The 144,179-nt window shown below is 41.1% G+C and overlaps 1 protein-coding gene and 1 long non-coding RNA gene across 2 annotated transcripts; one reads left to right on the forward strand and one right to left on the reverse strand.

Moving 5' to 3' along the window:
• Positions 1 to 55,930: 55,930 nt before the first annotated feature.
• On the reverse strand, positions 55,931 to 112,015 carry LOC306960911 (uncharacterized protein). Its single transcript, XM_079553518.1, has 3 exons — positions 110,710 to 112,015; positions 88,824 to 88,929; positions 55,931 to 56,164 (listed from the first exon to the last, which is right to left on the reverse strand). Exons 1-3 carry the CDS (start codon positions 110,924 to 110,926, stop codon positions 56,155 to 56,157), a joined length of 333 nt encoding a protein of 110 aa, XP_079409644.1. The 5' UTR covers positions 110,927 to 112,015; the 3' UTR covers positions 55,931 to 56,154.
• Positions 112,016 to 136,207: 24,192 nt separating this feature from the next.
• On the forward strand, positions 136,208 to 136,834 carry LOC306961491. The gene is made up of 3 exons (XR_013792773.1): positions 136,208 to 136,341; positions 136,479 to 136,650; positions 136,717 to 136,834. It is a non-coding gene; the product is annotated as an uncharacterized lncRNA (long non-coding RNA).
• The last annotated feature ends 7,345 nt before the right edge of the window (positions 136,835 to 144,179 follow it).

The following is a 144,179-nucleotide window of genomic DNA, read 5'->3' on the forward strand; positions in this document are numbered from 1 at the left end:
ATATAGACCCGATACTGACTTGACTTTAGTTGTGTGGTGAATATGTTTACAGTCATATAACAGCTAAAAAGAGTGAAGAATTGTGCTTAGAGGTTTCTTGTATGACGCATTGCTGTCTGTATTAACCTATCGTGATAAAAGAAAGGCAACTTATGTCAACTGGTTGACTACCACAAACTGTTAGCAACATTTAAAGCAGCACTACGTAACTTATTCACTCTAGTAAATCCTTTCCGTAGTCCCTCTGGGGGTAATACAAGTGTTGATGGGATGATTGGGGGGTCTTTCATCTCCCCCTGGTGTCTCTGGCCAGAAAACCACACTTGCAGCTTTCCTTGCACTGGGTCGGAGGCCCCAATACACACTAAATGAATCACAAAGAAGAAGCTAACATGCTAACGGGCAAAGCTAACTGTGGGCTAACGCCACTTAAACAGTATTTACAGCCAAGTTTGAGTGAAAAAAATAATCTCCATTGTGTAATTGGATGAACAATATCCCTCTCTCCCTTTGTCTTTTCTGTCAGCGTAGTATTTACTCTCACGGACAATTAATGAGTAAAAAAACATAACATGCTATGACACCTGCAGTAGCGCATATGGCCTCTAGGGGGTAATGCTAGCAGTCAAGCTCTATGTGAGAAGGTCTTGAAAAATCTATAGTGTTGATTTATGTTTGTTTTTTGATTTCACAGAATGAAAAAGGAAACCACTGAATTAAAATTTTAACTGTGGCAACATATTCGCAGCATCCCAAGTTTATGGGCACGTTTCACAACTTGCAGGGTCATTTTTCTGGGTCACAGAAATGCCAGGGAAACTAGCCTTCAAGCATTTTGTATCAGTTTCATGATACAAATGCTTGCAGGCTACTTTCCATAATTAGATGCACAGTGTTTTACCCACAAATGTCTGAGTTTACAATGTACTAAAGGAGCACAACACACATTTCATTCCCATACTAGAAAAAACAATCATGTGCATTTCCTCTAATATAATAACATAGCCTACTCTTAAACTCAAGCCAAATGTATGAATTTGTCAGAAAAGGCATCTAACTCAAGAAAGCGCAATAGTTTCACACAAGAAGACAAATGGCCGGGGTCATGTCACCCCCCAAAAAGGAAGCCAAAAGGAAAGTCGTCGTATCCATCACATGTGGGGAAACTCAATTACAAAAAGCTGCTAATTAAATTGATAAAGAGTTGAAAAACTTCACCAAAAGGGCCAAAATGGTGGCTTGTGTTGTTAGTGCCAAAGTCTTTCATTAATCTGAGTTTGACACTGCTGCGTTATGTTAAACATTATGGTAATGAGGGTCTTCAAAAGGACCGAGGCGTGTGTCTGTGTGTGTGATAGAGAGAGGGACGAGGAGCTGTTTGTTTTTCTCATAAAAGGGAAAAGATCAAAAGAGCCGGTCTCCAGCTGGACCTTCAGACGCACCAGGACACAGTGACTTTAGAGCCCTGGGCAGCTGCAGCCCGGACCACGCTGGGGGGAGACAGCAGGCGTGCGGGGGCTGTGATTTAGGTTTATGCTAATCTGACATGTTAATGTGTTACTTTATAATAAGGATTTTTCACATCTGTGTGCTTGTGGTCACTGGAGTCAAATAAGATTTTATCGATGGCGTTGCAAGGTTAATCTATCCACAATCCAAAAAACATTTCATATAATGTTAACGTTGTTTGTTTTCATTATTCTCTTTCAGGTCTTGGGCTGATAATCCAATCAGAAAGCAGAATGAAACACACAGTAGTAAAAACCAGTTTGCAATAGATATAAATGGACTGACTAATTATGTCCGAATCAGTGCCTCCATTTTCTTTTATAGAATTAAAGTGATAGTCTGTAAGTGAGGAAAGATAGAGTGAAATTTGAAAGTAAAACGTCTAATCCTCTCTTTGAAGGGATATTTCAGGATTTTTGACATAGGGCCTCATTTCCTAGTTACCCAGAGTGTTGTTGATTTCTGGAGATTTTTTAATTCATGCAGTCCTTATATTTGAAGGGCTTAGTGGTGCTAGGCTAGTGCTGGGCTAGTGCATGTCTATGGTAACTAGTAGCCTGCATTAAAAACAGCCAGACCCAAGCACAGTGCACCTGAGGCAAATCACTTATAACACCAGACTACCCATATATATGTCTGTGTTGACTGAATTTAAAAATAAATAAAACCGTTTTGCATTTAAAAGAACTTATATATACGTAGCGGCGGAGTGATCTGCTAGGTTACCGGATCTACCTGCAGCCGGCATTACTACACGTGGAATTCACAAAGGAGCTTTCTACAAATCAGATACGGCAACGTTTGGAGGACTACCCGATGACTTTGAAGAGGTTTTTAATGCAGGCTACTAGTTACCATAGACATGCACTAGCCTAGCACTAGCCTAGCACCACTAATCTCTTCAAATATAAGGACTGCATGAATGAAACAAAAAAATATCTCCAGAAATCAACAACACTCTGGATAACTAGGAAATGAGGCCCTATGCCAAGTCCCTATGTCTTCGTTTGCAAAATGAGGAGAGCAGGAACAGAATTTTCAAAAGTAAACGAATAAGCTCCTCCCCCTCTCTCCTGATTGGACGCGACAGGCTGGTTTACAGGAAAAGCTTGTCTCATTGGTCGATGCGGGAGGATACCAGACTCTGATGAGTTGCCGGGAAGGAAGGACTTCACAAAAAATATTATATTACTTACTTTACATCAAAATGCAAGACCATGTAATCGATTTTGCACATTTTATAACGTCCGTAATACATTTAGACTTCCAGGCCATCACTTTAATCTTGAACAAATTGATCCACTAGCCCAAGTCTGTCTCTCTTGTGACTGTAGGGAAATTGCAGGATCAGTAGTTTAATATTGCAACAATCTCAAACAATCTATTTCAAAAACCGCGAGAAACACCAGATACAAACATAATACTCATGAAAAGGAATTCAATAAGTAAATACAATTAGAGAAAGATTGGTGACCTTTCTATGCACATTTGCAACATGAAGAGAAGCTGTATATGCAGAGCCACCGCAATGAAAAGTACACTGCAGCTGTGGATATTCAGTTGACCAAATACTGGAGAACAAAAGCCTCTTACCTGTGCGCCCATAGCAGTTTCAATCCATCCAATCGTCTTCCTTTCTTCTATGGCGAGCACTGTCAACACACATGACGACAAAACACAGCTCAAGCAAGCAATATAATCAAGTATTTCATTATTTCATTGGGACAAATGTAGACATGATGCCCGATCGTATGGCCAAGAGTTGATATTAATACAATACATTAACTGATTGGAAGTAGTGACTGAAGTCTGTTTAAGATAAGATGATACGTTTACAAGCAGCTGTTCAGTCTAACTCAGTCTCTTTGTTGTTTCCTCCCCCCCCCCAAAAATGTTGTCCCCGTTACCTCGGGCTGCGTTCGGATCCTGACCGATCACTTTAGGGTTTTTACTTTTAAGTCTCAGATCAGAGGTGCTAACTCGACAGACTTCCAGTTATTTACGACGGGTTAGTGACGACTTCAAAGACATAATAACTAGACGCAACGACGTTAAAACCGCAAATATGTCTGTTATTTGCGTTCACACCTGGGGACTGGGTGATCGAATTATGCTCTGTGCAAATTGGAGGCATTTTGTGATAAGTTGGGACGTTTGTCAAGGGGAAATTGTATGGGTTGTATTGGATCACTGCCGTTAAGATAGTCCTATAGATCATTTGACTCAGGGGAATGGTCAACTTCAATATCTGCAGGTCTATTATTAAGTCCACTTCTTCTCCTCCAAACCCATTATTTCATATGTAGAGTTACAGTTTCACCACATATTCTATCTTAATTATGGTATGGACACCCTCGTCACATATTCGACTTCCTCACTGATCAAAAGGTCCCATATTTTGAATGAATGGATCCCTAATGATGCTAGTGCTTGATTTAAAACGTTTTCTTTCTGTCGAGAGTAGGCAAAAACGGTAAAAAAAATAATTAAATACCAGTATTTTAACAATTCTCGGATACCGATACCTGAACGATACTCTTTCCGATACCTGTGCAAAAATATTCGCCATCTAAAACCAGGAAAGTGAACAGCAATGTTTGGAAGCTCCCAATGTGAGGAAATGTGTGAAAAATGGGGAATAATTTGGGGAAAATTGGGAGAAATTGTGGCAAAAAACATGGAATAAAAATGTGTAAAAAATGGGGGTAAATAGGGAAAATATTAGTAATAAAAATGAAGGAGAAAAAAATGGGAAAACGAGAAAAAATGGGGGCAAAATAAGGAAACAAATTGGGAAAAATGGGGCAAACATTGGGCAATAAATAATTAAAAAATATAGGGAGGGGTTGGGCAAAATCCTTTATTTGAGCTGAAACAACCAAGTCACTTCCCTTAATGCTGTTCCTGGACCAAAAGCATCAAGACTTGAGTCTAAAGATATAAGATTTTTGTTTTTTGCGATACTGGTAGTACCTAAACTTTTTTTCCCGTTCTTACCCTTACAAGTTGATGCGTACCTGTCTGGTCTTTATGCGTGCGCTCAGTCACGCAAATAGACCAAAGACGTTGTTAGCATTTAGTCTCTCCCAGGATATTCCCATAACTCCAAACTGGGGTGAAGTTAGAAGCGACCAAGCTCTTCCACGTTTTCCTTATTTAAATACAGTTATGTGGAACGCTGCACGATCCAAGTCCAGTTACACAAAATGACGATTTTCTAAGTGGATAAAAAGGGGTGCCATATTGTAAGGCGTAATAACACCTTAGGAGCGCTTTGACTTTACTGCGCGGACGTCGAAGTGCTCCTAATGTATTGTTACGCCTTACAATATAGTTTTTTTTTATCCGCTTAGAAAATCGGCATGTTTAATTTTGTGTCACTAGACTTGGATCGTGTAACTTTCCACGTAACTCTATTTAAAGCAGTACTAAGTAACGTGTATACCTTAATGAATCCTTTTCGTAGTCCCTGTGGGGGTAATACAAGTGTTAATGGGATGATTGGAGGGTCTTTCATCTCTCCCTGGTGTCTCTGACCAGAAAACCATGTTTGCAACTTGACTGCCACCGGTGCGGAGAAAGGAATACACACTAATGGAATCACGAAGAAGAAGCTAACAGGCTAACGGGCAAAGCTAACTGCGGGCTAACGTCACTTTAAACAGTATTTACAGCCAGGTTTGAGTGAAAAAAAAAATTCCATTGTATAATTGGATGCACAGTAACCCTCTCTCCCTTCGCCTTTCCTGTCAGCGTAGTATTTACACTCCAAGACAATTAATAAGTTAAAAAATCGTAACTTGCTACGATTTTTTTGCTACCAGGAGGTGCACTTTCAGTGTGCACCTCCTGAAAGTGCACACTGTCATTGTGTCCTTGGGCAAGACACTTCACCCACATTGCCCCCAGTGTCTGCGTACATTGGAGTATGAATGGGTGAGTGGATCCTTGCTGTAAAGCGCTTTGAGTGCCTAATGTAGGTGGAAAAGCGCTATATAAGTTGAGACCATTTACCATTTACCATTTACACCTGCAGTTGCGCTTATGGCCTCTAGGGGGAAGAGTTACTTAGTACTGCTTTAAACAGGGAAAACATGGAAGAGCATGGTCGCTTCTAACGTCACCCCAGTTTGGAGCTATAGGAATATGCAGGGAGAGGCTAAATGCTAAGAACGTCTTTGGTCTGTTTGCTTGACTGAGCGCACGCACAGAGACCAGACGGGTACACATCAACTCGTCTAAGCTCAGGTAAGAACATATCTCAGAATGGAAAAACGGTGGCCTATTCCTTTAATGGTATACTCAGTCAGCATATTTCATGTATGACATAAGGCTCACTAGTTTCATGCAGCTAAAATCTGGAACAGTCTTCATGAGGATGTGAGACAGGCCTCAACTCTGACAATGTTCAAATCCAGGCTGAAAACAGTTCTTTTTACCGATGCATATGGCTGAAAGTATTTTATCTGCACTCCTGCTTATTACTGTAATTGATTAATTTTTTGTTGATGTTTTTATTGATTCTATTTGCTTTCTTGTATTTATGCAACTGTGAAGCACTTTGAATTGCCTTGTGTATGAATTGTGCTCTACAAATAAACTTGCCTTGCCTTGCCTTGCCTATGGGCTTTTGTACACAACAGTAATACACTAAACCAGACTGATTTGCGCTCACTGCTTGTGAAATTCTTTTTCAGACATTATCTTGCAGTTAGTCATCGTCTGGATAACAAAGACAACAACATGAAGTGACATCATGGATAACACTATAATTAATCTCTGTAAGTCATATCTTCAGTACATGTGAAATACGGCTTTAACCTCTGAGAGTGTTTTGATCAAATGATGTTGTTGTGCTGGGCTTGCCCCCATTTCTCTGTGACTAAACCAGGAAGTCATTTGGCCCGGTTTACTCAGCTATTTAGTCATTATCCTAACTCTAGGGCATGTTGGTGTAACCTGTTAAGATGAATGGGCCCCGCTTCATGTTCAGCGAGTATTTGTAATGACATCATGGCCCGTCCCGAAAGCCTCAGCGGGCGAACAGGTTGGGGGACGAGCTTACGCAAAAGCGCACTTCAAAGGGAGAGGTGTGTTACCAACGCCGACAATTACTGAGGAGGAAACCGATAACTGGTGTGGCCCCTGCAACCGCTGCCAAACCGCGGCTAATAAAACTCTTCAAAGAGGAAAAGAAAAGACTGACACAACATCCCAAAAATGTGTTTACACGAGCCGCGCGCTGCACCGAGCTCCCGTTTTAGCCGCGGATTGAGAGATTATAATGCTGCTCCTTTGGACGTCTTTGTGAAAGCCTACAACAGTTCAAAGCCCGGCGTTATATATTTTTCAAACATGCATAGTCACCACAGTCAAACTTAGAACACAGTAGATGCAGGAGGAAGCTGTGACCCTGACAGTATTGACGGCCCGATGCAAAGACAAAGACTTCAGAGGCATTCTTTAGCTTTAAAAAAAGGCAGTGTTTTAAGTTTCTTTTGGATCTGAGCGATATTCCAGTCCAAAGGCATGAGCGCGCGGGCCTGTGGTTGTGTGGGTGACAGCATCCAGTCTTCAAAGTCTCGAAATACATTTGCCACACAATGTTGAAGCATTCCTTCTCGAGAATTTACAAAAGCATAAACATCAGCGGTGGGTAGTAATGTGTTAACGATTACCCAGTTCTTAAGTACTTGAGGATCTGTACTTAAGTTTCCTTAAAAAAGGCTCCAGAATAGAGATACCTGTGAAGTTGGCACACACTGCAGAACCGTAGGTGGCGGTGTGCAGATTTACTGTCAATGACACTGACTCACAGCAAGGAACAAGGTGAAACAGGGTGCTACATTCATGTTTGTCTGTCAAATTTAGTTACTACCCATCCCGTGGTGGTTGATTTCCACTTGAGTAAAAGTACAGATACGGCTGGTAAAATGTTACGCCAATTAAAGTTGCTGAGAGTAGAGAAAAGATTCACCTTGTCCTTGTGAGTCAGTGGCATTGGATCCCATCGTCACCGGCCGGGGTGTGCATTTAAGGCTTTAAAAATGAACAAAACACAAGGCCAAATTCAAGTTCTCAACCAAAACACAGCTCAAGTAAATCATCGATCCTCAAAAACTTTACTTAAAGGAGCAGGCCACCGTTTTTAAATACCGAGATATGCTCTTACCTTAGACGAGTTGATGCGTAGCTGTCTGGTCTTCATGCGTGCGCTCAGTCACGTAAACAGAGCACCAGGCGTTAGCATTTAGCCTCTCCTCTTCTCATCTGTGAATACAAACGGAGGTGAAGTTAGAAGCGACCAAGCTCTTCCACATTTTAAATAGGAGAACAGGCTATATGCTAACATCGTCTGTGCTCTGTTTACGTGACTGAGCGCACGCGTTAACTCGTCTAAGCTCAGGTAAGAACATATCTCAGTATTTAGTATTTAGGTGCGTATTACAGGTTTTAATTTTTTTTGAAAATATTACTTATTTAGATGGATAACATCTGTTGTAGGTAATAATTATTATTTTATGTCAGTGAAGAAGCAGTTTTAATGAAGAAATGTTGGGAAGAAAAGTCATTTTTATTTGATTTTGCAGACAGGAAGTAACATCAAGAAAGTTTAAGCTCCATAGCAGTTTGACTCACTCATTTCCCATTGACATTACATGGTTGGAATGGCAACAGTTTAAAATGTTTGCCTCTATCTATGTCACTTCCTGTCAGTGTCCAATCAGGAAGTGAAACTATAAATATCACAAAAGTGGTCAAACTGAAGAAAATTGGGTAAGATTTTGGGCTAAATTGTGACTATATGAGTTTAAAAATGTCAAAACTAAGTATTTTCATCCCCCTACATGTTCCAGCCATGTCCTAATGTGTAGAATGAGCTCCAAAAAAAATGTTACTTCGGTCCTAAGTGCCGTCATGCATGAGCTTAATATAGAGACCGCAGTTACACATAAGACCTGAGGTGGCAGTTGTGAGCATAAAATGACCAACTTGCATCTCGTCTCTTTAAAGGAGCTATCCTTGATTTTTTTTGAAATTTTCTGTTATTGGAATGAAATTAGTTGTGTCCTCTAGTATATGGTAAAAGCAGACATTTATCCGAAAAAATACTGCTTTTAAAGCCTTTTAAACAGTCATAACATGTCAGGCTAGTAGGCATATTATACAGTGAAGTAACAGTTTTCCTCCCTGAAAGATGTGAAACCTGGTTTAAACTCAGTCGCTTAGACAAATGTTGATGTTGTAAATGCATTAGGAACGTTTGAGATGAGTTTGGACCAGAAATTTGAAATTTAAGTGACCCTGTTTCTTCGTACAATTAGGTATAGCTCTTTTAAGCAAAGGATTTAAGTACATTTACTCTGACCGCCTCTGCATTATGATTAAGTTACTCAATACTTCAGAGGTATTATCACCAAATACATTTCTTCTCTTCATTTAGTAATTGTTATAATTCTTTTTAACATGTCATATGTACTCAAGCCACTCAAAACACCGTGATAAACATGATGGTTTAGAGAAACCTACAGTGATTATTTGGACAAAGTCTCTCATTTCAGTGTTTTCAGGTTTCCTCTGGCTCCACCGCCGCTGCTCCACAAAGTGATTCTAGAAAGTGTGAAACCGCTGGCCCAGTCTGGTGAGCCCCAAACAAGAGATATCCACCACACAGGCGCTGTCCGCACTGCACAAGCTACACGAGCAACAATAAACTCTGTGGTCATTTGTTTTGTTACACAGAGAAGCCTGTGCGCTAGCTCATTGTCTCAGCCCTTTAAGGATCTGAGCCGCACGTCTGTAGCTGCGGCTGCTGAGCTCCGTGTAATACGAGAGACATTGCCTATAGATCAGATGGAGTCTAGGCCTGACACGTCGCTCTTTAAACCCTGCTTTGCTGCGGGTCATGGATCACGGTGCCGCCTTCAGCTCACACAGAACATGAACTTACTGTCACCGTCTCTGATAACACGAGACAGAAAGCCGCAATTTCACATTTTTCAAAAAAAAGTTGCCAAAAAAACCCCAAGCAGAGCAGAGCCTCTACAAGGGTACCCACTGATGTATGTTGAAAGACTGCAACTTCTCAGTTTGCATTTGATACGGCGCCTTTTAGTGACGTGCAGAAAGCCAGTTATGGGAAAACTGCAAAAAAAGGCAGCGACAGGACGAGCTCCTGGGCTCTCAGAAGTCTTGTCAAAAGCCTTTCCTCTCACTGCTTTGTCCCACTGATATTCATCTTGCCAGTTGAAAAGTGGAAGACGGCAAAAACTTCTGCCTTGAAACAAACTTTTCAACTTCTGAGAGACACCTCGCAACAGGATTGAGTATTTGAAAAAAAAAAAAGAAAAGAGAAAAGGAGCTTGAAACAGTGGGAATTGAAGGGACTTCCAGAGCGAGAGCCGCGTGGAAGAATCAGATAAAATGCAGCACAGATGAATGCGGCATTGTCCTTTGCAGAAAAGAGAAACAGACACATACAAAGTGTATTGACTCTGACTGCTTTGTGAGCCTGCAGGCCTAAAATCAATTTAGCACATCCCGATAAACATGTGTGAAATCTCTAATGCAGGCTGAGCGCGGTACTGTATAATAGAGAGATGTGAGCGTGTGCGCGTCTGTGTGTGTTCCCCGCAAACCATCAGAAACACCTTGTTAGACAGACTATAATTCTCTCTCAACTGTCATCCCGCGGCGCCTTTTAACGGGAAAGTTTAATAAAGTTTGAACATCATTTATTTTATCTCGCACATCAGTGGGGCCTTTCAAAATTGTGCCGAGCGAAAACTTTCACTCCACATCTCTTCTACCTTTCGACGCGACTTGTCTTCTCAAAGGAAAGCTGACTTCATCACCGGCGCACCTCAAGACGTTTGACGGAGGAAGAAGGAGAAGAAGGAGAAGAAGAAAACGCAGCTAAAGCTCTTGAATCCCTTTTTCTCTCTCGCTCCGCCGGCAGAATGAATAAATGATAGTCCGTTCCTTTTTTTTTTAATCGACGCACTCAGCCATAACAAAGGGACTCGCGTGACGCTTTGAGGACACCTAACGATCACACGCATCACGAGGGGGGGGCTGGCCCGCGTGATGGACGGGCTGATCAAAAAATAAAAGAGAGAGAAAAAAGCCCTTTAAACACTTCCATCCACTTTCCGATCTTTTTCTTCCTCCTTTCAAGCGCAAAGTGGGAAGAAACAAAAAAAATAAATAAAAAAAAAGCGGTTTCATCTCGCGCACTTTCAAAGTTATTTTCCGCCGATAAAACGCTCCGTATTGACAACTTCGAAGGCGCCGTGTGTTTTTGAAAGGAGTGACATTTTTATCTATATATAGTGTTAGCTTCAATTTAACTTCGTCAAGCTCTTGAACGCAGCTTGTGTTGATGCGCCTGACAGCTGCTGGTTTAAAGAAAGATTTCCAATGAAGCTCTTTTTCTTTTTCTTTTTTTTTTCTTTTTTTTTTTGCCATTTTGACGACAGGTACTTGATGTATGCTAATCAATCGATGGCTAAGGAACGTGCGAGGGGGGGAGAGGAGACAGAGGAGGGAGGAAGATGAGTGAATGACGGAAAGTTGTCAGAAAGCTCTCGGCAGACGAATCAAAAAAAGAAGAAAAAAAAAAAAAAGAAGAAGAAGAAAAGTCACCGAGATGCCTCACAAGAGCTCCAAATCACATGTGGTATACACTACAGAAGGTTTCGACTTAGCATTTGATATAAAGGGGAGAGAAAATGGGACAATTCTCCATATGGTGTGGCAGCGCGAACAATTCCTTTTTTTTTTTTTTGACAAGGTAGGGGGGGTTATGCTTTAGAGAATTCCTAAGAAAATTCTCTCTCTCTGTCTAGGTCTGTCACAGTACGGCTGCCGCTTTCAAAGAACACCCAGGCCATTGGATATTCCATTTACATTACAAAAAAAACACCCCACAACTGTCTCCAATGTGCACAGTGATCAAGACGCCACACTGCACTGATGCTGCTTTAATTTCTTATTAAGCAGATGAGACATGTACTTGATAAACACTCTGTTGCCTTAAAGATCAGACAAGAAACAAGTACCAAAAATATCTCAAGTAAATCCAGACTGTATGAGAAAAATAATGACGCTCTGATAATGGCAAAACTAGCTAACTATCGGTGTTTACTCTTTAAGTCATTTCATAAGTTTAAAATTGTATAAAAATGTTGCAATAAGTTAAATAATCATTTAGATCCTGCATAAATAAATAATTCATGGTTTTCTATAATTTAAGTTAAAAAATATTATTGTTAAAAGCTACTTCCGGATTCGCCGCGCTACTTCCGGTTTCGCGGTCCCGACTCCCGAATGTAAACAGAAGCCATGCTACAGGCTACAAGCAGTCAGTCTTCCGCTCTGAAAACGTTAATAAGGCAATGGTGTAAGTTGTTGTATTGTTTTATCTGTGTGTTTAGCTTTATATTTCAGTATTATTTTGTTACTTTGATAGGATTAGTGCACTTTATTTTTATGTTTACTTCAGCCATTTGCTAACACTGTACTGTATGTTTTACAGTTTTCACCGTCCAGTAAAGAGGAATTCAAGCAACTACTGTCTCATAGGTTTCTTTGCTCGTGGTTTATAGCTACGTGTTTCGAGAAGACACTTTAATAGGATTAGAACCAGGGACGGCCCTAGCCAATTTGGCACTTTCGGCAAGATTGAACTTTTGCGCCCCCTCCCAAGATTTTTAAACAGATCAAATAAACTAATAAAATAAAATAAAATAAATCATGAGTATCTATTAATTGAAAAAAAAATAAAAAATCTGAACAGTTATATCGGAGAATGAACCTCTACTTCTGAATTTACGAATTTTCACTGCGCTGTTACACGGCTCCCGAGAGGTGTAGAAGGACCAGGGAGGGGTCTTTTCTAGTTCCAACACAAAAGACCGCCCTTCTGCTCCAAAGTTATGTCCGAAAATTGGCGATGTTGTTGACGGCGGGAGCATGGACCTCATGGGGTTCAAAAATTAAAGCGCAATTCAGCACCCCCTCCAGCAGATGGCGCCTCCGCGGGCGCCTTAGTCGTCAATGCTCAAGGTCGGCCCTGATTAGAACCACGGTATTTCTAGCAATCAGTTAGACCATTGCATTTTTATGGACTGTTATTTACTGAACCATTAAAGTGCATATGACACATTAGACACCATTTTTGCTAAAACATTACGATTATATTTAAGATTTTGCTAAAATTTGTACCCAGTTTTCTTTAGTTTGGCCATTTTTTGTGATGTTTATAGTTTCACTTCCTTATTGGACACTTACAGGAAGTGACATAGAAGAAGGTAAACAACAGAAATTGATTGCTCAAACTGGTATGGAACTTTACCTTCTTCTATGTCACTTCCTGTCAGCAGCTTAAAAAAAACAAAAACAAAAACTGTTCTGCCCAACATTTATTAATTAATATCACTATGCAACTAATAAACTTGCAAACTGATGTCATCCTTCTAAATAAGTCATATTTTCAAAAGTATTAAAACCCGTCATATGCACTTTAAGTAAGAAATCCCCCAAAAGGCCAATAAAGAAATATTAACAATCTTTGTGGAACTGACTTGCTGTAGTATCAACTTTAAAGAGGTTTTTTGCCTATATAAGAATTTTATGAGTTTGTACAACGCCTCCAACATTCACAAGATTTATGAGAAAACTTTTCGGATTTCAGAGATGGGAAAAGGAACAAGTCTTAAGTTTGGCTGTGGATCTAACACACAGTTGGACTCCCAGGTGCTGCCGCCGCCGCAGACTCGCTCTGCATTTTATCCGACGATGTGGCAGACATCTTTGTACAGTTTGGTGAGGTGGTGGTGTTCGCGCTTCCACGCTGTTCCGTTTCCAGACCGTCAGTGTGTCCTTATCGGGCGAAACTTGACGACTGGTGTAAGAATGTGTCTTGCACTTTTAGCTCCGTCCCCGTTACCCAAAGTGCTTCACGTGATTCATTCAGTTTGTGGGAAGCTGCACCGCTGCCCTGGGGCTGCACATTACACCCACACAGGCAAGGAAGGTGAAGTGCTTTGGCCAAGGACACAACAACAGTAAGCACAAAAAGCCCTGAGATATGATCCAGTAATTAATGCTTAGCCACTAATGAATAGCTCGTCAGATACTTTGGTTATTCATTAGTTTTTAATACTTAATAAACTATGAAGTGATTGACTCATATGGTATATTAATGATTAGTTGATACTGCAATGAGTGACTATTTCATGCAATTATTAACCATTAGTTAACCGCTTAAACCCCGCCTTAACCAAGTGCATTTTCTCCAGTTTGTCTTAACCCAAATCTAAAAGCTTCTCGACTGCAGCTCGCAGCCTCATTTGAAAGCTAAGACCCACATAACTCATCTAAGCTTCTTTGTTGTTATGATTGTCACGTTTTTGTCTTTTTTGGTTGTGTTTTCGTCACGTTTTTGCTGCTTATTTTACATGTTTTGGTCCCATTTTTGTGGCTTGATCACAGTTACATTACACTAAAAATATAAAAAATAAAACGGCCAAAATGCTGCAAACAAGCAATGAAAACGTAACAGAAATATAACAAAAACATGACAAGAATGTGACAAGAAAAACATGATGGGGATGAGGACTAAAATGTGAAAGAAAAGAAAAAAAAACAAGGAAGAAGCTCAGATGAGTTTTGTAGGTCTATAGGCTGTGAGCTCCAGTCAAGAAGATTTTAGATTTGGGTAAATCTGAAGTGGAGAAAATGCACTTGGTTAAGGTGGAGTTTAAGAGTGTCTGATGATCTATTCATTAAAAGTTAAGCATCAATTACTTGAGTAGTAAGAAAGTATAAGTCACACTTAAAGCAGTAATAAGTAACTTGTCTAACTTAATAAATCCTTGTCGTAGTCCCTCTGGGGGAAATACAAGTGTTAATGGGATGATTGGGGGGTCTGGTGTCTCTGGCCAGAAAACCATACTTGCAACATGACTGCCTCCGGGTTGGAGGCACCAATACACACTAATGGAACCACGAAGAAGAAGCTAACAGGCTAACGGGCAAAGCTAGCTGCGGGCTAGCACCACTTAAACTGTATTTACAGCAAAGTTTGAGTGAAAAAAATGATCTCCATTGTGTAATTGAACAATATCCCTCTCTCCCTTTGTCTTCTCTCTCAGCGTAGAATTTACTCTCAAGGACAATTAATGTGTAAAAAAACGCAACATGCTACGACACCTGCAGTGGCGCTTATGGCCTCTAGGGGCATGAGTTACTTAGAACTGCTTTAATTAATAAATAATTGATGATTAATTAAGGCTAAATAATGTGTATTATGAAGCATGCATTCGCTGTGGTATTGTTTCAGTAAGCTTCTGCATTGCCAGTGTTGCACACATTTTTCACCAAGATCTTGTATTGATGATGGGAGAGTGTGACCACTGTGCAAAGCCTTCTCAAGCACATCCCAAAGGTTCTCAATGGGGTTAAGATCTGAACTCTGTGGAGGCTAATCTATGTGTGAAGATAATGTCTCATGCTCCCTGAACCACTCTTTCACAACGTGAGCCCGATGAGTCATGGCATTGTCATCTTGGAACATGCCCGTGCAATCAGGGAAGAAGAAATGCATTGATGGAATAACTTGGATGTTCAGCTGATCTCACTGTTGCTTAACCTGGGCCGGACCAACCGCAGCAACGCCAGGTCATAACAGTTAGTTAAATCCAGGTGAGGGATTTGCACATCTGCCACTGCTTTGCACAACCTTTCAACAAGCGCTCGCACTGTTTTTCTATTGGTTTTGACGGGAATGAGAGGTTTATGAGTGTCACAAAGTTAATATCTTTTGATTTCGCGTCCAACTTCAACTTGCGCAGAATAATTAGAAAAATAACAAAGCTGCTTGTCATCATGCTCTATCAAGTGTGACGCACCAATCACTTCTCCCTCTCCCGGTTGTCTACCTGATCTGTAGAAAATACTGGACTGATCGTGAGGCCCACTCCACAGCCTTCATACGCGCACAGGGAAAAATCAATACCAGATGTCGGTCCTGCAGAATTCCAGGAAACTCACACTATCTGCCCCGATCGGTCCTTTCTCTCTTTCTGTGCAAAACAACGGCTTCAGATGGCAAAAAAAAAAAAAAAAACACGGCAAATTCAAATCAACAAACCCACGCCTCGTTTCATCTGTAAAAGCCGAATTATCAAAGGCCGTCTCGTGCATTGAGGCTCTTAATTGCATATTGTTAAGCGGCAGCATATGAAGGTTTAAAGCCCAGTTATTAATAAGACAAGACAAATATGGGAGTGCCGCACAATAGGATTCCTGCTTGGAAGATGGGGAAGCGGCTTGTGTTGTTTTGTTCGACCAAAGTCAATATTGAAACGGTATATTCTGCACATATGCCATGGCTGTGCATACCAACTAAGAAACACAAGCGAAACACCAACAAAACCAAGACTATGAGGAAAAAGTAATGAATAAATTATGTTTCACAGTGATATATATTGGTAATTACAATGATTTTGAGCAATGTGATTATGCTATAAATCAATCCTAGTTTCTTGCCAAAATTTTTAACAAGATGCAATGAAGGTTTGTAAGCACTTTCATCATGTGCCTTCATCTACAATAAAGATTAATGATACAACAACAAAAAAGGGCTATATCATATAAGCTCAACAAGACAGAGCCACGACAGCATGGATTTATTGCAGATTACAGGATGGTCATTTTTCAATAGGGTTTCAGAATTATTTACAAACCTGATGCAAATAGGTGGGTGTCAGATTTCCCTCTTTTTCAGAAAAGAAAACTTTTGTTCTCACGCTCAGATGGATTACGAAAACGGATATAATATACTGTATATCACAAATTGACTCAAGTTGCAAATATTCTTTCACATTGCTTGACCAATAGAAAGTCACCACATTGCATTTTGGTGGACTGCCTTTAGCTTTGATTATACCACAGGTTGGCAGAATCCTAATGCTAACTGACATGCTTTATTTTCATATAACCATTGGGGGCGACGGTGGCACAGATGGCAGAGCGGGTCATCTCGTGATTGGAAGGTCGTGGGTTCGAATCCCAGCTCCTGGAAATGCACACTGCTGTTGTATGAACATACTTATTTATCAGGGTTAGCCAAAAATGCTGTACCTGCTGCTATGAAAGTAATATTGACCAAAATCGGTACTTCCGGGTTAGCGAAGATAAATGCTAACAGCGCAGCAGCTACACTAACCCCGGAAGTAGTGACTTTATATTATATATTATATATTATATTTATACTTATATTACTTTTACAGAAGTAGATGCGGCGTTTTTGGCTAATGAGTCTGAGAAATAAGTAGGTTTTTTTCTCGCATGTTTGCCGGTTTGCTAGGACCCGGAAGTGGAAGTTGTGATGTCATTCCACTACAGCTGTTTCCATAACAACAAACAATTGAGCTGGAACTAGCTTAAAAAGTAAAAAAAATAATAATAAAAAAATAAAATAAACAGCAATCAGGACCGAATTAACAGTTTGTGGGACCATGGCATAAGCAGATTCAACAACTCAGAGCCGTGCATTAAACAGTTTTAACGCACTCCATTGCTCGTCGTGGTGTTTTTGACTCCGCGTCGTGCATTAAAACTGTGTAATGCACGACTCCTCGTTGTTGCATTCGTGGAATTGTTTCAATAAGCTTCCGCGATGTCAAAAGATCCTGTGTTGCGTTCATTTTTCACCACGATCTTGTATTGATGATGGGAGAGTGTGATCACTGCGCAAAGCCTTCTCCAGCACAATCACAAAGATTCACAATGGGGTTAAGATCTGGACTCTGGTTGCAAATCCATGTTTGAAAATGACAATGTGAGCCCGATGAATCCTGGCATTGTTATCTTGGAATATGCCTGCGCCATCAGGAAACAATAAATCCTTTAATGGAATAACCTGGTCATTCGGGATGTTCAGGTCGATCTCATCCTTTGGGAACATAGTGAAGCTGAACCTAGACCTGACCAAAGCACAAAAACAGTTTGTTTAATCCAGGTGGCGACTTTATTCCCCCCTGGTCTGCCAATGTATAAAGTGTTTGGAGATATGCCACTCAAACAGCGTCCATCCCCAGCCTCTCCGCACGTCACCGACTATCGCCAAACGCGCTGTAAAACGCTTAACGTCGTCCAGATATTTATTCAAATCTGAGACATCAAACACATTCTCTGGTCTGTATTTATCAGTGGAGTTACTGTCGAGGGAGAGCGGCGCCTTCCTCAGAGCGCGACGCATTCAGACAAACAAGGCCCACGCTTCAGCCACGGCGGCCCTTTGGTGTCTTTTATCATTTACAGAGGGGAGCGTGCCACACCAACGCCACTGTCCCGGACGCACAAGGCCGCCTTCTGTCTGCCGCACAATGGACAGTGGAGACAGGGAGAGACAGGGGGCCAATGTGATGGATGAAGTCACAGACATGAGAGCGTGAGGCATCAGCAGACACCGAGTACAGTTCACAGGTCAAGAGCGAGGGCGGAGGGGGCAAGCGGAGCGGTTACACGGAGAAGGAGGGGACGGGCTTTAAGAGGAGGCGACTGGTGAATGAACAGAACAGTGCCTCGGTTGGAAAATGGCGGAATTAGGCTTGAGATAAGCAACGCACGTCACTAGTAAACCCCGAAGATTGTACGTCTTTGTCCGCAGTACGCAGGGATGTGACGCAATGAACGGAAAAGGCACAAAGGGTAACGATGAACATGTTATTAAAGACGACAAAAGGAGGGTTTCTGAAGATGACGTCAAGTCTTTTGCAAACATCCAGGTGCAAAAAAACACAAAGCTGCTAACTGTATATGCAGCAACAACATTCCTATGACACACATGAGAACAATAAAATATTATCACTGTCAGCCAGCTGGTTTGAAACAAAATAAAACAAACTGTGGTACAGAATCTATCATCCAAGCTATGGGGAAACGGTCAAAATCTAGCTCACTGATTCTGGACTAACAATGAACTAATTATTAGCAGATTGTCAAAAGTTTAAATGTTCTATATAAATAATATCAATATCTTAAAAGTGATAGTCTGTAATTTAATTGTTTTAAAAAAAATGTATAGAATGTCGATAATTGACTGCCTGGATTGCAATTTGACGTAATGTAAGTAATATTAAATAATTACATTTTTTCTAAAGCCCCTGCCTTTGCTGATCTCAGCAACGAATCAGAATCGCCAGTGCCATCACTTTGACCAATGAGATGAGCTTCCCTGTGAACCATGCCTGTTGGGTCTAATCAAAGAAGGAAGGAGATTTGATCGTTTAAAATGTCTGTCTCTTTTGCAAAGTAGAAGTGGCATTTAGGTCCAAGCAGGAGAATGTTGCAGAATATTACTTTAATTCTTTGTGGGTGGGTGGATGGATGGATTCATGAATAGTTTGTTATTAGTTAATGATTAACTCATGTTTGTGAAAGCTTTTATGGACTGCCTTACAACGTGGAACCCAACCCTAGTAAATGGACAAAATGTTCATAAAGCGGTCAGGCAAATTTGAACACACTACGCTGGTAAAACGAAGTGTCATCAATGTGCCACTAACCCACAGCTTTCAGTGACAAGTGAAAAGTCAATACTCAGTTAAACACCATAATCTAATTCACGATATGAATGTGATGACGTCATAATGTCAGGTGGAGGGCAGGGGCCAATAGATACAGACAGCATCGCGTCATAGAAGGGGGCGTGGCCTCAGCGAGGGGTAAAACAGGATCTTTAGGGAAACACAATTTTTCACTCTTTTTAGCCTTTTTCTGGTGGAACTTATTTATCACATACAAATAAAGTCAAGTCTAAATCGGCTCCATATGGATGTTTATTCACAGCAGATTGTTCAGTAGAAGTGAAAAAACGGCAGTTGTAGCTAGCGCTAGCATTAGCAACATGCAGCATCATGTTAGCATTCTCCATTATTTATGTATTTATGGGTTGTTAAACCACTTTGCTCCTCTCCATGTCTTTGTATCTTTATTGGGTAGAAAATTACATCAATCATTCAGCATTTGTTAAAGTAGTTTTGAATAATAATTGACAGAGTTTAGATTTCTCTCCAAATTTTTTCCCCCCTTAACTGTTTTCAAACATGACCATATATGGGTGATTCCAAAGATGCCGTCTGTATCTATACAACTGGGAGAAATTGGGAGACATTTTTATGTCTGAAAGTCCTTTCTATTGGCCAACATCACGCTCATGTTTTCAAATATTGTCCCCACTTTTGGACGCCTTTCAGAGAACATAATTGGACATTGGTTTATATGTGCTGACAGAAGAGACAATGAACTTTGAAACAGTTTTTGTTTCATGTGGATTCTTCCAGTAATGATTGATGATATTAACCAAAAACTAAGACAACAATATTTGTTAGCACTGTTACCATAGCTACCATCATAATTTGAAACTATGGGCTCTTTGTGTCACGTGAACGCTTCCTATTTAACTAAAATGAACCACACACAGGGAGTTTTCCATTGCATTCACCACAGTTTACTTTAAATTAACGTTACCGCCTCGCCCTTCTCTGAAAGACAAACTTGAACTTAATCTCACCTGCTTTATATAAAAATGTGGCTACAATCATTTTCCACTTAGAAAAACTGCACTTTAAAAGAGCACGAACTGAAGGCCCGTATCATCCATTCGCCACATGAATTTACCAATAAAGAGCCCAATGTGCATCGGAAGACATAGCTTTCTTGGCCAACGCTCGATTTGAATCAGCTGTTGGGGCCATACTTTTCACTGGAGTCAAGGGGAGTTCACATTCTTTGCGTGAAAATATGAGATTTAAACCAGAGTTTTATAGATTGAAACCAGTAGCGTAGACGGAGAGGTTCAGAAGTCGCTCCACAGGCCTCGCTTCTATAAGAGTTTTATGCAGTTTTTCCAATCTGGAAATGGGACGAGGCTCCTTAGTAAAGTTCACTACAAGTTTTGCAATATGATACAAAGTCACACTAAAACACGCTGTTATATATGAGGCTGTAAAAGCGAGCAGGCAGTCTTTGTATGTGCGCCCTGGCAGACATGATTTCCTCTATTGATGGGCAATATGTGAAAGATAATATCAGAGTTTGCTTAAATACCCAGATTACAATTTTTACCTTGTATCACTTTATTACTTTTAGGATGTACTGTATCTAAAGCCTTCTCCTTCTGAAAGCATGTATGTTAATTTTAGTCGAGATTTAGTCAAAAAAATAGTTTCAATTTTAGTCTAGTTTCAGTCAACTAAAATTGCAAGTAAATTTAGTCGACTAAATTTAAGACTAATTCAGTCGATTTTGCATATTTAATCTTGTCCCTCTGCTTCATGGAGCTGCTCCCACATGAACAAAGCTCAGAGCTGCTCCTTTAGCAGTGATTGTAAATGATCTGAGGCTCTTTCAGACTGTCAATAGAAGTTTGGATGATTTTTGTCTCTCCTTTTCATTTTTATTTAGTTTTATTTCAGTCGACTAAAATATCTGGACATTTTAGTCATAGTTTTAGTCTCATGAACAACGTTTAATTTACTTTAAGTCCAATTTTAGTCGTCAAAAATATCACTTTGACTAAAATTAGGACTAAATATTTTAGTCGACGAAATTAACACTGTTGGTGAGAGGGTAAAAGTTTAAGCACATGAGCTGAGATGAGAAGCACAGAATCTTTATAGGGCAATCTCTCCAAATCAGTAGACCTAGACCGATAAAAATATTATTTTTATCAGCCTCGGTCTAGTTTTCGCTACTGTTTCTGCAAATAGAGAGTTTGTATTTTGTGCAAGTGTGTTTAGATATTGTTACGCTGAATTTGGGTTGTAAATTACAAGGTTTGTTGCAATATGACGAAGTATTGATTCATATGCAGGGCCACCTTATCCACGGGGCTTGCCTGGGCAGGGGTCCGGGGGCCCTGGGGCCTACAAAAAAAGAAAAAATAATCTGTTTTTTTTTTAGCATACTTTTTTTTTCTCCCTTTAGAGAACTGTAGGGGCTCCGTAGTTTTCTGATTGGAAACACACCTCATGAGTATAAGTGAGCTTAAAAACAGTAAAATTCATACACTGGCTATGATTGTTTACATTAATGAGTCAGCTGAACGCGTATACCACTATAGTGATGGATTCTGAGCCGAAAAGACAGTTCTGCCAATATTTAAGTGTATTTGTTGATTACACTTAAAGGGGCTAGATGCAAGTTTGTCATTTTATACTCACTACTGCCACCTCAGGTCTTACGCGTAACTGCAGCTTCTATATTAAGCTCGTGCATGACGGCACATCGGGCCCGAATGAACATCTTTTTAAGTGACAGTGCAGGATTTTAGAGGCAGTGGTGGTGAACAGGTCTGGGCTCATTCTATACAAAAAATAATAATATTTATTAAAGGAACAGGCCACCGTTTTTCCATACTGAGATATGTTCTTACCTGACCTTAGACGAGTTGATACGTACCTGTCTGGCCTTTGTGCCCGTGGAAGAGCTTGGCCGCTTCTAACTTCACCCCATTTGGTGCCATGGGAATATACTGGGAGAGGCCAAATGCTAACGTCTTCTTGCCTGACTGAGCGCATGCACAAAGGCCAGACAGGTACGTATCAACTCGTCTAAGCTCAGGTAAGAACATATCTCAGTATGGAAGATCGGTGGCCTGTTCCTTTAAAGGTAAGTGAGTTTAAAACAGGTGTTTCGAAGTATTCAGAATACAGTTAGGCAAAGTAACAGAATACGTTACAAAAAAACGTTTTATAGCAAGTCTCTAAACACAATTTCAAAGTATTCTCCCCAACACTGTGCACTACTGCCTGCGTTTCCCCACAGCTTATGACGTATGATCAATGCATCACGCAAGGCGAAGCAAGCTCTTAATATTTATGTCCAAATATTGACAAAAACATAAACAAACCTGACTTTCTTGAGCCTTACAGGTGCTCTTCGTAACAAGGTTAAAGTTCACACATGCTGATCTGTGTTATAAGACCTACAAACGATGGGCTAAACTCTCACAATCTCAACTGTAATGAGTGGCAAATGGGAAGTATATGTTAAAGGTTGGTGAAGACTGAAATGAAAGACAGATAATGATGAGAAAAGCCGTTATGGCACAGAATGTGTCAGAAAAAAAAGCAAACGTGAAACGAACTACAGCCGAAATAAAAGGCTTTTGATGAACAACTCTTTTGTGGTTTTATAAACGTTATCAGCAACAATCTTCTTTCATTTTGACACTAATGGTTCAAGCTTTTATAATAATTAAAGGAAGCTTGTGCCGTGTTGTGCACAGACGAATCTAAAATTGACAAATGCAGCGTAACAGAGGGCGAGTGCAGACAGTGAACGCGGTCGAGGGTTCAGTTCTTGTGACAAAGTTACGTTAATTAGCAAAATTAAGTGATGCAAAGTGCAGTTATTAGTTAGAATGATAAATGATGCCGCATTAATTGTGCCGTGACCTCAGTGTTGTGTGCTATTTTCTGATCTAATCTTTTTATAAACAACAAAAATAATGTTCTTTACTGAGGAAGGTCTTTGACAGTGACAGTGATTGAATTATACCACATGAATGCAAATACATAAGAGGAAAAATATGGAGCCCAGATACGATTGTTATTGTGTTTGTCAGATGAGAAGAAATGCTGTTGATTAAAACTATAATGAAGTGAAAGATTCAGGAAAGGTTAATGAGTCAATGAATTTTGGTGTAAATTAAGTCCGTGAAGTGTTTGGCATCTGTAAATGATAAATATATTACCACACGAACAAGAACAAAAGTATGGGATGGGTTTCTCACCTCATTACAGTTTGCTAAGAGTTTGGAAAGAGCAGTTGTAATGAAGGGATTCACTGCAGGTGGATAGGAAATAATATATCATTTAGAAAGAAACTTCTGCTGTAGATTACTGACATAAATAAAGTTAAGTTATACTGTTAATAATCCCCATGTAGGAGCAGAGGGAGACCAGCGAAGGCCGGCGCTCGGGGACCCATCTCCAGGAGCCAGGCTAATGGTCAGAAACACCTGAATGGTCATTCACAAAACAAACAAATGTCTATATTTATGGTGACAAAATCTGTAATTTTGGATAAATCTATGGGATTGTTTTGTTAGAACATACTAAGTATTTCTGCTTATGTCTCTCTAAAGCAGTGGTTCTCAACCTTTCCAGCTTCATATTATTACATCTGCACTTTAACCCTAAGGTCTAAGGTCATAATGTGTCTCATATGTTTTAATACTAATTCATGAACATTGAAAGGATAATGCAAGTTATGTTGGCCACAATAACCTTTAAAAAAACATTTTTATTTACCATAAAAGCTGCATCAGGCTTACTTCTAGTCAAGAGCCAGATTCTACATTTTTTGGCTCCTTTTAGCGAAGGCTGGTGAGGACCAGTGACTGATGTCATACGGCCTGTCCTCTCTCCTGCTCTTCCTCTTTAGGGTATTACCGAAAGAAATTTCTAAAAATGTTGTGGTGTTCAGTGCTCAGTAAATCAGGCCAAGAATTAGATATCTAGCGGAAAAATAAATAAATAAAATAAAGTATTTACTTTGAAATATTGTTACAAACAAGGCTGAAAATGTGTGTGTCTGTAGGCGCTACTTTGAGGTGACACCACAATGTGAGAAGAATACATTGAAAATTCACACTTTGAGAGAACAAACTGACCCAAAACCTAAACATATTGTCTTGTCTGCAGTTTCTTTCCTTAAAGCAGTGGTTCCCAAACTGTTTTCAAAACATGAAAATAATTGCCACTAAGTCTTTATTTTCATTCAATCTTTATTAAATTATTTCAAACCAAGAAACTGAAATTGCAGCGTTTAATGCACCTATAGTCCTTACTCAGTCATATTTGATTTATTTTGTTAAAATAATATCATTAATGACCTGACCCTCTGACCAGGCAAAGCTCCCAGGTGGCCCTCCTCGATGTCAGTTGATCATTTTTATACTCACTACTGCCACCTCAGGTCTTACGCATAACTGCAGTTTCTATATTCAGCTCATGCATGAAGGCACTGTCACAGCTTTTTGAGTGACAGTGCAGGATTTTAGAGGCAGTTGTGGTGAACAGGTCTGAGTTCATTCTACTCATTAGGACATGGCTGGAACATGTAGGAAAGTACAGAATTTTAACATTTTAAAACTCCGTGTAGTCCCTTAAATTTACAACTCCTGAGACAGGGCTGGAGCCTTGACAGAAGTTTACACATTGGCTACTAATCTTTATGACTTCAGAGAACCGTTAACTTTTACTTTAGTGTTTTGCCCATTTTTCAAAACATCAACACACATTTCTTTCTTCACAACCTGGATCTCGGCACATATATATATATATACGTACTATACCATTTCCTTTGTTGGCTTTAAACCCATCACTATATGAAAAACATCACAACGTCTTATTGTCTAATCTTGGGCTCGCTCCAAATAATTTTAATGAGGATTCTTCTGTTGAGATAGTACTCTCACTTCCATCAGGGAATATTGACATCCACTTACATCTCTGTGTGGATAATCAGCGTGTGGGTTTGCTGTGGAAACATGATATGCGCTGTGTAAACATAGCGCCGTGCAACACACACACACACACACAAACACACACACACACGTTCACACTGTAATGCTATGAGCCGGAGAATGCAAGATCTTTATTTTTTTATTTTCTGCTCTTTTGGAAACAGGAAACGTGAATCCTAGGACGCCCATGTAGGTCAAAAACAAATCCGGCGCCTCAAGCTGGGAAGCCGGGAACTTCTTTGAGCGTCTACTAAAGGCGAGGGGAGCGGGAGCAGCCCGTCTCTTCCAGGTGCTGCTTTTCACTGCGGTAATCCTGCCACGGCATGACGGAGATTTTTTACAGAAAATCTCTCTAAACAGGGTCCATATGGTGGGTGGAACAGGCGCACACACACACACACTCATTCACACTTGGGTTTATGAATTAGAAAGTTTGCGCACAGACGCTCGGAGTGGAGGTGAGAAGTGAGTGCTGCGGCTCTTGGGTGGTCCCTGTGTAAAGATACCGGGTCAGATGGGACCAAAGCTGCTGCTGCTGCTGCTGGTGGTAACACTGGGTTTAGTTATGGCTATGACAATGAATAACAGACAGCTTTCTGCGCTCTCCGGCTGTTTGGAGACATGTCACTGTGTGCCTGACGTTTACTGGGCTGTTTAAAAAGCAGGGAATACAATGTCATAGATAGCGACATGTAGCAGAGAGCTGGCATCAGTGCTTTGTTTTCGCTAGAATGTCTCTTTATTGGGGTCCAAATGTTGTGTGTAAGCATGGACATTAATGCATCATGCTTTATAATGCTATTGTGTAATTAATGTATTAAGGTAAGACTAGCCATTATGATCCACGACAATGGGTTTCCTGATCCCTGGTTTATTTGGGTTTCCAGCTGGCTTTAAAAACTTTGCATTCAAGAAAAACGACATAGGCTTTTGCAAAACTATGAAGGTCAAAGCTTCCTCGAATTCTTTCTCCACGGTAAACAAAGAGAGCGTATGTGTATAATAATTACACTTTATTTTGCCTTATTGAATCATGTACTAATACTTAATTAATCACAAACTATTCAATTACTACTTAACTACTCAAGTTATTGATGCTTAACTTTTAATGAATAGATCATCAGACACTTTGGTTAAAAACGAATGGTTAATAACTGCCTGAATTAGTCAGGCATTGCAGCATTAGTTTATACGGATAAATCTTTATTTCAGGCTCAAAAGGTCCATAAAAGAACATGTAAAAACAGAGAGTACTATCGGTGTTGCAGTCCATATAAGAAGCTTCTCCAGTGCTGTACCTGATACTGCTCTGGTCAGACCTTATAAGAACAATTATTATTTCATTTTGAGTCTCATCATGAATTTCTTATGAAAGCATTTAATGTGGTCACATTACTGCACAAACAGCAGACAGCACTTGTCCAGTAACGGACTTTCAATAGAATTTATAATAATTTACATCAACTATATCAACTAATCATTAATATTTGAGTAAAGGGACTATACGGAGTTTACAAATGTTAAAATTAAGTATTTTCCTCCCCCTACATGTTCCATCAATGTCCTAATGTGTAGAATGAGCTCAGACCTGTTCACCACAACTGCCTCTAAAGTCCTGCATCGTCACTCAAAAAGTTTTTGATTCGGGTCCGAAGTGCCATCATGCACGAGCTTAATATAGAAGCTGCAGTTACACGTATGACCTGAGGTGGCAGTAGTGAGGATAAACTGACCAACTTGCATCTAACCCCTTGCATAGGCATACAAAAATGTGTTTACATTGCTACTTCATAGTTTAAGTATTAAGTATCTGATGGGCTTTTCATTAGAAGTTATTAAGCCAGGGGTGCCCAAACATTTTGTCTGAGGGCCAAAATGAAAAAGTGCTTGTGAGTCGCGGGCCAAACACGGCGATGTCAAGCACGAAACACCTGCAAATTACATTTGCATTTGATTCTATCTATGCAAATAACATGCTATATTAAAACAAGTGGCAAAAGCCTAGTTTTAGTAGAACAAAATCAACAATTGTAGCAATTTAGTGCAAAATGTGAAGAAGAAAAAAAAACACCTGCATCTACAGCACCTACTGTAACTTTACCTCATTCGTTAACTCAAAGAAAATGCCACATTAGATTATTTTGAAAGTGTCAGTTCAGCATCAATTCTTTTATAAGTCAATTTTCAACATATACTGTTGTCAGTGTTAACAACCTTTGCAATAAAAGTTGGAAAACTGAAAGTTGATGCTACAACACTCTGTGATTAATAAATACCAAGACACCACAACAGTGTTTCCAAAAGGAGTGAAACAGCGCCCCCAATTTGACGCTGGTGGTCAAAAAGTGTACTGCATCCATATTTACCATTGAGAATGAATGGAAGAGAGTTTTAATCACACGCAGCGCAAAAGTAGGTCACTCTCTGACGAGCCAACAGAATTGTTTCGGCCCCACTTTAGGCACTCCTGTATTAAGCATTAATTGCTGGAGTAGTAAAGTAACAGTTAAGTGTGAATTACACTTAAATAATGAATGGTTCATGATTCATTTAGTGTTAGCTCATGATTAACTAAGGCTAAATGAGGTGTAGTTATTATAAAGTGTTACCAAAACTTCGCCTTCTTATGGACTTTGTCTCACTATTGATCGACCCAAATTGCATTAACTTGAAGATTTGCAACTATGATGACTGAAAAAAACAAAACATAATCCTCTGTGACAGCTTCATTGGGAACCTGACCGTTTATACAGACTGATGGGAAAAGTGTGAGTAAAACTGTTCAACAAAAAACACCTTAATAAAACTATAACCACCCAAAAATGGAGATGTCACAATTCGATATCATCCATCCATCCATCCATCCATCCATCCATCCATCCATCCATCCATCCATCCATCCATCCATCCATCCATCCATCCATCCATCCATCCGGGGCCGGGTCGCGGGGGCAGCAGTCTCAGCAGAGATGCCCAGACTTCCCAATCCACACACACCTCCTCCAGCTGTTCTGGGGGGACCGCGAGGCGACACCAGGCCAGCTCGGAGACATAGTCCCACCAGCGTGTCCTGGGTCTTCCACGAGGCCTTGTCCCACTATTACTAATTCGATATCATATTGCTTATATTTGTAAATCACATCTCTTTCCCTTTTTCAGCCAGTAAAACAATAAAAAAACTTCAAATTAGGATACCGCTGAAACTATGTCCAGCATCGACTTGATGTACTTTTAAATCTGAATATTTCGTACAGCTGATGTGTCTTTCAGTCGATGTTTTAACCTTGCCATGTGACCAATATGGAAAAAAAAAAAAAAAAACTCCCTCAACTAAAAGCACAACGAAAAATGGAATAGAAATAATAGATGAAGCAACATAAACAGATCCCACGTATCACTGGCCCGTTGCTTCTGAGTGTCTTGGGCCAGAGCTGAGGATGCTGCCAGTTCGTGATATGTGGAGGTTGAGGAATACGTTTGAAATGAAAAGATAAAAGAGTTAATCTTCTGGCGTTTCTAAACCGATTCCCTCCATCACTGCCTATTTAGAGAGAGAGAGTGAGAGAGAGAGGGAAAAAAAACAACAACTTGCACCATCTCTTTAGCTGTTTTTCTGTTTTATGTGGTTAGTGGAACAACAATGTACATTTGCAGTGCTAGGCCTTTGATGTTGTTGCGTTCGGAGATCCGTCTTAAACTGGAGGAGAAAAGAGAGGGCGAACGAGACCCAGTAGACATTGTAAGCTCTCTCTCGCTCTCTCTCTCTCTCTCTCTCTCTGGCAAGGCATCTGACATCTCCCAGCAAAAGACAAATTCGGTTTCGCCTGTTAAGTCGTCAGTCAAAGCCGCGCAAGTTTTTTTTTTTCCTCCCCTCGCTCTTCTGTGGCGATGTGAAGGCCGCTTACACGCTTTTCAAACAATAACAGTTCAGGCGGGCCCCCCCCCTCCTAAAAAAGACCCCCCCTCCCTCCCCTCCCCACCTCAAGTTTGGTCCCGTTGCCAGATGGGCGCACATGCCAGCACATCCTTTAGAAAGCCTTGAACCGACTACAAACGCTATGAGCATTTTCTACACCCGGAGAAGAATAAGGGGCCCATCGCGAGGCCCTGTAATTAAACTACATCTAATGCTGTTATATGTTTGGGGGAGCGTTTCTCACTAAACTGAAAAGAAAGTTTCCAGATTTGACACAATTATCTCGACTGAGGGGGATTATGCTTCAAGATGAGGTTTTGTTTAGTGCTGTTTCAGTAAAAAAAAGTAATAGAATGTGTGGAAAATGATCTAAAGCTCTGGAAGAGAGTTGTTTAGATTGTACAATTGTGGCGGCTCACTGGCTGAGTTAGCGCTCTGGCCTATAGATAAATAAAAAATAAAGTTGCAGGACCATTATTAGCGGGTCACGAGCCTTTCCCAAAATGACTGCAGATCAGTTGTTTTGATATTTTGCCTTATTGATCTATTTCATTTGGGTTGCAGTTTGTCTTTATAAGTTTATGGTGGGTCGGGTCCCAATGCTATGCCTTAAAGGGACTATAGGGAGTTTAAAAATGTTAAAATTAAGTAGTTTCCTCCCCCTACATGTTCCAGCCATGTCCTAATGTGTAGAATGAGCCCAGACCTGTTCACCACAAAAAATAAAATCCTGCACTGTCACTCAAAAAGGTGTCACGTCGGCCCGAATTGCCGTCATGCACGAGCTTAATATAGAAGGTGCAGTTACACATATGGCCTGAGGTGGCAGTAGTGAGTATAAAATGGCCAACTTGCATCCAGCCCCTTTAAAGTGGACATATCCTGCATAATATGGTGCTTAAAATAACATTCAGGGTGCCTTAGCATTGATGTATAACATAACATTGAAATACAGGCGCTAGAGCTGGGGCTCCTCCTGCAGACAGCTGAAGAAATAACTTAAAAAAAACGAACTTTCTGTTTCGATTTATGGCGCGGTTTACAGCATCAGCACGGCATGAAGAAAACGCTTTGAGCGCAAAACCGATAAAATGTTGGATTAAGGGCTTTAAAATGTGGAGGACAGTTTAAGGTTTTAACAATAACACAATTGTTTCCAGGAAGAATGAAACAAAGTGCCGACAGCAGAAGAAGAAACAGCTAAATTCAATGGGTTTACCCGAGGATTACTCAAACCCCTCAGTGTTGTGCTTTAAAATTATAAAGAGTGATAACAGTTTTAGGAATGTAATGTGTTTGTATTACATTTTACTGTTTCAAAAATGTAGCTGAGTTACACTACTTTGAGTTGTTGGAAAATAAACAGAAAATTGACTAAACTTATATAGCGCTTTTCTACCATCATTAGGCCCAAAGTGTAAATAACCAGCCACCCATTCACTCTCTCATTCATACACCAATGTGAAGAGTCGCCCACCTCGAACCCCTGACCGTCCGATCATGAGACGACCTGCTCTACCAACTGCACCACTGTCACCCCATAATAGTAATAATGCCACTGAGCAAAAGTGCAGTCAATGATTTCTTTTTCTTTGCTATCCCCGTTTTCTCATGTTTTGTTTTGTCGACGTTAGCTACACAAAACTGCAGATCTGATCCAACTTGATTTGGTGCCGGATTATTATGGGGACTTTGGTAGTTTTCCATTCACATCAATTTAAATGCAAGTAATTCTCAGTTGCTGAAAAAAGTAACATATTTTTATAACTCATTGCTTTTGTAATATGTTACCCCCAACAGGTACAGGTATGTCTTTGATGAGGAAACAACATTATAACATGATGTAAAGCTCAGAAATATCGATCGATCATTCATCACTTTGAATCTGCAGCAACATTGATTAGACCTACTATTAATGACAGAACTACTGCCTTTTATTCTCTGACTGCAGAAAGACATAAAGGAAAGTTAACAATGTATTTAACCATGAGGTGTAAGACGTTAGAGCGACAAATATCGAAGCAAAGTATGTGGTTTGTGTTTGATCAGGGAGAAACCTGCAAACGGAGCATCTGAAAGTCTTCATTTTCGATTTGGACGACTCTTTGCCTTTTCTTTGACTGGTCTGAAGTACAACTCTCACTCATGGGTTACACTGTTTAAAGTCCAGACATCTTTAAACCATACCAGCTCTGCTCAGTGTCAGGATCATTTCCAGTGACACAACAATTAACCAAATGTGAGGCAGATGTGATACGAGTTTTAAAGGTTCCAAATGGAGAAAAGCTGAAAAGGGACTTTCTGAGCTGTCTGTTCATGTTCTCTGTTTTTTTTCCTCCCTGCATACGACATATAACATACATTTAGTTTTAAAAGCTCAGCAGCCAGAAACGGTCTCCAGCATGACATGATATGACGATTGCTGTTAATGATCATAAATAGTAGTAAAATAAATAAATAAAGCTGAATTGAGATTAACCTCTTAACACCCGCCTTAACCAAGCTCCTTAAAGGAACAGGCCACTGTTTTTACATACTGAGATATGTTCTTACCTGAGCTTAGACTCTCTGCTCTATGGGGCCAAGTGGGGAGTGAAGTTAGAAGCGACCAAGCTCTTCCACGTTTTCCCTATTTAAAGGAATAGGCCACCGTTTTTATATACTAAGATATGTTCTTACCTCACTTTAGACGTGTTAATATATCCCCGTCTGGTCATTGTCCGCGCGCTCTGTCACGCAAACGGAGCACATACGCAGCCTCTCCCACATGTCACATAGCTCCGAAAAAGCTCACGATAGAAGCTACCAAGCTCATCCACGTGTTCCCTATTTAAATAAAGTTACGTGAAGTGTTTTCATGCGAAGTATATTTACACAGAAATGTAGCATGTCGATTTTATAAGCAGATAAAAAGGGGGACTATATTGTGAGGCGTAATGATACGAGGAGTAAAACGTCCGCGCAGTAACTCCTAAAGGTTATTGACGGAAGTGAGCGGGGGAAGTCTTTAGGAGTTACTACGCGGACGCTGTGCTCCTCGTATCATTACGCCTCACAATATAGTCCCCCTTTTTATCTGCTTATAAAATCGACATGTTACATTTCTGTGTAAATATACTTCGCATGAAAACACTTCACGTAACTTTATTTAAATAGGGAACACGTGGAAGAGCTTGGTAGCTTCTATCGTGAGCTTTTTTGGAGCTATGTGACATGTGGGAGAGGCTGCGTATGTGCTCCGTTTGCCTGGCAAAGCGCACGGACAAAGACCAGACGGGGATATATTAACACGTCTAAAGTGAGGTAAGAACATATCTTAGTATGTAAAAACGGTGGCCTATTCCTTTAAATACAGTTATATGAGCAGTTACATGATCCAAGTCTAGTTACACAAAATTAAACATGTCGATTTTCTAAGTGGATGAAAAGGGGTCTTTCATCTCCCCCTGGTGTCTCTGGCCAGAAAACCACAATTGCAACTTCACTGCCACCGGACCAGAGCCACGAAGAAGAGGAAGCTAACAGGCTAATGGGCAAAGCTAACTGCGGGCTAGCGCCACTTAAACAGTATTTACAGCCAAGTTTGAGTGAAAAAAAAAATCTCCATTGTGTAATTGGATGTATAATATCCCTCTCTCCCTTTGTCTTTTCTATCAGCGTAGTATTTACTCTCACGGACAATTAACGTAAAAAAAAACCGCAACGACACCTGCAGCTCATATATATATATATATATATATATATATATATATATATATATATATATATATACATATATATATATATACATATACATATATATATATATACATATACATATATATATATATATATATATATATATATATATACTAGCATAAAGGCAGATTTTCTCTCAAACCACTAACACAGGAAGTCCTCTGCTGCCAGCGCATACTCTGTGGTCTGCACTCGAGGAGCCGTGTTCTGAGCCTAACGTTTTCTGACACGCTTTACCACAAGGGCCATTTGCAGCTCACTGGAACGTATTAGGAAGAGCCAGAGGTGGAAAGACACAGACGTTTCATACTTAGAGTAACATGGCTAAACAACTCAATTACAAGTATCAGAATTACTGTGTTGAAAGAGGAGAAGGGTTAAGTTCTTCAGTTTGATCGAATCTGACGATGCTGTAGCGGTGGTGTAAACAGCAACAACAACAACAACAACTTACCATCTAGTTCACAACTGAGAAAACTGCTTTAACGTCTAAATCCCCGCCTTAACCGAGTGCATTTTCTGTAGTTCGACTTTACCTGACTTTTTTTTGGAAAAAAAACCTGTCAAAATAGCGACAACAGGCAACAAAAAGTGACAAAAACATGACAAATAAAACATCAAAATACAACAAAAAAGGAAATATCTCTTCAAATGATGCGTTACTCTGGCCTACAAGCTGTAAGCTCCAGTTGAGAAGCGTTTACATTTGGGTAAAGCTGAACTGTAGAAAATGTGCTTGCTTAAGGCGGGGGTTAAGAGGTTAAAGGTGCACTATAGCGACAGAATGGAATAGCCCATATATGGTCATGTTTGGAAACAGTTAAGGGGGAAAACAATTTGGAGAAAAATCTAAACTTATTCAAAAACTACTTTAACAAATGCCAAATCATGAATATAGTTTTCTACCCAATAAAGATACAAAGACATGGAGAGGAGCAAAGTGGTTCAACAGCCCATAAATACATAAATAACGGAGAATGCTAACTTAATGCGTCATGTTACCATCATGCTACTGCAGCTACAACTGCCGTTTTTTCACTTCTATTGAGAAAATATCCATATAGACCCGATTTATACTTGACTTTATTTGCGTGTGGTAAATAAGTTCATATCCCACCAGAAAATGGCTGAAAAGAGTGGACAGTTGTGTTTTCCAAAATGTTATGCTTTCCCCCTCGGCGAGGCCACGCCCCCTTCTATGACGAGATGCCGTCTTTATCTATGCAACTTTTTGTGAGTCAAAAAAAAAGTAAATATTTACGTGTAATTGACCAGTAACTCGGGGGCTGTATGGGTGGTTAACCTGGCGCCTTTACTTCCCATCCTGGGGGACCATTTGTTTTTAGAGTTTTCACCACCTAGAGGCCGCCGTGATCAAAAGCATAAGCACCAAGCTGACCCTTTAGGCCACTGGGTCACTGAAATACACATACATACACATTACAATAAACTATTTTTTTTTCACATAAAAAGTTGCTTAATGCACCTTTAATGTCTGCTTTTGCAATATACTGAGGGACAAAACTAATTCAATCCCACTACGAGTGAAAAAGAATCAGGAATGTGGCCTTTAAGTCTCCGCACATTGAAACGCAATTCAAAATAAAAGATGTTCGGCGCATTCAGAAATAAGTCACCGTAAAAAATCAGCTTAACTTGACCGCTCATCTGCCTCCAGCAAGTCCATTGTAAATCCCACATATATGTACGGAGCTTATAGGAAGAAATCACAAAAGTCGAGATCAAACCGTGGCGTCAGAGCTGTCACTGCTGCTGAACGCGACGGAAACTTCCAACCAGAGCAGTGTCCTTCCCACGGGCAAAGTTACCCTTTCAACTCACAAACAACAACAACAGCGCGGCTCGTGCTGAGGCGACACACGAGAAACACTCGGAGATTTGGGGAGAATACTGACAGTGTTGCAGAACTAGAAGGGCTACGGTTAGTTTTAGTCGATAAATAATCATCATTCTGTGAAAGAGGAGCGAAAGGGCGAGGGCTAAAGCTTTACTCACTGGAAAAATGAGATCAAGGACTTAAAATCCCTTGAATAAAGGTTCTTTATGTTGTAGGTTTGAGCGTATTTAAGATAAAAATGCTAATGCTAATGTTACAAGCAAGAATCCCATTTAAAATTTCCACTTGAAATAGCATAAAATAAGAATAGGCTGCGTTCAGGTGACGTCACAACATTGTAAAGAGCCCATAGTTTAAAATTAAGCTGAAGGGCTGCTGAAAGATCCATAGCGGTAACTATGGTAACTAACTATGGTGCAGATTTCTAGTCTTTCTCAATTTCTTTACAATTGACTCTGTGCATAACAGTGTTAATTTTGACAACATATTTTATTTTAGTTTTAGTCTTAGTCTTTTGACTAAAATGTAATTTAATTTTAGTTGAGATTTAGTCAAAAAAAAGTTTCAATTTTAGTCTAGTTTTAGTCGACTAAAATTGCATGTCAATTTAGTCGACTAAATTTAAGACTAATTTAGTCGACTTTGCATGTATAATATTCATGATAATCATATTTAATCTTGTTCCTCTGCTTCATGGAACTGCTCCATATGAACAAAGCTCAGAGCTGATCCTTTGGCAGTAAATTTACATGATATGAGGCTCCTTCAGACGGTCAATAGAAGTTTGGATGATTTTAGTCTCTCCTTTTCATGTTTATTTAGTCTTATTTTAGTCGACTAAAATATCTGGACATTTTAGTCATAGTTTTAGTCTCATGAAAAACTTTTAATTTAGTTTTAATCCAATTTTAGTCATCAAAAATATCACTTTGACTAAAATTAAGACTAAATATTTTAGTCAACGAAATTAACACTGGTGCATAACTTCAAACCATAACAACGCCACCCAAGAAGTGACTTCCTGTTTCAATCCAGCACGCCAAAATAAAAGCACATTAATTAGTTCAGAAGTTCATTAGTTCAACTTTCTTTCTGCATAACTATTAACAGACAAAACACTTCAAATGTGTGTATTGTAATTATACTCTTGTAATGTTGCAAGTACCTGCTGAACAAATCAATGAGACAAGCTGTGTGTGCTTTTATTTTGGCGTGCTGGATTGAAACAGGAAGTCGCTTCTTGGGCGCCGTTGTTAGGATTTGAAGTTCTGCACAGAGTCAATTCCTGGGCCAGTTCACACAAAACAAAAACTGTCACAAAGTTCAAAGTCTTGTCTTCCAGCTCATATGAACTTAGGTGTAATTATTTCCTCATAAAGGCGTCCAAAAGTGGAGACAGTATTCAAAAACATGAGCGTGATGTTGGCCAGTGGAAAGGACTTTCAACAAGATGAATGTGGCGGGTTTGGGAATCCAGTCACTATCAAATAATGATCAGGGAATTTATTTATGTGAATTTCTTTCTCTCCCGGAGTTGTACCGGCACCTGCTCCGACTGAAATAGAATTCGAGAACCTGAACGCGACCTATTAAGAACAAATGTGCCTGTTCCATCGGCGAAAAGAGGTTTAATCTGATCAAAAACCAAATGAGATCTTCTCAAACTTTAGATTTAATCTCTTCATTCAAGTAATTTGATGTCATTTCCTCCTTAACCTCTCCACCCCCGCTTGAACCGAGCGCATTTTCTCCAGTTTGGCTTTACCCAAATCAAAAAGCGTCAATACAGCAATGAAGACAAGGATTACAAAAAGCCACAAGAGAGCTACAAAAAAAGAGACGATAAAGAAAGCTACTAAAGAGCGACAAAAACATGCCTGAAAAGCAACAATAATACAACCTGCTGATCTGAAAACGTTAACAGACCTGAACGAGTTTAAAAGTAAAGTTAAACAATGGCTCAAACTGAATCAAACTTGTGGACACAACAATATTTCATTGCAAACCTTTTCTAATTTGTATTATTTGTAATGATTTATGTAAATGTATGAACTATTTTATGTCTTAGGGACCAGGTCTGTGAATTAGCTGTTAGGTATACGGCCTATGAACATGGCATCGGTTATTGTAACAATGCTTCTTGTTTTGTCCCTATCAAATAAACATATATAAAACAAAAATGTGACTAAAGAAAGGAAGAAAAAAGGTGACAAACACGTGATGGAAACTCAACAAAAAAAGTGATAAACATGTGGCATAAAAATGATGAAAAAGCAACAAACACAACAACCAAAACTAGGAAAACGCAGCAAAAAAAAAAGACTAAAACATGACAAAAATGCAGCAGCAACGCGACAAAAAAGCTACGATCAGTTTTGTAGGCCAAACTGGAGAAAAATTGCTTGGTTTAGTTGTGGGTGCAACAGGTTAAGATGGTTAAAGTTGTTATATTGTGAATCAAAGAGAAATGAATGCTCTGCACAGGACAAGACAAGTCTCATTTTGAAATGTTTGCACCCTCTCAGATTTAGTTCAATTCTTTAAAGGAACAGGCACCGTTTTTCCATACTGAGACATGTTCTTACCTGAGCTTCGATGAGTTGATGTGTACCTGTGTTGTTAGAATTTAACCTCTCCCAGTATATTCCTATAGCTCAAAACGGGGGTGAAGTTAGAAGCGACCAAGCTCTTCCACGGGCACAAAGACCAGACAGGTACAGATCAACTCGTCTCAGCTCAGGTAAGAACATATCTCAGTATGGAAGAACGGTGGCCTGTTCCTTAAATGACAACGATCTCTATTTCTCTATTCCCTATGTTTGTTCTCACTGTTTCCCATGGACTTTCATTTGAACATTTAGTTGATCCTTCTTTCCTCAGCTATAATGCTCTGCCCTGCGGTCACACAATGTTCCTGACAGTTGCCCCGGCGATAAATGAAGCATCGGTCAAATGCATCGGAATTTTAAGCGGAACACTAAAGTGCACCTTAATCTTTATGCATGTCCTCCCTTTTTAGTCCAACTCTTCACGTTTTACCCTCGAGTCTCCGTTGTGACTCGTCTTTTCAGAAAACTCCAACAAAGCCAAATCTGTTTTGAGAAAAAGGTGTGAAGGTCACTGCCTCGTGTTTACTCCTGCTGTATATAGTGATGATTATTGTGGCTACAGAGGCATCGGGGCGATAAAAATCAAGCATTGTAGAAAAACATAGCCCTGACATGACCTGGAGGCTCTGTTGATCTATTAAACAGGAATGGAGACAGACAAACTGGCACACAGCAGCGTACCAGCAGCTCTCATGTCCTCATACGGGTTAACTGCACTTTGGTGCACTTAGCACAAGGAGTGTTCGTAATAGAAATGATTACTATTGTTTCCTCACATTTACAAGACCGAATACCAGCTAAAAAGCGTTACTTAATTTGTCTAAATTGTTTCTGAACTGTCTAGCACATCGTTAGTGTTGCAGACCGACAGCAGATACATTTAAAGCTCAAAGGCTCGAGATGCAGGGAATAGTCATTAGATTTCTACAAAGTGCACAGTTTTATGTATATTTTTAGCCTTGTGCCCTTCCAGTAATTACACACGTAACTGACTGGAGTGGGAAATAGACGCTTATTACCGGAGTATCGTACAGGAATGATAAAAATTAGTAGTTTGGAGTTAACTCATGTGCAATAACTTCTAAGCAAAACCATGTGCAAAAACCTTTATATCAGAGTCACTTTATCAACCACTGCACTATGCCTGTAAACTTACACTGCCAATGCTGACATTTGATATTTTTTATTTTGTTTTTTAAATCTATTATTTAAGCTTTAAAGCTTTTATTCATTGTATATTAGATACCTCTAGTACTTGCACATTTCCCATCTTTTTTGCACCCCGAGTGTTTCTTGTGAGCTGATGGAACAACATTTCTTCATTGTCAGATGAATAAAGTCCTACCTTCTCTTCTCTTCTTTTCTCTTATCTTATCTTAATGATGATCAGTTCAGTGGCGTTTTGTTGAAGTAAAAAAAAAAGACAGTGTCTTCTCACCTGACTCACCTCGTAGTGTGCACCACGTATTTAAGTGTCTGCTGTTCTTCGATGGCCTTCTGAAGTCTCTCTGATTTTCTGTCCTTGTTGTTTTCCTGTCAAAATAGCAAAAGTTCACTATTTATTTATATTATGAGCTCATCATTTACCATCTTCAAAGCACACATACAGTGGTTTGAAAAAGTATCTGTACCCCTTTAACGTTTCCAAAGTTTTCAAATGGAAACTTTGAAGTTTTGTAACACTATTTTGTTCAGCGATTTCCACCTGGACGGGGCCTTTCTGTGTGGAGTTTGCATGTTCTCTCCGTGCCCGTAGGTTTCCTCCAGGTGCTCCAGTTTTCCCTATCACTGAAAACATGTCCGACAGGTCGTGCCAGTGAGGACGGGTTAAATGCAGTGAATCCCTACAGAGATTAATAAACTATAACTTAACCTTTCTGGAGGTCGTGACCCCTGGGGCCAAAGAGCTACAGCAGGGGGATCACACACTTTTGTTTTGCCCTAGTTATTGTGAAATGTATGTCTTACATTTCACAAGTTTGAGTCTTTACATAACTGCCATATACAATATCCCGCAGTTGGAGCCTTGGCCTGAAAACGTTGAAGATTTCTAAACATTGACTTTACAAAAAACAATTTTATATCCAGTGCATTTTTTAACCAGTTATAATAATAATAACAAAGCTCATGGTTATATAGAGTAAAGTATATACCGTGTATTATCACAAAGATGGAACCATGTAAACCACGTGCTTTGCTATAACCTTTTCGCGGTGCCTTGATCCTCATTTAGCTCTCCCCTCCCGGCCATCTCACCCCTGGAGTAAATCCCCTTCCCATCCATCTCCCGATCGCTTCATCTGTGTCTGTCTTATCTTGTTCCCGACAGTAAAACCCACTGAGGAGGAACACTTGACACTGGCTCTCTCGCGACTGCCCGTGTCTTTGTGTCCCGTCCCTCTGTAGTGGTCCCCGTGGTGGTCCCCCCTCACTCATCAATGGTGCACGGACGTCCAATCAAGAGCAATTAACCCCGGCCTCTCCAGGGGCCGCTCTGCCACGAGATAATGGAGACACGGGCCGGCGTTCTATTTGTCTTTCGCACTCGGCTTTTGTCGCCCGGACGCCGCCCTCATGGATCAGTGCATAAGGAATGTGCGTGTGGGATATCGGTGTTGCACTGGGGGGGGGGGGGTCACTCACAGCGACACCGGAGTGATGCATGAGAGACAGTGTGTACAAAGTGTGTGCGGATGAGTGAGTGGAGATACTGCGGTGTTCTCAGAGTGGGAGTGAGGGAGTGTAGTGTACATACCAGGCCATTAGGGGACACTGTGAGTATCCACCGAACGCAACACATTATTGTCAAGGAAGACTGTGCAGAAAGTGTTTGGAAAAGCATCTCTAAAATGTTCTTTCCATAAATGTTGCTGATTAAAGTCTCTATAGGACTGGCTGGAATTGCTGTAATTAATGCTTCTCTAGTCCAGTACATAAAAAAGGGAAGAATTACATATTGCACTAACACACAGACACACTGTACTTTACTGTTATATATAGACGCCAGCTCTGGTCACACTATAGAGAAAGTGGGTCTTAATTTCACATAAATATTGTGTCTATAGTGATGCTTTGTTTCCTTACCGTCGTTGGTATCTGTCGACACAGCAAGAAGGTCCCGGGTTCTTTCTGTGTGGCATGTTCTCTCTGTGTCTTCATAGGTTTCCTCCGGGTGCTAAAAAAACATGTACAGTAGGTGAATCCTCCAGCCAGGTGATTCTGACCGTCAGCCTGGCCCTACATCAGGAGATGGGTGCCGCGCCCACTGCCCCCCCAGCGTCATGGAAGGATGGGTCAAATGTCCCGTACATTATTATTATTATTAATAATAAGATGATAAGATGATGGGGAAACACTTTATTTCACACTACCCTTGATACATTATACCTGCCAAAGTTAGTACTAATGTAATGTGAAGTGTAACAATCTGTAATAACCCTTACCTATGCAGTGCATACACAGTGGAATAATGTGTATTAGTACTTTGGTGGTACATAATGTAATAAGACATAAGGGTTAGGACTTAAGGTTAGGGTTAGAGTTAGAGTTTGGGTCTTATGTCTTATTACATGATGTACCACCAAAGTACTAATACACATTATTCCATTGTGTATGTACTACATAGGTACACTTTGTAACAGATTGTTACAAAGCAGATTGCAATGCACTAAATTTAGTTTGGTACAATGTATCAAGGAAGTGTAAAATAAAGTGTGACCGATGATTGCTGAATCAGTTTTGAGTCCATAGTTTGCTGGAAGACAGAAAAAAGGAAGATGTAACAACGAAGCTCACAGTGTAGAATATTAAGAACAAATGGGGTGGGATTAAATACGTTTTTCTCCCTCCCACTCCCTTTCAGTCAGAACTGGAGTGTTTATATGGTTGTATGTATATGTCTTTTTATACTATGGGCCTAGAGTCTGAATAAAGAATGATGATGATGTCATGACATGTCCTTGTCTCCCTTGTGCTCCACTGTGGAATGCCTTTGCCTGAAATATAACAAATGAATGAAAAATGAAATATTCTGGAAGTTTCCTACAGGTTCTAGCTTCCCTTGCCACCAAAACATGTACAATAGGGCCTCCTCTGTGCCATAGACTGTGAAAAACATATGCTATTAGCTGCTGGAAGCCTCATCCGGAAGTTCCCGACTCCTATGGACTTTCCTTTGAAACTTGTTGGTCCCATTTTAAACCATTATTGTTTATAGGCTTGTCATCCTATTCCTCTACATGTTTGTCTATTTCCCCATTTTTATTTCTTCTTCATGTAGGATCAGACTCCAAAAGCCCAGTCAAATATATAGCGTGAACTCTATGTTATCCTACCGTCTATGCTCCGGGCCCCGGCCAGATTCTGCTTAAACCACAGACCCTCTTTCTGTGACGTGCTAGTGCGTGCTAACCCCTAAGCCACCACACCATCACGCCACTTAATATACCCCCCCCCCCCCCACTATCCGACAAACCTTTTCCAATCATCGACTCTGTCCTTTCCTCGCCGCTGAATCAGTGCGTTTCAATCACTCTGCATCCCTCCGGTCTCACTTCCACCCCTGGGGCAGCAATCGCCTATAAGACACACAAACACACACAAACACAAACACAAACCCACACAACGTTACAGGGCGCCTGAGACACAGCCGCTTTGCATAACAAGAGAAATCTCCGACGCCGTTTTAGAATCCACCTTTTAATCTTAAGCAGCAGGACGAGCGCCAGTGCCAGTCGGCGCCGTCCCCAGCGACACGGCGGCTCCGCAAAGGCTTCAGAGGCAGGAATAGCAATGTATTTGAGATATATAGGAGAGGACACCCGCTTTTCTACCCCCTCATCTGACCTATGGGCACTTTGAAGGGGAAGAATGTCTGCATCAAAAAAAAAAAAGTGGAGAGAGAAGAAGAAAAAAATTAAAGCCGCAAGCGGCATCGAACGGCCCTCGCGGGCCGTGCCTCCTTTAGCGCCTCTATTGCCGCGTCTATGTAACCGTACCAAGGGCGCCAGCGTGGCCACACTGCATTTTATTGCCCCGATGTGCCATTAATCTTTGTCAGTAAACATCTAAGCTACATTTTTAGCCTCTCCATGTAAGCAATGGCTCCAGCCTGCAGAGGGCGCTAGCGCGCCCGTAATCTTTTTAATTTCACAAGTGGCATCAGACCATCAGGGCCGTATTTCCATGACCACTGTTCACAAGCTCCTGACAGAGGGCGCTAACGCGCTGTAATGTTGTATAATGTGAGATTTATGTGTCAGCCCCATTGGATAACATGGGGGGCCCCAGGCGTCACCATGGCAACACCGTACAAAATACGGTATGGGCCTCATTGGCTTTTTGGATCGGGACGCCATTAACTATGTTTGTACCGAATTTCATCAATTTCCGTGAAACTAATTTTTTTCCCATAATGCATTTTTTCTTCTGCACCTGGAGGGGGCGCTATCGCGCCCAGTGTAACTTTTTCACATTTGTTGTGTCCAGGGGTGAAAGGTCAAAAAAATGTATATTTCCGATTTTTAATCGGAGTTTGTTTGTGCGAATGGGAGCGATTTTTAGTTTTTGATGAATCGCAAAATACTTCGGAAAGATTGCGGCTTCGCCGCAAACAAACCGAAAACCTTAGCCCAAAAATGTTGATAAGTTTTGATGTCCCACATCTCGAGATGAGCTAGAGCGATTTTGAGCTCATTTGGTGAAACGCCCTAGGAGGAGTTCGTTAAAATGCAACGTCAGCGAAAACGCTGACTCAGCATTTTCCAGACTTCCTGTCAAAATGGTGGACTTCCGGTTTGTCAGGGGGCGTGGCCACAATAATATTTTTTGCTTGTCGTCACATGACGAACGTTTGTAGCGAATGTCGTCGCTCTGCGACAAAGTTGACGTTGGCCCCGCCTCCATCGACGCAATGTATTTTGATTCACCATGGCAACACCGTACAAAATACGATATGGGTCTCATTGGCTTTTTGGATCGGGACGCCATCAACTATTTTTGTACCGAATTTCATCCATTTCCGACAAACTAATTTTTTTCCCATAATGCATTTTTTCTTCTGCACCTGGAGGGGGCGCTATCGCGCCCAGTGTCACTTTTTCACATTTGTTGTGTCCAGGGGTGAAAGGTCCAAAAAATGTATATTTCCGATTTTTAATCGGAGTTTGCTTGTGCGAATGGGAGTGATTTTTAGTTTTTGATGAATCGCAAAATACTTCGGAAAGATTGCGGCTTCGCCGCAAACAAACCGTAAAACTTAGCCAAAAAATTTGGATAACTTTTGATGTCCCACATCTTGAGATGAGCTGGAGCGATTTTGAGCTCATTTGGTGAAACGCCCTAGGAGGAGTTCGTTAAAAGGCGACGTCAGCGAAAACGCTGACTCAGCAATCTGCGGGCTTCCTGTCAATATGGCGGACTTCCGGTTTGTCAGGGGGCGTGGCCACAATAATATTTTTTTTTTGTCGTCACATGACGAATATCTGTACCGAATCTCGTCGCTCTACGACAAAGTTTACTTCGGCCCCTCCCCCATTGGCGTAATGTATTTTGACTTTTGTAGGTGGCGCTGTCGCGCCATTTTTTTTTTCCCCAATATGAAACACACATTTAAATTAATTTTTCACCGGACCTGAATTTTGGGCAAAGTTTGGTGAGTTTTCGACAATGTTCAGGGGGTCAAATTCCTGCTCAAAGAGCAGAAGAAGAAAGAAGAAAGAAGAAAGAATTAAAGCCGCAAGCGGCATCGAACGGCCCTCGCGGGCCGTGCCTCCTTTAGCGCCTCTATGTATCCGCGTCATAACCCACCCAAGGGCGCCACAGTGCATTTTATTTCCCTGATGTGCCATTAATCGTCGTCAGTAAACATCAAAACTACATTTTTAGCCTCTCCATGTGAATAATGGCTCCAGCCTGCAGAGGGCGCTAGCGCGCCTATAATCTTTTTAATTTCACAATTAGCATCAGACGGCCCTAACAGGCCGTACTTCCATGACCACTGTCCAAAAGCTCCTGACAGGGGGCGCTAACGCGCTGTAATGTTGCATTATGTGAGATTCATGTGTCAGCCCCATTAGAATTACATGGGGGGCCCCGGGCGTCACCATGGAAACACCGTACAAAATACGATATGGGTCTCATTGGCTTTTTTGATCGGGACGCCATCACCTATTTTTTTGCCAAATTTCATCCATTTCCGAGAAACTAATTTGTTTCCCATAATGCAATTTTTCTTCTGCACCTGGAGGGGGCGCTGTCGCGCCCAATGTCACTTTGTCACATTTGTTGTGTCCAGGGGTGAAAGGTCAAAAAAATGTATATTTCCGATTTTTAATGGGCGTTTCTTTGTGCGAATGGGAGCAATTTTTAGTTTATGATGAATGGCAAAATACTTCGGAAAGATTGCGGCTTCGCCGCAAACAAACCGTAAAACATAGCCAAAAAATTTGGATAACTTTTGATGCCCCACATCTGGACATGAGCTGGAGCGATTTTGAGCTCATTTGGTGAAACGCCCTAGGAGGAGTTCGTTAAAATGCGACGTCAGCGAAAATGCTGACTCAGCATTCTACAGAATTCCTGTGAAAATGGCGGACTTCCGGTTTGTCAGGGGGCGTGGCCACAATAAAAAAAAAATTATGTCGTCACATGACGAATATCTGTACCGAATCTCGTCGCTCTACGACAAAGTTGACGTTGGTCCCGCCTCCATGGACGCAATGTATTTTGAATCACCATGGCAACACCGTACAAAATACGATATGGGTCTCATTGGCTTTTTGGATCGGGACGCCATCAACTATTTTTGTACCGAATTTCATCCATTTCCGAGAAACTAATTTTTTTCCCATAATGCATTTTTTCTTCTGCACCTGGAGGGGGCGCTATCGTGCCCAATGTTACTTTTACACATTTGTTGTGTCCAGGGGTGAAAGGTCAATAAAATGTATATTTCCGATTTTTAATCGGAGTTTGTTTGTGCGAATGGGAGCGATTTTTAGTTTTTGATGAATCGCAAAATACTTCGGAAAGATTGCGGCTTCGCCGCAAACAAACCGTAAAACATAGCCAAAAAATTTGGATAACTTTTGATGCCCCACATCTCGAGATGAGCTGGAGCGATTTTGAGCTCATTTGGTGAAACGCCCTAGGAGGAGTTCGTTAAAATGCGACGTCAGCGAAAACGCTGATTCAGCAATCTCCGTGCTTCCAGTCAATATGGCGGACTTCCGGTTTGTCAGGGGGCGTGGCCACAATAATATTTTTTTTTTTTCGTCACATGACGAATATCTGTACCGAATCTCGTCGCTCTACGATAAAGTTTACTTCGGCCCCTCCCCCATTGGCGTAATGTATTTTGACTTTTGTAGGTGGCGCTGTCGCGCCATTTTTTCCCCCCCCAATATGAAACACACATTTTAATTAATTTTTCGCCGGATCTGAATTTTGGGCAAAGTTTGGTGAGTTTTCGACTATGTTCAGGGGGTGAAATTCCTGCTCAAAGAGCAGAAGAAAGAAAGAAGTAGAAGAAAGAATAATAATATTTTTTACAAAAACAATATCGTCGCTTTCGCGACGATGTCATATTATACATTTTTGGAAAGCTTTCAACGATCCGCACGCATCCGTGGGGCTCCTGGGGCTCCTGGGTGGATGACGAGCGCTTCGCGCTCGTCATCCACTATATACCCCCATTCACACTATATACCCCCATTCATTTTAATGCAATAATAAGTATAAAGGGCCCACACCTCCGGTGTGGGCTGTCATTGTTTTACATGGTGAGTTTACGGTTGACATGGGGACAGCGCTTCGCGCTGTTTTTGTGCGCTCCGCGCACTTAGGTTCAGTGCGCTGCGCGCACTGCGCTGTGATTACGATTACAATAGGCCCTTGCGACGGCAGGCCGCTCGGGCCTAATAATAATATTTCCGAGAAAAACAATATCGTCGCTTTCGCGACGATATCATATTATACATTTTTGGAAAGCTTTCAACGATCCGCACGCATCTGTAGGGGTCCTGGGTGGATGACGAGCGCTTCGCGCTCGTCATCCACTATATACCCCCATTCACACTATATACCCCCATTCATTTTAAAGCAATAATAAGTATAAGGGCCCACACCTTTGGTGTGGGCTGTCACTGTTTTACATGGTGAGTTTACGGTTGACATGGGGACAGCGCTTCGCGCTGTTTTTGTGCGCTCCGCGCACTTAGGTTCAGTGCGCTGCGCGCACTGCGCTGTGATTGCGATTACAATAGGCCCTTGCGACGGCAGGCCGCTCGGGCCTAATTATCTATTCAAATGCCTGGAAACGATCTCCGGACAATGACACATCAATCACTCTCTCCCTGAACCGGGGGTGGTTTGTTTATAGAAACGGCCGTCCATCTGGGGCAAAAAACATTACATCTTTTTTTTTTTTTTTTCTCTCTCTCAGCGATGGCAAAGAAATGGAACGGGAGCAAGTTCACAAACGGAAAACTTAAAATTCAGCTTTTTCTCTCTCTCTCTCTCCCTCTCTTCTTCTTCTTCTTCTTTTTTTTTCTTTTTTTCTTACTCAAATCCCAGCGTGAATGTGTCGGCGAGCTCGTGGTATGCACCAAGATGAAAAGTAAAGGCCATCCCTTTGAAATCCTCCTCAAGTCAAAATTACCATTTCATTTCAAGTCCGGCCAAGGAAACCGGAGGAGCGGGGCCACTGCTAACTGCTTTGGGCATATCGTTATTTATTGTGTGTGTAAACTTTTTTTGCGGCGCTAACATTGTTGCCTGGGAAAAACGCGCTTGTGTGGGTGGTGGAAGTGAGCAAGTTGGAGCAACCACAAAGGGAGAGATCAGGCCTATTTTCTCTGTAGGAGGAACACATAAAAGTGAAAATAATGCCCATTATTACAACACAAAACAACATCAGACTTCTTCGCTCATAACTGCAAGAAGAAGAAGAAGAAGTTACTTTCGGAAAGGGAAAAAGAAAAAAAAAAAGCCGCACAAGTTGACCTCCTTTAGTGCTTTTTCGGTGCTGTTGCAATTAGTGGGTCATTATCTAAAGAGCGCTCTCTCTCCACAGCCCTGTCCCGCGGTTTTATTTAGTCATCTTAATTCACCTCAAAACGGCATCGGCGTGTAGCGTTAAGAATAAGTAGTGGACCTACAGTGAAGGCCCCGCTCCTAACGCAGTGAAAGCAGCACTAATTAAACAGTTTAGATTAACAATGGCTGCTTATAGGCCAATTAACACAGGCAGACCCAGACCCAGACGATTCCTATAGGGATTTCATTGGTCTAATAAGAAACAGCTACACACTTAGTTCTCTTTCATTTGCATTTTTTTTTTTTTTTGAAAGCAGGCTTAGCCCACTGTTGTTTTCCTCCTCTCTCCAAGCACAACATACAAAAAGAAGGGAGAAATGTGTTATATAAAAGAGGAGAATAATGTATTTTGCATTAGATATCGTGTTGTGCTCCAGTCTGCTCAATTGGTTTAATCAATTTGACGCACTGCCCCCTAGTGGACAATTGTATAATTGGGTGTTTCGTGTCTGGCTGTGTGGGTGGTTGTTCATTGTCGTTGAAATACATTGAAGCAAAAGTGAGGGTTTGAACGTTTCATAATGAGGACGCCGATACTGTGAACCCAGGACATCCGCGTCAATACTTGTACTGCATTTTTAACACTAGGAATATACAATAGGTTGTGTTCACGTGACCTCAACATTGTAAAGAGTCTGTAGTTTAAACCTCTTAACCCCGTGCATTTTCTCCAGCCCATAAGATCACAGCCTATAGGCACCTCATTTGAAAGCTAAGACCTGCAAGACTCATCGAAATGTATCTTTTTCAATTCAAGTTGTCGTCACTTTTAAATTAGCTTTTTTTAAAGGAGTTTTCTTCACATTTTTACCACATTTGTATTGCTTTTTGTCACTTTTTTGTTGCTCTATTTCGGCTTTTTTGTCACTTTTTCATTATGTTCTTTTATCCTTGTTTTAGCCAAATTTTTGTCGCTATTTTGACACTCTTTTCAAGAAGCTTTTTCGATTTGGGTGAAGCCAAACTGGAGAAAATGTGCTCGGTTCAGGTGGGGGTTAAGAGGTTGAAATTGAGCTGGAGGGCAGCTGAACATTTCATGGCGGTAACTATGGAGACTGTCAAAATGCAGATTCCTAGACTCAGTTTATTGCTAATTTCTCTGTGATTCCTGGGTCAATCACATAAAACCAAAAAACGTCACAAAGGTAAATATCATCTCTTCCAGCACATATGAACTAAGGTCTAATTATTTCCTCATAAAGGCGTCCAAAAGTGGAGACAACATTAAAAAAACATGTATGTGATATTGGTCAGTAGAAAGGATCCAGCCATAAGAATAATGTGCAGGTTTGTGAATCCAGTCAAATAATGATCACGAAACATTTGGACATTTTCCTTTTGGAAATTTATTTCAAAAACAGTTTCTCTCCCATAGAGTCATATAGGCTGTATGCACAGTTTTCCCGGACAGTAAACCAGACGCTGTACTTCCTGTCACTGATGGTTTACATTCACAACTGGTCCCGCACAATTAAAGAGAGAGCTGGTTAAGGACAAGAGTTACTGATGGACAGTCACAGCAACGTATTACAAACATGTTCACTGTGAATCCTGCCCCAAAGGAAACGCCAGCGTTCATAAGGGAGGAGCTTTAATCTTAGAGCTAAAGGCTAGTGTTGAAAATGATCATATAACATGTAGACAAGTAAATAATAACAGGACGATTCTTTTTTGCACAGGCTCGTTCAAAACTTTGCGCTAGATTTAATTTTTATTTTGTTAGCCGCGTTAGCCTCAAGACAAAAACATCCACAGCTATGAACAGTCGTTACGTCTCACGTAATATTTTTTAACCTGCTCCAGGCACATCCGAACTTTTCTTGCTGTTCTTTACTATGTCTTGAGGTATCGCTTCATTTCTGTGGGACCTGCTCATTTTTAATGGGAAGAGATAGCGGACAGGAAGGACAGTGTCTGGTTTACTGTCCAGGCGGAAATCACGTGGGGTCACTGCGCATAGAGTCATATTAGCACCTTCTCCAACTGAAATAGAATTGACTTCAAATCATAACAACACCGCCCAAGATGTGACTTCCTGTTTCGATTCAGAACACAAAAATAGCACCATCTTATTGGCTTGTTGCACGGTGTGGCTATGCTAGCTCCTCTGACCTGAAGGTGTGAGCGCCTGGACTTCCTGTCTGTTTTCTTTTCCTGGAATAATAATCATATTTTCTAAAGATTATGTTGTGGGCGGTGAGTTCCCGGTAGATGATCATTTACTGTGTTCAAATCATGAAGTTCAGATCAGAGACGCCTGTGATCATGAAGGATTGATAGTTTGTCTTGAAGCTAAAGGCTAACATGCTATAAAAAATATATATAAAGGCACTATTTCAAGTTGTGTAATGCATTAACCGCTTAAAATCGAAAAATGACAAAAATGTGACAAAATAATGACCAAAAAATTACAAAAATGTGACAAAAATGTGATAAAAATGTGACAAAAAAATTGCAAAAATGTGACAAGAAAATTACAAAAATGTGATAAAAAATTGACAAAAAAGGGACAAAATATTGATGAAAAAGTGGCAAAAATGTCACAAAAATGTCACAAGAAATTGACGAAAAATTACAAAAATGTGATAAAAATGTGATAAAAATTTGACAAAAAAATGGCAAAAATGTGACCAAAAAAAATACAAAAATGTGATAAAAAATTGACAAAAAAAAAAAAAAAAAAAAATGGTGACAAAAATGATGGAAAAAAAAATCGTGAGGACGTGAGGAAAAAAGATCCTCTCGGTTTAGGCGGGAGTTAAGAGTTTAAATTAGCCTTTAGCTTCAAGACAAACTCACTGATCCTTACAAACATAAACGTCTCCTCTATGGAAATATTTCTACCAGGAACTCACTGGTCTAAGCTAATCTTAATGGAAATGAATACGAACAGGAAGTACTAGCGCCCACAGCTTCAGCTCAGAGGAACTAGCGTAACCACATTGTGCAACAAGCCTATTCATTAGTTCAACTCTCTTTCTGCCTATAAACAGACGAAAAACTTAAAATGTGTGTATTTAATTATATTCTTGTAATGTTGCAAGTACCTGTTGAACTAATCAATGAGACAAGCTGCATGCTTTTATTTTGGCGTGCTGGATCGAAACAGGAAGCGACTTCTTGGGTGGCGTTGTTATGATTTGAAGTGATGCACAAAGTCAATTCTAGAACCTGTGACCAATATTATTAAATAGAAACTCACTTCAATAGATACAGTACTTACAACCAGATAGTGAGCTTTAATGAGCATTTCTCTTCAGGTCAGTTCTTTTCTTTATTCTACTACACTGTTTTGATCCCTTTTCCTGTTTTAGCCCAGACCAACATTTATGCTTGTTTTCATTCATTAAAGATCACACTAAAGGTGTCACAAACCATGGAGGTGATTTGTGTCAGAATGACGACCACTGCCACAACAAAAGAAAACAACAATATAGAAATGGTCTTACCCACGTTAAGACAAATAGCTTCTCTCGCCGTTTTCTGTGCATTTTACAGTATTAGCCTGAAGTACAGGGCGTGGAGGCTGTGCATTTGATTCACGAGCCGCGGGGAAAGCAGACCTCTGTTGACTGTGTTCTCATCTAACAAAAGAGTACATCTAATCTTAAACATATGGCCCCAGCCTGGATCCAAGCATGACAGCACGCAGAGGGAAAATACCACTCGTTTCTTCTCTCCCCAAAAATGCGTGTCTGCTCCTTTACATCCAGGAAGTGTTTTTTTTCCCCCCGCTCTCTCTTCCTTTTAATACTTTGAAAACTTGACAATAAACATATACGATTCGATTATTTCATACATTTCATACCTTACATGTCAGATACTCTTGCATTTTTGAGGTCAATTTATAAAGCAGTAATCCATTCCGACCACTAGAGGGCTTTGAGAATACTAAAATAGTATCTTTTTTCAGGCTTTTAAAACGTTGGACACCGTAGCACTGACATTTCTTGGAGCATGAATTGGCACATGTATGTAAAAAAAAACCTCTAGGGCTTAGCTGTTTTGAAGTGTAGTTATACAAAAGGCCACAAGAGGATGCTAGACTCAGAATCAGGCAACACAGGAAATCAAAAACAATCACATTTCTGATCACGCTGAAACCAAATCGTGTGGTTACACTGTGAACGGCGGATGATTGAGCCGTACAAGAGTTTGGAGGAGCAAAATGTGCAGGATTCGTCAAATCTTTCATGCGCAAATGAAGCAAAACATCACAAGCGAGCACAGTGCAGGCTCTAAAAGCAGCCCTTTTGAAGGCAGTGCCGCACTTTGATGTGAAGTTTTGACACGAGAAGTAACGGTTTGTTTGTCGCTGTAACTCCGCTGACGCAAATTAGGATTGTGTCATTTTCAGGCTAATTACAACAAGCTGTTTCTCTGACACGGAGGAAGTGATGGGTGTTTTTGACGAACCAATATTGCGGCTGGGAAAATCCCGAGGAAGCTGAGAAGCACGTCGACGTCACTGGTGAGTGAAACACAGAAAGGAATGAAATGTGTGATAACTCATTGTTAATCTATCAGACAGAGATACTTTGTGTGGTATTGTTTTCATTATTTTGGCTTAAAACCGACAGACTTGCTATTTTACTGACTGTGTTGGTGTTTGACCTCTGCCTATATAATTCAAATAAGAATTGAAAGTCATGACTTTTACTGTTATTAAGGCTAAAATAGTTACTTTAACAAAACAATGAAAGAGCTATGTTACCGTTAATAAAGTATACCTCAATCTCAAAGTGCACATGACAGGTTTTAATGCTATTGAAAATATGACTTATTTAGATGGATAACATCTGTTGTAAGTAACAGTTTTGATGAAGAAATGTTGGCAGAAAAGTTATTTTTATTTGAATTTTCAAGCTGCTGACAGGAAGTGACATAGATAGAGGTAAAGTTCTATATGTTTGTTAAGTGGTGACGTCACAGCTCTACTTCCGGGTCCGCAGATGTGCGAGAAACTACAAAAAACTCTTTAATACCACAATCAATATTTCTGAAACTCAACAGAGAGCTACTGAACATACTTATTTATCAGGCCCAATAGCCAAAAATGCTGAACCTACTGCTATAAAACTGATATTTACCAAAATCGGTACATCTGGGTTAGCGGAGAAAAATGCTAACGCCGCAGCAGCGTATAAATAATAAAGTTAGGTTGAGTAACTCTCCGTTGAGTTTCAGAAATATTGATGGTTGTTTTTAAGAGTTTTTAATGGGGTTTCTTCTTGCATATTTGCCGGTCTGCCAGGACCCGGAAGCAGAAGTCGTGACGTCACACTTAACAAACGTATAGAAGGTTGACTCACTCACTTCCCATACACACGTTAACAAATGTAAAGGGATGATGTCATCACATAGTCTGTGATGTCACACTTAATAAAGGTATAACAGTTTGACTCACTCATGATGTCATCGCTCCACTTCCGGGTCCAACAGAACTTTAGCCGTATTCACTATGATGGGATTGAGCTGATTTTAATCTGCTGTAGAGACGACTATGAGGCTCTTTTTAAACATCTGATCACAAAGAAATATTACATTTACTCTGGAGTTAGTTATGCTTTTCTGACATTAAGTATCAAATAATTTTCTAATTTTTAATCAAAAAATATCTTCATTTTGCCCGGAGATATTGTGAGTTATAATATTCTAATTAGGTGTAAAACATTTTTTGGCCTTTTATCTTCAGATGCAGATAGTGTTTTTTTTTTGTGCTGTGTTTGTCTATGGAGCTTTCAACAGTTTGGACCAGGAAGTAGCTGTAGTCACTTTTAACAGTTGCTTTGACATAACATGGTTGGCACGGCAACCGTTTAAAATTGTTTGCCTCTACCTATGTCACTTCCTGTCAGTGTCCAATGAGGAAGTGAAACTAAAAACATCACAAAAATGGTCAAACTAAAGAAATCTGGGTACATTTTTTAAAGCAAAATCTTATATTAATAATAATAATCTTACTATAATTGTATGTACTATGGTTTAGCAAAAAATATGTCTAATGAGTCATATGCACTTCAACTTTAACCTTAGTAGCAGCACAACATTTAAAATTGAATCAAAATGATCTGCGTAAAAAAAATGCTTCTACTTTTTGCAGAATATTCTGGATATGTAATCAAAGTGTCCAAGCCATTCTAAAACACAGCTCACATTTACTCATTTGTCAAACTCCTTAATTCTACTATGCATCTGACCATGTTCTTGTACCATTTCATAAGTCTGGGTTATAATAACATTTGCCTGCACCACCCGGGCCGTCTCCAGAGGAAGTGTTTCTGAAGTGTCGGTGGAGCGAGTTGAAAGGCGTCTGGGTGTTGCGTATACATTTGGACTGCGGGGCCGTGTTCATTTGTTTTATCTGTACCACTTTTGGTGTCCTCCAGCTCCGGTTGTTTGGACTGGCTCCGGCTGTGTGGAGTTTGGCAGCCGCTCTCATAGACTTAAACAGGGATTGTTGAGTGTGGAGTGGAAGTGTGGGGAAACTCTCATATGCACAGCCGGGGCCAGGACGTTTACCTCTCGGTGGCTCCTGCTCCACGGGACGACGACGACTCTTCCGGGACATGTTCACTAGAAGAAGAAAGGAGAGAGTAAATGAAGTGGTGACATTATTAGGATGAGGTTCATACTAAAGCCCAGTCTCCAATTTCTAAAACACAAGTGGCAAAGGAAGGAGACTGCCATAGTCCAAGGATAGAACTGAGACCTGGTCATTTTGGTTATGGATATTTACCTATTTGTACTCTCTTTCCTTATACACTGCCTGACCCCTTGCATATACTTTGTTTGGCCAACTGTAGCTTTGATTACAGCACACATTCGCTGTGGTACTGTTCCAATAAGCTTACGCGATGTGAAAAGATCCAGTGTTGCATTCATTTTTCATCAAGATCTTGTATTGATGATGGGAAAGTGTGAACACTGTGCAAAACCTTCTCCAGCAGATCCCAAAGATTCTCAATGGGGTTAAGATCTGGACTCTGTGATGGCCAATCCATGTATACATGCGTTTCCAATGACATCACGATAGTTCCGGCGGCCATTTTGAATACCGAAGTAGCATTATGCAGGCTAAACTAAATCATCGAACAGGAAGTAGACAAGCCTTTCTCTGTGATTTTTACAGTTTGTCATGTCAACAGAGTCTCAGTCTGAGTCAGTGTTTAAGCTGTTCAAGACTTTAGCATGGTAGTGGTTAGCAACTGTCAACCATTGACAGTTTATTCAATCAACTGCCAATGGCTTCAACATGATAAACACGTGTGTGGCTCATATCTATGAACACTGAGGAAATATTACAGTAACAGCTCAGCTCTGACCTCTGTCACAAGTTGTAGCAAAGGTTTGGACTGTGGTTCAGGGCTTTCTCTTGGAGAGGTTGGAGCTGAGCTTTTGAAGCTAAATGCTAACCGGTAGAATGCTAACATCTTAAACACTGACTCACTGGTTTCTTCACATAAACCTGCATCTCTGGGGCCGTGTTTTTACTGTTATCTTGAGAAATTATTATGAGTAAATAAAAATACCACTGTCAATCAGTTGTCTTTCATTTTCATACTGAGTAGAGATATCGTTACATGTGGTAGTGCTACAAAATGCTACTTCGGTGTTCAAAATGGCCGCCATAACAACAAAGGTCACATGACTGAAAGGCATGTATAAAAAGGATGTCTCATGCTCCTGAACCACTCTTTCACAATGTGAGCCTGATGAATCCTGGCACCTTGTCATCTTGGCCATCAGGGAATAAGGAATGGTTATTCAGGATGTTCAAGTCATCAGATGATCTCAGTCTTTGGGCTCATAGTGTTGCTGAACCAAGACTTGACCAACTGCAGTAACCCCAGTTCAGAACAGGAGCATCTGCATCCTGTGTCCATCTCCAATTACATCAAAGTAAGACAAAAAAAGAAAGAAAAATAAGAACTTCTTCATTTATTTGTAATATATTTTTTAGTATATTGTAGATGTTATTGTGGAATGTTTGAAAGTTGCTCTTATGTAAAGTATATGAGTAAAAAGCATATGTTCTAGTTGAATAAATGTAGAAGATGTAACATAATCTGACACTTAACAAGTTATGTCAAGTTTTTTTTCATTCATAAAAAAAAATATTTAAAAAAAGATATGATATGATATGATACTAAGCACTTATGCAAAGATTAATAAAATTAGGACGTAAAACAGCAGAGAAGACCCCGAGTGGGCATTTCTTTTTGATGTTGATTCAGTTTTCATTTTAATAAGAAGATAAAAACAGAGACAAAATTTGTGCTTCACAGCTTTACTATTTCCCCCCTCAATTAGGACATGTTTTCATGGCCATTGAAGTATAACTTGCTAGTTTCTGTACTTGTATAGGCCAATTATTAATGGTTAGATTTGATTGCCATATATCTATTCTCAATAGATATACTTATCTCTATAGCTGTACCTTATCTATAAAGATATCTTACACAGCTATTGAAGATTTACCCCAACGTCTTCTTCATGGGTCATTGATTGCTAGCCTTTCAGGGGCACATCATCTGAAAGAGAAGAAGAAAGAACCAGGAAGTAAACAAAGTGGCGTTAGTGGAGCAGACAGATGGAAACAAAGAGAATCAGTGGAACAAGAGTGTATCGTCTTACAGGAAGCACAAGCTGCGCACGCTGCCGCTGACCTCTCTCTCTTGCCCCCCCCCCCCCCCCCCACTCCCCTCTCTCTCCTCTGTTCGGGGCGGGATGGGGGGATTGGTGTGGAGTGTAGTGGACCCATCTGCACGCCTTGTCCCATATCCACGACCATGTGCGCCTCCTGGGCCCGAGCCAAAGCCTGACGCCCTCTTTGTGGTGGCCGGAGCGGTCCAGCCGACGTCCGCCTTTGATCCAGCGCCAACTATTCATCTCTAAAGGAAGAGGAAGAGAGAAAAAGATAAACAGAAAGAAGAGGGAAAGACAGAGAGAGAGAGAGAGAGAGAGAGAGAAAGGAGGACAAAAAAGTCAACCCCTGCTGCCAATTATTAGTGAAACATCAACATATTTGTTTTGCTGTAGAGGAGAGAGATGAGGGGGTTGTGGGTCTGACACCATTTCAATAACTTGTGTATTTATTCAAGGGTTTAATTTATTATATTCAACCTCTATATCTAGAAAGATGAGCTATGTGTCTCCTTTTCCATTTTTCTTTGTGGTAGTAAATTCTAGGTAATAACAATGAGCCAGAGTTTGGGAGATAGTACCCTGTAGAGTTTGCTGGGATGAGACGGAGCCATATACTTAAATGATATTGTACAGAAAGAGAGAGGAAAAAATGTGGTAGTGGCTCAGAGAAGGGGAGAGAATAAAGGCGAGAGAGACAGAGAGACAAACAGAGAGAGGGAGGGAGAAGAGAGAGAGAAAAGAGAGAGAGAGAGAAATGAGAGAGGGAGAAGAGAGAGAAAAGAGAGAGGGAGGGAAAAGAGAAAGAGAAAAGAGAGAAGGAGGGAGATGAGAGAGAGGTAGAAGAGAGAGAGAAAAGAGAGCGAGGGAGAAGAGAGAGAAAAGAGAGCGGGAGGGAGAAGAGAGAGGTAGAAGAGAGAGAGAAAAGAGCGAGGGAGCGAAAAGAGAAAGAGAAAAGAGAGAAGGAGGGAGATGAGAGAGAGGTAGAAGAGAGAGAGAAAAGAGAGAGGGAGAAGAGAGAGAGAAAAGAGAGAGGGAGGGAAAAGAGAAAGAGAAAAGAGAGAAGGAGGGAGATGAGAGAGAGGGAGAAGAGAGAGAGAAAAGAGAGAGAGAAAAGAGAGAGGGAGAATACAGAGAGAGGGAGAAGATAGAGAGAAGAGAAAGGGAGAATACAGAGAGAAGGAGAAGATAGAGAGAAAAGAAGAGAGAGGGAGTGAGAAGAGAGAGGGCGGGAGAGAAAAAAGAGGGAGGGAGAAGAGAGAGAGAGGAAGAAGAAAGGGAGCGAGAGAGAAAAGAGACGGAGGGAGAAGAGAGAGAGACGAGAGAGAGGGAGAAGATAGTGAGAGGGAGAAGAGAGGGAGCGAGAGAGAAAAGAGAGGGAGGGAGAAGAGAGAAAGAGGGAGCGAGAGAAAAAAGAGGGAGGGAGGGAGAAGAGAGCGTGAGAGAGAAAGACTGAGCCATTGGAGGTGATTACAGATGGACACAGGGTGTTGTTGGTCCATCGCTAACACTGTATCTTCAGTGCCTTTTCTTTCCTTTATGTGCACTTTCATGGTCACCTCTGTCTCTATCTCTCCTCTCTGAAGTCGCCTTATCGCTCTCTGTGCTGTCAAATCAAGAACAGGGAAAGGTCATTTTTCCCTTTTAGGCATGAGGCGCAGCGCCTCTGTCCATCTGTTCGTCTGGGTATTTCTGAGTGATCATCATAAGAATCTGGACAGAACTGCTGCAATGTGGGAGACAAGCCGAGCGCCCAAAGACAGGCCAGAGAACCTGAAAATGTCAATGTTCAAGCTGATGAAATGTATTGACTTTCACCCTGTATGGTCCAAAGTAGCGCACATTGGTATTAGCTATTTAGAGATTTTTCTGACAAGTTTTGCAGTTGCAGTTGTTGCTGCTGTATTTGTCGGAACTAATACCAGAATCACATGCATTTCAGAACATATTTGCAAACTACAGTGTGTCAGAAAGCAGATTTTATAGAGTAGTAATCTTTTTAAAAAAAAATGTATTATGCAGTTTGCTAAGTTTACCCTGAATTTGGAAATTACATTTTATTGCAAAGCCAAAACAAACTTTCACACATTTACCATAGATTGTAACTTTAAATGTGTTTAGCTCCATCCCTGCCCACCACAACCAGTGATGTACCTGAACGCGTTCATTGAACGAAAGTTCATGAACGCGTTCATATTTTGGGCGAACGTGAACTGAACGCACCGAATTACTGCCTGATGAACGAAACCATGAACGCGTTCATTCTGGTGTCTGTGAACGGCATTTCCCGTTCTATTTACGTTCGTTCATTATGGTGCCAGATTTCTTATATCAGTGAATATAAAACCCTGCCGCGCCGTCAGAGTTTACCAGCGGTTCTAAACTCTGGCGGGTCCACGGTGTAGCCACGCTAGCTCCGCTCCGCCCCCGCGCCCACGGCCCGACTGTGTCCAGTTCTGTGGCGCTGAACTCGGCTGTTTATGGCCCTGGCACAGGCCCTGGCACATGCGCTGGCACACCGGTAACCAGCGGGTCCGCACGGTGCCCGTGAGCAGCCACAGAGTGAGGTTACGAAGCGAGTTTCCCTTTCCCTCTGCTCCGCGTGCGCACTCATTTGCATAAAGCCACAATGTGGAGTTTTTTAACTACAAATTAGCTCCTAAAACAATCTTATTCATGATTAATTTACCAAATTAACACACATGCAATTCAATATTTGTAGCTTCATTTTCCACTAAGAATTTTCCAATTAAACAAAATAATAATAATAATAATAATAATAATAATAATAATAATAATAATAATGATAATAATAATAATAATAATAATAAAATAAAATATGATTAGCAAAGATATCCAAAATCCACTCATAAAACAGTGACAGGCTGACATGAAAGAGCTGCATAACACTAAGTGAGGAGGCCATAATATTTTTGACTCATGGCTGAAGTCAACTTTCTCCAGCTCTCCCAAGGTTGGCAAACATGCATCTCAAATTACTGAATATCGTTGCTTTAAGGGGGAAATATACTTCTCACCTTTTTCACCCCGATCCGTTTTCATGCCTCAATAATAGCTCGCAGCAAAAAAAAAAAAAAAAGAACTATGAACTAGTTCATTTTTGGAACTATGAACGAACTATTTACTTTAAACAATTATGAACTATGAACGAACTAGTTCATTTTGAAATTTGTGAACTGAACTTTGAACTAGTTCATGTAGAAAATGAACTTTCCCAACACTGACCACAACACTAACACTAACACTTCTGCATGCCAGACTATATATACTGTATCATTGACTTTCATGTCAGAAATAGATTGTATTGGTAGCCAGCCTTTAAAATGCAGATGTTGTCATTAAGCGAGAGGAAGATGTAAGAAGCAAGAGGCACGACTGTTTGAAGAGGAGTGACAGGCAGCAGATATACCACAGTTATATTATTATCTTAAAGATATGTTGTTTACAGTTCATTGTCAACTTTCTGACTTACACTCGGCTATTGACAGTGCATCACTTTCCTTTGTAATTTCATGCCAATGGTTGAGAAGGAAGATGTGCATAAAAAGTAAACTTTGAATTGTTCTTTAATCCTGGTTCGTGATCATGGCAGTGGCACTTTTGGTTACACCCAAAAAAGAAGCAAATTAACAAAAGCATAAAAGGAAAAAAAAAAAAAGGAAAATAGGTGTAGGTGAGCACATCAACTGTATGTGATCTAATGTAGCTCACGGGTGCTTTTCAAGGATAAGGCCAGAAAAATTCAACAATTGCAGAGACAGACGACTTAACAATATGTGCAACTGCACTGATCACAAAAAAGTACATGTTGAAAGTCATCTGTCACTGCTATTGTTAAAAGAGTAAATGTATTGTTTAATAAAACATACTGTATAACAATTACGAGAAAAGATGATATAATTCTAATTAAAGTGACTTTTTCAATACATTCAAAGCCATAGTTGCTGAAGTTTCCCTCACAGCTCCTAATAAGTGAATAATATAGTAAGGCTTAACTAAAACCTGCGGCCTATTTATATCATTATTTTAAGAATAAATTTATTTGGGACCCTTGACAGTATCACTGATCTGATCTCCCCCCTTACCTCTTTAGCTCCATCCCTAATTAAAAAATAACTGTTTAAAATTATAAATAGAAAATTAACAGATTAAAAACTAGAAAATGAGAAAAATAAAAGAAAACAAATATAAAAAAAAAAAAAAAAATAAGACACAGAGAATCACACACGGTGTTTAAAGTCAGATAATAAATTGGGGTTAAAATCACAATAATCCTGCTCATGCTCCGGGTTTGCATGTTAATGGAGTTTGTGCTGCGTTCGTGTGGACTGTGGGGCTCGTTTTCCCGAGATGTGACTTCATTGCCCCAGTTAGCTTGAGTAAAAGAACAAATCTGCTGATTCACCAACGGCCGCTTGTAGCAGAGATTCATGACGACGACGCCAGTGGCCGACACTGCCCTCCATTGCTGCAGCACCTCCATATGGGGCGGCAGAACAAGCTAGTTTTCCATTAGAAAGCATTGCACTTTAGACATGTTAAAAACAACTGTAAAGCCTGGTGCCTATTTTTTTTTAAACTTTCTACAACTAGATATTCCTCCTGTGATAACGCTGGGTTAGGCACAATCAAAGGGACCAGGCTGGTTTTCGTAAGGTACATAGAAATCTCGTAAACTAATGTTTGCCGGACTTTGATTGACAGGCGGCTACGACCGAACTACACATCACGCGAGGGCAGAGTCTACAGTGAAGATCCCGCCCCTTTTGCCCTTTTTAGGAACACGCTCTATCATAGCTGGGTAGGAGGAGTCTGTAAATCCACCATGGATTCCCTTTCAAACATGGTTATAAACGTAAACAGGGAGGAGTGAGGAGGAGCCGTCTATTATCTTTTAGGGTCTATGGTTTTGACCCGAGTGGGGAGGACATCTTCCCCAGTTCCAGAAGACCACATGAACGCGGCATTAGATTGGCAACTAAGGGGCAACAACAAGCATTCATACTTTTCTTTTCAAATCAACAAAGACCAACAAAATGATCAATTAGGCCAGACAAACTTTCTAAAGTAAGACAGAAAGGGTCAGCTCAGGATGGATTAACCAGCAAAGGCAAAGTGTGTCACAGCAACCTATTTCTCCTCATAAAACGCGTCTGTCCCTCTGTGTTTAGCTGCATTCAGTATATGCAAATGTTCCTGTATGTCTGCCCCGCGTCCCTGCTGAAAACGTACACAACAGACAGCAGTGCGAGGCCATTGATCATTAAGGACGGCTTCCTTCTATCCCCAGACACAAACCCAACATCCAGACCCGCTCAGCCCTTTAAACACTCGTCCTTTCCTTTGTTCGGATCATAAAATACTTTTCTCATCACTTCTTGTTTCATTAAGTTTGCCGGTGTGAGATAGAGAGACCAGAGAAGGAGGGAAACAAAAGAAAGAAAGCGAGAGAGCCGGTTATAATGTGAATGATCAAAAACGAGGCGTTTAAAAAAAAAAAAATCCGATGGCCGCGGGGTGGGGGGGGGAGAGGGGGGGGAGAGGAGTGAAGGACAGTCGAAGCGCCGGCGATCTCTACAGACGCAGTGACCAACACAAAGCACATAAAAGAGCGCAGAGTTTTCTTCAGATGTCCACAGTTTAATTACATTGGCTGAATATGATTTCTCTGTAATTGGCTGGCTCGTTACATGTATGTTCTTTCTCATGTTGTGGTCCGTTGTCAAAGTCGAGCCAGCTTTGTCCACGGGAATGAAAGAACACGCCGGTGACAATCCACAACGAGCAAGGGCTGATTTAAAGACGACGAAAACAAGTTGATGGAAAATGCATCGACTAAGCTAATTGTTAAGTGTAATAATATTTAATATGTCAGATAAAAAGGGGTACTATATTGTAAGGTGTAATAACACCTTAGGAGCACTTCGACGTCATTGTAGTAAATTGAAGATATTACTGCGTGGACAAGGTGCTCCTAAGGTGTTATTATGCCTTACAATATAGTACCCCTTTTTATCTGCTTAGAAAATTGGAATATTTGTGTAACTTGGATCGCCATCGAAGAGCTTGGTTGCTTCTATCTTCACCCTCATTTGGCCCCATAGAGGAGAGGCTAAATGCAAACAACATCTTTGGTCTTTTTGTGTGACTCAGTGCATGTGTAAAGACCAGACAGGTACGCATCAACTCGTCTAAGCTCAGGTGAGAACATATCTCAGTATGTAAAAACGGTGGTGTTACTTTAAGCCAGTGGTTTCCAAGCTGTGGGGCGCCACAATGTGACAGAAAATTGTACAAGTGCTTACTATAGATGCAGACGGCATCGCGTCATAGAAGGGGGCGTGGCTTCACCGAGGGGGAAAATAGAATCTTCTGGGAAGTACAGTTTTTCACACTTTTTAGCAATTTTCTTGTGAAATATTAACTTATTTTTCACATACAAATAAAGTCAAGTCTAAATCAGGTCCATATGGATGCTTATTCACAGCAGATTCAACAATTGAAGGAAAAAAACGGCAGTCGCAGCTAGCGCGAGCTGGTGTTAGGGTTAGCTCGATGCTAACATGTGGCATCATGTTAGCATTCTCCACTATTTATGTATTTACTAGCTGAGACCCGGCCTTCGGCCGGGCCTCGCTAGTCTCCACATTTGATATTCTGAGATTGTGAGTGATTACAAAGAAATGTCCAACCCGTCACACAGTTCAGCTGTAGACCAGTGGTTCCCAACCCATTCCAAAAACTATGGCCACTACAAATGAGTAAAAGAATGAAGGCAAAAAACAATTTCAAACAAACTGCAATTGGAGTGTTTGATGCACCCGTGCTCCTTTCTTATAAACTACGACAATATTTTCGCAAAACTCGGGGAACAGGATTCAAGAGACAGTGGAATAATTATGGATAAATATTAGGGGTTCAGCTCTAACGGTTTGGTTCACGGTGCAGGACCCGTGGTTTGGTGCATCACGGTAGTGTACAAAAAAAAAAAAATGAGTAAGTTTAGAACTGAAATAGCCTAATGATCGTTATTAGACAGTATTTATAACCTTACAATACAATAGGCAATGCGTTCAAAGCTGCTTTAGAATAAAATGTACCTCTGGGCTCACAATACGTGAAAGCAAAATAGAAAACAAATGGTCCAGCAGCAAAGGAAAAAAAATAGAAAAAAAACTACGCAGTGCAGGCCATGCGCTCGTGAAGTTGTAGTGTCATTTTCGCTTTTACTCACACGGAGGATAAATCAGTCGGAGCAGCGCGTGTGATTAGAGGCTCGTGTTTGAGCAGGTTTTGGGCACGCACGCACACGCACACACATACACACACGCACACATCGCCCTGTTTGGATGCACGCGCACACATACATACACACATGCACGAACACACACACGCGCGCGCACACACACATCGACCTGTTTGGATGCGCGCACACGCACGGCAGTCAGATCTCGTGCACTCGCGTTTTTGTGACAGCGGGTTGTCCTCGGACAGCAGCACCACCAACCACGCACACACTCAGTACTGTCGCCAGGCTTCCTGGTGTTCCCAAACGGTCTCCCATCCCAGTCCTAACCAGGCCCTTCCCTGCTTAGCGTCGGAGGAACGGTCTCCCATCCCAGTTCTAACCAGGCACTTCCCTGCTTAGCTTCAAAGTCGGTATGGGAAATAAACATGGCGGCGCCCAGGTGGCGGCCATTGAGATTGCGTTTTCTATAATAGATGGGCCGTTGAACCACTCCTCCATGTCTTTGTATCTTTATTTCGTAGAAAACTATATTCATAATTCCTTAAAGTAGTTTTTTAATAATTAGACAAAGTTTATATTTTTCTCCAAATTGTTTTCCCTCTTAACTGTTTTCAAACATGACCATATATGGGCGATTCCAGAGGCGCTGTCAAAATGTCAGCTAAGCCACTTAAAATAGATCCAACAATTTTTCCATGTTCTTTTACAATGCTGTGCAGACGATTCTGATTTTTTTTCAGTTTGTCATGTCAAACCAAAGTAAGGACCGACTCAACAAAGCATCCTCTTAACAAAGTCAACTAAAGTCAAAATGAAGCTTTCCTTTGAAAGTAATAATACATTTCTTCTTAGTTTCACCTTCTTCCTTTTTAATCTGAAGCAATTCCAGGTATAACCCTCACTAAGTGCTCAAGTGCCTCCAGAGGTGCCCCTGGATGGGAAACACAGTCCACAAATCCATGATGAAGAATAGCTTTAACATATAACTTATTAAGACACATTTTTCAAAACAATTTACATGTACATTTCCTTTCGACCCAATAGCCCATACATACATAGTAGCTCACATTGTGGTCGGAGTCGTGTTTGTCCACATGTATGTCCTCCCTCCTCTATTGTCTCCTTCCTCCTGTAACATGAGCATCTTACATGTGTATGTCTGTGTGAGCGCTCGTGTTCATTATCTGCTGTACCTGCTCTGGCCCATGGGCGTTTAATTCCTGGGTCACTAATCCCCGAGGAACCGCTCTCCGACACTTTGAAGTCTGACAAAGAAACACTTTCGTTTGTATCGGGGGGAAAAAAGGAAGAAAAAAAAAAAAACCCCACGCTTCTCACACTGGCTGTAATTAACAATCTATAGCTGGACCAGAGCCAGGCTGAGCAGTGAGGTGCGTGGAGGGCGGGAGCTACAAGACGCAAACACCAGAAGAAGAAAGACATCGCGGTGTGAAGCCAGCGGCAACATGGTAAAGAGGTATGTCTCTGTCTGGTCTGGGCGCATTCATTTATGTGTTTAAAGCCGCTGGGAGGTATAGACGCGCTATTACCGTGAAAGTTGTCCCTGCCTCGCAAATCAAAACCTATGTAATGCACAGAAAGCGGATGTAAATGGAATATCTATACGCCTAGAAGGGATAAATGTTCATCACAAATGCGCATTTATAAATGATTTATCTCGTCCACAGCTGTCACCGACTGTTCTTTTTCACGTCTCAATCGACCACTCAGTGTTGGTTAAAGGGTGGAAAAGGAACGCCATGGAAAAAGTCCTTCAGCTACATATCACTGGTTGAAATGTATAGAATGGGGCTTTAATCTTGTTACAATTATGTATAAAATTGGATTCAGGAAAGAGAGAAATGTTCAAGTTTGCCTTATGACCTCAATAATTACTGCATGTGGATGTATATTTCCCTGTTATGTGATGGTGGTGGTACCTAGGGCCCCTGACCCTAACCCCAATCTAAACCCAATTCTAACCCTAACCCTAAAACCATATCTAGACCCTCAAACAGTCGTTCAAATAAGTGAGGACCACCCAAAAATGTCCTCACTTTCCAAAAATATCCTCACTCTCGGTTTAAAACTCAAACTGGTCCTCACAATGTAAGTACAAGAACACACACACACACACACACACACACACATAAATCTTGTACTGCTATCTTAGTGAGGACTCTCATAGACAATGTATTACCCCAGATGGGTTAAATGCAGAGGACAAATTTCCCTACGGGGACAATAAAGTATACAAACAAACAAACATGACCCTGAACCCTAAACCCCTAACTCTTACCTTAATCCTAACACTAATCCAAACCCAATTCTAACCCTAACCCTGAACCCTAAACCCCTAACCCTAATCCTAATCCTAACCCTAATCTAAACCGTATTCTAACCCTAACCCTAAAACCACATCTTGACCCTCAAACAAGTCCGTCAAATAAGTAAAGACCTCACTTTACAAAAATGTCCTCACTGTTGGTTAAAAACTCAAACTGGTCCTCACAATGTCAAGTACAAGAACACACACACAACGTCAGGGCCTACAAGATGATTTAGGGACATTTTCTTCAGTTCAGCTTTACCCTAATCTAAAAGCTTCTGGGCTGGAGCCTATAGGCCAGTGTAACGCCTCATTTGAAAGCTGTTTTTTAAGCATTTTTGTCATGTTTTTGTAGTTTTTTTCGGTCACTTTTTCATCGCATTCAGTCGCCTTTTCGTTGTGCCGTTCTTGTTGATATTTTGTTGCTTTTTCATCACAATTTGGAAGTGTTTTTGTTGTGTTTTTTTCGTCGCTTTTTTCATTGCTTTTCCATCTCATTTTTGTCACTATTTTTTTTATTGCGTTTTCGTCACCTTTTCGGAATTTTTGTTGTTTTTTCGTCGCTCTTTAGTTCTGTGTGTTTGTCGCTTTTTTATTGTGTTATTATTGCCTTTCCGCCGTGTTTTTGTTGCTCTTTTGACGCTTAAAAGAGGTTAAAGCAGAACTAAGTAACTCATACCCCTAGAGGCCATAAGCGCCACTGCAGGTGTTGTAGCATTTTGTGTTTTTTTTACTCATTAATTGTCCGTCAGAGTAAATACTACGCTGACAGAAAAGACAAAGGTCGAGAGGGATATTGTAGATCCAATTACAAAATGAAGATAATTGTTTTCACTCAAACTTGGTTGTAAATACTGTTTAAGTGGTGCTAGCCCGCAGTTAGCTTTGCCCGTTAGCCTGTTAGCTTCTTCTTCGTGATTCCATAAGTGTGTATTGGGGCCTCCAGGTCGGAGCAGGGAAAGCTGCAATTGTGGTTTTCTGGCCAGAGACACTAGGGGAGATGAAAGACCCCCCCAATCATCCCATCAACACTTGTATTACCAGCAGATGGACTACGAAAGGGATTTATTAAGGTAAATAAGTACTGCTTTAAAGTATTAAAAAAATCAGGGATAAAGTACCTATTAAAAACTGGCATCTGTTGAAAATGGACCAACAATTGGTGTTTTGGGGGGGAAGAAAATCTGACCTCCATGACAAAAACTTGCCCACACCGGCTCTAAAGACACATTGACCTAACACACAATTTCAACAACATACAGCCTGCATGTGCAATGCTATAATAAAACATAAGAGGGCAAACATAATTTCACTCAAATGCTAGAGAGAAGAAGTAAAAAATGAGCTGAGTAGGCTGATAGCGATTGCCTGAGAGAGATGAACAGGTCTTGAGTATTATGGGAACAAAGAATTGGAATACAATGAAATCTGCAGCGATCCACTGATTTGCATATATAGAAAACATAATCAAAAGGGCTTGAAAGAGGAGGAATCACATGTCCATATAGAAAACAAGCATTGACACTAAAAGTATAGGTCTCTCAGCCAAACAAAGACCCTTTTGAAGGCCATACTCTACATATATCCGCATGAGCTTTCTTCATATCAACCACACACACTCTGGTATAGACCTCATCAGCTCCTGTAAGAGGATAAAACACCCCAAAACCCAAAGAGTTGCATCAAAGCAGCCGAGAGGAGCATGTCTGATTTTTTCTGGAGATGAAAGACAGGGATATTCTCTCATTTGAGCTCATCTCTCTTTGGAAATCCTTGAAGTATGATTTTCTGTGTGTTTCCATGGCTGACGGAGAGGCAGGGAACGAGAGTAGGAAGTTATTTATGCCCGGGACTGTGTTATGTGGTGTGTCACTTCTCATTTTCTCCAAAAAGGACCTAAAATCTATACCACGATATAAAAAAGAATATATTGTGATAACGATATATTTGATTTGAATATAATTGACAATGGACAAATGACTTCAAAATTACAGCCTTACGCCAATTGGGAATATTAATTCAGTGATATTTTATTCTTCTATTTTAGCGGCAAACTAATTTCCTCACAAATTATAATCTACTCAAGCCGTTTATATCCTTCATTTCATTTTACTTTGTAAGCACCTGCCCCCATGTTCTGCAGTCAATGTTTATGCTGCTCTGATGGAGTGTATAACATAAATTATATCGTGTCCACAAAGATACAAAAACTTACAACGATATAAAAAAATTAGATTGCGATAACGATATACGATACGATATGGCCCACGCCTAAAAGTTAAAAATAAATTTTTAACTCAAACTGAACTTTTACATATTCATAAGTTCAATGCATCGTTTGTTTTTGGCTGAGTTTGCAAAAAAGATGTGTCGATCTCAGTCAGATGAAGACTTCAGTGATATATATATAGTGCGATATATTGTGGCTTCTTACGATAATACCTCATATTGCAATATGATATTTATTGCGATATATTACAGCCCTGTTTTGTAAAAAAAAAAAAAAGAAAAGAAAAGATGATAAATAACTAAAATGTTTGTAAAATTTTGTTGTGATTACTCAATTAGTCATTGCAGTCCTCAGTTGTATGGAATGCCGTTTTGATGCATGCATCAGTAAGAAAGTTTGAAGATGACAATGTACCTACCACAATGTAGAACCGCCAGCTTTCAAGGGGCTTTTGGACAGGACCAGACCACTTCAGCCATGGGGTCTGGAGCTGTTTGCAAACTACACCAGTTTGGAGGGCTAGGGGAGGGGGGGCATGTCACCACTGTGATTGGTCAGGCCTTTGAAAGGCAATACTCGACTTGCACATTCAAAGTTGGCTTTCTCTTCACAAATTCACCAGGCTCTATCATGACTTGTTCAATACAATTCAATAAAATGATATATTTTTATATATTCCCACAGTTAAAACACACTTAATGATCCAGGGAGAATCGCAAATGCAAAATTCCAAGATCTGCTGCTGCTTCTTTGATCTGACTGTCTAAAAGTGAAAGTTAACATATGCACACGGTACAGCTGATTTTTACTTTCACTTCGGTATGGATTGAGGCCAATCAGAGATGGTCATGCTATTAAAGTCTATTTTATAAATTAGTTTAGGAATACATTTGCATCCGATTTTTCCCATTGCTGTTCAGGCATAATATAGAATAATTATATCCGCCTTTTTGCTGTAGATGAGCGCTCAGTCCTATCTAATGGCCAAATTTTGCATATACAAAGGTGTTTTGATGCAGGACTAAAGCACAGTATCAGGCTGCGGTTGTTGCCACATGAATATATCTGTCCTTGGCCACTCCCATAACGTCCCAGACCACTTTACCCTAAAGTCAGCGCTGCCTCTCCCTAAATAAACCGGTCTCAAGTGAACTGGTCTGGTCCTGTCGAACTCCCCTTTAAGGTACCGAGGTCCTGGTTAAAGACATAAAGATGGATCCCTGTGTTTGTGTCTACAAACACAAAAACAGCATTTCATTCAGAACGATGCTTTTTCTTGCGTCTGTGGTCATTTCAGTTCAATTTCTCTCTCATGCTTTTCCCTTCACCCAAGTATTATGTTGACTGGAAAGAAAGTTTCTACAAAAATTCAATTCTTTAATGACCAATCTAAATCAGGGCACTTTACCATATATTCCATACCACTCTGTTAATTACATTTGCTGTTTACAGAAAGCCACATTTCAATTCCCGACTGCATATTTGTTTGTTGTTTCCCCTTGATTGTTTTCTGGCTAAGTGCATTCGGCATAAACCATATATGGCGTGGAAACCTCCGACAAGCAGAATCTGGTCCCGCTCCCATCTGCACTGAGAGGTGATTGTGAGCACATCTTTGATCTTTCCCCCTTTCTTCTTCAAGGAGATGCATTCCCTGTACACATAATCCATGACAGCCATAATGTGATTTGGTAGTATCTCCAAATGGCAGAGAAAACCAGCGGATGGAAATTAATAAGTTTGCACAGGAGGGAGGAGCGTCTGGGAGGAGAAGGTGGAGGTGGTAATTCTGACCTGGCAACCGAACACACAGATACATGTCTTATCTTTAAGAGCATTTCGTCAGGGTAAAGGCGCACACACCAGACTGGAGCTGGAGCTAGATCAGCAGGGGACAGGGCGGGCATGGGCAAAAATTATGAAAGTGTTGGTTTGTTTGTGTTTTTGCTGTCACTTTAAAAATGTTCACTGACTCAAGTAGAGACTGACATTTATTCAATCAAATCTTAAAGGATTCTTTTAAGATTCGGTACAACAGCGTTTTTCCCTTAACATTTGTAGTGTCTGTGTTTCACATTGTTTGACTGGATACTTTTGTACATCTTTACTGTTTTTAAGTAAACAAACAGCTAAAGACATTTGAGACCTACACATTTCTTCTTCTGAGACACTGAAGAGGCAACAAGAGCCCCCACACCTGCAGCACAGAGGAGGCGCCACAAGAGGAAACAAAAAAGGGACAAACGAGGAGATGGTGAAAGACTGATGTGAAGCGGAGGAAGCTGTGCTGGAGGAAAAGGAAGGCATATGTAAGTAAGTGCTTTATTGTTCAGGTGTTAGTCCTGAGCCGCTGCGACTGAGCCACACTGCCACTGTGGGCCAACCAGCATGTTTTTTGGAGGTCGGAGAAACCGTAGCACCCGGAGGAAACCTGGCTGACTGGCTTCAGTCTAGTCTCGCCAACCAGACTCCGCTTCTTTACAGAAGAGGGTCTGGCAACACTCCATTGCGCTTTCAAAGGAAGTGACGCAGCAATATGGAGCCTACCGACCAATCAGAGCAGCTCCCTGAACGGGCGTCATGTTGTTGCGCTTTGTTTCAACACAAGCAACCACTTCACGTAATGCTCCGGTATGCTTGTATTCTTAAGTTTTTCTGACATAAACGACAGAAGTCATTTACTGAACTCGTGTGGCGGGAGCGCCATTGTTAATGTCCGAATGACTACAACTTTCTTGTCGCTGTCTCTGTCGTCACATCTGCTATGTTCTCATTGGCTGCTATGCACTGCGGTTGTCCCACATTAGTCCCGCCTCCAGCAGTAGCTTTTCTACGACAGGGTCGCCAGACTAGTCTCCTGTTTATTAAGTAATAAACATCGCAGATTACTCTGGATGCCAGGCTAGCTTCAGTCTCCTCTGATCCTCTGAAACAGTGCGGCGCCTCCTGTGTTTGTCCCTGTTTCAGAGCATGGTGTCCTGCACTGGTCAGCTCCTCCACCTCCTCCTGGTCCACAACAGTCTTTCACCATCTTCTGGGAAGAGCTTAGCAGTTGATCTGCTTAATTCTCCAGTGACCATCCATTAGCCAGAACAATAGTAGGGACAGAGGGCATGTGTGGCTTAGCTGTGAGTCTTGCCCGGATACCCTTCCTTGTTTCCTGTAGCTCCTCTTGTGCTGCCTCCACTGTGCTGCAGGTGTGGGGGCTCTTGGTGCCTCTTCAGTGTTTCCGAAGAAGAAATGTGTGGGTCTCAAATGGCCTTAGCTGATAATCTTGTTTACTTTTAAAAAGCTGCTTTCTTCAGGACCATTATGGACTCTCTGCAGTCCAAAAAAATCCAACAAACCCCACAAAAACATAGCAAAAACATGCACAATAGGTAAATCCTCGACCAAGGTGGAGATGGTCCTCGGGTGCTGCACTGCGGTCGCCCACTGCTCCTTACGTGTTGCCCGAGCAGCACCAAAGGATCAAATGCAGACAACAAATTTCCTTAAGGAGACAATAAAGTATACCTTAACCTTGACCATGTTTGTGAGTGCACACTTGTTAAATAGAGATTAAAAAAGCAAAACAAATCCCTCAACCCTGCAAAGTAAATAACCAGAAAAGTAATAGAAACTCTCTTCATCCCTTTACCATTCCATTTCTACCCTATATTACCAGACAATTACTGAAGTGAGGTTCATCCAAACGAGAAAAATCGAAACACAGTTTGACACGCACAACATTGTTCAGAAGTTGAGATCCTTGTTTGGTCAAATGTGATTGGTGTCGTGCCAGCGTTACACTTCTAAACACTCGTGTCCTTGGCTGCAGCACACAGGCATTGTTCAGTGGGACCGAGTGGATGTGACCAATATGTGGCCACAGAAAAACATCCTGCAAACTCAGCCGTGGGTGGCTGTTTGCTGACGGTCACTGATATAAGATGACTTCAATTTGTAATGACATAATGATGATATAATGTTGTAAAATTAGCATTATCTCAAGTGTCTCACATAAAGTCATGTTTTCACTATTAGAGTGTTCCTCATGATACTCTTGTGTCTTTCATTATTCTTTATTAGTCTTATTTAGAGAGAGGGTTTATAGAGTTGTAAAACTTAGACAACATAAATTCAGTTGTTGTTTATCGGCATATTTGGAAATGGATATGGATGCAGTACAGTAGTAAAGGATATAGTGATAAATCAGTTACATTTATAAGAAACAGATCAAAAGCTTGGTGGACAAAGTACAGTCTACAAGTCGAGGTGAATTTTCCAATATTCCTATGCTTTCTGTATAAATAAATGGCTCAAATATATAGTAAATATCATAGAAATTTGGATACTTTATTTAACACTGCCTTGATACACTGTACCTAAATATAATGACTAGCACCTCTGTAGTACATACACAATGTAATAATGTGTATAAGTACTTTGGAGGCACACAATGTAATATGACATGAGGAGACCCTTAGGGTTAGGGCTTAAAGGAACAGGCCACCGTTTTGAGATATGTTCTTACCAGAGCTTAGACGAATTGATACGTCCCTGTCTGGTCTTTGTGCCCTCTTACTTCACCACATTTGGAGCTATAGGAATATACTGGGAGAGGCCAAATGCTAACAACATCTTTGGTCTTTTTGTGTGACTCAGGGCACACACAAAGACCAGTACATATCAACTTGTCTAAGCTCAGGTAAGAACATATCTCAGTATAGAAAAGCAGTGGCCTGCTCCTTAAGGTTAGGGTTAGAGTAAGGGTTTTATGTCTTTTTACATTATGTACCTGCAAAGTACTAATATACATTATTCCATTGTGTATGTACGCCAGAGATACTAGTTATTACAGATTGTTACAAAGCAGATTACATTGTACTCAAGGATAAAATAAAGTGCTACCCAAATTTCGATAATATTTCAGCCATTTATTTATACAGAGAGTTCAGGAATATTGGAAAATGTACCTTGAGTTGCAGACTGTACTTTCTCCACCAAGCTTTTGATCTGCTTATTAATGTATTTGCATGTAAACTTCCACATCACTTTATCCTGTACTACACTATATCCATATCCTCCATCCATCCTCCAATTGTACCTTTACCTTTGAATTTTAATCTCTTAAAGAAGTCAATTATCACAATTGTGTCATCGTAGCGCTCATGCAAAAGTACATTTCGTTCGAGGTAATCACATCACAGCAAATAAAGGGGTTATTTAGAGACTTATTATAATGTTTTGGCTAATGCTCGTCTAATCAATGCTGGCAACAATCATATCCTAGGGTCATAGCATTAGCTACAGTATAAACATAAACAAAGAAAACAGACCACTCAATTAGCATTAGGTCACTGCTAGCAAATGCATCACTATTGGTTTATATTTATGGAATGCACCAGGAAACACAATCCCATAAAGCTCTATCTTAGAAATGTTCTCTATTAAACTATTTAAACACATTTCCCGAACTATTATTCACCTCATGTGCCCTGCATGTTCTTGGAGGAGGACTCTGGTCTGTGGCTCACCAGCAGCAGATGATGGTTCAGATATCTCACACTGCACCCTGATATTAGCGGCGCTCATTTGGGTTTATCCCGTCACACAGGCTACAGGAGGGCTGCGTCTCGTAGCAACGGTGATAAACACTGAGCCTTTGATGATGAAAAGCATGACGTGATGGTGCTGCTAATCCGGGCCGTCGTAAACAAGTGTGAGAGCGGAGCGCTGGGGTCACGAGGGGAGGACGCTAAACTCCAAATGAACCTGTTTGATGGAGTATGGACGTTTGCGTCAAGTGAAGTGAGGAGGAGAGCAGGACTGAAACTGTGCTAAATTGTTAGGAGTAATGTTAATGTTAAAGTCTGCAAAGAAGTTGTGACTATGGCTACTGGCTCATGGGGTGGCTGCATATAGTTTATTTGGTTAATTTGGGGGGAATATAACCTGTTTCAATTACAACTGAAGTCTAAAAAAAGTTGGAACTCAGCCATTTCTATATTTTTTTTTATCAAATTGGGAAAAGGAACACACATTGTCACGATACAGCATATTGTCTGCATTGTGTATAGATCATTGCAATATTAAGCTTCATTTACAGCAAAATATTAGGGTTGTCATTTAAAGTTAGGGTATAGATCTTTAAACATGACCTATTTGTGTACCCAGAGATGAGGTTTGATCACAGAAGGAGGTTTTACCCAAAAGGTTGGATTTTAGTCTCATCTGACCTCATGAGGATGATCCAGAGGAAACATGGGAGAAGGTCATGAAGCCAGATGAGACCAAATTAAAATGTTCGTTATAAACTCTACTCGCACCATCCCCATCCCCATCCCCACTGTAAATTATGGGGGTGGAAACATCAGGCTTTGGGAGGGTTTTTCTGCAAAGGGGACAGAACGACTGAACCATATTGAAGAGAAGATGGTTGGGGCCATGTGTGGTGATATTTTGGGTAAAAAATTGCTTTTTAAAAAAAATTCCTGGAGGCTCATTTATCAAGGCAGGTGCTAAATAGGGGGTGCAAGCTGAAAAATAAAATCTGCTTAATTTATCTTTTGATATTGCCTGTATTACAGCATCAGGCCCCCAAATCTGATATGGAAATAAGACAATGGTGTTAGAGAATTAACAATGGTGTTTGAGAGGATAGATGAAAAATAGGATGTCTTATTACCATCGGTACGGAGCCCGGAGACATGAACTCGAGACATTGCTCTAGTCCTCCCATTCAAGTCTGTCTATGCTTCCACAGAAAAGGGATAAATACCGTCTCAGAGTGTCATACTGACACACAAGCAAACATTCAGTGGCTGAGTGGCGCCTGAGAGAGATAGTACGACTGTACACCCTGACCCAGTATGATAAATAACGATTTAACGTGATCCTCTAACAAATGGTATGTGAGTAAAAACATGCATAAATGAGTCTGCAGCTCATCCACTTTAGCACGTGCTACTTGCTTTGCACATGAGCAAACGCTTAGTAAATGACCCTCCTGTTTTATATGTCCCATTGTATCAAATACTTATGTTCTATATTCTGTGTCTCACAGTTAAAGTGCACCTATGATGAAAATGACAGACCTCTCCGTTCTTTCTAAGTAGGAGAACTTGCAAAATGAGTGGTCACAAAACCATTTTATATAAGCTCATGGACTGAATTCTATACAAGCGCACACTGGTAACCTAATTCCCTTCAAAGAGAATGTTGACATCTTGGCATAATGTTACTAGAAAAACTATGAATACCTCTTTTTTTTTTTTCTGATTTGACACTGTTAGAAAACATTGTTGACTTCCCCATAATCAACTTCCCTGCTGAAAGAGACGCGGCAGCATCAACCGCTCTTTGTAAAACTCATTTGGACAAACTTGTGATGCCATCCAAGCACTAAAATAACAATGTATTTCCCATGCCAGTCAAATGCAGCAGATGTGTCCTTCATGTTTAGCTGTTTGGCCTCTCAGAGTTTGTCCTGGAGCAGAGAAAGTGAACGGATTGAACGTATGACAGTGGAGGATGGCAGGGAGAAAGACGGTGTGAAAAGTGCAGTATGACGAAGCCAATTCACTCAGCCTCACGGCCGTTTGTCGGTTAGCCATGGTGGTCTCACTACAAGGGGGCCACCTACACTAGGGCTTGACTTTTGACCTCTGTACAACCCTTAAAAATTCACTCAGCTGTCCTCACCACAGGCAGAAGCTCAGGCGGGAGATGTTACGAGTTGATGTGTGTAATTGCAAACAGCCACCCACATAGAAATGTCCCTAAAACATGCTATCACAATGTAACACTTTAACACGATAACAGGAGGAGTGTCTGGAGCAGGGCCTCATCTGAGCTCATCTGACGTAACCCTGTCCCACAATGATGCTGTGAGGTCTGGGACAGTGACAATAACAAAAGTCTCTACAGTTAGTGCTGGGATAAACTGCATCAAACATGGCCAGATGTGGTGAAATTGACAGCTTTTCTGAATGAAAAAAGTTGCGCTGTAGCGGTAAAATACGGATCCTAGTGCGATTCGCTGACTGGTCTGAGGAGTTTTCTCGTTGCATCCACATCCGGGTGGATTTACGCTAAATGCTAAGGTTTTTAAACTTGCAAAATCTGATCTGGATTTTTTATATTTAAAAAAAGCTACTGCACTTTTGTCGCAAACTGCTCCTTGAAAGGGTGGGTCACATGGACAAAGTGGGGACAAATTCGTTTCCTTGTGGTGACCCACCTGAAAACACAATTGGAATAGTATTGTCTCATTAGAATTATAAGGTACTACTTCTATCTGATATTCTTGTAGTGATGTGATGACCAAACCAGATCTCAAATGTGAAAAGAGCCAGATCTTTTTTTCAATCAATTTTACCCAGAACTCCCCCATACGAACACAAGAATCAGCCCAACAATGGAGCAGGCGACACAAGTGAAAGCTTTTTCCACTTAAGTCAAAGCTAAATGCAATAAAAATGATTTGTGAGACAGTTTCAGCTTCTTTTTATTAATTGTGGCGCAAGATTTTATCCACAAACACGTTTTTCAAAGCGTAAATAACGGTCCCATTGTATTGTTGGATGATTTAAACGGAAAGAGTGTGCCTTTTATCGATCACGTCTTAGATATTGTGAGTCATCTGGCTGGGGTTATTGAAATGTTATATAAAAAAGAACCAGTCTTTTGAACGGCTCTTTGAAACGAACGGATCCCATCATTGTATTTGTTAAAATGTATGTATGCATATTCCTGTTCCTGGACCTCTTCTTTTCACTGTATACATTTTTGTAAAGTTAGGTGCATTTTGAACAAAACATAAGGGTCTATCTGTAACTTCACATCTTAACTTTGTGTTATAAGGTTCTATACTACTTACAAGCAGACCACTGTTTTGACCCTTATGGTTTTGCGGGACATGGCCATGAACACTCACAGGTCCAATTCTTTCTCTCTTCACCATTCTGGCCTGAGTCCCTTCCTCTCTTTGTCGTTCCTATTGTTGCCTTTGTTCCTTTGAAACTTAAAATACCCCGCTTCTATCCTGCTTGTGTTCTGTACATTTTGTTACCATGGAGATTTCCACGTAGAGAAAGTAAAAAGGAGAGGCATCAGTGCGTGTGTGTGTGTGTTTGCGAGAGAGAGAATGAGTAACGTGTGTTCATGTGCCAGCAACTCTGCTATCAGCCCGGTGCAGCGTTTAAAGCTATTTTCTAAAACAACAACAATAAAAGCACAAACACCCACTGAGGTCCTGTTTGGTTCCAGTCACCCCCTTCTCTTCATCACCGTCCTCCTAACTGTGCGCTGCCGTTTCTCCTCTACCCGAGCCTCTTCCTTTACTAACCCTGACTGCCTCTGACTGCCACAATTAACACTGTCTGCACCGAGTTAGGAGGGTGAGTTTAGATCGAACTTGATGCACTGTTGGGAAGAGGCATTGTCCCCTGGGCTCCAGATGAGTCAGAAAGAAACACAAAACACAGATGCAGTTGGCTATTAACTCTTAAGATTAAAAGTCATTGAAACAAAAAACTCTCATTACAAAAGATATCTACTGCAAACTTTGCAAACTTGACTACGTAGGACCGGCTATTTGTATCTCACAGACCATGCATTCATGACAATATGATAAGTAATCATATTGGAAATTGTTGCAATGGAAGCCCACCCAGACATAGGGAGGACACGCAAACTCCACACAGGAACTGGCCGTGGACCCAAAGGACTTTTTTGCTATGACACGAGAAGGTGACTGGGCACGAACCACTCTGCCACCTTTCCCCAGAAATTGATAATTGTTTGTTTGTTTGTTTGTTTGTTTGTTTGTTTGTATACTTTATTGTCCCCGTAGGGAAATTTGTCCTCTGCATTTAACACATCCTTCGATGCCGCTGGGGCGACCCGTAAGGAGCAGTGGTCGATGGCAGTGGACCCATCTCCATGATGTGGAGCCAGGTTGGTGGTCAGAATCACCTAGCTGGAAGATTCACCTATTGCACAAGTTTTAAGGGTAAACCGGAGAACCCGGATGAAACCTACGCAGACACGGGGAGAAAATGCAAACTCCACACAGAAAGGCCCCGTCTATCTGCATGATTAGTGGATGCAGTTTACAAACCATATAGTGGGACCATATAGTTCCGTCCTCCAAGTTTTTTTTACCTTTATAAGCTAGTTTTACAAAACTAAAAATAATAATAAATAATTGGCTCGATGGCTGAGCAGTTAGTGCTCTTGACTGACAGTAAGATGGCCCAAGGTTCGATTCCAGGACCATGCGGGCCTTTCTGTACGGAGTTTGCATGATTCTCTTCCCGTGTCTGGATGAATTTCCTCCTGGTGCTCCAGTTTCCCTCATTAATCAAAAACATGCACAATACATACACTGCGGTCGCCCGCTGCTCTTTACGGGTTGCCCCAGCGGCATCGAAGGATGGGTCAAATAAACAAAAAAGTATTCCTTAAAGGAACAGGCCACTGTTTTTACATACTGAGATATGTTCTTACCTGAGCTTAGGCAAATTGATACGTATCTGGACCAAACATGTTGTTAGCATTTGGCCTCTCCCGGTATATTCCTATAGCTCCAAACAGGGGTGAAGTTGGAAGCGACCACGCTCTTCCACGGACACACAGGCCAGACAGGTACGTATCAACTCGTCTAAGCTCAGGCAAGAACATATCTCAGTATGGAAAAACGGTGGCATGTTCCTTTAACTTGAATGTTTGAAGCTTGTGTCCAACATGCGTAGGCAAAAAGAAAATTGCATCTCGAATGTGACTCATCAGGCAAATATAGAAATGTAGAAAGCCTTTGGTGAGCGACATGGAAAGTGCTGGAGAGCGACTGGTCCAGAGCAAGCAGGTGGCAAAACCCTTAGTGCTCAAAAGCAACCACAAACTAAAAGGTAACATTCTTCATCCCCTTCATTATCGTACATTGTTTATTACTTTTGATGTGAATAGCTTCGGCAGTCTGACACTTCCATTACCATTTCATTATTTACATCACACTAATGACTGTTCCGATCGTCCCTGTTGTTTTGTGCGGAGCTAATTGTCGACATATGCTGCTGTCTCTGTATGTTAGTGTAAGTTGGAGGCCATATGCACACGTATTATGGAGGCGCTATATCAACACACTCGCGCAGAGCGGGGGTGGTCTTCCTCGCGCATCCACCACAAGCTTCGCAGGGGCTAATCAGGGGCAGAGCGGCAGCCAAAAAACCCCCACCGCCGCGAACGCCTGAGTCAGCGCACCAAACAGCGATCCTCAGCAAACTATTCACTCAGGCTGAGATTACCAAAACCACTTATTGATTGATACATTTCTTCCTGCGCTGTGCCTTTTAGGTGATGATAAACAGCCTTAGGGGGTTATTTCCGCGCAATAACAAATAGAGGGATCATCTAAAGCGCTATTTCGGTGGTACAAGCCATCAGGGACACGCTACTTACAAACCTGGCAGAGCTAATAGAAAAATAAAATGGGTGGGATGCGCACAACTTCAGTGAGATTAGTCAGAAGTCTTTTGCAATTGCTCATGTTGTTTCTAGATAACTGTAGGATCATGTCAGGAAGGCACGCTTTAAGGGAATTAACAAAAAGGGTTTCTAATATTAAACTGTGAATAATAGCTGTTCTCTTTGCCGTTGTGTAAATGATAAAAAAAAAAACCTCACTTTCAGTTTTATCAATCACAATGTTTTGCTGTATCAAGTACTGACTTTTGTGTAGCCTATAGAGCAGGGGAATGGCAGTTGTTTTTGTGGCAGCAGCGTCTTGAAGAAACTCAAAGGTCGAGGGTTCAAACTCAGTTAGTAATTGAAGTAGTAAAGTAAAATACAAACTGTGCTTCAACGTAAAAAAAAAAAAAGAAGAGAAGGGAGCTATGATTTAAACAGTGAGTAAGAGTAATATTCTGCCTTAACCTCTCGACTGTTGGAATCACATGTCACTTTCCCTACAAACAAATTACAGATTCATTTCATGGATAACTTTTGTGTTTTATTTATTCATTTTTTTAAATCAAAAATACTTTCAATAATATCTTCAATCTTTGCATTTGTGACATTAGTTTGGCCTCTTTGCTGTATTTTCCTGGTTGGTTTATGCACATGTGTGAAACATCACAACTAAATCAGATTATATGAATATCAGATCATGTATATCAGATTACGCTGTCAACAGCCACGTCGATAATCAGAGAACTCCAGAAATCAGATTATGATCAGCTCTTTGGTCTGCGTGTAAACGTAGTGTAGGACCTTTAATCAATACATCCATGTTCTGTAAAGCACTTTGAATCACTTTGTACACGACATGTACTGCTTGTTGTAGTACATTTGCATAATGGGAAAATGTATAACAAACTTCAGAAATTTGAATGTTATTTCTTCCTTTTTGATTGAAGTTAAACCAGTTGTCTCCCGTGTTTGATTTAATCCAGCCTGACTTGTAGAGCCCAGATTCCTGAGTATGTAAAAAAAAGAAAGAAAAATAAAGTATGAATCTAGACCATTCCTGTGCGGAGTTAAAGGAGGGGTATTATGCAAAATTGACTTTTTCAAGCTTTACATCATGTTATTATGTCATTCCCTCATTAAAAACATGCCCGAAGTGTTGCCTTGGCACATTCACATATTTTTGAGTAATTTGTAAAAACTCTGATGGCGGCCATTTTAGGGATAGGTTTGCTTGAGTCCTCCTAGGAACGCCCCCACCTCCTGGAGACGCCTCCGAGCTTTCGTCACCAGCCGAGTAACCAACCACTGCTCCTCAGCAGAACCTCCTCCCCACTGATGCCACAGACAGCGTGTGGAGGGGGCGTGTCGGAAAGGGTCAGAGGTTCTTAAAGAGACAGAGGCCTATTTCAAGACATTCGCTACAGCCATTTTGAGAGAGACATTTTATACAAGGCAGTTATTCTGGTTTTGTCATCCTTGTAGTGCGATATAGACTGGTGCTATGTGATTGAAAAAAGCATAATACCCCCTCTTTAAGAATTTCTAAAGGAATAGCCACAATGCTCATTCCAGCCACTAGGGGGCATCTTAAATTAAAAAAGTAAAAAGAAAGAATTCGACATGTGTCCAGCAGAGGGCACTGACATAACACGAGATCAGGATATAAACAACACATTATAGCCACGTGGGAAATGGACAGTCTGTCCCAGAGTGGCTGTGGCTACATTAGTAGCGTAGTAGTAGCACAAACTTGCGACACAGGCTTGTAAAGTAAAATACAAGAGTAAACTGTTTCTATGAGGCTGCAGTCCGGCTCATTATTCATTAATTGAAAAAAGTTTCCTCAATAGTATTTTCCCAATCAAAACTGGAGCTTTAGTTTATGGACCCTGGCAATACACTCCCCATATATTTTGGCCCCCATGGAAATTTACTTGCTCTAAACCATAAAAAATCATCATAACAGGAAAATGTCTGGTCATCGTCATTGTAGCCATGCAATAAGGAGAATACACATCTCAAATATGGATTCTGTTGACTAAATGTTCGTGCATCTGCACGACAAACATACTTTGTTACCACATATGACACAGGCAGGCAACAGCCATGATATTTACATTAGACACTGTTGCTACAACATCACTCTCCCGTTATTGGAAACATGTTCGTCTGGTCCTGGGATGCTTTGATCTCAGAAAGTTGGTTTGGTGACAGCTATAGGTTTGTCATGTTTGCGTTTAAGACTGGACTGCAGAACGTTTTTGAACAGTCAATCATTTTTTTTCAATACTGTATGTTATTTTTACCTCATTTAAACAGGACCTGAGCCTGACCATATTCTACAAAACACTGTCAAGAATAATCACATGAAACAGATAAAGCTATGGCCCGATAAATACTAGTCGGTTGGTTTGGTTTGGTTGGTTTTATGCTCGGAGCTTGTAGAAGTCCCTGAATGTGGCAAAGAAAGAGAAACTGCTGTGGTGTCATTTAGAGTTGGGACAGAGATATCTAGGTGTATCCTACTGCGGAGGGGGAGGAGGATAATGTAGCTTTGGGCGAGTCCCAGGATACCAGTTCCATTTGAGACGGTGGACAGTGTGTGTGTGTGTGCGTGGAGATAAGCCTCTTCCAGTAAGTCTTGTGTTTCCTCGGTTGGTAATTACCTCTCCTGGAGACCGACCCGTACCAGGACTAAACCTAGACCGGTGTGGTTTTTTTTTGGATATGGCCAGATCAGGGGATAGACTGTGTTTCTAGTGTTAAAGGTGACATCCCACCGCACACATAGACACTTGCTAATGCCCGCTATATATGGGCTTATGTCTATCTGGTGACGAGGGTAACCGGGATGTGAGACAGGCGGCTGCTTCTGGGACATTTTTTTTTAAGGAAGCGCTGTAGTAAATAGGCTTTACAGACTGCAGGCGATATCTGCCAAATGTGGCCGTGGTGCCTGGAGATATTTTTAGTGGTACTTGTCTTCTTTTGACAGGAGACAGTAAGAAGGGGGATATGGCGGAATAGTATGTAATTTGCCAGAGCTCAATCCAGAAGGTCACAGGCTTGATTCCCCAGATGAGTCTAGTTGGGATATCGCTCTGTACTCTGGTTTTCCCCCTGAGCTGAAAAACATGAACAATAGACTCATCTCTGGTATTCCTGACCAAAGGTTCTATATCAAGATCTGGATCCGTCTAAAAACGTCAGCACTCATTGGTTTGCTCTCTTGCCTCATAGCAAGAATGTCTCTCTGGTTCAATTTGCAGACCATGCATGCATTTTTTTATATAGCGCTTTTCCGCCTACATTAAGCACTCAAAACGCTTTATATATCTAGGAACCACTCACCCAGTCACACTCGCATTCATACTCCAGTGTACTCTGGAGGCAAGGGGGGGGGAGTGTCTCAGCAAAGGACACAACGACAGTGTGCACCTGCATGAATATAGGGGTGGAGGGTTCTATAAGTTTAAGTCTAAGTTCTACTAAGTTACTTTCAGAGCTGCTTTGTATGGAATATGAAACAAAAACATGTTGATGCATTTTATCTCTCTAGCCATGATTTAACAAAGGCCTTTTCATTTTTCTACCAGTGTGCCAGTTTTGAATATATGTAACCGGTTTTGTATGACTTACGTATAAACGAAACAACAAAATTAATGGGGCAACAATTTATTTAATACCTTGATACATTGCACACAACTAAATAAGTACAATCTAATGTGCTCTGTAACAGCTGTACCTATGCAGTGCAAACGCAATGAATAATGTGTATTAGTACTTTGGTAGAACATAATGTAATAAGACATATAACCTTTACAGTTAGTTTGTTTGTTCGTTCGTTACGCTTTTGTGTCTTATTACATTATGTATCACCAAAATACTAATAGACATTCCATCGTGTATGTCACCTGTAGGTACTTATTATAGTGTTACATAGCACATTACACTGTACTTTATATGGCAGGAACAATGTATGCATCAGTAACCTAAACCTACTTAGGGAGGCTGGGGCTAAATATGGGGATAATAGTATGTCAAATTTCTTTTTGTTGCCACATTAGAGGGCGCTGAATGCTTGTAAGGATACGCTGTATGTGTATTGATTTTCTTCTTCTCTTCCAATAAACATTTTCTCATTTGGACAGAAGGTGAGGACAACTTTGAATTGTTTTGAATTGTTTCCCAAACTTAAATGTCTAGGTTATTTTTGAGCGCTTTCCTTTTGTTAACTTTTGCTAGCTTTTATTTGAGCCGTTTTAGAGCTAACATGCTAAAGCCGTTTGTTAGCTAGCTTACATTGTTTGTAAAGTGGACACTGGGGGTTATTTGTCACATGGGGTAAAAATGGCGGAATTTTTTTTCTCCTGTGTCTAGTATGTTTTTATCATCACTTTATTTTGACATGAGCCTTTATAGCGGCCGTATGTTTGGATCATTTGGTCAATTTGTACTTTTACACCTCAGAGCATTTTGCAAAAAAATCAACAGTGACTTCAAATAAGTGTAAAAAATAATAATCGTAAAACGTATTTTGTCCTTCTATCTCAAAAAGCAAAAAAAGTTACAAAAGTTTATCAAATTTCATGTTAAAAACTCCATTAAAGCAACAGTGACAACCTGGGCACATTGTCACAGCCAATTTTGTTGTGTTTGACAGTTAATAACTGTTCATCGCAATATGATAGAAAAAGGGTAGCGATGTCTACTTGAAGTCAAAGGTTCAAGCTTTCATTTAATGCAGGTCTGACTCTTGTGGGATTTTCTGTTGATGAGCAAGTGAGCTCTAAAAAAGTGTGACAAATAGCCTCAGTCTCCTCTACGAAGTATGTCATCAACTTAAGTTTATCAAATGTTCAAATATCACCCAAATAAAATGCACACATAAAAATACAGAAAGGTTCTTGCATGGTTCTATAGATGGAAGATACTCTGTGTAAAACTGTGAGTGTAACCTAACATTCACCTATATATGCTGCTCCTGATCACGCCTGATACTCCCCCTCTCCTGCACCGCGCCAATCCCCTCAAACAAACTGCTCTTAATGAAAATACATTCCAGAGTTTGGGCGGATGGAGCAGATTTCTTCCTGCTCGCTCTCATCTCTCCCCCTGTGTCTCCAGGATTTAGAGCGAGGAGGGCAGACGGAGCGGAGCAGCGGTGGCAGCGGCCCATTTTAAGAAGTGCTGACGCCAGATCAGCATGCATTTCTGTGTGCATTCAAGGAACCAGGAATGCAACAAGCTTAGAGAGATGTGTGTGAGGGGGAGACAGGGGTGTGGAGGAGAGGAGAGAGAGAGGCAAAGAGGGGGAAATAAAACAAGGACCACAGCTTTGTCCTACATCAACATCTGGATACGCAAATACTTAAAGGAATAGGCCACCGTTTTTACATACTGAGATATGCTCTTACCTCACTTTAGCCGAGTTAATATATCCCCGTCTGATCTTTGTCCGTGCGCTCTGCCAGGCAAACGGAGCACATACGCAGCCTCTCCCACATGTCATATAGCTCCAAAAAAGCTCACGATAGAAGCTACCAAGCTCTTCCACGTGTTCCCTATTTAAATAAAGTTACATGAAGTGTTTTCATGCGAAGTATATTTACACAGAAATGTAACGTGTCGATTTTATAAGCAAATAAAAAGGGGTACTATATTGTGAGGCGTAATGATACGAGGAGCAAAACGTCCGTGCAGTAACTCCTAAAGACTTCCCCCCGCTCACTTCCGTCAATAGCCTTTAGGAGTTACTGCGCGGACGTTTTGCTCCTCGTATCATTACGCCTCACAATATAGTCCCCCTTTTTATTTGCTTATAAAATCGACATGCTACATTTCTGTGTAAATATACTTTGCATGAAAACACTTCACGTAACTTTATTTAAATAGGGAACACGTGGAAGAGCTTGGTAGCTTCTATCGTGAGCTTTTTTGGAGCTATGTGACATGTGGGAGAGGCTGCGTATGTGCTCCGTTTGCCTGGCAGAGCGCACGGACAAAGACCAGACGGGGATATATTAACTCGGCTAAAGTGAGGTAAGAGCATATCTCAGTATGTAAAAACGGTGGCCTATTCCTTTAACTCAAATGAATAACAAAGACAAATATTATCAAAAGGTCTGATAGAAGTGTTCAAAATCCCATGTTATCCCTTGTTATCCCGAGTAACTGTGCAATTTACAGCTGTTTACTGACCAAACAACCTCTAACAAGGGTTGTTCATGATTAATCAACAATTAATCATTAAAGGGATATTTTAGAATTTTTGACATAGGGCCTCATTTCCTAGTTATCCAGAGTGTTGCTGATTTCTGGAGATATTTTTTACAAGACCAAAAATGTACTCAAAAACAGAATTATTTTACCTCTATGTAATATTATAGGCCTTTAGAACGCTGTGATGTGACCTGAAACCCAGCAATAAGCTTGTTTCACAACTTTCACAGTCATGCTAGCAAAAAATAGCCTATAAGTTCACAATACATAAAAAGGCTTTATGTATACATGGACAGTCTGTTTTTATAAACCACTGCATATTCAATATAATGAAACAGGGCAAATTTAATGTCACTAAACAAATCAGGCACCGGCCCTTTAAGATCAATCTCAATTGTCCTGTCCTGTCCTGTCTACGTGAACAATCCTCCACAAAAGAGACATGTGTCAACCCAGAACTCTTAAACTTCCCCAGAGAGTTTGTTTTTTTGCGATATTTCAAAAGGCTCTGGTATGAGGGCGACATATGGGGACAAAATGGTGGGGGCGGACCGACCCACGAGACATTCCCAGACCACAATAATCCTGCACAGATGATTCCTGACACACATGTGCTCACCAGGAGGAGCAGCGCTTTGATGGACGCCATTATGGAGATCATCCCCCTGTCTGACATTTGCATAATATATGTCTTTGAAGTGGCCCATTCATCTCTGTTGATAGCACGGACAATGTGCATAAGCCCTCTCCTATTACCATGAGATTTGACCAGAGTTATGTTTGCGCATTTTAAATTCAATCACGGCTCGTCATCTTATCAATTTATATTATTTGCAAATTGGATACAGCAATGTTTCCTCTCCGCTGTGAAACTAAGAGGATTTGTGATTTTCTTATCTCCTCACTATGGGCCGTGTACCGTTCAATGACACCGGTATGGTGTTGAAAAGAAAGTTTAGGTACTACTGGTATTGAAAATATAAAAGTATAGAAAACAGGAACTGTCCCAGCCCTACTCCTCACACACACAAAAAAGTCACACACTCAAATCACACAAAAATACCATAGCACATTAACAAATAATAGTAAAGCTTACCAAGGAAAATGCCTATACAGAAGTGGAAGATAGCGACTATCCTTGTATCTATTTAATATAATTCTGGTCCCATTGCAGATGTTTTTTTTAACATTCTTTCACAAGATGTTAGATGTTATAAGCCCCACTGCAGGCGCGCTTGACAGCTCACTTGTCTCTCACTTCAAAAGCAATAGTTTCCAAGTTTTTTTTCTACGCAACACAATCTCACTTTGAACTATAAGATACATATACAGAGCCTTCCAATCATTAAAATATGTAGCCTCGCGGTTAGTTTCTTAGTTCCCCGACATGAAAACGGCAAGAATAACACCTCTTTTATGGACTCAATCAACTCAACTTTGATTGACAGGAGTACACCACCACCTTGTTTGTGATTGCCTAAATAATACCCATATATACGAGTTTAGCATCCAGAACCCGTCATAGTATGTTGCTCTATAGGTAATAATACTCATATGTGCATCATCATTTGGGCTTTAGGCGGTTTACATCACATAGGATCAAACACTACAGCTTGGATGAAAAAAAAATCATGGGCGAAAGGGAATCTTATTTGAATAGCATTTGTCACAATGGACCGTTTTTCACTCCATGCTCGGTGCGGCACAGTTCGCCCTAAGGTGGATTCATCAGACCTTCCGCCAAGCGCTCACACATCACCCAGAAAAAGAAAACGTTCTTGCACACAGTCTCCCGTCCAGATACTAAACACAGTCAACTCAGTTTGTCGATTCAGGTGCATTTCTAAAGGCCATTGTGCGCCTGGGAAATTCACAAAATCCACTTTGCCTCAGGTTTTATAGTCTGTTGTAGCGGAAATGTGAGATGTATTGAGGTGAATGATTCTTTGCTGTAAAATGTTTACTGTAAAAAAAGGTGCTTAAAAGCTCTATACCTGATTTTGCATTAGACGCAATGAAAGAGCCACTAAATTAATATGTTTAAAATTCTTCACAGGGATGAGTTTATAGGCGCATATAACAACTTGCAGGGTCGCTTTTTGGGATCATGTTGGAAAACTAGTCTGAGAGTTCATGAATTTGATACGCTTTGTAATCAGATGGCCCGTGTTTTTATAATATACTAAAGGATGACCAAATGCCTTTAATATGTGACTCGTGGATGTGTCACAGTGAAATACCTAACAGCAAACTTTAGGGCTGTGTTTCCCAACCAGGGGTACTACTTGGAATTATTTCAGATTAAAAGTCAAACTGAATAGAATTGATTGATTTTTAGAGTATTTTAGCTTCATTTCATTTCATTTTTCATTTATTTTAATTTGGTTATCAGATAATTCAAAACAATTCATTCCAAACATGGACACCACACACTATTAAATACTGAATAATCTTAGTTTAGTTGGTCACTTTGTAATAATATTGGCAAGATGGGAGTACTCGGAGCATAAATGAACGACTAAACGGGTACACAAGACAAAAAAGTCGGGCACCACAACTTTAGGGGACCAAGGACCCGTAAAGAAATCCCCAAGACTTTCAAGTTTTCCAACCAGTGTGACATTACAAACAATTTCGGTGTTTAAACCTAGGTTTACCTCTAGGTTTATTGTTCTGAGCTATTTTCTTTTTAGTGTATAATGAACATTTAGAAAGTTGAAGTAGAACTAAGTAGCTTGTTTACCATAACAAATCCTTTCTGTAGTCCCTCTGGCGGTAATACAGGCGTTAATGGGATGACACTCCCATCTCCCCCTGGTGTTAGAAGAAGCTAACGGGCTAACGGGCAAAGCTAACTGCGGGCTAGCACCACTTAAACAGTATTTACAGCCTGGCTTGAGTGAAAACAATTCTCTCCATTGTGTTATTGGATGTATAATATCCGTCTCTCCCTTTGTCTTTTCTGTCAGCGTACTATTTACTCTCACAGACAATTAATGAGTAAAAAAACATAACATGCTACAACACCTGCAGTGGCGCTTATGGCCTCTAGGGGCATGAGTTGCTTAGGTCTGATTTAAAGCTTAGATCTCTATCAAATCGATATTGAAATGACTATTGGTGATGTTGATGATGGACTTCCCGCATGGCTCAATAACCCCCCAGAGGTCCCCGGACCCCAGTTTGAGAATGGAGGACTAACAGAGAGAATGGCGTGGTGCTTATAGAATAGACAATTGTTAATGAGCCCATCGAGACCGAATGATTGGACGAGTCATACAGACGAGACACCGAACACCGTAGCGTGTCTCTCACTGTCTGACTGAAGTCCACTGTGTCGTACCAAAGAGTGACACCGTTCCTGTCCTCCAGCTGTTCCCTGTCATCCTTCAGAGTCTTTACCTCTCCACTTGGGACATCCCACTGGCCACGCAGGAGCTCCGGGCTCCGCCGACACATCCGGCATGTCCCCTTTCAGCGTCTGCCTGGAGGTGTCCCGCTTTGTACCCTGTGAGAAAAAAAAAGACACAGGAAGCCGCACGTCAGTCCTGGAAGGCATAAGAGCATTTCATCATAGTAACACGGGCATCCCAGACAGGTGGATGTGGTCTATTATTCAGAGCGCAGTGGGGGCGTCAGATCCCCCCCCCCCATCAAACAGACAAGGGCACGGTGACACGGTTGAGGTAATCCCCAGGTGGGACAAGCGAGGGGTCCCTCTACTCCCAAGGCAGCGGGCGGGATCACGAAAGGTCGCCCGGCAACACAGGTCAACACTTTGATCCAATCACAGCGTATAGCCCAGGAGGCGTTTCATGAATCGGGAATTGCTTGCGTGTCGTTTTGGATTTCGAAAAGCAAAAGTTTCATTCAGGCATAATTATTTAATGAAGCTTTGGATGCTGCTTGACTTAAAAAAAAAAAAAAAGTAAAAAAAAAAAAAAAGCCACCCGGAGAGGCCTGATTAAGAAACAGGCATATTTTATGAGGCCCCTCCTGATTATAAAGTCAATTGCCACCGAGAGATTGACCCCTGAGCTTGACCCTGCAGGCTTTGAACTCACAAACACTCGTTCCCCCATCGACCCGCCCCCCTCCCAAACTGCACTCCACTGCCCCCGCCTTCTGCTCTCGGTCCTGGGAACAAATGCTTTGATTTGGGCCGTCCAGCTGCAAGGGAAAGTGAGTATTGTTGTGTTTCATTGGATGTTCATAGATGGGTCGTGTCATTATTAAGCGAGCGTAATGCGTAAATACCATTTGGTTCACAGATTAATGCCAAAGGTAGTCATGAGCACAAAGAAACACGGGAAATAAAAGACAAAAATGGAATCAGATGCTTTTCCCATTTACTCCAATATCTTCTCTACCAGTTAGGTATGGGCAAACCTTTTAATGCAAGGTGCACGTTGGGTTTTTTAACTCAGCACGTGTTTTTTTCTTTTTCTTTTTATGTATTTGTTAATTTGACAGGGACAGTGTAAGAAAACATTACCAACTATGTAGCCGATGTTATGTACATAAGGCGTCTGATATGGTAATTTGAAGCCCTGCGCCTGATTAGACTCAAAGTGTAGACAAGAATAGAAATATGGAATCAGTAAAAAGCGTCCTACAATACAACAATAAGAAGCAAGTAAGTGCTTTATTTGTCATTGTTCAAGCGTACATAGTGTTCAGGTGTTAGTCCTAAGCCACAACGACTGAGCCGTGCCGCTACTATGGGTCAATGTGACCAGTATGGGTTTGTCCCTGTTTCAGAGCGTGGTGTCCTGCACTGGTTAGCTCCACCTCCTCCTTCCTTTTCCTCCTGCGCAGCTCCCTCCGCTCCACAACAGTCTTTCACCATCTCCTCATTTAAAAGAAGAGAAAACATTTCTGACCACTTCACATCAGAAGTCCATCCATACAGTTTGGTGCTCACACTTTTGTTTGTTCTTTCAGCTTTTGGGAGAAAAGGCTCAGGTCCATTTGGGACATTTCTGCGAATAGAAATGTTTCAAATAATGAAGCTGTTCTCAGATAGACTGCAATAAATAGATTTAATGTATTATCTTTCTTTATGCCAGAGAAACATTTGTGGTTTTCACCCTTCTAACCCAGTGCATATCGGGGTTCATCATGTTTTTGGAGGCCGGACTGAAAGGCTAGGTGGGCCGCATTTGAGCCCCGGGGCCTTAGTTTGCCCAACTCTGAACAAGCAACTTCTTACAAATTCAATCTAGTCTAGCTTCTCTGGTTTTAACTTCTAAACTACCAAAATGCACTTAAATTGTCTTGAGCTGCATGTTAGGACGCAAGCACAACTTTCACTATAGTTCATGTAAACATTTCTCATTTTAAGCCTCCATACATGTGATTGTGAATCAATGAACGCTTCAATTGTAGGGAAACAAATAGGTCATGTTTATGAAATATTCACCAAAAACATCCCAAGTGCCCTGCCTTTAACCTTATATTTTGCATTAGGGAAAAACCTGCCAAAGACATTCTAACGGTTGAACGGTGACATACTGACGTTGCTTGAAAAGAAATCCCTCTCTCCCTGTCTAATAATGGACCTGAAATAAAGTGTCACGCTGTAAACAAGCTCAGATGTTACTTGTCACCGTTTCCATCCAAATGCCAAGTCACTGCTTCGCACTTGGAGCACTAAAACAAACATTTGCACATACGAGACTATGATTTGTGACAAGCTAACCTGCCTGATATGACGAGCTCGGTATATCTCGGCAAAGATCAAATGTAGACTTTTATACGACGCGCTCCGCTTCTGCCATACGCTCAAACATGGCGGCGCTAAGATCGAGTGCCACGGCTCGTCACTTCTTGCACCGACGCAGCTTCAGACAGACAGGCCCCGGCTTCCTGTCCGTCTGAGAGATTGGCTGTCTCCGGGGGAAGAAGAGGGGACATGTCTCAGCGGTGACAGGGGCTGCTGGCTCTTGTGCATACTTTACTGCTTTTACACATCCAGTCCAATATCCCCACGTGTCCTTCTCCTGTCCTCTGCTGTGCACACATGCCGCATGGGCTTGATCAAAAACAACACAAAACATCCCCCAAGGCAACAGAAGCGTAAAGATATAATACGGTAGATGTGTCTGATCTCTCTCGCTGTGAAACAATGGCTCACTTTGTGTTTTTTGAAATTTTCAGAAACACATATTATTTTTAAACCAGTGGTAAGGACTGCATCATATTGACTCATGGGAAATAGAAAGGTCAAATATGTTTGAGGCGGTGCTAATAATTGAGAAGCACTGATTTAGATTCAATTTCCTTAAAGAAGAAGAAGAAAGAAGAAGAAGAGGGAAGAAGAGGGAAGAAAAAGGAAGAAGGAAAGTAAGGTAAGTAAGTGCTTTATGCTCAGTGCTCTGATCCTCTGAAACGGTGCACCGGCTCCTGGGTTTGTCCCTGTTTCGGAGCGTGGTGTCCTGCACTGGTCAGCTCCACCTCCTCCTTCCTCTTCCTCCTGCGCAGCTCCCTCCGCTCCACAACAATCTTTCACCATATTCCAGAAAGAGCTTAGCAGTTAATTCTCCGGTGAACATCCATTAGCCAGAACAATAGGAACCATGTGTGGCTTAGCTGTGAGTCTCGCCCGGATACATCCTCGTTTGTAACTTCCTTGTTTCCTGTAGCTCCTCTTGTGACGCCTCCACTGTGCTGCAGGTGTGGGGGGCTCTTGGTGCCTCTTCAGTGTCTCAGAAGAAGAAATTTGTAGGTCTCAAATGTCTTTAGCTCATAAGCTAGCTGTTTAAAAAAGCTGTTTAAAAAGCTGCTTTCTTCAGGACCATTATGGACTCTTGGCAGTAAAAAAAAATCCACGATCTTCACAAAAAAACGGAAAAGAAGCACAAAAGTATCCAGTAAAACAATGTGGAGCACAGAAACCACAAATGCAGTTCGCAGAAAAAGGCAAAAAATGCAGCTGTACCGAGAGAGGGAGGTTGCTGCCTGTTTACACGTCGCCAAGGCGAAAAGAGAAGCGAGAAGAAGAGGGAAGAAAAGAGAGAAGAAGAAGAGGGAAGAAGACAGAAGACATACCAAAATTGCACAGATCAAACATAGGGCCGCTGTGATTCTGCTCGCCACTGTGGGCCAACCTGACCAGCATGTTTTTTTTAGTGGTAGAGGAAACCTATACAGACATGGGGGGACATGCAAACTCCACACAGAATCGAAACCTGGGACCATTTAGCTGTGAGACAAGAGCATGAACCACTCAGCCACTGTGTCGGCATTGTACAATATCCTTTGCAAAATGACCAGTCTATCTCTATATAATCTGAAAAGCGTAGTTTGAAAAATGCTAACCTTCTCCGTGAGACTAAAACAGCCATGTTTTGAAAAGCATTCTTATAGTCTGCTAACATAAATCACCCTTCTGTGCCCTCCGTGTGACTCCTGTTTCCCCTACCACTAAAAATATGTATAATAGGTTTCCCTCTGGGGCCGGGACTCCCCTCTGAATAAGACTTTTCAGAAATGGGGCCGGTTTGCTCTTGCAGTAATTAGTTTCAGTTTAGTATTTCTGTCTCCAGCTCAGCTTTTGCATCTTTAGTCTCAGTCTTTAGTCTTCTGTTTGGCCTGGAGAAAGGGTTACAATGAGGAGAGGAGTCTGCAGTAAATCATGCAGCATATCCATATCACACAAAAAAGGCCACTAGGAAAAACACAAAAATATTACCGAGCAACCTCCATGTTTTCGGCTGATGTGCCAAAACACATCCACATACATTATTTAGAATTAGCCAACATGCCGTGTTGACATATAGACTATGATAATTTCATACTGTACGTCCAGAGGCAAAGGCACACTCAGACCTACCGCACAGTAGATATGTCTGATCCCTTTTGCTGTCAGACAATAGTGTTTTTCCCGAACACAAGAGACCGGCGACAACAGGAACACGCTGGAACAATAAGTGGTGTTATTGAGGAGGTGATTGAGGAATAATAATTAGCGACGAGAACGCATCGAGGGCAGAGAGAACTCTCCACAGACCGGGCTGCTGTCCCCCCGAGGGATCGGAAGGGACTTCAATTAACTGACAGCGCCAGACGTATTAGAATTTCCACCATGGGCCACTGTGAGGCGGCGGACAGTGGTGTCTTTGAAAAGGGGTGTAGTTTCCCCATCAAAACCGTCCTCTAGGTGCGTTTGATCTGCGGGGTGGTATGTGTCCTTGGAGATACGTCTCTTACTTCCTCAAAGCTCTTTGTTGCCGGCACCTCATTTTCTTGCACCGAGTTTTAGTGCTATAGCAACAGCGGGCGGCTCACTTTTGCATTCATTTCGAGACAAAAGAAGTAGCAGGCATGCGTCCACGCCATTCGGCTGGAGGTCTGGAACATGCATAATGCTGAATATACCAGGGATGGATGCGAGAGCCCACAGTATGCAAGCTTGGAAACAGGTACAATATGTTTAGAGAGCGTTATTCACAATACAGTTCTGTCAATGTGGTTCAAAATAACAAGACAAGCAACATAACTGTGTGACTCAATCAGATAAAAAAATGTAGACTAATTTAAGGCAGACATTATGCCTAAAGTCCAGAGTCTCATATTTAATTGGCTTTTTGTTCACACTTAGATTTTAGCCGGGCGATGTGGGCTATAGCCAATTGAAATGCAGCTAAAAACATCGACGCTGCGAGATTATGAAGGTTATTTGGGGTCTTTTGACAGAACAAATACGCATCAAATAACTTATTCTTTCTGTCTTTGTAAACAAACATGAGCAAAACTGGGGGAAAGTGCTTCAGCATCTCTGTATTGCCAAGAAAACAACCTCTGGGGGATTAACCCAACCCCAAAATACGAAATTAGCTTCTCTGCTGCGAGAAACTCAATTGAACTTCAATGTGTGAAATAAAATGCGCATGCCTTCAACATTGCATCACCAGTGTCATCCTTCCATTTGGGGGTTGTGGCTTAAGCTGTAGTTTGTTTTGTGCATATTTATTCTTGGAGCATAAAACTTGATATTGCCCCGACATCTGAAATAAGGAGGGTGCATGAAGTTTTAGGTTTCAAACTTTTGGACCAATTTGTCCTTGTATTGTTGTACAATTCAGAATAGGCCTCATTCACAACACGTTCTTATGCACAAATTTGTTCTTAGGAAGTTTTTTGGCATTCACAAAATTTGTTCTTAGTTGAAAGCTATGGAAGAACAACTCCTAAGAACAGTAAGTAAAAAATTCTTCAGTTTCGTATAGGCTACATATTAAAATTATATTGAATCTCATAATTAATAATCCAATAAATTAGTAATATCACTTGACTAAACTATAAATATATATAAATAGCACTAAATGCGCACTGCATTGACGTTAATTGTGACGAACGTTGGTCTCGATCTCACGAACTCGTGTTAACAAGTCGAAGGCTCTCCTCATTGAGCCACGTGAGCATCACACAGCCACTGCTAGCATGATTATATGTGGATTGATGGCTGTAACAGGTGAATAGTTGAAAGAATGAATTAAATTTGAGTGGTTAAATACATTATAAGTGTACATTTTGTACTGTAATTCACCTGCTCAGGGACTACAGATGGAAACTAGCTCAAGCTAAATCTGGTGCAAAGCATCTAAACTCAACTAAACTCAACTAAGCTATTTAGTGTAAGGGGCGGACCTTACCTGCGCTCGCATATGAAGAGAAGCAAACCGCTTTTGTGAGGTACAGGTTACAACATCTATTAATTTAATAATAATTTTGTAATGAAGGCAAATTTGCCGGGGCGCCCAAAGATTTGAGTGGGTGCTTGAGCCCAGCAGCGCCACGGGAGCGGTTGATTTAAAGGTTGGTTATTCGTTTTGGATGTCATTTTATGGTGAATGAGTCGGTGACATTATGCTAATTAGTCGCCACACGCACACGCTTCCAAGTTAGCATTCACCAACCTCAAAACAAATTATTTTCCCTACTTAAGTGTTAGAGAATGAACAATGGTGTTCGAGAGGATAGATGAAGAATAGGCAGCAGTCTGGATGTCTTATACAGGAGAAGTTTATTTACCATCAGTGCGGGACCCGGAGACATGAACTCGAGACATTGTGCCGCTAGTCCTCCCATTCAAGTCTGTCTATGCTTCCACAGAAAAGGGATACAAACCCTCTCGAGCATCATACTGATACGCAAGCAAACATTCAGTGGCTGAGAGTGGCGCCTGAGCACCACAGTCAAGACTATAGCACGATTGTACACCTTGAATCTGGAGCGCTTTTCTGACACAGCCTTAAGAAGATGATCCTGAATGAGGCCTAATGTTTGCATCTATACATCCAAGTCTAAGTTATCATGAAATTACGATCTGCTGCACATCACAAAGAGAAAATTCAGAACTAAACAATCTATAAACAATGGCAGCTGCCGTCAAACATGTTGGTCTGTGCAGGAAACACTGCACCGTGTAACATCATAGCATTGCCAAAAGCTTTAAACGAAAAAAAAAAGGGAATTTTGCATGATATAGTTGCTTTAAAAGTGAATGCTCGGCTTTTCGAGCGTAGTCCGTTGAGCTGCCGCGGGTTACTTTGAAGAAGGCATTACTCTCTGTGATTCACTCAGTGTTGTAAACTCAAATGACTCATAGACTTAGAGTTAAATGGTCTTCAGAGCCGCCTGTATCAACCCGGGAAAGCAACGCAGCAAACGCCAAGTGTCAAAAACCTCCCACATGATCGCGCACGTCAGCGATCCCTTGAACCGTCGGGTCAGATTCCTACACCGCCCTGACTCCATATGCATAAATACTGGCATACTGGCTCTGTGAAGTAAGCGCCGAGGTTATGTTCCTTCCAGCTAAAGCCCTCGGCCCTCCCCAGCCACTTGCAGATCTGTAAACTGTTTATACACTTCACTTCCAACACCTGGATGAGGGCCAAGGAAAACCTAGAGCGAGGCCCGTGAGAAGGCACCGCAGACCCCACGATTTTCGGCAGGAGAGCAGAGGAGCACAGCGATTGCATCTTGGGTAGCAGCAGGAGAAGACAGAAAAAAAAAAAAAAGAAGTATCGACTCGCCAATACCACCTAGCTTGTTCTTTTAGCGTCTCCTGAAGGGAATGCACCAGAGGAAGTTGGAGCTTGAAAAGGATCCATGTAGGCCACAAAACTAGCCACAAAAATCTTCTCATGTTTCAGATGCAGAGACCCGAAGTAGTGCAGCGTGTTTGAAGTAGGAATGAAAGTAGCAGTTGGAAACACGGTATTACCTCTAGAGGCTATGGCTGTCTGTGGTTGAGAAGAGTCTGAGAAGTTAAAATACCACCAAACAGCAGCGAACATATAATCTCTTTGGTCAGAACAGTCATTATAAAATGTGCCATAAAGGTTTTAAGCAAATATAACCAACAACTTTTGTCATCATTGTGTGCAGCAGATATACTAACAGCTGTATTCTAACCAAGGTGGAGATCGTAGCTTTGGCTCCGTCTTGAAATGATGCAGATTTCAAGACAATCAGGCATGGATAAAATGCAAAATGAGATGTAAATGCTTGATTGTGTTCAGTTGTTACACACTTTAATCATGAAAGCACATCCCAGCATTTGTGCAGACTAAAATGAGACTAAACTAAAGGAAACGTTGTTTATGAGAAACTAAAACTGTGACTAAAATGTCGAGATCATTGTGTTGTGTGCAAAAATGAGACTAAATAAAAATGAAAACAAGAGGCTAAAATAATCAAAACTTCCAATGACAGTTTGAAAGAGGCTCATATCATTTACATCCACTGCCAAGGGAACAGTGGAGAACAAACATGAAGCAGGGGATGTTGATTAAAGCAGTACAAAGTAACTCATGCCCCTAGAAGCAGGTGTCGTACCATGTTACGTTTTTTTTACTCATTAATTGTCCGTGAGAGTAAATACTACGCTGACAGAAAAGACAAAGGGAGAGAGGGATATTGTACATCCAATTACACAATGGAGATCATTTTTTCCACTCAAACTTGGCTGTAAATACTGTTTAAGTGGCGCTAGCCCTGCGGGCTAGCGCCACTTAACTTAGCTTTGCCCGTTAGCTTCTCTTTGTGATCACATTAGTATGTATTGGTGGCTCCGACCCAGAGACAGGAAAGTTGCAATTGTGGTTTTCTGTATTACCCCCAGAGGGACTACAAAAACAAGTTACTTAGTACTGCTTTAAACATGATTAAAAAAAATATTATGATGTACATTTACGTGCAATTTTAGTCGACTAAAATTAAATGGCATTTTTGTCAAAACACTAAAACTGTCATCACAATTAATACTGCTCCAATGGTAGAGCGGGTCATCTTACAAGAGAGAGGCTGTCAGTTCGAATCTCACACAATCTTTACACAGCTGCAGACTGTCATGATGTCCTTGAGCAAGACATTTCATCCACAGCATGGAAGAAAATCCTGACTTTAGCAGGACTTTAGCTGTGTGAATGTGGAGGGAGTGAGTGGTAGGGGCCAGTGGTACAGCAGGCTTGCTTCTTTCAGTCTACCCCATGAAAGAAGCACTACTCCACTACAATGGTACAGTATAGCTTACCACCACAGTGTATTTATTTATTATAACAGTCAGTTTAGATAGTATTAATATACGGACTGTGAGAACCAAGAGTGAACATTAAATTCCACGGAAATCCTAATAAGTAGCTCATTATATGTTACAGGAAACACGTTTAAATAATTATTCAGGCCTCTCGTGCTAAAGTATGTCGTACACATATTTTTGTACATGTTCATTCATGGATTTGCTTCAGGGTGTAGCATACATTAAAACATGAATTAGCTTCATTGCACAATAGTACATGCTGGGTCATGATAAAAGCAACATTTGAGTATATTAACGATGACTCACAAGCTCTTTATTTAAAATTCTTTATGAGTGCGACTAATAGTTCCATAACGTCTTTACCTCACCTGAACCGAGGACATTTTCTCTAGTTTGGCTTTAATCCAAAACCTTAAAAAAGCATCAAAATAGCGCTGAAAACGAGGATGAAAACGCAGACTGCAAACACAGTTACGATCCCTTTTGTATGTCTTAGCTTTCAAATGAGGCACTACACTGTTGACTAAGTGGTTCAGGGTTAACCTCGCATGACTAAATCCACCACTGTTGTCCTGTCTATTCGTACGTCACTGTTCAAATCCCAGCTGGGCCGTCACAGCACAAGCAGCACAGCCACGAGCGCTGGGGCCACGTCACTTTTCATGCCAATCATGTAAATACGAGTCCAATCCTCGACATATTCTGCAAGTGTGATGTAAGTCCAAGACAGAGCCAAGCCCTCAGATCCCCCGGTGCCCACAGTGACTCCCAAAATGAAAATAAAATAAAAAACAGCCACATACAAGTGTCAAGCAAGAATGCACCTGTGTGAGGCGATGTACTACCAATGGGAACCGTATTCACAGAGTGGGAAAAGGGCACTCCGGGATAACGCCACATTCACTTCACTTGAGTTGATGAAAAGGAGTAAGTGTAGAAATATGCTTTGTGAATAATAAACGCAGTGTTTGAAGTGTAACCAGTGAGAAATTGTAAATGCGAGGAATAAAGATAAGCTGCACAAACCAGGAGTGTAAGTTTAGGCAAGGCGTACAGTTTGCTGAAATGAATGGCTTTTAGACACTATACACAATAAATATAACATGCAGCACCTTAGAAGTTCTTTTTTCTCTCTTTTAAATTAGAGGATGTTTGCGCCGTGGTGAGAGGCAGCAACACATCTCACAACAGATGGGAGCAAATACGCCTTGTTGCAACAGGAAACACTTTAAAATACTGGAAGTAGAGGAAATTTGGAAATCCAATCTCATTAAGTCACTCAAGAAAAATGCTTTCGTATTTGTCTAACTGAGATTCTGCAATAATGTAATGTTGTCTAATCCAGGGGTTCCCAAACTCCTAAAATCATACAGCATCATGAAGTCCAAGAACACACCAAACAGGTCCAGGATAAAGATATTGAAAAGTTTAAAGCTGGGTTAGGTTATAAAAAGATTTCCAAAGCTTTGAACATCTCTCAAAGTACAGTTAAATACACCATCCAGGAATGGAAAGAGTATGGCATCACTGCAAACCTGCCAAGAACCGGCCGTCCCCCTAAACTTACAGACCGAACAAGGACAGCACTGACCACAGCTGTTACCAAGAAGTCTTTGATGACCCTGAATGAACTGCAGAGAGCTACAGCTCAGGTGGGGGAAACTGTCCACAGAACAACTATTAGTCGTACACTGGACAAATACGGCCTTTATGGCAGATATATTTGGTATATATTTGGCTCTATTATACTAAAACAGATTAATTCAGTGCGAACATTCAGGAACATTGTCTTGAAAATAGTGATGTGATGTTAATCACTGACCAGCTCTTTTTAACCGTTTTTCCATACTGAGATAAGTTCTTAGCTTAGACAAGTTGATGCGTAACTTTCTGGTCTTCGTGCGTGCACTCAGTCACACAAAAAGACCAAAGATGTTGTTAGCATTTAGCCTCTCCCAGCATATTCCTATGGACCCAAACAGGGGTGAAGTTAGAAGCGACCAAGCTCTTCCACGTTATACATATTTACAGTTACGTGAGTAGTTACACAATCCAAGTATAGCTACACAAAATTAAACATGTCGATTTTCTAAGCGGGTACTATATTGTAAGGCGTAATAACACCTTAGGAGCACTTCAACATCCGCGCAGTAATATCTATAGTGAAGATATTACTGCGCCGACGTCGTAGTGATCGTGAACTTCGCCCCCGTTTGGGTCCATAGGAATATGCTGGGAGAGGTTAAATGCTAACAACATCTTTGGATATTCGTAATCTTAGCGGGACTTTCAGATAAATTACCTAAAGTTTTATCGATGGCGTCTTAGATATCGTGAGTTTTTTGGCTGGCATTATGAAAATTGTATATTAACAACAGACAGTATTTTGTACGGCTCTTTGAAAGGAACGGATGCCAAAGACTCGGCTCCCAGTAAAGAGCCGTAAATCTCATCACTATTCTAAAGTTTCCACCATTGGCACAATATCGGCTAATGACAACTGTTTCTAATATGCTTTCCTCTTTACAGCTGATAGTAGCAAACGGGCTGTTTCTGTCTTGAATGCGGCCAAAGATACGAGAGACATAGCTTATTAGCATGAGCGTAAACCCACAGCCCAAAACTAGCATGTCCTGCAGTGACGTGTATATTGAATACCAATCGGAGTCATGGGGCTTTGCTTAGCCTCAGCCCGGCTCTCATTTCCGATGCGCACGCCGCAGCTCAATCAGCCGGGCCCTGGCGGATAAAAAGAGATCGCTTGCCTGACTCTGTGAATATTAGCTAATGCCACATTTGCAAGTCTTCAAGAGCAAAAAAAAAAAAAGGGGAGAGTGGGCGGGTGATGGTGGGGCAAAGGCAATGATGGGGAGATACAGAAGAAGAAGAAAAAAAAAACACAGGGATCTGAGACCAGGGGGATAAAGATAGAGTAAAATCATTTCTCTTTGGAAGTGTGAAAAAAAGAGATTATTCCTCCCAATAAAAAAAGGCTATGAATGGCTTTGTAGTACAAGTGATGGAAGTGATGCCTGGATGGGGGATTACTCTCTTTTCATCATTAAGCCCCATCTGGTATCCTCGCTCGGCCACGTCTGTCCAGGCCCCCGTGCCCCTTTAAAGTCGCCGGCTTGGGTTACACATCAATACGTTCGCCCATTGCAGCTGTGCAGGCAGGGAAAAAAAAATAATATATACGCACGGCTATTGCCCACCGCTCATACACGGGGAAGCGCACACGGACACATGCACAAACAAGCCAGGAAGAGATGCGCATCGATTACCAACGCTCTGTGAATGCAACAGCCAATGAGGAAGAGTGCAGAGAGGACGGGTGGACAGGCAGACTGAATAGGAAAAAAAAAAAGAAAAAAATAGAGCAACACATGCCCCAGTTGTACCGAATCCCAAAGAAACAAACGAACGACAAAAGCACAAAAAAAAAAAAAAAAAAAGGCCAACTCTGGTGTTTGAAGCGCGTCTGTTTCCAACTTGAAAGAGCCAGTCATAATTAAAACCAATGGGCAGCAATGCGAGATAAATGGATGGAGCGTATAGCGTTCACCAGACCCTTCCTCGGCTTTCAACTCAACCACTGGTCCGGTGGCTGGCAGATGTGCGGGGCCTTTTTGATGTGCAAACGTGTTCATTTACGGCAAAGCACTGGCAGGAATTACACATTTTCTACAACATGGGGTTGTTTCAATAAAGCCATGATTTCTAAAGGGCCTATCTCACCGGAGAGACGTTGCGGAGATGTTGATTTCAGCGTCGTCTTCGCATGGTCCCCGAAAGGGCTACCCGGTCTCAAGCAGCTGTGGCGATGTTGCGAACACTATTAGTTTCTGAACTATTATCTTCAACCCTTGAGATGTTTCTGTGACGTCCCTGGAATGTCTCCGAGATCTGTGGGATACCAAGGAGATCTCAAAGAGTCGTATGGAGTCTCTTTGAGATCTCCTTATCCGACAGGTCACAACTGCTTCACGACACAACTCTCATGGAGACTTTTTTCAAGTCTCCATGCAGCCTCCACTGAAATTGAACATGTTTTCTGCGAGACTACCTGGAGACTCGCCTTATTGCCAGGGGACATATCAGAGACATCATCGTGATTAGCGGTGACTTGAGTCTCCAGCCAGTCTCCAGGCCGGTGAGATAGGCCCTTTATAGTTTTGAATACTGATATGATGAATGAAAGAGTCGCTGTGATTATTTTAATGTTGCAATAACAAGAAAGCTCCTCGTACCAGGGCAAGTTCTGCACCACGTTTGCATTTTGAGGCGAGCGCACAGTTGTCATCAGCTGCCACCAAGGGCCCCGTTAATCACTGTCCACGAACTCAAGCGACTCTGCAACCCGACTTGCTGAATACTGCACAATAACATGGAGGGCGGGCCTAAAGTGATGTCATACCTACAGTACAGTGTTAATTTGCTCTATCGGGGGATCTCATTACGTACATGCAGCTGTGTGGAGGCTTTTATCATTAGTCACTTCATTACTGTGCTTGTACCAACACATTCCAGTGAGCATCTGAGCCTCGGAACATGTGTTTAGGGATTTGCTTAATTTCTACACTTAGAATATTGAAGCAGCATTTAGATTATTTTTGCCTTGATGAGCACAGGGAAATGGTGAGGGCTCGGAGTGAAGTAAGATGTCAACATTATATTGTTCGTCTTCGCCTCATGTCTTTATTCATTTATACTATATAACAAACTCAAGACAATGCTGTATTATTTTTATGATTATTTAATGTTTTTTTGGTGGTGTAATATCAAGGCAATTATGTCAATTGTGACCAACCAAAACCCTAATCCAGTATAATAACAATAGGCTTTTAATGTCATTGCGAATCACTACACAATTTTCTTTGACAGCACTCCCTTGCATAGCAGCATGAAATAAATAAAACATAAGTTAAAAGTCAGTGTAAATAAACTGAAAGATTCTGGAAACAGGGTTAGAGGAATAGTATTTTCTTGAAGGCAGGACTGCCAAATGCATTATTCTTTGTTATACATTTTGCAGTAAATTCATTCCTATCAGGACTGTTTTGCTCCCAGTAAAAGGGGAATCTTTATCACTACAGTATGACGTTTTGCGGGATTCTGGTCATACGAACCCTGTACCCAACGTGTTTGTTTACAAAAAATGAAAAAGGATGTGAATGTAGTTTAAATGATCTATGTAATTTATGTGTCTATAATTGTGAGATGAATTACATGTCATATTAAAGTGTACAAACAATCAGATATTGGTTTTCAAAGAGATATATCTGCTGAAGCATTATTGTAATTATCCATCCATGTTCAAGTTGGTGATGCTGTTTCAGTCAAAAAGCACAAAGAGCATCTGTAACTTTGGTGCCTTCTTAAAGAGGGTTGGATCAGTGAAGTGTGTTGCTTTGTTTTGTTTTCTATATTACCTTGTCTGTCAGTAAGACATGTTTAAGTTTGTGCTCCATACCACGTATATGGTGAAGAGCAAAATAATACTAAATGAAATAAACTGTTATCGAGGTCCAAACTCTTCCCTTTCTGTTCCACATGTTTCAGAAGCAAAACAAAGCTTTACTGTCACTGTAATGCTAACAACAACAACAACAAGCCTCACTCACATTAAAAAGGCTTCATAGTTAGATACACAGAGCCCCAACCCCCAAAATGTCTTTAAAGGGACTAGATGCAAGTTGGTCATTTTTATACTCACTACTGCCACCTCAGGTCTTACACGTAACTGCAGCTTCTATATTAAGCTCGTGCGTGACGGCACTTCGGACCCGAATTTACACCTTTTTGAGTGACAGTGCAGGATTTTAGAGGCAGTTGTGGTGAACAGGTCTGAGCTCATTCTACACATTAGGACATTGTTGGAACATGTAGGAGGAGGAAAATACATAATTTCAAAACATTTTTAAACTCTGTGTAGTCCCTTTAACAAAATACTGAAGGACAAAAGAGATTTTATGACATTAAAAAAAATGGGTATTATTATCATGCTGTTGTGGGCGGAGCTCCCACGGATGCACACACTAGAATACACATTACTGAAAGAACAACAGAACGACGATGAAAAGGTTTGTGAACTGCGATGAGAACAACGTGGGCAAATAATGCCTTTGGATGTAGCTTATGAAATTATTCAGGTGCCAAGGCAAATAGTAGAGGAAAAAAGCAGCTAAAAACGAACTATGAAGGTATGGCTTTATGCTAACACCAGCTAAAGTCGTGCTAACAGCAGTTAAATGCTATGCAAAATAGCACCCTTTTCAACAGTGGTATGATGGAAAATCGGGCTGTCCTCTCTCCTCTGGCACTGGGCTGGGTAGGAATACCTCCACATCCAACCCACTGCATTTCCCTTGGCTTGGGAGCGGCAAAAAGAATACAATGTTCTGATTGAATTTGATTGATGGTTTTACAGTATATGACTTCATCATGAATCCATCTCTTCGAACAATTACACTGTTTCACACCATTTCATCAAGGTTAGTTTCAGTGATGGTCAGATGGTCACTTTCCCGCCTAGAGACATACCATGGCACTCTTTAAACCCTGGCTTTTGGTCACAGATGATGTTAGACGTCTGACATTAACTTGAAGGACGTTTCACTTTCCAGCGCGGCGGACCTTTTATTCTCGAATCTAAATTGTCTGGGGAGGACGCCGCTTCATCTGTGGACCGTGTCATCTGCACACAGGGCCTCATCAGCGGAAGAAAGAGTCTATCATTATCTCGTGATCTCCCTTTTTCTCGTCATTCCTACGCCAACAAAGAGTCCAATATTACAAATGGACGAGGATAAATCGGACTCAATTTCAGTGGAATTAAAACAGGCTTTTGATTTGGCCCAAAAAAGGGAAGCGATAATGAAGAATTCAATTTGATTAGTTAGGGTAGTTTGGGGCGCTTTGACCATCGTCGCTCAAAAGATAAGTGTGGCTTGCCTTTCAAAAATAAAGCGCAATGCCTCTCAATAACGCTGCACGGTATTTCCTGAAGAGTTTTTATTAGGAGAATGAGCTGAATGGAACTTTTTTTGTGTCTCAAACTAAACTTGCGGAGTTACATTAGACTACATGTGGTCCATGTGTTTTTTTCCCTTCTACTGCTCTGTAATGAAGAAAATAGGGATGCACAGAAAGTGGGATGCACATATCCGATACTGGTGTCGGATATCGGAGCCGATACCGGAAAATATACAATTTGGAGTATATTGGTTACACATGTGTGATACTGAACCGATACTTCGCGCCTCATTTTGAAGCAATGAACCTGGAGAATTCCATCGCTGAATTAGTTTTACCCTTCGCAATTGTATTTTTGATCGTAGCACAAAATGCCACACTAGCAACAGCATGCTAAAGCTAGCAGCAGCATGCTAATGCTAAGTCAGCTAATAAAGGCTGGGACAGAAATGATTGAATCACAGGAAAAAAGCCATTGCTGGAGCGGCCAAGTGTTTGAATTTTAGTTTATGAAATGCTGTTAAAGAGACTAGATGCAAGTTTGTCATTGTATACTCAGTACTGCCACCTCAGGTCTTAAGCGTAACTGCAGGTTCTATATTAAGCTCGTGCATGACGGGACTTCGGACTCGAAGTAACACCTTTCTGAGTGACAGTGCAGGATTTTAGAGGCAGTTGTGGTGAACAGGTCTGGGCTCATTAGGACATGGCTGGAACATAGGGGAGGAAAATACTTAATTTTAACATCTTTAAACTCTGTATAGTCCCTTTAAAGATCTAATATACACACATACATACGCACATACAGAGCTGGGCAAATCTTAAAAAAAATCTCAATCAAATCAATTTATGTGTGTTGTTTATATTAATGTGATCTAATGATACTCAAGGATATTTAGTGTAGAAAAGTGTTGTTTGTTTTTTTGTTTGCTTGTTTTCCATTACAGTTTTTTAATAAATACGAATTGTTAATAGATCTCATTAGCAAGAAAAGATCAGACTTCATTGTTCTCACACTGGAGAAAAGAGGAACATCCACGTTTTCATTTAGAGGAAAGCCACTTTTAAGAAAGCATCTTGGTATCGGTTAATATCAGATATCAGCAGATACTCAAACCCCCGGTATTGGTATTGGTATTGTAAATTGGCTAGCCATTTGCAGGATAAAAACACATTGGGAAAAAAGTGCAATGAGCTCAAAGTTTACTGTCAACGTATAAAAGTACATTACACGACATAAAACAAACAATTTTTGCTTTTTTTTTTTTAATTCGTGCTCAAGCTTTGTAATTTGGTGGTTGTCTTTGCAACACACCTGTCCTCTGTGCTTCCTGTTATTGTAAGCAAGATTAACTTGAAAGTAGCAGCCGAAAACAACTGTATTTATGGTAAGTGGATGATTTATATGCAACAAACACTAACAAACATATTTTAAGGTTAAAGTCTTGTATTTCAATCTCCTTTATTTCAAATTCTTTCCTTTGTTCATTTGTTTTCGAACAGCGCTAATGAACAAGGGTAGAAAGGGTTGGCGCTATAGCAGTGAGAGGCAATGTAGGAAATGTTGTTAACAAATTGGTTGGACCTCAGCTGTTTCCCCAATGCCTTCAGGAGCATTTTCTCCGCCCGTTTGTCCGTCTCTTGTTTCGCTTTAGTGCTCCTTCCCTCCGAGTCGAACTTTGAGCTGCGTGCACATCCGGACAGCCTAAATGACAATGCTGCCGGCAAAAGCGAGCCAGGGTTGACGGGAGCGGCGTGAACAAAGAGCGTCTCCCTACTTCTTTTTCTCCTTCCTTTTTCCCTTCCTTCCTCGCAGCTCCCTTGTCAGGCGGCGTGGACAGCCCCGAGCAGATCAAAACTGTTTGTAATCCATGGTTTCTCCTCTTGAAGTCTGTGTGTTTATGACATGACCACATCACTGCCTCTTTCTCTTCCTCGCAGCTCTTTGCCTGTGGTCCGTGTCTGTCTTTATTAAATCACATGTTGGAAGGTGGAGGACATGCTCGTTGTCCTTGTGGCTTGACAGCATCTCCAAACGGCCAGGGTGTTTTTCTGCACTGCGTCTCTGACAACTGATGGGCAATTAATTTGCAGAAACCGTGTTCCCCCCATTCCTTTGTGTTCTTGAAAAGAGAAGATTTCTCGCTTTGAATATTGTTTTGAGTGGTGGATTTCAAATTGAGACGCAGTGACGGGTGGCTTCTTCTGGTCTGTTCAATAGTGATTTCATCAGGTGTAGCTTAATGCTTTGTTTGGACCAGGATTCCTGCCTTGTTTTGAGTTTACTCCATGCATTAAAATGTATTTTAGCTCTGGATTTGGTCTCAAAATATGGTGGGTTTGCAAGCTGCTTCAGGTGTGACTCTTGCTCCTCTAATCATCTAATTCACATGTTTTGGTCTTTTGAGTTAGTCCAACCCAATAACACAATGGAGGTCATTTTTTTCACACAAACTTGGCTGTAAATACTGTTTAAGTGGCGCTAGCCCGCCGTTAGCTTCGCCCGTTAGCCTGTTAGTTTCTTCTTCGTGATTATCGTGCTTGAAAACAGGGGAAAACAATTTTGAGAAAAATCAAAACTTTCTCTAAGTATTCAAAAACTACTTTAACAAATGCTGAATTATGAATATAGTTTTCTACTAAATAAAGAAACAAAAACATGGAGAGGAGCAAAGTGATTCAACAGCCCAAAAATACATAAATAACGGAGCATTGTGCTAATGCTAACGCTAGCTAGCACTAGCTACGACTGCCGTTTTTTCGCTTCTACTGAACAATCTGCTGTGAATAAACATTCACATGGACCCGCTTTAGACTTGCCTTTTATTTGTATGTGATAAATAAGTTTATGTTTTCTATTTTCCCCCTCGGTGAGGCCACACCCCCTTCTATGACGCAACGCCCCCAGAGGGACTACGAAAAGGATATATAAAGGTTAACAAGTTACTTAGTTCTTTTAAAGAAGAAACACAGGGTTAGTCAATTTTTTTTTATTTTTTTTTTGTCCTGGTTCAGCTCTGGATATGCGATTAAGTCCTGGTTCATCAGTTTTTATGTTCATTCATTGTGCACGTTCTTCAAGTCTATTGTATTGTGAGGCTTTAGTCCAAACTTAGACACACCTTTGTCTCTCTTCAGTTCATTACTATAGGTTTTGCTGCTGTGTTCTCTGTCGTAATGCAATACAGTTTCCTGAGGTATTGATGTGAACAGAAACCCTAGTCTGGACTCTGGCTGTCATCACGTGCTTTACACTGTAGGTCTCTTAAACAGGAATGCACACAACCCGCAGGAATGACATGTCTTCTGCGGGCCTTGCCTCTGTCTTTTCCAGCCACGCTCCGGTTCTTTTCAAACGCTGGTAATTTGCGGAAGGGGGACCCAGCCACAGATCACAGACTAAGGGCTCGAGAAAGGCCTTTCGGGGAAGGGGGGGGGGGGGGGGGGGGGGGGCTGCGACTCTGGAACTTCTTCAATGGAAACCGCATGGCTTTTAATGGCCCCAGTCCGGGTGGTCCAATCAACTGCGAGATGACATTTACTGACATGTGTGTCTGCAGCGATTAATTTCAACCATCGAAGTGTTCGCACTGTATAGCTCCGGTTCAGGATGTTTTCGATTGTGACGTATCTGTGTGAGTGGTGCGGTTTATTACAAGATGGGCTGAACGAATAACAGCCACATTTCTGACTTTGGTTTAGAGTTACAAAATAGAGGAACAGGCATGCAATATGTAATGAAGATGTTGGTTTCTGAGTCAATAATGTGATTACCAAGGCACGGTTGCGAAATAAGTCATTTTTTTTAACATATACAAGGCACTTCATGACGAAAGAGGGTCTTGGCTGGGACAAATCTAGATCAAAACTAGGAACACACGACCATCAAACCAAGACACTTTGAATGTGTTATATATGAGGTAAGAAACAGTTTTCCTTTGCAATAACTATGTACTGTTGATATAATGTGCAGCAATACCTTTAAGTAATAGCACTCAAACTTAAACAACAAAACAAGCTGTACTGTTAATTGGTCTGCCCGAAACCAAAATAAAGATATTTCATTCAATCCCATAGGCATTTGGTTATTGTAGCTCAAAAGCATTCCTTCTCACTTCAAGTGAAAGTTCATGGTACAAGCACTAAAACATTTCCAGATAAGTTCTATGTGATCTCTATTTGGCTTTTGACTGAAAATTTAAGTAATAAGAAACATCTTCGTCTTAGTGGAAGACGAAACCCACCAAACAACACGGCTTTGATTGACTTCCATCAACAAATCGCTCATGTTCGAACTTAGCCACCATAAACAGAGAAGGCAGTGCTGTTGACAATGTCCCGGGCCTCAAGGTCAGAACGTAAACAGCACTCAGTGCAGCTGACCACATCAAACCCCCGACTCTGTAATGTTTCTAATCTGCATCAGAAGAATCGCTATCATCTCACTTCATCAAGTCTTTGTGTCCGTCCCGTCCCTGCTGTCGCCACAACAATGTGACATCATTGTTTGAAAAGCCGCAAACAACCTTTGTGATGTGTTGCATCCAAAGCAATGGGAAAATCCCTAAATGACAACATGGTGTATATTCACAGTTTCAACAAACGCCGGTTCAATGCAAGGTTAATATATTTCGCTATTATAAACTTTGCAGACTCATATCAGCAAATTAGCCATGCTTTTAATATCCAGCAACATTTGAAATAATAGTATTTGATAAAAAAATTAAAAAATATCTAAAAACTTAATGTGTACTCAACCTTATAAAGTAATTTAGAGTCCATTTAAATGATACAATGGTATTACTAACAAGACCTACACAAGTAGAGAAAACAGCAACCACAGCAACTACTACTTTCTGCTAAAATTGCCACAAAAATTCAACAAAATAACCAGAAAAAAGATATTCAGCCAAGGAACATCAAAAAAGAGTTTTTGCCATGCTGACAACCGACATTTTATCCAGTTTGAAGAGTTAAATACGGCCAGTATTGTGGGTCGGTCTGCCGAATGGTATCCCACAGAGAGCCCATGGTTGAGGGACTAAAGCTCCGAACGGGAGGGGTGCCATGGTGGAGCCTCCATGACCACAAAATGATATCAGCTTAAGTGTAATAAATATGAATTCTTTATATAATGAGACAAATTGAAAGACAGAAAAGTATTTGTAAGCCTGTATAATTTGATAAGTCCAAATAATCGGCTTAAGAGGATGATAACCGTAATGGCTACCTGCAGTGCTTAGAAAGAGCCAGCTGCGCCCCGCCAAGTCCTCCATCGTTCACACTGAGCTCAAACAGTCCCGACTTCTCTTATGGTCAGCACGCCACAAAATGGACAGAACCTCTCCCCAGGGCTTCAAATAAAAGGCCTGTATTAGACAAGCACCGGGGGACTTCTAAGTTTACTTTGCTACCTGCGGTTTCTGCGCATTAGCCTCTTCTACCAGCGGTCATCGCCCCGCAGTGAAATGAATACTAAACACGTTAAGTTAATGCCGTCCGAAGCATTAGTCTTTTTAAAATGCATGTATTATTTCTTTAAGATAGATCCAAAACAGGCATATCTAAAAACCACCTGCAGGAGTCATTCGTCTTTTCAAACAGAATCCTGAGCTGTCTGATAGCGACGTCGCTAGCTCTCAGCATATCAACACAGAAAAAGCATGCAACATTAAAAATACATTACACGTCAATAGTTTGTATTGATAGCAGTAGCGTATAAGCGAGAGACTAACCGTAGCAGACATGTTGGAGACCCCCTACCTGGCACTCCCTGAATTGCCGACCCCCGCTGCTCGTGTTTTGTCGAACCATAGCGGCCCATTGACAGCCTCCCCTGGTTTGCCAATTTCCCGTTGGTGGTCCAGAGTTTCGCCCGTCCTTTTTCAGCATTGTGCAACTGGAATAGGTGCGTCCTCCTCTGTTCACGCTGCGGTAGTAGCTCCACGATCTGATTGGACGGCGCCGAGCGAGACTTCATCAGCAGAACATCCCTGTCGTCATGACAACTTGCCAATAACCCAACAGGGGAGTGTTTGTCGAAGGGTGGGGCGGCGGGCACGTTTTCGTTTCTTTGACTGGATTTTGACGACAATCCTTTTACATCATCGCTGCATCATTTCAGTCTCCGCGGTTTGTCAGAACGAGCGGCTAAGCTAATCTGTTTAGTGTCCGATCTCGCCGAATGCCACGGCCAATCTGCTACGATCTCGGTCCACCAGCAGCTGTCCCATCGGGGTTTCTCAACCCTGTCGTGCCATGTCTCCTGCCACAATGTCCTGCACCACAGGACGCCGAATCAGCTTAATACTGCCATAATTACTATTCTGTCACATGATATTCTGGGCAAATCCGGGAGGAGGGACCAGTGAAAAACTTTGTGCGCCGATTGTTTGCTGGTGTACTTCGCACAGTGTTTCCGCAGAACTAAAAAAAGAAAAGGTCTATCCATGGCGATTTCCAAAAAACTGTTTCGACTGGACTAAGAAGGGTTTTGTACATGTTTATAGCAGAAGAGAAGTATTCAGAATGGGGCTGGAACAGCGCAACAAAGCGCTGAAAGAGCAGGAAAAAGGGGGTAAAGTGAGAGGTAAGTAAAAGCAAGGCTTTATCTTGGTGTCAGGCATGGCACCAGCGGCACAAACACATGAATGTTGGGCTCATAAGACTCCTGCTGTGATGCTAGCCTGCTAGCGCGCGATTAGTGCAGCGCGAACGGCTGGTTCCCAGGGTTCTTTCCCAGCTGCCTCCTACTGAGCGGGAGATGATGACCTTGGCCGCGGCAGGAGCTCCAGTCCCCTGCTAAGACTGAATGGTGTGTCGGGATGAGGGCCCTAGCCTGCAAACTCCTTTGATTACTAATCCCCCAACATTGTGCACCGCTAGGCACCCTACCTGGCTCTGTAGCTTGAGGCGGCTTGGAGGTGACTATTGAAAGCAGGTGATGAATGGGCAGAGCTGCTGGAGACCAGACTCCCTGGGTAGCAGAGGGACTCGGCGGACCCACAAAGAGCTTACAAAGTGCAGTGTGGATCTCATCTGTTTGAGTTTGTCATGTTGGGTCTTTGATGAGTGAAAGACTTGTTCTGAACTATAGTTTCATGTTTGAGGCAACTAACTTTGCTCTATAAAGCACTGATATTATGTATCTTGACCAACGTCCAGTATGACTGTCAGCAAATGCAAATCCTCTGTTTGTGATTTAAGTTTTGCCCATTTTGCTATTTCCAGGTCAAATACAAAGTCATCCACAATAGTGCCTGATTATTTAAGTTGCGCAAATTTAAAGAGCCGTGAATCAAGCCTAGCTCTTTATGAATGACCTGACAGTGTATAAAATGTGTCATGACAAACCGACGACTCCAATACAATAACATTTCGTTCAGGGCAATGGCGGTACGCCTCGTCTACGGATTTTAATTTTCGCTTTACCAATGTGTGATCCCAAATCGATCATCAACAGACACTACGCTATATAAAATGCAAAATCTTGTAGAAAAAACGCCAAGACGATGTGGCATTGATTGAAAAATGGAAACACCAACCTCATTGTACCGTCAGCAGCGTGCTGCTTGGAGAGAGGCTGCTGGATGCCAGACTCTAAAGGGGACCAGAGCTGAATGCCTCTTGTCAGGGTAGGCTTGATGTGATTATCGCCCCCTGCTAGGTCTGGGATAGTGATGTTGTGTGTAGCTGGCGAGGACGCTCCAGTGGCACTGCGGGATGCCCCTCTGCCTGTCCCCACTCCAGGATGCTCCGCTCCGGACGCAACAGGGGGTGGGAAGCTTCAGCCATCTTCACTGTGGAGTCCGCCTGTGTACTGTGCATGCGCGTTAGTGTCAATTCGGGTTATGATATCACCATCTTTGAAAGTGAGGAATCTGGTTGCTTTTGATGCAAATGCGATGTCAAGACAGCTTAGGCCTATACGTTATTTTGAATGGCAGACGCGAAAAAAAAAAAAAAAAAAAAAGATAATTTAATTAGCTTTGTGAGTACTTATGTATGTTTAAAACATTTAAAGCTATTCCCTAAAGCGAGTTCACACCCACTGGAGAAATATGTAAAAAACAAATCATTGATTCATCAGCCCAAAGAGAACCTCCTCCACCTCTTCCCTGCACCGAAGGGCGTGTTGCTCCTGGCTCAAGTCGACTGATCGTCTGCCACTTATTGATCTATGAATTTGCACATAGAATAACAACAGTGTCTTTCTCAGCTGTGGGAATGTGATTTGTGTTCAGTTTTGTTATTTTGAATGTTTTATTGTGGAATAAAATGTGTTTCTATGTATTGTTTGTTTTTATTCTGTAAATAAGTGCCCTATTTCCTAAACATGCCCCGTCACAAACAATACAGTTGCGTGTAAGATTGAAGGTTAGTCCTGACCCTCTGTCACTGAATGTGCTGGCATGTTTTTGATGAGGGACAGCAGGACAGCTTGTGTCCACACATAATGGAAGCTTCAATAGATATGATATAAAGCTATCACTCTGAGCTTATTGCTTAAAGGGACTAGATGCAAGGTGATCATTTTATACTCACTACTGCCACCTCAGGTCTTACACGTAACTGCAGTTTCTATATTAAGCCCATGCATGACGGCACTTCGGACCAAAATGAACGCCTTTTTGAGTGACAGTGCAGGATTTTAGAGACAGCTGTGGTCGTCGACACATTAGGACATGGCTGAAACATAAAGGGGGAGGAAAATACATACTTTGAACATTTTTCAACTCCGTATAGTCCCTTTATATACAAGCTCATATACAGTAAAACTTGCCTCGCAGTAGCCGACTGTCAGGCTGTAATAAAACAGTAAATAACAAAAATCATTTATTTTTGACTTTTTTTCTCTTTTCAATAGATGTTTCATGCTTGCAAATGTAAATTATAGTGTCTTGATAAGAGATGGGCAAAGTTTTTGATGCAAGGGTCACATTGGGTTTTTGAACTTTCCACGAGGGCCAGACCAGTTGCAAATTTGGTTGTTTCAAACAATTGCAATTCTCAAATAGACTGTAATCGCCTAAACACATTAAAAGAGCAACAAAATAGCAGCAGTTATGCATTATCTTTCTTTATGTCAATGAAAACATCTGTGTGTTTTTCCCCTTATTAAGAAATGTACTGTATATCATGTTTTGAGGGCTGGATTGAAGGGCTAGGTGGGCCGCATTTGGCTCCCGGACCTTAGTTTGCCCATGCCTGGTTGAGATGGTGATGTGTGTACAGCTCTTACCTCATTCCAATTAGGTCTCGGGTTTGATTCTTGGACTGGGTGGGGTCAGTGGAGTTTGCATGTTGTCCTCATGTCCTCGGTTTCCCCTATGACCAAAAACATTTACAATGGGGGTCAGGACTCCCCTATCAATAGATTCTGAATCTTACCGTCCTTGTTAAAGAAAGATAAACATTTATGTACACACACACATGCATTCCTCTATTTGCACAGCACACATTACGCATCACACTTGTATTTTGACCACCCAGGCCGGTGATGAGGGGAATGAAGTGCCTTCTGGGTTATCAGGGCCTTCTGAGTTATCGAGATTTACCCCACATTGTAGCACCCGCCCCCCTTTTGCCTTCTGTGCTGTCCCCCTGGAGGCAGACAGGGGTAAAATAAGACTTCAAAGCCAACTCCAAAATAGTCCTGACACAAACTCATATCCTTATGCTGTGTATGGCAGACGTGTGCACCATAGCAGTGTGTCCCCGCTCCAGATCCGACAAGAGGCAGTGACAGGACAGAGAACAGGACAGCTGAAGGGGAGATTATGAGGAAGGGGGGCCTTGACATTGCTGTGTTTTGATGCAATGGGAAAATGGCATTTATGGGAGAAAAATACATTAGGTTTTGTACATAACGCTTTTTGGGAAACTCAAAGATGTTTTTTATTGCAATCTTCAGTTACTCACAGTCTCACACACACCACAGCTGTCCTGATGTAGACCGATGGAAACATGGCTGCCAATCGGTGCCAAAGAGTGCAGTGTCTTACCTATGACAGTATGCACCGACCCGAACCACTATGGATCCAAATGCTCTAACCACTAAGCGCCTCATTTACACCAAGTACGTTACGTCCATGGCTCGTTTTACTTACGACTCTGCCATAACAATAGGATATATTTCAAATCAAGCTGGTGGTTTACTGCTGTCTGTCAGGTGTACGTCACGTCTACGGCTCTACAGCAGGAATATGCATCGATTCTATTTTTGACGGACACCATCAATAAAGTTCAGGAATGTCCACAGTTACCATGGAGATCCGCCATCTTTGCAGCTGTTAGCACACATTTCCATAGACTAACATTAGCTAAAAACAGTATAAAAAGTGGAGAAAAAACCAGTGGAACGACTCCGCTAGCTGCTGAGTTACTGCTGGTAAATACATCTAACACACTGTGCTCTCCAAGTGTTTTACTGTGAACAATAACTCCAGTATTGTAACTTTTAAAATCTCCATTAGTTTACAATGGCTGCTAATCCCATAATGCTTAGCGACATGATGTGACGTCATATCGCTAAGCATTAAAACACTTGGACACCACAGTGTGTTAGATGTATTTACCATGTTAGGCAATGGAAATGTATGCTAACAGCTGCAAAGATGGCCGATTTCCATGGTAACTGTGGAATTTCCTGAAGTTTGTTTATCCTAAATAATGAGCCATGTTCTCGACAAAAGGGCAAAACACCGGATAATTGCCTAGTTTTAACATTTACGTGAGGGCGGAACTGCTTCTCCGTGTTTCGGTGGGACGATAAACAGCATAACACCACTTCAGAACAACAACATAACAACATCTCCTGGAAAAACTTTAGCCCGCGACCCGCGTCTCGTCTCTTCAGAAGATATATAGCCGAAATAAGCTAAAGCTAAAGCCGGGTCTCTCCACCGTGACCGCGCCGAGGCCCACCGCACGGCCCGCCTTTCGTTTTCTCTCACACAAACTCGCCACGGTTTGAAACTCCGGGGACCGGGTGCACGTTTGCTTCAGACGTCAGATATGAGGATGGGGATGATTGTAGGAGGACAGGGACAAGGAGAGGAGGACAGAGGACAACAGACAAGGAGAAGACCGAGGGGGAAAGAGGAGTACCTGAGCGGATGATGGGAGGAGGAGGAGAGGACACCGACAGACCGACGGCTCCATGTGATGTTTCCTGAGGCGCAGGTAAACGCGTTAACATAAAAAACGTTATTTATAAAACGCTAGTTATAATCTAGGAAATTAATACAAGCTCATATACTGCATGTTAATCTCAGAAAATAACCTGGCATTACTGATTGACATGTGATTAACAGGCTGCATTATTACCTGAGGGATTAAAGACATACGGACACTGTTTAAACTAGAATGCGTGATTTGACGTAGCCTACGTAAAACGGACCGTGGACAAAATGTAATGAGGCGTAATGAAGCAATAATGTGGACTAAAGAAGTCTATGAACTTGCCTAAAACTCACACAGAGGTGGAAAGTTTTTGATTTATTTATTACATACTAAAGGCACTATACCTGTATCTAATTCTAAAGCATTTGTATCAATTTAATAAACTTGCAGGCCGGTTTTCTAACATCTCTGTGAAAATGACCCTGAATAGTGACCCTTGCAAGTTGTAAAATGTGCCAATAAACTCGTCTCTGTGAAGAATTGGTTTGCTACAAATCTGTTATGACAGTTATGAATGCATTTGGACACAACTAACATTTAAATTTAATGGCTTCCTCTTTCATTGATTGTCATCAACAAAATCATAGGGCCTGATCTTTTATGGACTGGATGTAGCATGAAAACAAAAGGATGTTTTGCTCCCACTGTTTTAATGTGGCATACATTACCTTGAATTCAGATTTCTGTTTGTGTTACCGTTAAAGTCATCAAAAGCTGTCACTGTTGCTTTCTTAGTAAAAAAAAGAGAAACTCATTTGCCATTGGGCAATCATTAAATTTCAATGCTTCTGTTTTGAAGGCCGGAATCAGCCACGGGCAAAACTTAGTACATGAAGCTTTGCATGTCAAATTTGTGTTTTTTGATTAAGCTCAACCAAATCCTTCTCTTAACTCCTCACCAAATCAAATTCATATTCAAAGACATTGCCAGAAGCCAGAATAAAAAAAAGAACACTGGCACTGAAGAGGACTCTCCTCAGAAGTTATCCACACTTTTGGCAAATCATTGTCTGGCAACTTCATGTGGAACCAGCTTTAGGGCAATCGAGCTGTGCTTATTTTCTTTTCAAAACACAATGACAGGAATTACAAAAGCAAAACTAATGTCTTGATTTATTCATCTTTAACTATTTCACTGCTGTTGTTTATGTCTGAATACAAAAACTGCAGAAAAGTGGAATACTTTATGTTTTGTTTGTGCACATGTTAAACTGCACATAATTACTCAGTTTGTCACTTGACATGGATGAAACTGATTCAAGATGATGCAAAAACGAGTGTGTGAATTATAGACCTTATTGTGGCACAAGGTTGTTCAGCAAATGTTTGCAGGAATAGCAAAATAGGTACTAAAATGACATGTTGGTTGAATTGGAAGGCTCTGTTTGGATTTTTTTTTGGTACAAAAAACCCCAGCAGAAAATAAACTTGCAAAATGGTATTGTTTAAAAAATAAAACGTTGTTTTAACAATTATTTAAAAAGACTAATTTTCTTAAATAATTACAACATTTTCTGGAGATTTATCTATCTCTAAGATCTTTGTCTTTCAAACTAAGTATAAAACCACACTTATGTGCAGAGATTCATATTGTATGAATATCAACAACAGCACAGAGGAAGCCGTGTAGGACGACAGGTCGACGCAGCAGTGGATACAGACCAGTGCTTTTCCACACGAGTAAACAGGCTACAGTTTACTGTCAAAACATACATTGTTTGTTAGTGGTTCTTTGTGATGATGATTTCGGCTCCTGTTCCACGTAGCTCCAGTAATAACAAACCTCCACCTACGCGCTCGTATTTTGAAGTGTTTGAATACTTTGGATTCTTCAAAAATCGATTAGTATAATAAAAGGCAGCTCTGATGAATAATACACCAAAATATGACCAGGAGCAGTCCGTCACTCGATAGCCCCGTGTGAAAAGATTTAAACTTGTGCTGCATCTTGTCATAGAAGGGGACGAGGGGGAAAATAGAATCTTTATAGAAACACAATTTTTCACTCTTTTTAGACATTTTCTGGTGGAATATGAACTTATTTATCACACATAAATAAAGTCAAGTGTAAATCGGGCCCATATGGATAATTTTTCACAGCAGATTGTTCAGTAGAATCGAATAGATGGCGGTTATAGCTAGCGCTCGCTAACCGTTTGCATTAGCACGATGCTAACATGAAGCATCAAGTTAGCATTCTCCATTATTTATGGGCTGTTGAACCACTTTGCTCCTCCCCATGTCTTTGTATCTTTATTTAGTAGAAAACTATACTATATATATTGAACGATCACAAACCATAGTCCTGCTGTTCATTATTGTTATGTGATTTTAAATGTGCCATGTGTTTTTATGGAAGTGTGTGTGCATGTTTTGAGCCTGTCAAAGACGAATTTCTGTCACTTCGGGGACAGACAATAAAGTTCTTCTTATCTTATCTTATCTTATTCATAATTCAACATTTGTTAAAGTAGTTTTTGAATAACTAGAAAAAGTTTAGATTTTTCTCCAAATTGTTTTCCCCTTAACTGTTTTCAAACATGACCATATATGGGCGATTGCAGAGATACTGTCTATATAAAAATTAAATGGCCCAAAATTGTACGGAAACGGTTCACAAGTGGACCAAACCGAACGTTGTGAACTGAAACTGTTCAATACTTCACATGTACCGTTACGCCCCTTGCTGCAGCATAATAACAATCAGACTTCTTGGCTAATTGAGTATCTTTCACATCTCACTTGCACAATCGTGGCTTTTGAGAAGTGAAATTCCAGTCAAGTGTTTGATGCCCTCAGTCAGTGGCATGTGTGACAGTATGTGGAGCGGTGGGTTACCGCAGGTTAAACGTGATGCTGTTGCTATGCTCCTCGCTCTGCAGAGCACCTCTCCTTCCAATTGGTGGATTGGTTTTCCCTGAGAGATCGGGGGAGCTGCTCTGTATACATGCATGCCGCCGCGATAATGCCCCAGAAAGACCTTTTAATAAGAGTTCCTCCATCAAAAGAGCCACCATTTGCCCCAAACAATCAACCTGATTCTGCATATATTACACTGAGACATCTGCGTGATACATTTCAATTACCTCCGAAAATGAGGCAAGATTAATCATCGAGATTAAATTACACTTTTAGATAAGTCCAGGATGTAATATCGCATATATAATGGAAATGGTGAACAACCTGGGGAGCGTCAGATTCCAGTAATTGGTATAGGCTTTCAATCTGTGCAGGAAATTGAGACCTGACAACCCCCTCCTCCCCTAAAGCTAACTATACCTGACATACCTGTACATCGCATACATCGACTCATTGATTTTTGAATTTAACTTTATTTTTGTTCTTTACAATGCGTTTGTACATCGACTCATTGATTTTTGAATTTAACTTTATTTATGTTCTTTACAGTGCGTTTGTATTTTCAGTGGACATAATGCAGTTAATTTAGTTTGACCACAATGATCCTCAGGTAAATTGCATTAAGTTATGATGGTGATTTAGAACAAAGTTTGGCCCTACAGAAAACACACAGTATCCAGTCAATAATACGGGGGACTCCTTGTGTTCGTACACAGGGGCTGCTTAATTTCAAACTATTAAATCAAGAAGAGCCTTGGTTCAAAAGGCTTGAAGGCCTAAAAGATGAACAGTAAGAGGCATCTTTTTTCACTTATATATGACACTGATATGAGCATGATTCATTGACTGTGAGAGTGACTTATTTTGGAAGGTGTTATTGATCATATCCGTGAAAATAGGTTTGATCTCTAACCAAAACTCTTTATAGAAGTCTGTTTTGAAAACCATCTGGGCCCAGGCTTTTATTTGAAGACATTGAATTAATGGTATTAATAATTTCAGCTTCAGTGATTGGGGTGTTTAGCAGCTGACGGTCCTGGTCAGATACCCCTGGAAGATCAATAGTTTTTAAATAGGTATTTAATGCATCCTGAGAGTGCTCCAATTGGGCAGTATAGAGAATGTTATAAAAGTTTAAAAAAAAAAAGTATCTCACTGTTGCTTTCTTACTACTAATTTGCCATTGAGCAATCACTAAATGCTGTGGACCTTTTCCTCTATCTATGTCACTTCCTGTCAGCAGCTAAAAAATGTAATAATAACTTTTCTTTCATTACATTTCACTGAAATAAAATGAGAATTATTACTTAGAACTGTTGTTATTCAACTAAATAAGTCATGATTTCAAAAGCATTAAAACCTGTCATATACACTTTAACCGGTGAGGATTAGGGTTAGGATTAGGGTTAACAATTATTTATATCCAAATCCCAAAGCACATTGACTGGAGAGCTTGCAACCTATATGCCAGTGTGATACCTCATTTGAAAGCCAAGACCCTTGTGTTTCTAAAAAAAAAAAAATAGTCTGAGATCTGTGTGAGTGAAACACAACTTGCATTACATTTGCCGTTCTTAACCCTAGTTATATCCTGATTAGGGTGAACTAACCCTAACCCTAGTCCACTGATCAGGGGGGACGGCAGGTAACAGGTTAGACACTAAGCACAGTTTAGTAACCGTTGGTAACGTGCATAAGCATCTAAACAGAAAGTAAGGTGTCAATGCATCATAACTGGTTATTGCAAAATTATTAGACAAAGAAAGACATTACATAAAGAAGTGAAAATTGTATTACATTTCAAACTGTTATTACTCCATACTATTTTAACATTTCAAGACTCAAGATTTCTTCATATTTCACATTTCGCGCTCACACATCACATGTAAAAATACTATTAAAATCGCAGGCAAACTAAAGTGAGCCTTCATCACATGGCGGTAAATATAGATCCTATGAAATCTATTGACTTCTTCATCGCTTGAGGATGCATTGATTTATTTTTTCCCCCCCCCTTTTGATTGTGTTTTCCTCAGATGCAGGAGGAAGGGGAAGGAACGTACATCATTGCAGACTTTCTTTCTTTTTTTTCATTTTTTCAGCAGAAGGATCCAAAAATAAAGGGACCTGGGAGCAGCCGAGGACAGGGGCTGGAGACTTGTTGAGCTGCATTTCCTTGTGCTGCGGCAGGACACATGGTTTCTGTGGCACGCCGGGTTTGATCTTTTTGCATGGGCATCCGTTTCCTGCATCTACAAAGGGCATGAAAGGGAATGGGTAATTTCTCCACGAGTGCGCGCGTGAGCGTGTGTGACCTATTTCTGCGGCACTGACATGAGCTTGGCATTTCAGCAGCGTAGAGCACAGTCACAGGATTTACACATGTTGAAAGCAAAAAAAGCCAAGCGAGAAACAGAAACGGACGGGATGAGGATGATCAGCTTTATTCACTCTATTTAGTGACGTTTTAGTGCCGTTTGGTTTGAGTATTTCATTGTCAATAATCGATTCACGCGGGTAGAAATTTTACAAATTCATAAATATTACATCTGGAGAAGGGACTTGTGGCCATGGGCAAATTTCCCATCCCCTGCCCCATAGTCGTGCTCAAAATACACAAACTGCTGCTCTAAAATAACTTTCTAAACCAGATAATGTCAATGAAAATCCACTGAAACCAGTTTATTGTATCCTGAAACATTACAGATACAGACAGCCATATATTGTCATGTTCAAAGAAGAGAAAAATTACGAATTACGAATATATTTTTCTACTAAATAAAGACACAAAGACATGGAGAGGAGCAGAGGGGTTCAACAGCCCATGAATACTTCAAAACAGACATTACTAACCAGGAAGCTATGAACTCATAGCAACACATGCTGTTTTTCGCTTCTACTGAACAATTTGCTGTGAAAAAACATCCATACAAACCTGACTTTGGCTTTACTTTTTTGCGGTGTGATGAATATGTGCATAGTCCGCTATAAAATGGGTAAAAAGAGTGAAAATTGTGATTCCAATGAGATTCAACATGAGTGTACCCCCAGGCTATATGCCTCATGAACACTTTAAACTTCTTCTCATGCTTTTTTTTTTTTTTGACTGCTTAAAATGACAGAGGTGTGTTCCTTTCATTTCACTAAATGTTGTTTATTTATTTGGTCGGGACAGTGCATGTTAATGAACATACATGGGTCTCATGCATGTAAACAAGCCACACAGGATTGTAGCTTTGGGCTAATTTCCATCCGCGTCCCCCATGCGCACTCTCAAATTCATCCTGGCCTATTGTTCCTTTTTTTTCGTGGTAGGGGAAATCGGAGTACCCGGAGGAATCCTACGCAGACACGGGGAGAAGACGGCATCAACCAATCAGAGCAACGCTAGATACGTCGGAGCAACAAGTGTCAGGAAGCCTTTCCAAAAACGTCCTTATTTACGAGGAACGCTTCAAACGCTGTTTCTTGCTCTGATTTTAGGGATACATTTTTTTTTTTTATGATTTAAAAGACGAAAGAGCAGAAGAGAACATCGTATCACTCGCCGCACACGCCATCTCTATTGTTTTGGTAGAGCGTGGTGAAGTCTTCCGCCTCTTGGGGGAATGAAGTCCCGCCTCTCGGTGCGTGATTGGACCGATGTGGGTAAAATCGTGAAATGATAGGCTGCGAGGAGCTGTCCAGACGGTTCTTCTTTTTAACAGAAAGGAGGAGTGTCTGGCAGGCCAGGCAAGTTTCTGTCTGTATCTATTGTACATTTTCAAAGGTACGCACACTGATCCAAACTTTAACTTCACCCTCGCTTTATTGTGATGCACAAGCTACGATTCACACTAGGGCTGCAACTAACGTGAATGGTGTATGAAATTATTATTTATTTTTTTCATTTTTTTAAATCACATAAAGCTAAAGTGGCGTCACTTGAGGACATGTTGATGGAGTAACCTTCAAGAGAGTGATTTTGGAGATTCCTTGTGCCAATTCTGATTTCTGATTGGATGAGACACAGACGGATATTTATGAAATTTTCAATATACAAAACACTGTATACCATAACTTGAAAAACAAAAAGTAGATTTCCATCAAAAATAAAACATGTTCATGTTGTTTTTGCTCTATTTAAGTCTGTGTTTACTAAAAAACGATTAATCGATTACTAAACTATTTCAATAATTCATTAGTTGTCGATTAATCGTTTAGTTGTTTCAGACCTAATTCACAGTTTTACAAATATCTTATTTTTATCCCGTATGCAGTCCCTGTTTACTCTATTTGTTTTGAGATTTGTTACTTCCATTAAAAAAATCAACATGTTCTTTTATTTTAAATTATTGAACGTGCTTCCAATTCATTCGGGATTGTTGAATTAAATCAGTATCAGGAATATGACCATCTCGTTAAATTTGATAAAAGGCAGCCGCCTAAACAGTGCAAAGCCCCCTGGATATCATCTCCACTGTTGACCCCCACACAGGCGGCCGTCGCTTCACCTTGAGGAGCCGCAAAAGGAAGCTCTATCAAAGCTTTGAAGTGAGACGCCAGACTGTAGCGGGGTCAGGGGTCACGGCAGGCGAAGGAGAAACGGAGAGCCTGAGATGGGACCAGGAGGGAGAAGGGGGGGGAGCTGTGGTGGTGGTGGTGGTGGAGCTGTGGTGGTGCGGGCGGTGGGGGGTTGTGATGTGACGTCCATGACCGAATCGGATGTTTTGGACGAGTCTTTAATGCGAATGGTTCAAACGGATCTCATTTGTGAAAAGAGACGATTCCTTTTGATTTCATGCACTTTCACTGAAATGCACTTTGAACGAAAACAAACAGCTTACCAGCAGAGCAGAGGAGTGAAAGGTTTGTGGACATAAAGTGGACAACATAATGTGCATAACTGTGCAGGATAAACATAATACACCTGACTTTATGCCACGTCCTTGTTGAATTTTCTGTTTAAAAATGAATGTATGTGCATGGAAAATAGACTAGATGCTCTTTTAGGAATCCCATGTTGCTTGGAGCCAGGGAAAATAGCTAAATATAAGATACAAGCCTCCATGTTCAGCCTATGTTATGCCAACATATCATTGTTGCGGTGATAAATGCAGTTTGAGGTCAGAACAAAATCCAGGAAATCCAGATTGGGGAGATTCAGCAGAAGACGAAACAACCCTTGTCAACAGGATTACTCCAGGGACAATAAATACCATGGTTAAAAAGCTCTAAAAAGTAGATTTTGATGCGTCGCCTTTGAAGGGTTATATAAATCAAATCACAAGCGGGGAGAGGAGGGGGGTTGACTGGCTGACACGGGACGACTCTGCAGTGAAACCCCGGAGGATGGCAAGGAGACACTTAATAAGGACACGAGCCGATGAACGACATTGGATACGCACTAAAAGAGCACTTTGTTGCCAGTCATCAAGGCTCCTGAGTGAGAGTGGTGACGCATTGTTCATGATCCTATTAAAAAACGAATCTGCATGGGGGGATACGAAAAAAAAAAAAAAAACCTCTTTAATAGGAAAAACAAGGCCCGAGTAAGGAGTATGTTGTTGTTTACCAGCGCGCAGCTTCCTTTACAGCTCAAACTTATTCAAAACAGGATGTGCTTTTTTGAAATAATTACGATGGGATGTTTGCAATTTCATCTGGTCATACGAAAACAATCCCGCTCAGCAAAAACACATGGAAGAGATCATTTCGCAAAAAAGTATGGAAAATTCAGCATCTTGAGTTTTTACGGTCAAAGATGTTGCTGGGAGGTGATTTAGGGAGCGTGGAAGGAGAAAGACTAGAGACATGGACAGTTGACATGGACGTACTTGAGAAAAGTTATGTGATACAAAGTAAACACACAGTACAAACTCTTCCCATGACGGCTTAATTCATACAATTAATGTACTTTTAGTGCATTTAGTACTCTTAATTCTGTTAGTACTAATGCTATCACTACGAGGTCTATTGTCATGACTTGAACCACAAGGTTTTCGACTACTTATGGGGCAATAAACAGTAACGCTTTATAATCAGGATGCATGAATTAATGCATTCGTGGGTAGCACAGAGGTTAGCACTCTTCACAGCGAGAAAGTCCGGGTTCGATCCCGGCTGGAGGGGGCTTTTCTGTGTGGAGTTTGCATGTTCTCCCCGTGTCTGCGTTTTCTCGGTGGTGCAGTTGGTAGAGCGTGTCGTCTCATGATCGGAAGTTCTGGGGTTTGAATCCCGGCTCCTGCAGGTGCAGACTGTCGTTGTGACGTTGGGCAAGACCACCCAATATCTGTGTTGGTGGTGGTTGGAGGGACCGTTGGCGTAGATGTGAGCAGCCTCGTTTCTGTCAGTCTAACCCATTGCAAACTGTGGCTTCAAATGTAGTTTACCACCATCAGTGTGGAGTGAATGAACCCCCTCCCTTTCATGTGTGACGGTCGGTTGGTCGGTCAGTGTGGCGCTTTGAGAAACTTGGAAATACAGGCGTGTAAAGCGCAATACAAGTGTAAGCCTTTAATATTATTATTTATTTGTCATGACGGGCATCAATATATATAATGAATTACTAATGAAATTAGAAATAATAATAATCTGTGTAATTCTGAACTTCTTTGAACACCTTAGCTGCGGTTTACAGTATATAAGGCAGTACAAATAAATATTAAATCTAAAGATATCAAGAAAATGCACACCTGATGCTGTATGACCTGCTGAATACACTTCCTTCTCCCGCCAAGTGCGTCTGAGTGTGCTGCTTATTGTTTACCTTAACCATGACCAGAAGCACACACAGGTTTTAGACAGTTTTATTTTTTTTAAATGCAAATGAATCAAGTTTATACTACAATGGTAAAACCAGAGAATGGAGGAAAAGGCCATGGAACAAAGCAGTTTGTGAAGCGCTCTGCATTGTGTACACAGTCCTTGGGAGTGAAGGTGGTGCTGAGAGCTGACGTTCACATGAAGCCCTGATGACCACGTGATGAAGAAGCTGGTTTACATTCACAGCCAGAGCGAGCCCTGGTCCAACTCCATCCAAAGCATCGCAGCACTGATAGGAACAGCATGAGCAGGAAATTGAACACAGCTGCATCCATCTTGTTTGTTTCAACCCTTTACCCTCTGCCTCACTCCACTTTGTACTTTCACAACAGATCCACAAAAGAACAAAATCCTGCTTCATGGTAAACTGGTCAGTGTCCAATATATTCATCTGCGGATAAACTGTGTTGTGATCGACCTCTTGATAATACACATATCCTAAGAGGCAGCTGTATTGTAAGCAGCACTAGTACTTTGTCAGGATCCGATGTGTATCATTATTAGGAATGGGAATTTTTTTTGGATCGCATTACTTTGTGCTGCAACTCTTTTTCAAGTATCGCAATACTTTCAATACTTGTGTTTGGAGGCATTTTTATCCTGCTCTGTTTTCCAGTAACAGAACTGTGTTACATTTTGTGTTTTTGTGTTAATGTACTTTTCGATCTTGACACTTATGTGTCATGTGTCCATAAAACTTTGGACACATGACAGTTTGGTAAACATTTTACAAATCATAATTATTTATTGGATCACAATACGTTTTGGATCGGCCCCTGAGTATCGTGATACGTATCAGATCGTGACAAAAGTGGATCGTCCCAGCACTAATCATGATACTCAGGGGCCGATCGTATTGTGATACAGTAAGTAATATGTTTACCAAAGTGTATAAACCAAATGCCATTTGACAGTTATTTAAGTGTTAAGTTAAGATTGAAAAGTGCATCAACACAAAATGTAACAAAGTTCTGTGAAACTGTTACTGGAAAACAAAGGAGTGCAGGATAAATATGCTAGCCTGGTTTACCTCGTACTCATTGCGTTTTGTACAAGGGTCCGGATCTTCACAATTGAGCTCCGTTATCAGGTGGGAGGGGTGAACTCCTTTGAAACGATTGGATCTGATTTTCGCTAGCGTTTGGTCGTGACGTATGTAATGTGCCCGAGTGAGTGAAGCGAGCCATCATAACTCTATAACTCTATCATAACTCTTGGGGGCATTCCTTGCGCATTCCAAGGCTTCAATTTTAATTTCTTGATATTTGGGAGCTGATTGAAGAGCTTCCATTACTTTCGTATCCGCCGCCGTTGAAAAACTACAACCAGCAAATGCGGCGCAAATTCTTGACGTTGAAATTCGACCAATGTAACGCGGCCACTGAGATCAGACCCAGACGTACATGTAGGGAAATTATAATTGACCGGAGTTTACGGCTAAGGCCAGGCTATAAAAAAGCCTCCAAACACAAGTTTTGAAAGTATTGCGACACTTGATAAAGTATCTACAGCAAAAAAAAGCAGTGCGATTTTGTCCCAGCCCTATACCGATATAACATACTGCAACAAACAATTTCAACGGGGAACATTGCAGAGTGATTTTACTCTGCAAATGTTATTCACACAGTAAAATCAATGTGGCTCTTGGAAGGTTACTGGATTTACTGCATTATATACCTTATAGTGATGGAGTTTGCGGCTCTTTTCTGGGAGCCGAGTCTTTGGAATCCGTTCATTTCAAAGATCCGTTCAAAAGACTGGCTCTTTTTAATATAAAATGTTTATAACGACAGCCAGATAACGCTCACTATCTAAGAAGCGATCGATAAAAGGCACGGCTTTTTTCATTTAAATCATCTAAAATTACAACAGGACTGATGTTTATGCTTCGAAAAAACGTGCTTGAAAAAAATCTCTTTTCACAAGTGAGTTCTGGTTCGAACCGTTCACCTTAAAGAGCCGTTCATAAGAGCCACTCGGTCATGAACGTCAATCCCTTTAACATTCTGGGTCGTATTCAGCCTGAAAAAAAGAATCCCTTTACATAAGGTCTTCATTTGCTTAAACAGACGTATTCTGCCATGTTCTGGGAAATAAAAATAACTCATAACTTCTCCCAGTTTGGTGGTTTCTTCGGGAGTTTTTTATGAGAATATCTTTGTCAGTCCTTACAGGAAAAACCCAGGCCTTTTTCACTCCCACCGCTGGGAGGGTTAAGTAATGCAGCAATGCAGTGAGATGTTTTCAGCGACAGTGACTAACCTTACTGGCACATCTCCTCAATTAGCCCTGCTTTATCTGAAGAAAACCACTGGAAGTCCTGTAGTTTATGTCTCATTTAACAAGTGGAAATTTGCCCTATATCTCCCTGATCTGTTTCATGTGTGCTACACCCTCTTTACCGTCAGTTCACCGCTTCAGGGCTGTCTTTGGCCCCATAAGATTTCTCATAATAAACTCCCATTACAAGACAAAGACAGTAATAACACCTGCCCTGATTCCCACCCTGCCATTAACACTAATAGGCAACATGTTATAGCCCTATATAATTTTCTACCACTTAGCTAATCGAGTCAATGTAAGGTCAGCCAAGATAAAACATATGCGGAACATTTATTATAATACAAAGCCTAGACAAATACAGGGCAAATACCAGTTTCCATTAGCGCATACTGTCGTAGTGTCTCCTGTCACTTCACTCACCTTTCCTCCAGTATTTGTGGAAACTGGTGTATGAATGTGAGCGGTTCTTTGATGGAAACGCACTTTGAATGGCCATTGGTGGTGGAAAAGTGCCATACGCCGTAAACTGAGAGCACTTAGGCCCGCCATTTAATATGATGCATCATGAAACAACCGTTGTTCCACTGTGCATGCGTTGTCTGTAAGTCTTGTGAAAGTAACAGGGTTCATACAGGCAGAAGCGAGTCAAATTGAATCTCTTAATGGCACAAATGCTGAAGAAAATCTGCATATTTCAGAGGGACTGGATGCAAGTTGGTCATTTTACACTCACTACTGCCACCTCTGGTCATAAGCGTCACTGCAGCTTCTATATTAAGCTCGTGCAAGTAACATTCTACACTTTAGGACATGGCTGGAACATGTAGCGGGAGGAAAATACATCATTTTTAAACTCTGTATAGTCCCTTTAAACAGGTGCAAACGTTTCATCAAACAGAGGAAAGAGAATTGGACAAAACAGGCAACATTTGAGCAAAAATATGTGATCAATTTCAGCCAAAACTGCAACTGTGCTTTAGACCATCATTTTGTTATTTCCGATTAACTGTGTAAAATTGTTGAGCAAGGTCATACATTTCCAATAAATTTAGATTTAAAGGAATAGGCCACCGTTTTTAAATACTGAGATATGTTCTTACCTGAGCCTAGACGAGTTGATGTGTAGCTGTCTGGTCTTTCCGTGTGCGCTCAGTCACGTAAACAGAGCACAGACGGTGTTAGCATTTAGCATATATAAGAAGGGGACCCATATTGCAAGGCCTTGTAATATTACTAGACCTTGCAATATAGTTCCCCTTTTTATCCGCTTAGAAAATCAACATGTTTAATTTTGTGTGACTGGACTTGGATTGTGTACAGGCTCATTTAAACCGTATTTAAACGAGCTTGGTCGCTTCGAACTTCATCTCCGTTTGGATCCATAGATGAGAAGAGGAGAGGCTAAAGGCTAAATGCTAACGCTGTCTGTGCCCTGTTTACGTGACTGAGCGCACGAGTAAAGACCAGACAGCTACACATCAACTCATCTAAGCTAAGGTAAGAACATATCTCAGTATTTAAAAACGGTGGCCTTTTCCTTTATTGGCAGTATGAATCTAATTGAATGATTTTGAATAACTTTTTAATGCCTTGTGGAAACCCTGAGTGATGTAGCCTTTGGGACTACCACGTATACCGTTGTATTTCAATAGATTGTATTCATTCTTGTTGTTTGTTGCATTATTAATTTTTTTGCTGTGACAGTGGCCGCACCGATTGAGGTTAAACCAGGGATGTCAAACTCATTTCCGGTCGTGGGCCGAAATTCAGCTCCCACGGCGGGTCGCAGGCCACATATAATGTAAACAGGAAAATACTATAGAGAACATTTTTCCAATAAAGGAATAATTATAATGAGCTGTGATTTGATCAAAGCCCCAACTTGACTAATCAATAACAATGGCTTACACTTGTATTGCACTTTACAAGCCTGTGTTACAAGTTTCTCAAAGTGGTAATATTCATTGACTCCATGCTCGGTGGTGGTAAGCTGTTGAAGCCACAGCCGCCACGTGGCTATAATGTGTTGTTTATATCCTGATCTCTTATTATATCAGTGCCCTCTGCTGGACACATGTGAAAATCTTTCCTTTTTTTCTATTTAAGCTGCCCTCTAGTGGCTGGAATGAGAATTCTGTTACTTCTTATTCTTACATACTCTGGAATTTATGCTCTAAAAGGCAGGGACTGGATTAAATCATCTCGGGCCACATGTTCAACACCCCTGGCAACCAAAGGAGACAAAAAAAATGCTGTCAGCTAATTGTTATTAAATCAGAATGGTAAGGACAGTCAACGAAACACAACTCCAAATACGGTTTTCACAAGAAACAAAAGTCAGTTCTCTAAAACGTACACATCAGATTTGATTATGACCACAGGTATGTAACATTACACCGATCTCTGCACAGAAACTGCACAATCTCTTAAAGTAATTTGCTCCTTTAAACAAGTTCACGTCTTCCATTGTCCCTCCTCATGACACACCTCCTCTCTATGAAAACCCACTGAGATTACACATGCATTAATGCTTTCCAAAAACATGAGAAGTTGTTTTTAGCCTCGTGATTAATCCCCTTAAAAAGCCAGTGTTAAATGTTTTAGTGCCGGGTAAGTACATGATGTCATTTTAAAGGTTATGCTCTAATTCAAAGTTAATTTCACTGTTTCTAAGGGTCTGTTTAGTTTCTCTGTTAACCGTAGAAGCGCTGACAAGAACATGAGGTTAGGACCCCCTATTACTTTTGGTCTTGTAAAATCCTTGAGGGTAAATTTTTATTTTATTTTAAGTCACTGGAAACATGGAAACACAAGCGTGAAGAATGTAATTAGACAGACTACTATTAAAAGCAATACCGTAATGTTTATTGTAATTCCCCCGGGCTACAGCGGACCACCGTTATGTTTTTACCGAGTTGTTCACTGCATGAATTCTCAATAACTTTATTCGAGTTTTAGAAATGTTTTTTACAGTCCATTTGTGATTTGAAAAACAGTCTTTAAAGGTAAAAAGAATGTCTTAAAGCTGGCAATTGGACCAGAGACATAACATGAAAATGAAAAGGTTTTGTGTCGTCTCACAGGAAGCGTCGGATCATCTGTGGCTTGTGTAAGTGCAGATCTTCTTTCATTATTTTAAGGACAAATACAATCATTTGGCCATGTTTGAGTTGTGTCTGGAGTTTTGCCCGGAGCCTTTTCTTCAGGACAAAAGCAGTGGTTTAGAAAAGTACAGCAGACTGTAAATTCTCATTCCAATAAGCTGCGGTTTTCTCCGTTTGAGACGTTAACCTTTTAATTAGAGTACATAATCATAACTCAGGCTTGACAGCTCTGTCCTCCTCTTTCTGACTGTTCCCATTTATCCTAATTCTTCACTAAACAAACAAGAGCCCACAGCGCACTGATGTTCTCACTGATGTCAAACATGTAAACACATTATATATAGCGTACAGCATCGCTGACTTGGCCGTGCCACTTCCCAAATACGAGTCTCCTGGGGCAGACGCCCTCTGCTTTTAAGTCCCGTAATGTTGTGAATGTGAACCAGCAAACGCAACAATAACAGGAAACTCTGCACACACAGCAGACACACAAAGAACCATCTTTCAAAACCTTTCCTCATCATCTTTTTTCTTTGTAATTTTGGTTTCTCTCATGTTTGACATCAAAGATGTTAAAATTGTTTTCCCCGATGTTGTGTACTCTGTAATTATTAATCTGCCTTACAAGACCACTGCCTTTGGGGCAAAGACACAAAAGGCCCCTCTGGATCTGTGATGTGGAGCAGCACACAAGGACGAAAGAGCCATGCAGGAAATGTGCCGCGCTGCCACCAAACTGAGCGTGAACTTTCAGACAATAGTCAGAGTTTGAAAGACAGAGAAGAGAGCGCCATCGCAAGCTAAAAGCAAGAGCTGAACACAGACTTGTGACAGAGCCAGGTGCAGACATACTGATGAGATGCAGTAATGAGGCCCTCATTTCCACACTGCGCCGCTACATTCTTTGTTACACCTTGAACTGATTAGTCGCCATTCAAACCCTGTCTGTGCAGTGTGTGTGGACTCCAGATGAAGTGACAGCTCTGCACCAGACTCATCCATTTGTTCTTCTGTTTTACTAAAGCCGGCTTCAGGCTCACTGTAAAACCGGAGGAATTCAAATGATATACGTGTGAATGACGTGTGCAGCAGACGACCTTGACGGAGGAGAACCGGCCTCGAGGATCATCTGTGGCTCTGGACAGAGGAGAACAATCACTCTGGTCTGTTATTATTTCATTATTAACAACCACATTGCTAGTTTTAGCTGAGGCAATACACAAGGAGTATAAAGCTACTGCTCGTTCTCAACTCCTATCCCTGGTTGAGCCTTTGTGCACAGTTTTCCAGAACATTTGCATGACTTCAATCACTCATTCAGTCATTTATCCGCTCTCACAAACACAGATGTACCTTCTCATACCCTCACACACCCACCCACAATGAACACCCGCAAGTGAAATGTGCACTCCTATTCAGCGTGCAACCATGCATACTAGTAACACTTGTGTGGGCACCTCAGGACTAACCTCTGGTAAGTAAAGGGCAATACCACATGTTCTTTCATTTCATATGGGTGAATGCATTTCCGTTAATATTAATTTCTCACATCATGTTGCTCTAGTTCCTTTTCGAGCAGACTTTGTCTTAATTATGGTATAATATTAATTTTATCTGAAGTCTGTTCACATAGTGTCCCCTGTCCCACATTATTGTTTGCCTGGATACTTCATTTGCCCGAACCTTACATTGTCGTGTTTATTGTTTTGTTTCATTGTGTTAATGTTTGTACAGAGGCAACTCCCATTGTGATATTGGGCTACACAAAACAAATGAATTGGTAACAGAGCATTTGTTCACATACAGTATCAAGACACTGAAAACGTTTGAATGTTTGTTCTGTGACATGCACCAGAGCACAGACATTAGTGCATGGGCAGGTCATGCAACTCAAAACAAAATTCATTTAGGAAATTATATGCAAAACAACACCTCTTGATCTTGAAGTGCAGCTGTTTGGAGATTTGTGACACATCTGTATATTCTAATGAGCACATTGTTGATTTGAGTTGATTGTTAATGACAAACAGAACATAAACTTGCAGTTTCTGTTACCTGATATGGATGAGAACATTAAAGCAGTACTGAATAACTTGTTTACCTTAATAAATCACTTCCGTAGTCCTTCTGGGGGCAATACAAGTGTTAATCGGATGATTGGGGTTCTTTCATCTCCCCCTGGTGTCTCTGGCCAAAAAACTACAATTGCAACTTCACTGCCTCCGGGTCGGAGGCCCCAGTACACACTAATAGAATCACGAAGAAGAAGCTAACAGGCTAACGGGCTAACACCACTTAAACAGTATTTCCCTTTGTCTTTTCTATCAGCGTAGTATTTACAATAAATAAATAACTGAAACATGCTACGACACCTGCAGTGGCACTTATGGCCTCTAGGGGCATGATGATGATGATGTGACTTAGTACTTACTGCTTTAAAGAACAACTAACCCCAAAATCAACTTTTTTTTCTAGCTAAGTTGTATAAATGGGTATCTTATAGTGTTGTCTACATGTATCTGTCACTATTTTAACAATTTAGTGCATATTTGTTGAAATCCTGTCTTTGTGTCCCAAACCGTCTGTGTGGCGCCATCTGCACCTTATCGAGTGCATTACATGCTTTACTGTTGGTCTCCTTCGTGATAAGCTCTGAGCGGGGCGCTTACGTCAGCAGGAGGGCGCCGACGTCAGCGGCCTCTCTTCTGTGGAGTATAAAAGCTGCCCACTCCGCACACGCCCCCGTAGCGAGTTGGAGTTTGGAATAGCGAGTGTCTTTATATCGATTTTCAGGTTTGCGATTTATTAGCGTAGCTTTTAGTTAGATTTATTACATAGCTTTTAGTTAGATTTATTAGCATAGCTTTTAGTTATATTTATTAGCTTGTCGTAGTTTAGATAGTTATTAGATTTAGTTGTAGTTTAGTTTTAGTGAGAGATTAGTAGCATTTAGCATAAGAATTAGCTAGGTTAGCTGTATTTAGTGTTCTGTATTGTGTAATATTAGGTGTAGTGTTGTAGTCTTGTTTGTTAGGATGGGGAGAAAGTGTAGTGTTGTAGGTTGTCATAGTTCTGTAGGTTTACATTACTTCCTCAGGACTTAGAAATTAGGCGCCAGTGGCTGCGCGCAATTGGCCTGGGGGAAAACTGCGAACTCCCGCCTCGTGCTGGAGTTTGCAACCAACATTTTGCTTGCGATTCCTTCGCCAACTCCTTGGAGTTTGAGCTGGGCTACAGTAAGGTTCTTCGTTTGAAGAATGAGGCAGTCCCCACCCTTGCTCTTCCACGACTGAGCCCACCGACACTGCTGCCCCGCCAGCAGGACGCTTTCAGGCGCCAATCTGAGGTGAGTGAGAATAACAACCTAAAACTGCTACTAATGTCATGTAAGTAGAATTTCGATAGTGCACGTTGAAATAGATTGTAGTAGTGTCTCAAACAATGCGGGATCTGGCGTGTAAATAAACTATGCACTGGGTGAGGCTTGTGGCTGCGTGTGCTCCAAGCGGTGCGCCCCGCACTCGTTCACTTGACTTGGGCAGAGGAACAGCAGTCTGCATCCATCAGCTGCCTGGCAACTCTCTAACCCCGCTCAAACAGAGAGCTATGAAATGTGTTTTGTACAGCTACTCAAGCCCGGACCGCTTACACAAGCGTCGGTTGTGGTACTGAGGACCTGATGGAAATCCCTCTTCCTGACAGTCCCAGAGCAGCCTCTACACCTTTAAAAAGGAGAAGGTGTGAGGTGTCAGCGTCTGACCCCAGCTTCCACATCGATGACAGTGCCAGCACTGTGAACTGTTCAAGGTACAAAGGAAATCTAGCTTTTTAATAGAAAAAATATATACAGCTTCCTGTTTTTTTGAGGGATGAAATATCCTTTCTTTTATATAGCATTCCCACTGAAGTCCCTCCACACAAGGACAAAAAATATATTGTTCACGAGGACCAACTGCTGGAGCTGTTCAGGCGCTGTCCTGTCTGCACTGGTCGCTGTGCTGTGGACACGATCACAGTCGGCACACTGCTTCGGGTCACTCAACAGTGTCCTCGCTGTGAGTTCTCCAATCAGTGGTCCAGTCAGCCCATGGTGAACAACGTCCCAGCTGGAAACCTACAGCTCTGTGCTGCTGTGCTGTTCACCGGCTCATCCTTTAGCCAGATTTCAAAGGTACAGCACAAATTATTTTGTTTGGATTTTGTTTCCATCTATTATCAGTTGATAACCTATTTTTTCCTTTTATAGTTCTTGAGGGCCTTCAATATTCAGGGACTGTCAGAGCAGTGCTTCTACAGGCATCAGGCAAAGCTCCTCATCCCTACGGTCAACTGGCAGTGGAAGCTGGAGCAGGAGGACCTCATCAGGGAGGCTCTTGAAAGCGGCTCTGTGTCACTGGGCGGGGACATGCGGGCAGATTCACCTGGTAAATACATTTCATTAACATTTATCAGAAGTAAAAGTCAGCTAACGTACAACTTGCATTCGTGTAGGACATTCGGCCAAATATGGCAGTTACACGATGATGAATCTCAGTAATAACAAAGTCATTGACATCCAGCTAGTCCAGGTAATGGAATTCAAGGAATGTTTCAATATGTAATTTGGGATCACTCTGTGCATTTCAGCACCTAATTTATTTTTTGTCTTATTAGAGCAATGAGGTTGGAAACAGCGTGCGCATGGAGAAGGAGGGCTTTGTGCGGAGTCTGACTATGCTGGAAGAGAGGGGTGTCAATGTGGAGGCCATTGTGACGGACCGACACACCGGCGTGCAAAAGTTTTTAAGGGAGGAAAAGAAGGAAATCAGGCACTACTTTGACCCATGGCACATGGGAAAGGGTATGCATTTGGGGAATGCTGTGTAATATTATGGTTATTCTGCATTTAGTAAATATGTATTTTAAACTCTAGGAATTGGGAAAAAAATTGATGAGCTCGCAAAGAGAAAGAGCACCCAGGACGCTGGCCAGTGGAGAAAAAGCGTGGTAAATCACCTCTATTGGGCAGCTTCGACTTCCACCTCGGGACAGGAGGCTGTCGCTAAGTGGACGTCTGTGGCCAACCACATGCAGAATGTGCACACGCACGACAATGCCCTGTTCCCTCGGTGCCTACACGGGCCTCTGGTTGGGGAAGGGTCAAGAGTGTGGCTCAAACCAAGTAAGTTTTGCATTTGTTATCAGTAATACTGGCCCTCTACTCATTGTATTTTATGTACATTTCAAAAATGTAAGGTTGGCATTGTCATTCGAAACAAAAATTGCTTTACAATTATGTCATGGTAATTTACTCTGTAGGCACAGCAGCATGTGAGAGGCTCAGTGACATTGTGTTGGCTCCACGCTTTGTGAAGGATGTGGAGAAAATCAGCCCGGTGTACCACACGTCAACCCTTGAGGCCTTCCACAGCCTGATAATTAGGTTCTCCCCCAAAAGTGCAGGCTTCTCCTTCAGAGGAATGTTAGCAAGGTAATACATACATACATTTAAAAAAAAAAAAAATGTTGTGTGAATCTGTACCTAAAAATGTTGTAGGTTGCAAATTGCTGCCCTGCACTACAATGAAAATGCTACAAGGTCACATGCTACAACACTTGAAGGTGTACTGCGGTATGCGATAGTGTACCCAAAGTACAAACGTGGCGACTACACCGTGCGAGCCTTGAAGACCAGAGCTACCTCAGGTATGTCACATTAAAAACAACACAACCAATGCTTTTACAAAGACAAATGTTTTGTGCTTTGTTTACAGTCTATATTGACCAACTAATGGCCCTGCTGTTTGAAAGTGTGGTTGAGGATCCTCTCCCATACCAGGAGCACACAGACAAAGTACCTGTGCCTGAACCACTCTGTGCCCAGTATGAGAGGCCAGACAAGCAGGAGGCTGTGAGCAGGCACAGGTCCAGATTTTTCAAGAGGACATAAGGTGAGCATGTTAAGTTTTGGCTTGATAATTTTGTGTGGCAAATATATTACGTAGATTACATAGCTAGTTTATAATGCTAGACTATAGTGCTAGTTTAGCAAATGTAGAATAAGTAAGGATTAAACAACAAGAAGCTGTGTATTACACAGGTTTACTGCACAACGCAGAGTCAGTTTTTTCAGATGATTTATCTAAAGCGACTTCCACAACAATAGTAGCTTAATTTTTAATCATTACTGTGGAAATTGCTGCAGTGGAGTGATATAGAACATGATTATCAGACAAACTGTGCGATTACAGGGAAATAATGCACCAGTTACCATTAGAATTCTCAGATGATTATGGATTGACTGTGGAATATGCATTATTATATTTTCAGACTGGCCTGGCAGTATGGAACAAAATCTTTTCAGAATGCAGACTGTGTTGCCTGAGAGCAGTGGCTAACCATGAACCAAAGTCCAGTGGATGAAAAAAGCCCGTGTATGAGTGGTTTTCTGGATTTTCCAGCTTGAGGTGTGTGCAAGACAGGACTGGCCACTCATTTGAACTGTCATAAGTACCTGTAGGTGAGCACATCACAATATTGCTCAACTCGCATTAAAATTCTAACAAATGTAGCATAGGAGTATTGTATTTTACACCAGTAAGTGGGAGAATCGTTTTTAGTGTTGACCAATAAATGCATTTGTTGACACCTATCATTTTGTTTATATTACTATTTCCCCAAGTGGTTTATATTTCTTCTCATTGAAAACAGTTTTTTGCCTTATTGAGGACTATATTTTACATGTAAATTAGAATGATGCTAACACATCTTGCACGCAAAAATGTTTGCTGAGTTGTAACAGACTTTTCTTGTCCATGCAGAGTCAGAGGTGGAGAAAGAGGTGGAGAAAATGCATGCAAACCATTCTTCATGTCCACTGTATGTATCGGATCACACAGTGATGCATTTGATCAGTATATTGATGACAGACTTCCCTTTTAAAGTAATTCATGTCTTTGTGTGTTTTTTAATTTTTTTTATAGCATTTCAATTCACATTTTCAGACGACCTCTCTATCGGGCAAAGAAAGAATGTTTCTGGAAATGGAGGCACATTGGACAAGGACAGTCGCCAACCACATATAGAACGATGGGAGTAAACATTGCAATATGAAGAATTCTATAAGCTGACATGCCACTGGACAACATAGTAGATGAAATCAATGTTCCATGCAAGATTTAATTGTAGACACTGATCAGCAATCCAAGAACAAAATGAAGCCTTTAGCTGTTTCTGTCAGATATTTCACAGGATGGTTTGGTGAGGTAGAACCAGCACCACTTTGTCTCTAGAAGCTGAAAACTTAATGGTGCATGTGTAATTATTTTAGTTGGTATTGCTGGGTTGCAGGTTCTAAAATGTGATGTCACACTCCCCAGTGGGGAGGCAGGAGCCAGTTTTTCATATTAACTGCATTACACTTTCACAAGTTGCAGCCAAAAAAATAAATGTATGAATTACAAAAATGATCACTAATTTCAGTCACTGGGTCCATTATCTTTCTTATACAAGACCAAACATTTCCTCAAAAATGAAATAATTGTACCTCTATATAACATTATAGGCCTTTAGAACACTAACCTGCAACCCAACAACTGTATAGCCATAAGAAGTCAACTTTGTCTCCCGTGCATTGAGAAGACCTGCATGTATGCATGCATGCAGCATACTGTACATGAGCTACTGCTACTTGGTTAATTTAAGCCATCCTGTAGCTCAACTGTGGATGCAAGAATTCAGCTTTACTGCTATGTTTTTAATGCCTTTTCCCCTCAAAACTGTAATTATATCAATCTAAAAGGCGTATCAAAGTTTGATGGATGATCGAGCCACATTTAAAAATTCAGTTCAGTGTGTTCTAGTTCTGATTCCATAAATTAAGTATTAAACAGTCAAGTTCGATATTGTATGGCAAGTATTAATTTAAATTGTATTTGTTCAATTTGTTTATTGCACACATCTAGGTAGACTAAGTGAATAGAGTACCACATGCAGCTTGATCCTCAAATGAAATATAAACTGTCATTATTGATTGATTGATATTGTCGTAGTAAGATTAACAAAAGAAAAATTGCATTGGGTAATTGCAATGTTGTAAAAGCCAGGAAGTACAAAATTAAGTAAGAAAACTTACCAAAAAAATAAGATCTATCATTTTCACTATTTCAACTAAATAAGCATACGTGTAAAGACTTTATTATAGCCTTTACTCATCATTTAGTGGTAGTTCAGTGCGTGTGTTACATTGGTTAAACCTGTAATTCACTAAATGTAGTAATAGAAATGACTTTGTGGACCCAAGAGCCTAATGTTACAGACCCTTAGTTAAGCCTTTAGATAAACATGGATGATTTATCTGCTTTATCTTCAATGACCAACCGAAAACTATTTCTAGGACAGTGTTCTTGCACAATATTTTTTTTTTTATGTGACATGTTTTGTGCACTTTGCTGTGAGAGAAATAAAATAAAGCTTTGTAATACATATAATCAAGTCTCTATACCTCACACATTCTCTGCTTGGGACACTGAGATACATCTGCAATGTTTATGTAGACCACAGTGAAAAGTCTACATCTAAAATAGATCGGTAGATTCTGAAAGTAGCCAGGACAGTTACGTTTGGTCCCTTAGCTGCGATGCTAACATTGATCTTGCTCAATGCTAAGCCGTTAGCTTTGTAAATGACAGCGGAATCACTAATAAAATAACCCCGCGCCTCAGAGCAGTCTCGGGTACAAGGCCGCTGTCTGCCACGATGCCTGTCCTGTGTAAAGAGAGCTGTAGAGCTGTCTCACCATGTTGCTAAATAAGTTAGCTCGCTGTGCTCGAACTTTGTTTACGAGGAGCGTTGCGAGTGCATCGTTAGTCAAATGACTCAGGCCTGTCAATCAGACCCCGAAACCCCTCCCACCCCTCACCCCTCCCGCGTGCCCCTTAGTCCTCCAGGCAACGCCCCTTTTCTGTTGAGATTTTCAAATCTGACACTCTCAGACTGAGCCTCTGGAAGGGGGGGTTAGATACCCTTTAAGTAAGTAAATCCTTCTGGGTCTATATTTGTTCATATTTTAATTATTATCAATACTTTTGCTCAAAAACATTTGGTATTCATTGTAAACAAAGAACTTTCGCAGTGGGTGGAGTTTGTCGGTGCTGCTTTCTGGTTGATTGATGCACATTTACTCATAGCTTGATTGTTGTCCCACTAATAATCTATTACAAAAACACTGTGCTAAATTATATGTTTGAATCATCCCATCCTTATCGAGTGAGTCCCAGTTAAACCACAGCTGTCCACCTCCCCTCCTATTTCCCCCCTGAAGCCTTTTCATCTCTTCTCGTGTCCCGGTGTGTCCTGACAAGTGCATTATGCGCGCGGTGATGCCTGGTGCCTTTCTCAGTTTGTCTGCACTGTTACCCAGCTGTGTGTGTCTGTATATGGAAGAGGAGGAGGAGGAAGCTGACATGGCGGCTGTACCGAGGTGCAGATAGTGAAATCCCATTAGCCACCCTCCCACTGACGCACGCTGACATGAATGGGAAGAGCTGAGCAGGTGGGTGGTCTGTCAGAGCTGGAGGAACAACCTGCTTCATCCACCTGCAGCTGGAGTCGGGATGTTCCGCTACGCCTGTCGCTGTTCGTGTGCCGACGACGTGGACAGGCATTGAGGCAGGCGCGGAGGTTTTCAAGTTTGCACCTTCAAAGCCCACGGTTTTTATGTGACGGACAATAATTAAAAGAAAAACGGCTGCCAGAGTTGAGACAAAGGTAAACAAGTTGGGGTGCAGTGTGAAATTGTAAATTAAGAAGGAAAATAATCTGTGCGACACAATAGCCCAGGGTAGTGCTTCTCAAACTTTTCATACCGAGTGGCTCCGCATAAAGGATGTGACCTTCCAAGTACAACTAGGAAAGCAAAATGTATCCCACCCCTAGCTGCAAGGGGGCGCTGGTGACTTTCTGTTTTATTTCCCCATTTAAGGGACTGATCTGACTAAATTATGTCTAAACGGTGAAAAAAGTCATGTCCAGAAAAACTTAAAGCCAAACCGAGTAACATTTCACCCAATGTATTGAATAAACTAGATCTATCATTTGAAAAGACCTCCGAAATTAACACAAAGAATACGTTTGTGGTGGCTTAGCCTCTCCTCAGACCTGACTTGTAACTGTACCAGGAGCGGGGACGTCTCCAGCTCGTTTCCATGGAGATGTTGACTAAAGGCAGCCAAAGATGAGTTTCTTTGATTACCTTCTGCAAAAAAAAATGTGCATATTCCATGTTTAGCTGGTCATTTGGAGCAGCATGTTTCGCTGGCAACGGCTTAAAAAAAAAAAGTTACGCCGCGTGCCTTTAAAGTAGCACTAAGTAACTTGCTTACCTTAATAAAACCTCTCCGTTGTCCCTCTGGGGGCAATACAAGTGTTAATGGGATGATTGGGGTGTCTCTCATCTCCCCCTGGTGCCATAAACCACACTTGAAACAGCCACCAATACACACTAATGGAATTACGAAGAAGAAGCTAACGGGCAAAGCTAACTGCGGGCTAGCGCCACTTAAACAGCATTTACAGCCAAGTTTGGGTGACAAAAATGATCTCCATTGTGTAATTGGATGCACAATATCCCTCTCTCCCTTTGTCTTTTCTGTCAGCGTAGTATTTACTCTCACGGACAATTAATGAGTAAAAAACCACAACATGCTACGACAGCTGCAGTGGCGCTTTTGGCCTATAGGGGCATGAGTTAAAAATATCTCTTACTGAAACGAGTTTAGATGTGTCAAAGTTGCGATTTAGTTTGGCATTTGACCTTGAATATTTCACTTGTTCTGAGATGTTTCTCACTCAAGTCATTTTGTCTTTATTTCAGGCTGATTTACCTGCCAATACGAGCGATCGCTGTTATTGTTTACTTCCGCAATTTTCGCCGGATGTTTGGTAGGCGGCTGATGCATACAGGCCTCTAACTCGGTTTTATAAAATGATAGATCTGTTACAGCGCAAGAGAAGCAATGACCTTCTCATGGACATTGTTTTTGCTGATTATAGGATTTTAATAAAATGTTTATCAAATATGAAAATGTAAAATGCCTACCACGGCCAACGGATGTGACGACATCGCGATCGCTCGTATGGGGTAAGAAAATTGCAAGTGAGATTACCTTAGTCTGAAATGTCATCAAACGTGCAAATTGTTCTTGATTCGAAAGGAAGAATGTCTAAATGAGTGACAAGCGCTCAAAACAAGATTTATTTTCTGAAATCAAGTCATTTAAACCCATGCTTGATATATAGTTTTTGTATAGTATAAGGGTTTATAGCACTGGGCATGTTCATGACTCAATATCCACTTATACTGTCCAGTATAATTAAGATTACAAGAGAAGAGAACATGTCTTAATTTGCATCTAAAAAGTTTGAAAATTCAGACTACAAAATCCACAGAAAAACACTTGTAAAATCAAAACAAACAAGAGGCGCTCTAAGTGTAGGTTTTGTCCTATAATAGTAATCTTTCCCATTCGCCAATGCGTCTGGGGGTAACGTGTCAGGAGAAGTGGAAACTTCACCACATCTTGAGGCTGGTCAGGAACACCTCGGAGAACATAAGCCGGCTGTGGAAACCTTGTTGCTTCTCTCGGTTCACACATCCTTGTTTTTTTCCTCAACGTGTCTTGTTGTGGAAGACAACATAACCAAACGTGGGCCCACAAAAAGCTCGGAGGGAAAAGGGGAATGCCAGCTTCTATACATGCCCGGCTATTTAAATGGTTTCTGGTCAAGGGAAGTGGCAGGAGTGGATGCTCAAATTAGAGAGGTCCCGCGCGGATCAGAGGGAAACCATGTTATATCCACAGCATTCCAGAGCGGGAACATGGGAAGGGAATAGCCACCAGAACACTGTTTGGTGCAGACGAGATGGGAGGGATCGGGTCCGCGGTGGATTTTCCGAACCTCCGAAACCGCAGGGCTCTTGGGAAGGACAGACCCAAAGTGCCGATCGATCACGGTTCCGGGGATGTTTGCTGCTGGCTGTCAAACACGCACCAGGGAGGTCCCGCAACAGTCCAGTACAATCAAACCTGCTTCTACACATGTCACCAGTAAATATCTTCAGGGTCTTGATTATTTTTCTTTTGAAGAGTGAGCACTTTCATCGGTAAACACATAGAAACAGTGTGTGGAACTTTTTTTTTCTCGCAGTGTGAGAGCGTTGGCTTTGCTCCTCTTTACATGTTTATATACATGCGTGGTTGACTGTTGAAGGCAAGTTGCTTAAGGGCACATCTGTATATTGAATACGTTTCTGGCTATCGGATATTACTGTGCCTCTTATGATGAGACGGCTATATGGCAGATAAAGAAGGTTTTGCCATTTCAGTGAAGTTTAATGTATCAGTTCTGTGCTGATAATCTATAAACTAAAGGCCTAAGAATGGTCCGCCATTTCCTCTGAATTGTATTCCTCTCAATGAGGAACGATAAATGCTAACGCTAACACACTCATGTCATACATCCATGTAAAGCTGAGCTCAGGCTACACGATTTTTTCGGTCTTAAAAGATTTTGTGAAGAATTTATTATAGACAGCGGAGAGAAGCTAGCGGAGAGAAGCTAGCGGAGAGAAGCTAGCGGAGAGAAGCTAGCGGAGAGAAGCTAGCGGAGAGAAGCTAGCGGAGAGAAGCTAGAGGAGAGAAGCCAGCGGTGGGAAGCAAGCGGAGGGAAGCTAGCAGAGAGAGAAGCTAGCAGAGAGAGAGAAGCTAGGAGAGAGAGAAGCTAGCAGAGAGAGAAGCTAGCAGAGAGAGAGAAGCTAGCAGAGAGAGAAGCTAGACGAGAGAAGCTAGCGTAGATATGCTAGTCGAGGAAAGCTAGCGGAGAGAAGCCAGTTGAGATATGCTAGCTGAGGAAAGCTAGAGGAGAGAAGCCAGTGGAGGAAATATAGGGTCAAATGTTAAAACTATTTTAATCCAATTAAATCCAACAATCTGATTGACATAAACTTCAAACAATCAAACA

The sequence above is a fragment of the Gobius niger genome (assembly GCF_951799975.1).
Source record: "Gobius niger genome assembly, chromosome: 3".
Taxonomy (NCBI): Eukaryota; Metazoa; Chordata; class Actinopteri; order Gobiiformes; family Gobiidae; genus Gobius; species Gobius niger.

What these genes read in the sequence shown, in the direction of transcription:
- LOC306960911 (XM_079553518.1), bottom strand. Translation starts at nt 110,926, where the DNA reads ATGAAGTCTCGCTCGGCGCCGTCCAATCAGATCGTGGAGCTACTACCG. An exon ending in GGCAATTCAGGGAGTGCCAG is followed by an intron (nt 88,930 to 110,709) that starts GTAGGGGGTCTC and finishes TTTTTCTCACAG; the next exon opens with GGTACAAAGCGGGACACCTC.